The sequence below is a fragment of the Stomoxys calcitrans genome, chromosome 5 (assembly GCF_963082655.1).
Source record: "Stomoxys calcitrans chromosome 5, idStoCalc2.1, whole genome shotgun sequence".
In the NCBI taxonomy this organism is placed as follows: domain Eukaryota; kingdom Metazoa; phylum Arthropoda; class Insecta; order Diptera; family Muscidae; genus Stomoxys; species Stomoxys calcitrans.
Genome location: NC_081556.1, coordinates 81,894,417 through 82,038,595, shown reverse-complemented (window position 1 = coordinate 82,038,595; position 144,179 = coordinate 81,894,417). Strand labels below are relative to the sequence as shown.

The 144,179-nt window shown below is 39.6% G+C and overlaps 4 protein-coding genes and 1 long non-coding RNA gene across 6 annotated transcripts; 3 read left to right on the top strand and 2 right to left on the bottom strand.

Moving 5' to 3' along the window:
• The first annotated feature begins 16,829 nt into the window (after window positions 1-16,829).
• Window positions 16,830-24,686, top strand: LOC106088446 (uncharacterized). Its single transcript, XM_013253970.2, has 3 exons — window positions 16,830-18,167; window positions 23,763-23,964; window positions 24,021-24,686. Exons 1-3 carry the CDS (start codon window positions 16,932-16,934, stop codon window positions 24,374-24,376), a joined length of 1,794 nt encoding a protein of 597 aa, XP_013109424.2. The 5' UTR covers window positions 16,830-16,931; the 3' UTR covers window positions 24,377-24,686.
• Window positions 24,687-33,602: 8,916 nt separating this feature from the next.
• Window positions 33,603-42,660, top strand: LOC106088444 (girdin homolog). The gene is made up of 3 exons (XM_013253968.2): window positions 33,603-35,200; window positions 35,267-35,363; window positions 42,047-42,660. The coding sequence occupies exons 1-3, from the start codon at window positions 33,698-33,700 to the stop codon at window positions 42,418-42,420; spliced, it is 1,974 nt and encodes a 657-aa protein (XP_013109422.1). The 5' UTR covers window positions 33,603-33,697; the 3' UTR covers window positions 42,421-42,660.
• Window positions 42,661-48,697: 6,037 nt separating this feature from the next.
• Window positions 48,698-87,676, top strand: LOC106088450 (prolyl endopeptidase). Of its 2 annotated transcripts, none has more exons than XM_059369623.1 (2): window positions 48,698-48,891; window positions 85,141-87,676. In XM_059369623.1, the coding sequence occupies exon 2, from the start codon at window positions 85,207-85,209 to the stop codon at window positions 87,472-87,474; it is 2,268 nt and encodes a 755-aa protein (XP_059225606.1). In that variant the 5' UTR covers window positions 48,698-48,891; window positions 85,141-85,206; the 3' UTR covers window positions 87,475-87,676. The 2 variants fall into 2 exon arrangements, with proteins under 2 accessions (XP_059225606.1, XP_013109427.2); XM_013253973.2 differs by having other exon boundaries at window positions 48,698-48,895.
• Window positions 57,698-58,436, bottom strand: LOC106088452 (uncharacterized). The gene is made up of 2 exons (XR_001221450.2): window positions 58,061-58,436; window positions 57,698-57,821 (listed from the first exon to the last, which is right to left on the bottom strand). It is a non-coding gene; the product is annotated as an uncharacterized LOC106088452 (long non-coding RNA).
• Window positions 72,631-73,873, bottom strand: LOC106088451 (muscle-specific protein 20). The gene is made up of 3 exons (XM_013253975.2): window positions 73,742-73,873; window positions 73,260-73,592; window positions 72,631-73,165 (listed from the first exon to the last, which is right to left on the bottom strand). The coding sequence occupies exons 1-3, from the start codon at window positions 73,769-73,771 to the stop codon at window positions 72,974-72,976; spliced, it is 555 nt and encodes a 184-aa protein (XP_013109429.1). The 5' UTR covers window positions 73,772-73,873; the 3' UTR covers window positions 72,631-72,973.
• Window positions 87,677-144,179: the final 56,503 nt, after the last annotated feature.

The following is a 144,179-nucleotide window of genomic DNA, read 5'->3' as shown; positions in this document are numbered from 1 at the left end:
CAAAACAGCACGAGCAAAATTTCAGTCAAATCGAACGAGAATTGAGCCCTCTAGAGGCTCAAGAAGTCAAGACCCAAGATCGGCTTATATGGCAGCTATATCAAAACATTGACCGAATTGGCCCATTTACAATCCCAACCGATCTATACTAATAGAAAGTATTTGTGCAAAATTTTAAGCGGCTAGCTTTACCCTTTCGAAAGTTAGCGTGTCCGTTGGACGGACACGGCTGGATCGACTTAAATTGACTTGACGATGAAGAAAATATATACTTTATGGGGTCTCAGACGCATATTTCGAGGTGTTACAAACAGAATGACGAAATTAGTATACCCCATCCTATGGTGGAGGGTATAATAAAAGAAAACATGGTTGTTGTTTACGCACATTTAAATACGTACTCTGTGATGGATATTTCTTTATTACGTAAATGTTACGAAACAATAGTCAATTTCCTCAAATATACCGGTACGAAACTGGAGAATTAGTTTCCTATCACAGGAGATATCCTACAAGGAATGAAAAGTTTCAATTGTCATAACTTATGATTCTTAATTATTTTTAAAAAAAAGTCGCTTAATTATTGTTTAAAATTGTTTACCCGTTAAATATATTAGTTTACTAATGTTATCTCCTATAAAAATACTTGCAAAGTATACTCATTCTTTTCGAACTTTTCCCAGGACCTATCCTGCGGTGTTAGAATGGTGGCAACAGGTTTGGGACAGGTTTGGGAACTGTCCCATTTCCCGCAGGGAATGTACTTCTTGTTCTGTTTTCTTGTACCTGCCAGCAATTTTTGTGTTGCTCTTATGATTTTTGTCATTGGATATACTAGCAATTTTGTACCGAAACATTAAAAATTGTCACTTTCCGAGTTAACCATATACACTGACTGCTCTTTGCTCAGTCAAAAGAAAAAAATGTTGTGTGTGAGAATGTATCTATGACAGTGACGAGAAAAATTTGCAAATTTTGACCATAAACATTCCACTAAGGAACAAGGGCAAACGTACGAAGTAATACACAACCAGTAAGGAAGGGCAAAAGTCGGGCGGTGCCGACTTATAATACCCTACACCTACTCTATAAGTGCAGTGTGGGAGCTATACCCAATTCTGAATAAATTTTGATGGCCTTCGGCGGATGTTTTCAGATGGGTTATTAAGCAAACCGTATCAATTTTCGAGCAAATATGTTCAAACTGTAATAACTACGGTTGACAAATTACAACATTATTGAAAATTACCCAAAATCTGACGAAAATATATATGGGAGCTATATCTAATTCTGAACCGAATTCGAATAAACTTCTCAGATAATGTGGTAGGTGACGAGCTAAGCGTTGTGCAAAATTTTGGCAATATTGGTCAATAAATGCACTTGCAGTGATTCTAGAAGTTAAAATCGGACGATATACAAATATGACAGCTTTATCTAAATCTGGGCCGAATTCTATAAAATTCACCAGTTATGTCTAAAGTCATAAGAAAATCCTTCCTGCCAAACTGCGAGAGAATCGGTTAAAAAATTAACACTGTAGTGCAATATTTCTCAAAATCGGACGATATGTGTTCGTGGACGAACGATATGTGTATGGAAGCTATGCCTAAATCTGAACCGATTTCGAGAAAACTTCTCAGATACTGTGGCATTCGTCGAGAAAAGCGTATTGCAAAATTGCGTATTGAAATATATATATATATATATATATATATATATATATATATATATATATATATATATATATATATATATATATATATATATATATATATATATATATATATATATATATATGAGCTATATCTAAATTTGAACCGATTTCCATGATATTGGAAATCGGTCGGGAGTCAAGAGAAAATCCTACCTGCCTAATTTCGAGAGAATCGGTTAACAAATGACGAACATATTTATGGGAGCTACATCCAAATCTAAACCGATTTTTTCCAATTTCAATAGGCTTCGTCTCTAGTCCGAAAAACATTCCGTTACCAAATTTGAAGACGATCGGATAAAAACTGCGATCTGTAGTTTGTACACAAATTAACATGGACAGACGGCCAAGACTTTAAATCGAGAAATTGCCAAGTTGCGAAACAATGTCGAAGAGCCTAACACAACTCACTGTCGCAAAATTCGGCAACATCGGACAAAAAATGCGCCTTTTAAGGGCGCAAGACCTTAAATCGAGAGATCGGTCTGTATAGCAGCTATATGTAAATCTTGATCGATCGAGGCTGAATTGCATATATATGTCGGGGGGCTTAACTTAACTCACTGTACCAAATTTCGGCGCCATCGGACAATAAATGCACCTTTTATGGGCCCAAAACCTTAATTCGAGAGAGAGTATGACAGCTATATCTAAATCTGAACCGATCTGAGCCAAATAGAAGAGGAATGGCGAAGAGCCTAACACAACTCACTGTCCCAAATTTCGGCAACATCGGAAAATAAAAGCGCCTTTTATGGGCGCAGGACCTTAAATCGAGAGATCGGTCTTTATGACAGCTATATCCAAATCTGAACCGATCTGCGCCAAATTGAAAAAGGATGTCGAGTGGCCTAACACAACTCACTGTACCAAATTTCAGCAAAATCGGATAATGTGTATATGACAGCTATATCCAAATCTGGACCGATCTGGGCCAAATTGAAGAAGGATATTGAAGGGCCTAGCACAACTCACTGTCCCGAATTTCAACAATATCGGATAATAAATGTGATTTTTATGGGCCCAAGACCCTAAATCGGCGGATCGGTCTATATGAGGGCTTTATCAAGATATAGTCCGATATAGTCCATCACCTGCTTGTGGAAAAAAAAGAATCTGTGCAAAATTTCAGCTCAATATCTCCATTTTTAAAGGCTGTAGCTTGATTTCAACAGACAGAAATGGCTAGATCGGACATGGCTAGATCGTCTTAGCTGATCAAGAATATTTATACTTTATAGGGTCGGAAATTGATATTTCAATTGTTGCAACGGAATGAAAAAAGGAATATACCCCCCTCCTTCGGTTGTGGGTATAAAAATATCTTCTAGTTCCTTCAAGGTACCAATTACACCACAATTAGTACGTTTCTTCCACAGTCGTATATTTGTCAATAAGGGGAAAATGTTTGTCAAATTGCTTAGTTTTCTCAGACATCGTTCGCTGTAGGCGAAGATAAGCTATTTGAACGGATCATTTAGTTACCCATTATATGTCACCTTCTTGTATCCACATGCCAAATTTCAGACCTCAAACTTCAATCTGAACTAAGAGCACGAAATGGTACCATCATATATTTCTTAGTTGAACCTACTTGCCAAATTTCAGACCTCAAACTTCATCTGAACTGAGAGTACAAAATGGTACCAATTTTGGTACCAAAATGTACAAATTTTTAAATAGACAGATCATTTAGTGATCCATTATGTATTTCTTAGATGTACCTGCATGACAAATTTCGGACCTCTAGCTCCATCCATAAAGAAAGTACCAATTTCCGTACCAAAATGTTCGACCTGTGTGTGTTCGAATACTTATTACAACCCTCTTTTAATTACAGCTTGTGATTTTTGTGCATAATTTTCTTTTAAATATCCCTTGTGATATTTGCCTTTCGGTGGACATGCATACTACTTAAACGCAGTAATGAAGACATCATTTGCAGTCGTTTATGTACTTTAAAGAGTGCAGTATCGATATAAATGTGACCGCAAACTTTGGACATACCATCCTGTCAAATTCAAACAAAAAAAAAATAACTTATGCCCATACAAAGAAGTAGTTGACAAAAATCCCTCGTCCCTTATCACCTAAAACATGCCCATCATCATACAACAAGTGTCTGTCTGTATCGAATTCCTTTTCAAGGTGCGCTGAAGCTTTCACAAAACGTCATTTACAGTTCCTAAATTTTCGATTAATAAAAGTGTGCAAAAGAGAAAGGGAGATGGTATGGCCTGTGTGTGCAATTTTTGTGCCTGCTGAGGACATCCTTGAACATTTTTGTATATGTGTGAATGCGATTGTATTCTGCCCTTGATCCTTGGGGTGTGTTTGATGGGTCCGATAAGTAAAAGTTAAAGTGTCAATAATATTGTTGTGTACATGAGTCTCTATTTGTGAATATGTACGATAGATGGGTGTGTGTGTGTTAGCTAAAGATAATGTGAGGTTTCTCTCTGTGTGTATTGGTAATTTGGTTTATGGTGTGGCTTTATGTATCTCCCCTCCTTAAATTTTGCGTTATGCGGCATTGTTTACATTCCCTTGATTTGTTGTGTGTTTGTTTCGTTATTATCTGCAATTCATTGTTTCTGCCAACTTTCTTGTTTCTGTTGTCAGCTGCACGGAAACGGAAGTTGATGGCAGTTTGTATAAAACCCATCAATATGTTTTAAAGTTGCTAGAAATATTTTGATGATGCCATTCAAAAGTTTACACAATTGACAAAATAGTTTCCTAATTGTGCGTTTCACAGTGATGTCAAATACAAAATTTGGAATATAAATGTGGTTTCAATATACCACAAATAAGCAAGTTATGAACTGTATGCCGGACAAACGAAGAGATGGAGAAAAACAACCTGGAACTGAAGAGAGGCTCTAGTCTGGGCTTTGAATGTTGCTGATGGTGTGTTGTCTGTGATTAATGTATTTCTTGTCTGTCAATTTATTTTCGGATATGAAAGGGAAAATATCTTCATTCTAGTGATATTAACTTGATGGTCAATTTAACTCGACTCTCTCAAATTAACTTGAAACCACACAAATCGAAGCTCAAAGTTCCAGCCTGTGTGGCACTCACAAATGTCCCGTGCCGGCCGTAACAGGCAAATATAAAAATGAAAACATGTTTACGTTTATTTCCCCTTCGAGACGAGCTTAATAATCGTAGTGTTTTTGCAAAATAAAAGGTAACCAGAGTCTATCACACACCACATATCCGTGAGACACATTTCGCCCTTCGTTTTGGCTTGTAGGTTATCTTAGGTCTGAAAGATCTTTCGATAATGGAAGCGTTCACATTTTTGAGCCAAGTTGAAAAATCAAAGAAAAGACAACGGAGTACATGTTGATACTTTGATGAAAACGATTTTTGTACAGGTTATGCCGGGACATGTTAGGTTAGGTTAGGACGGAGACACCGGAATCTTGAAACAATGTGGTTGGTCGAAGGCTTTTCTTTACAGACTCTATGATATAGGAAGCCTTGTGGAACTTACAAACATCTAAATCCCCAGGACCTTATAAAATATTTTCAGCGATATTACAGAAGGAGCCGGACTACTTGACTCCACATCTGACTGCATTATTCATAGATATTCCTATGCCTATGGGTTGCACGTATTCCAGTAAACTTTCTATCAGCGCAATAACAACCAGGACGGTAAGGTCATGCACAGTCTTGGAGGATGGCATGATCCTTATCGTTTGGGTGCCGGACAATAGCGGATTAAAGGGGAATGAAAAAGCAGATGATTTGGCAGTGAAGGCCAGAGGACTGCCGTCAATAAATTTGGTTAACCAGAAACCTTTTGGGTCCACCCAGTTCGAGTTAAGGGCGACGTACGCGCATGAAATACTGTGGAACAACGAAACGGTCAGTAATACGACGAAAATCCTATGGCGAGATCCGTATCGTGAAAAGTCGAGGCTATTACTGAAAGGAAGTAAAAACGAAGTCAGTATACCTTTCGGTATCATAATGGGACACATAGGACTACGAGCTCACTTATGTAAAATCGGTGCGGAAAGTGATAGCATGTGTAGGGCATGCGGGTGTGATGAGATGATGAGTCATTGGACTATTTTCTATGACATTACCTCGTTTTCACGGCTTACAGATACCGGCACTTAGGTGGGTATACAATACCAGAGAATAACCAACTAAGGAGCTTGGTATGGCAAACAATTAGAGATTTTGTAAGTCGCACTGAATTTCTAGCTTAGATTTTCTTTTTCACGGTTATGCCGACTACTAACTTAGGTGTCTATCCATAATGATATAGGGTGGATTAACATACGCACCCTCTTTTCAACCATAGTTTACCCAACCTACATTTTAGTATTTAGAACAAGCTGAACAATGGCTTAGGTGTAAGATTGTAGTTGTTGGGGCGCATTAATGACCGCACCTTCTTTTCAACCAAACATAATTTTGCACGACAATGCTTATGAGTGTAGGTCGCTTAGGATTCTAAATTGGCCAAATGGGTCCATGTTGAGATAAAGCCTTCATATGAACCGATTGAACTTCTTCAGCTACTTGCAGGCACAATTCTTATAGGATTTGGCCATGATTTTACCTGATAACTTCTGTTAAGACTTTCAATACCCATTTCTAAAATGGTCCAAATGTATCATTAACTTGATATACCTTCCATATAAGCCATTCACCCGATTTGAGTTCTTGAACCTATAGAGAGCGCAATGTATCCGAAAATAATCCAATAATCCAATTCTGTTCTAAATGAAATATTGTAAAACCTAAGGAGCTTTTCATTATTATACCCACCACAGAAGGATGGGGGTATATTCATTCTGTCATTTCGTTTGCAACACATCGAAATATCCATTTCCGACCCTATAATGTATATATATATTCTTGATCAGCGTAAAAATCTTGGACGATCTAAACATGTCCATCCGTCTGTCTGTTGAAATCACGCTATAGTCTTTAAAAATAGAGCTATTGAGCTGAAATTTTGCACAGATTCTTCTTTTGTCCATAGGCAGGTTAAGTTCGAAGATGGGATATATCGGACTACATCTTGATATAACCACATATAGACCGATCCGCCGATTTAGGGTCTTAGGACCATAAAAGCCACATTTATTATTTACGGTTTTGGGCCCATAAGCGCGCACTTATTGTCCGATTTGGCCGAAAATTGGGACAGTAAGTTATGTTAAGCCCCTCGATTTTCTTCTGCAATATGGCCCAGATCGGTACAGATTTGGATATAGCTGCCATAAAGACCGATCTCTCGATTTAAGGTTTTGGGCCCATAAAAGGCGCATTTATTGTCCGCTGACGCCGAAATTTGGGACGGTGAGTTGTGATAGGGCTTTTGACATCCTTCTTCAATTTGGCTCAGATCAGTCCATATTTGAATATAGCTGCTATATAGACCGATCTCTCGATTTAGGGTTTTGGGGCCATAAAAGGCGCATTTATTGTCCGATTTCGTCGAAGACTGGGACAGCTAGTTAAGTTAAGCTCCTAGACAAACTTCTGCATTATGGCCCAGACCGGTAAAGATTTGGATATAGCTGCCATATAGACCGATCTCTCGATTTTAGGTTTTGGGCCCATATAAGGCGCATTTATTGGCCGATGACGCCGAAATTGGGAACGGTGAGTTGAGTTAGGCCTTTCGACATCCTTCAATTTGGCCCAAATCGGTTCAGATGTGGATATAGCTGCCATATAGACCGATCTCTCGATTTAAGGTCTTGGGCCCATAAAAGGCGCATTTATTGTCCGATGTGGCCGAAAATTGGGACAGTGTGTTATGTTAAGCCCCTCGACATCCTTCTTCGTTTTGGCCCAGATCTGTTCTGATTTGGATATAGCTGTCTCTCGATTTAGGGTTTTGTTCTCATAAAAGGCGCATTTATTGTCCGATGACGCTGAAATTTAGGACAGTGAGTTGTGTTAGGCTCTTCGACACCCTTCTTTAATTAGGCCCATATCGGTCCAGATTTGGATATAGCTGCCATATAAACCGATCTCTTGATTTAAGGTCTTGCGACCATAAAAGGCGCATTTACTGTCCGCTGACGCCGAAATTTGGGACAGTGGGTTGTGTTAGGCCCTTCGACATCCTTCCTTAATTTGGCTCAGATGGGTTCTGGTTTGGATATAGCTGCCATATAGACCGATCTCTCGATTTAGGGTTTTGGGCCCATAAAAGGCGCATTTATTGTCCGATTTCGCCGAAGTTTGGGACAGTTAGTTAAGTTAAACTCCTAGACATACTTCTACAATATGGCTCAGACCGGTACAGATTTGGATATATCTGCCATATAGACCGATCTCTCGATTTTAGATTTTGGGCCCATAAAAGGCGCATTTATTCGCCGATGACACCGAAATTGGGAACGGTGAGTTGAGTTAGGCCTTTCGACATCTTTCTTCAATTTGGCCCAAATCGGTCCAGATGTGGATATAGCTGCCATATAGACCGATCTCTCGATTTAAGGTTTTGGGCCCATAAAAGGCGCATTTATTGTCCGATGTGGCCGAAAATTGGGACAGTGTGTTATGTTAAGCCCCTCAACATCCTTCTTCGATTTGGGCCAGATTGGTTGTGATTTGGATATAGCTGCCATATAGACCGATGTCTCGATTTGAGGTGTTGTTCTCATAAAAGGCGCATTTATTGTCTGATGACGCCGAAATTTCGGACGGTGAGTTGTGTTAGGCTTTTCCCCATCCTTCTTCAATTTGGCCCAGATCGGTCCAGATTTGAATATAGCTGCCATTTAGGCCGATATCTCGATTTAAAGTTTTGGGCCCATAAAAAGCGAATTTATTGTCCGATGTCGCCGAAATTTGGGACAGTGGGTTGTGGTAGGCCCTTCGGCATTCTTCTTCAATTTGGCTCAGATCGGTCCAGATGTAGATATAGCTGCCATATAGACCGATCTCTCGATTTAAGGTTTTGGGGCCATATAAGGCGCATTTATTGGCCGATGACGCCGAAATTTGGGACAGTGGGTTGTGGTAGGCCCTTCGGCATTCTTCTTCAATTTGGCTCAGATCGGTCCAGATGTAGATATAGCTGCCATATAGACCGATATCTCGATTTAAAGTCTTGGCCCCATAAAAGGCGCATTTATAATCCGATTTCACTGAAATTTGTCACATTGACTCTTGTTTTCGACTTTTCGAAATCCGTGTCGACATCCGTGTCGTTTATGGTTCAAATCGGTTTATTTTAAGATATAGCTACTTAAAAGACCAATATTTTGTTATACAAAATTGAACAATGACTAGTACTTATAAGTATTTGGTCCAAATCGGAACATATTTCGATATAGCTGCTATATGTATGCATTTTTCACCAGATTTTGACGAAAGGTGGTTTACATATATACCCGATGAGGTGGGTATCCAAAGTTCGGCCCGGCCGAACTTAACACCTTTTTTCTTGTTTTTAGTTGTCTCTGACATTGGGAAGAAATTACAGCGACTAGAGAACTGTGTAACAGGGAACGGTGTGATAGCATAACTCTAGGAATTGGGTATTGGAGGATGATTTCAGGGCTACTACAATATTCAAATCCCATAGTTCTATAGAAGAGTTAATATATTTCTTCTATTCTATTTATTTCGAAGTTCAAGAGCAACTACTTTCAGTTATTGAATTAACATACACATACTTTAAAATCAATCAATCTTTCGAAATATAATGACCCCACAGTATAACCAATAGTATACCCATAGTATTGTCAATTCATCCACATGAATAAATCATATAGCATAATCAATTTAAGAAATGCCACCTACTCTATGATTCGTGGTTTAATAGATAATTTGCAACTTGAATAATGAACTGAACGTTTACTTAGCACACACATATGTATATAAAAGTATCGTAAAACCTGATTATTTGCCTTAATAATTTATTCATAAGAGAACACATAATCTCATACCCAAAGGAGAAGTATTCCTTACATTCTTTTCATTATAAATGTCAGCTAGTAAGCATCAAGCAATCACCCACATATTGATGTCTTTGTTCAAGATTTTCCCTGGAATGGTTCCAGCCTTGCCAAGTATGTAGTTAAAGTTATATGGCTAGACAATATCCTACATGAATACCAAGTAGCACAGAGCAGTGTTGTAAGAGGAGAACAAAGGATAAGAAGATTTCGAAAAGTAAGAAATGTCATAAAAGACTGAATGGTATTTGCAATCCGTGAGTATTTAAATACTGTTTCAAAATTGTGAAAGTGAGATGACAATGAAGACTTCATAACGCGATGTTTAAATCGAAATTATGAAATTAGTATACACCCATCCTATGATGGCCTGATCCAATGTTAAATTATATACAACACATAATTTATGAAAAAAGTTCCCTTCAAAAGAATAGAAAATCAAATTTCTTATTTCTATTTCCTTTCAAAAGGTTTTCACAAAAATTATATTAAAATTAATGAATTTATTTATTTTATATTACTTTAATTGATAGCGTCATCATTACACTTTTACCAAATACTCTTCTTTACAACAGTTAAAGCTGCAATGCGACAAAATTACAAAATCATCATTTAATGTTGAAGTGAACTGCAACACTTTTAGGACAGATTAAATTGACGACAATTCATTTTATATTCAAATCCAGAAACTTGGCAATCAAAATAAATCTAAGTTTAACAGAGACAAAAAGTCATTCATCATCATTATACACCAAATAATCCTAAAACAAATGAGTCCAAATGCTAATGTTAATGGTCCTCTAAAAGAACTCACAATGATGAATAATAAATTTTGACCATGAATGACAGCTGGCAAATGATTATGCAACAGTAACATGAGACACATTGATGGTGTAACAATGCTGAACAGAAAGAGCAGAGTTTCACAAAAAAATGGACAGTTCTATATAAATTCCTTCATAGATGAAAATTATAGTATTCCTTATCTTGATATTTTTATAATCCTCATCGTCTGTTGAAATCACGGTGGATCGATGGCGATTACAAATAACAATAACGGTTCGCATATTGGGATGACTTACTTAACACAAAGTTCCAATTCAAACGACCATATTTTATTGCGCGAACAATTTTTTAGTGATCTTAATGGAAAAAATGTGTGGAAGCTCCCATATAAATCGATCCCTCTATTTTACTTGTTGAGCCTCTAAAGGGCGCAATTCTTACTCAAAAAGGATGAAATTTTACACAATTTTTTGTAGGCAGTTTTGAGTACTGTCCAGCAAAAAAAGAAATTTGAAAACCGTACCACAAATGAAGATTTGACAAAAGCAAATGCTATCAATAAAACAAATATCAAGCAGTTGTTCCGGGGTGACTATGAGTGCCATACGGATTGGAACTCGGAGCTCCGATTTGTGTGGGGTTTATAGGCATCACGAGAAGCTCAGCTGAGAGCTACCGGTTGCGGATAGTGGAATGATTCGTAGCAGAGTAGCTGCAATTGCTGTCGCGGACAATCAGCGATATCGAGTGGAGAGTCTAAGTGCCTGTGATGCTGATTTGGCAGGTACCCCAATGTAAGCTCAATAAAACTTCATGTCAGCCACCCTGTGTATGACGCTTAAAAATCACCCTTTACAGTTTCTCTCTCTCTCTCTCTTTATAGGTCGTGCGATGCTATTAACGTTGCATTCTGTCCTCGGATATTCCGCAAAAACGTGTGTCAGGTTCTTACTCTCTCACAAATACCTTTAATTTGAGTCGCCTATGGTCCCGATAGGTATAATTGTCGGGGCAGAGGATTTAGGGTGCACTCCGACCCTCTAGAATCTCTTTGCCAAATTTAAATATTAGTTTCGAATTCTACTTCTTAATACCTTTCATGTATCGACAATATAGAGACATTGTTCAAACTTTGCCAGCAGTTACTGTAATTATGGCTGTCGTTTGCATTACGGGACACATTGGACTACGAGCGCACCTATTCAAATTAGGTGCGAAAAACAATGGCCGGCTTTCGCGGCTAACAGACTCCGGCACAAGTAAAAGCGTGTAAAGTTCGACTGGGCCGAATCCTATATACCCGTGGATCGCATTTGTCAAGTTCTTTGCCCGAAATTTTTTTTGGGACAAACAAAGGATAATGGATAAGAATTTCTATGCCATTAAAGCTATATCAGGTTAGGGACCGATTCGGACCATACTTGGTTTGGATGTTAGCGACTATTGTAGAAGTCATTGTGCAATTTCAGCCAAATCGGATAAGATTTGCGCCCTATAATGGCATAAGAAGTAAAATCGGGAGATCGGGCGCCCTCTATAGAGGCTCGTAAGTCAAGGTCCAGGATCGGTTTATATGACAGCTATAAAAAAGCATAGATCGATATGACTCAAAGTATGTAATCGTGCAAAATTTCAAAGGCCTTGCTTTATTGCTTCAAAAGTTAGCGTGCTTTCGACAGACGGGCGAACAAGGCTAAATCGTCTTAGAAAGTCAAGACGATCAAGAATACGTATACTTTGTTGGATCTTAGGTCAATATTTCGATGTTTTACAAATGGAATGAAATTAGTATGCCCCCATCTAATTGTGGACGATATAAAATAATAGTTGGGGATAGTAGGCTACTTCAATCAATAAATAGAACCAAAATCGAAGTCATACGAATACCTAGAAGAATAGACCAGCCAACGATTTTTTTAAAATACTAATTCTATTATGCGATAAGGCTACGTTTTCTACATCTATTTGTCTTCTAAGTACATATATGTTGTGTAAACATTTAATACATACATGTTCTTCAATTCATTGGCACTGGGCTGGATATATGCCAAAAATTCGTAATGGTCACAAATAAAAATTTCGGTTTAAGGGAAACATATCCACATACGATTATGTGTATTAAACTGCATGTTTCATCCATAAACATACAGATTTCACACAAAGAGTAATTCGTCATGGCCTTCCCTTAAATGGCAATCCATCAATCATCAATTGATGGGATGGACATGTCAATAAAAGAATGTCATCCCATTTACTTATTTGTACACAATCCAATCAAGCAATTACACGATGTAAACGTTTTAACTACGAAATATGAGTGTGTGTGTGTTAAAATAAACACTCTTCGTGTATTTGACCAACTACATATGAAATTGTATTGCAAGCATTATGTTGTTGTTTTTACAATTATCCCTGAAGCATGCAATAATATGAGTGTGTACACAAGTACGGACTACAAATACTTCAACATTACCGATAAATTGTATATGCTCTCATTGAATGGATAAGGAAATGCGTCTTTAGTAAATTTTTGACATAGTTCTGCTGCATTCGTCCTTCAGGAAATGAAGAAAATGAGGTAAGTGCTTGTGTTAAAAGAACATTTTTCAATGGTTGTTTTACATATATTGATTGAAGAGTATAGGAACACTAGCTGAACCGGGCCCGCTCCGCTGCGCCCTCTTTAACTTTATATGGAACAAAATTATCCTTTGAATATTTATTTTCGACATTTAAAGAGCTTTTAGTGAAATACCATGCTACGAAAATTGCGGTGTATATCGCTTGACTAACAGTATAACAATACAAATGCCTTTATCTGAATACCATATGATCTTTATTGGTCAATGAATACGCTCGGAGGGTTTAGGGTCATTAATGTTTGGGTGTTAGATATACTCTTCTTAAAAGTCTGTATTTCAGCCCGATATTGTCATGATACCCGATTTAGGGGTGTTTTCGGGTGTGAGGTGCTCCCATAGACACTTGGCCCTGAAAAATATCAGCATCGTGTTCTTCTCTCAAATACCATTTATTTAAACCCCATATTACCATTGTTTAAGGGGAGTTTATAAGATGAGGCGTCCTCAAACACTTGACCCCAAAATTTTTACTCTTTGGGGGTTGTTTTGGGAAAGGTGCGGTGCCCCAAATTCATGGACCCAAATTTGGCTAACAGATTCGTATTCTATTTCCAAATACTTTAATTTGATATTGATATTTAATTTTCATATTGCGATGGTCAGCAAATAATTGCTGTTTGTGGGATGTTTTGGGGCAGGGGTAGACCCCAGAAAATTGATCCCGAAAGTGGGTATCAATATCGTACTCTTCGTCCCATATTGACGTGGTCGATAAGTATGTCCAATTTGGGGGTGTTTTGGGGAGTGGGATGGTCCCCAAACACTTAGCCCTGAAAATATATCTGCATTGTGCTCTACTCTCAAACATCATTTATTTGAACCTTATATCGCCATTGGCCTCAAAATTGGATTTCAAATTATTTTCCTAATCTCAAATACCTTTCATTTAAACTCCTTATTGCAAAAGTCAACAAATATCTCCAGTTTGGGGCCTAAAAACTATCAATATCGATATACACTCCCTTTAAGACCCAAATTGTCATGGTGAGCAAATGCGTCCTATTTGGGGAGTTGTTAAGGGTGGAAAGTCCCCTAGGCAGTTGGTCCCGAATGTTGATATCAGATTCGTGGTCTACTCCCAAATGTCTTTCCTTGGAGCCCCATACAGACATAGTCGGCAAACATGACCGGTTTGGGGGATGGGGCGGCCGTTCAGCGACTTGTCCTTGAAAATATATATCAAATTCATGTTTTGCTCTAAAATACCTCTTATTACAGCTCCATATTGGAATAGTCAGTTCCAACGTCCTATATGGGTGGTGTTATGGGGGTGGGGTGGCCCCATAGACACTTTTCCCGAATATTGATATCAGATTCGTGCTTTACTCCCAAAGAGCTTTCATTTGAGCCCCACATTGCTAAGGTTGTAAATTTGTCCTCATTGGGGGATGTTTTTGGAGAGAGGCGGCCCCCAAACACTTGGTCCCATATTTGGATATCAGATTCGTAATTTGCATTCAAATACCTTTTCTTATAGAGGCCCAATATTCCCATGGTCAATAAATAAGTCCTGTTTGGGGGGTGTTTTGGGGAAGGGGTGGACCCCCAGAAACTTGGGTCCACATTTGGATATCAAGTTCGTATTCTACTCGTAAATACCTTTCATTTGAGTCCCATATTGCCATGGTCGGTAAATATGTCCGATTTAGGGGTGTTTTGGAGGTTGGGGTGGTCCTCCTAACACTTGGTCCGACAATTGGATATCAGATACGTTTTCTTATCCTAAATACCTTTCATTTGATCCCAAATATCGCTGTAATTGGTCTAAATACATATTTGGTAGGCCGTCTGGGGGTGGGACGGCCCCCTAAGTACCCCATCCGAAATTTGGATACCAAAGTTTCATTTTTAGGTTACTATAAGAGAGCACACAAAATTTCACAAAAAATCGCACCACCCATCACCGAGATCTGACATTTCTGAAAATTAGGATAAGGGGAAGGTCGTTTCGAACCACGTGGAAGGCAATCAAAGAATGGCGAGGAACAAGGTGACCGATAAGCCGACCAGTAATGGACCTCAGATGATCACCGATCGTGCTACCGATTTAGTGAACCCTCCTGTATGCCAGCGTCTTGATAAGCTAGGAAGAAAACCAAAACAAAAATAACTTGTGGACGAGCGTTTCGGGGACAAGGACGATAAGTCAAGACCTGGGGCTGAAGAATCATAACCCCGAATCTCAACCTTGATTAAAGTCATTGCAACGTCAGGTCGTTGACGTCTCGTTGTGTGACCTAGAAGGCAGGCGCCAAGAGCTAGTCTATGATCTGACTGGTTGTTATTCCCTCCACCATCGGATGGAGGGTATACTAATTTCGTCATACTGTTTGTAACTACTCGAAATATTCGTCTAAGACCCCATAAAGTATATATATTCTTGATCGTCGTGACATTTTATGTCGATCTAGCCATGTCCGTTCGTCCGTCGGTCTGTAGAAAGCACGCTAACTTCCGAAGGAGTAAAGCTAGCCACTTGAAATTTTGCACAAATACTTCTTATTAGTGTAGGTCGGTTGGTATTGTAAATGTGCCGTATCGGTCCATGGTTTGATATAGCTGCCATATAAACCGATCTTGAGTCTTGACTTCTTGAGCCTCTAGAGTGCGCAATTCTTATCCGATTGGAATGAAATTTTGCACGACGTGTTTTGTTATGATATCCAACAACTGTGTCAAGTATGGCTCAAATCGGTCCATAACCTGATATAGCTGTCATATAAACCGATCTGGGGTCTTGACTTCTTGAGCCTCTAGAGTGCGCAATTCTTATCCGATGGAATGAAATATTGCACGACGTGTTTTGTTATGATATCCAACAACTGTGTCAAGTATGGTTCAAATTGGCCCATAACCTGATATAGCTGTCATATAAACCGATTTTGGGTCAATTCCTATCCGATTTGACTGAAATTTTGCATGACGTATTTTATTCTTACTTTCAACAACTGTGTCAAATAAGGTTCAAATCGGATCATAACCTGATATAGCTGCCATATAAACAGATCTCGGATCTTGACTTCTTGAGCCTCTAGAGGTCGCAATTATTATCCGATTTGCCTGAAATTGTGTACGGATCCTCTCATGACCATCAACATACGTGTTTATTATGAATCGGTCTATAGCCCGATACAGCTCCCATATAAATCGATCTCTCTATTTTACTTCTTGAGCCCCCAAAGGGCGCAATTCTTATTCGAATTGGCTGATATTTTACACAGGTCTCCAACATATAATTTAATTGTGGTCCAAACCAATATCTTATATCGATATCACATCTTGATATCGCTCTAATAGCAGAGCATATCTTTTCTTATATCCTTTTTGCCTAAGAAAAGATGCCGGGAAAAGAACTCGACATATGCGATCCACGGTGGAGGGTATATAAGAATTGGCCCGGCCGAACTTAGCACGCTTTTACTTGTTTATCTTGTGGTTTCTTCTCTTCCTTCCTGTTTCCGATCTGCTGATTTAATCTCTACCTGTATTGTTCTTCTTCTTTTCTTGCTAGGTTGAATATAAATTACCTAAGATGTGCCAGTAAAGTTACGCGGCTTTCAACATAACCTAACCCTATCCGGATTTTGTTGCAATCAGATAAAAGTCGTTAAGTTGTAGTCAATTATTTAGGACTATTATACTGCTATTGGGCCAATACCGTCATGCTGAATTTGATTTTTTGAGTTTACTATCAAACTATATTTTTAGTTGCCTGGATAAAAATTCTAACATTTTTGACACAGCAGTTGTCTGCTTGAAATATCCAAAAAAGAGAAGAATATTTTTTACAATTGCTATAAATAAAACATAAAACACTAATACGAACTTTGAATCGAAATGCCCTCAGCAATGCGTAACCCATCGACGATATCCAAACGTTTCTCATCAAAACTATACCAACCATCCAAAATCAATACGGCGCTATTATCCCCATCATCATCAACGAAGTCCATATCGTCCCAAGATTCATCTTTTACACACCATGAGAATAACTCTATATATCAGAGATTTGATGAAAGTAAAACAGAATCTTATAACAATAAAGAATCTGAGCATAATAATGAACCTATAGTTTTGGAACCGTCGATTGATATTTTGGAAAAATTCATTTCCTTACCTGATTTGGATGATATCTCTGATGACGAATATGTTTTTTCTAGCAATGGAGAAGAAACGGAAGAAGATCATGTTGAAATTTCGGATGATATCTTATTAGGCGAAATACCTCCTCCTGGAGCTTTAGAGCCGATTATAGATATTGCCAGTAAGCCAGGCCTTAAAGGTTTCTTTGCTGATCCCTTAACGGGAACTAGATTACCCTCAATACCATCGGTGTCAATTAAAGAACCATATGATACAGCACTCACATCATCACAAGTGGACAGCGGTGAAATCAGTTTTGAGGAGATTCTATCAGCTGAAATTAATTTAGAATTGAATTTAATGCCAGATATATTTGAAAAGGAGGATAATGAGGACTTTGATAAATACCAAGAGGAAGACCAAACTCTTAATGAACTACTAGCAATGGAATTGTTTAAAGAGCTGCCTTTATATGATAGCAGCAACGCTGGAGAACTTTTAGTCAAAGAGGAAGAAGCGAAACATTTACGTCAGCCCATCATAGAATTGCTTGATCACCTCATCCACCAGGCAGTTGAGTTTACCGAAAATATAAGTCCCAGAACTTTTTTACGAAAGCGTTTAGTCAAACGCCAGCTTATGTTGGAACTTTTCCAAAAAACCAAAGAATTAGAAATCAAACAGAATGAGCAATCTTTTCTGAATCTTAAAGTTGTGGAATATTTTCGACATAAACAAGTTATTCGCCCCATCTTGCCGGATAGTAAGAAAAACGCCCAACGAGATGCTCAAAAATATTCAGAAGCTATTCAACGCTTAGAGCATATGCTAGCTAAAGAAAACAATGTAAGAGCACTGACTCAGAAGAGGAAACAAGTTTTAGAAGATGAACTGAGGGAAACTGCAGCCAAAGGCCAAAGTGCAGTTTGCGAGTTTGAAGATTTAATCAAAATGCATTTAATGAGCGATTCTCGTCCAAAATTCAATGCGGTAAGATAAGTATTGTAGAACAATTAAAAATGGCTTTTAGTTTGCTCGAGCTTTGTATAACCTCCACCATGGATATCCCGCAAATCTTATGTGGGCTTTATATGAATTGGTTTCCCCCAAGACTTTACTAGAAGGTGGTAAAGAGTTAGCTCCATCAAAATCAGATAGAAACTTTGGATGGTTGTGTGGTATGACATTGGACTCTGGACAGCTGCGTGCAGGATGATGAAGAGAGTACATGGTACCGGGACGGTGTTGATCTCTGGAGCAAGGAGAAGTGCCCCGAGAGTGGCCATACCAAAAAAAGGATATTTGATAAGAATTGCTTTGTTATTGGAGCTTAATCAGATTATGAAAATTGTTGCCCGATTCAGACCATATTTGGCATGTATTTTAGAAGTCAACGAAAAAGTTGCTGTCCAAAATGTAAGCCAAATCAGCTTCAAATAATGGTTGGTGTATCTCTAGTAGGTTTCATTTTTATACCCTCCACCATAGGATGGGGGTATACTAATTTCGTTATTCGGTTTGTAACTCCTCGAAGTATTCCTCTCAGACCCCATAAAGTATATATATTCCGTCTGTCTGTCGAAAGCACGTTAACTTTCGAAGGAGTAAAGCTAGCAGCTTAAAATTTTGGACAAAAACTTCTTGTAGGTGTAGGTCAGTTGGGATTGTAAACGGGTCATATCAGTCCATGTTTTGATATAGCTGCCATATAAACTGATATTTGATCTTGACTACTTGACCCACTAGAGGGCGCAATTTTTATCCGATTTGGATGAAATTTTGCATGCTTCGCTGTGACTCTCATGAGGTGTTTTGTTATGATTTTCAACAACTTTGCTACGTATGATTGAAATTGATCCATAACCTGATATAACTGTAATGGGAGGCCACCGTAGCGCAGAGGTTAGCACGTCCGCCTATGACGCTGAACGCCTGAGTTCGAATCCTGGCGAGACCATCAGAAAACATTTTCAGCGTTGGTTTTCCCCTCCTATATGGGCAACATTTGTGAGGTACTATGCCATGTAAAACTTCTCTCCAAAGAGGTGTTGTACTGCAGCACGCCGTTCGGACTCGGCTATAAAAAGAAGGCCCCTTATCATTGGGCTTTAACTTGAATCGGACAGCACTCATTGATGTGTGAGAAGTTTGCTCCTGTTCCTTAGTGGAATGTTCATGGGCAAAATTTGCAGATATAGCTGTCATATAAACTAAACTGGGGTCCTGACTTCTTGAGCCTCTACAGGGCGCAATTCCTATTCGGTTTAGCTAAATTTGCACGACGTGTTTCTTCATGACTTCCAATAACTGTGTCAAGTTAGGTTCAAATCGGCCAATAACCTGATATAGCTGCCATATAAACCGATCTTGAATCTTTATTTTTTGAGCCAATAGAGGACGTAATTCTTATTCGATTTGGCTGAAATTTTGCATGAGCTGTATTGTTATGATTTCCAACAACTCTGGCAAGTATGGGTGAAATCGGGGAATAACTTGATATAGCTGTCATGTGAACCGATCTGTGGGTCTTTACTTCTTGAGTCTTTAGAGGGCGCAAATCCTATCCGATTTCGCTGAAATTTTGCATTACGTGTTTCGTTATGACTTTCAACATAACCATAACCTGATATAGCTGCCATTTAAACCGATCTGGGATCATGATTTCTTGAGCCTCTAAAGGATGCTATTATTTTCTGAATGGGTGAATTTTTGTACAACGGCTTCTCCCGTGACCTTCAACATTTGTGTCAAATCGTCTGAATCGTCTATTGCGTCTATAGGTCTGATTCGTCTATAGCCTGATACAGTGCCCCCATAAAACGATCTCCCTATTTTATTTTTTGAGCCCCTAAAGGGCGCAATTCTAATTCTTATGGTCCAAAAAGGACCAGACAAATGCGATCCATGGTGCAGGGTATATAAGTTTCGGCCCGGCTGAACTTAGCACGTTTTTACTTTTTCGATTGTATAAAATTTTCGATCATTAGCTCATCTCGTCGTCGTCGATATTATATCTTAGCCATTTCACCACTTCTTTAATTGCAAGACTCCGCTTGATACTGCAGTGGTCTGGTAACCTTCTTGATATGAGCATTCCAAAGTCTTAAGAGTACAACCCCAAGCTCACTTGGTCATCTAGTTTGGAACCATCCGTATAGGGATATAGAAGTTACAATCGGTTCTATGAGGAATAGTGATACAGTAATTCTTATCAAAAGCGGCTCAAGCAATGTGTTATTCACACTGCCAGGAATATCGGGTATAGTATTAAGGATAGGTTAGGTTAGGTAAGAGTGGCAATCCTTTACAGACTCACTTAGACAATTTTAAGTCCATTGTGTTACCACAGAAGCGACAGACCAAGGCTTCTGGCGGGAATCGAACCCACGACCCCTGCACTGGTAATCCAAGCACGCTACCAACTCGGCTACCGGGGCGCCTCAACACGGCTCAACGGAATAACACAGTGTCCATAGGCGCCGGATGACTAAAGAGAAAACTCCCTTAGCCTCACAGTAGTGGTCGCAGCCATTTGAATAACCACAATGTCCAAAAGCAGTAGGTGTGGCATTTTTTTGTCCTTGCCAAAATTGTCTATAGGATCCCTATAAATGACTCTTGATCAATGGATGCCAAATTAATGAAATCGTGCAAATTAAATGAAATCGGATAAAGCACATTCCAATAAGTCAAAACTGGAAAATTGATATGAGAGCTACATATAGGGTTTTTAAATAAAAGCGCTCCAAAAGTCTACAAATTCTTTATTCCTGTGAAAATACGTTCGTTGTCATTATGTATGGAACTCGATTTCTTTTGCATGGCCACCACGGGCACGATTGCCAAAGTCCAAACGTAGAACCCAATTTACGACGGTTTTCAAGCATAATTCCGATACTGCTGCAATTTCACGTTCGCTATTCGTTGTTGGTTTCCAAAAAATTTTTTGTTACATACGCTATGTGGCTTGTGACGCCCTCGTGTTGGAACGACATATCCTTCAAGTCCATATCATCCAATTGGGGCCAAAAATATTATGTTATCTTTGAACGGTAGCGATTCACATTCACAGTAACGTGCCGGTCTTGATCATCACGGAAGAAGTAAGGCCCAATGACGCCACCGGCCCATAAACCGCACCAATAACGCATATTTTGCTAATTGACGAAGCCATTCAGCCAGAAATGGGCCCCATCGTAGCGCTCTTAAGGTTAAGGCTACTGACTCCGATTTTCGGTTATTGGCTCGTATATCTGGCAAACCTTACAAAAGAGAAACGTTCAAAGAGAGGCAAAAATGTGGCGTCGTTACCTGTTCATATCGGTCTACTTTTGTAGCGTCCCCGTTTAAAAACCCTTTATATCGAAATATATTTCAACTTTTTTATTTTCATATTCAAGCTTTTTGCCTGTAAGGGCGAAGATCATTAAATTTCATAATTCGTCTTTCGTTAGAAGACTTATCAACCATATTATGTATGATGGCTTCAATGGCCGTGCGTTGGTATGTTGTATTTGAATCGTATTTGTTGCGAAAAACGCCTTTATGATACAATTACCACATTAACCACGCTCGACAACCCTGTCCGTAAGCTGTACTTTTCAAAATGCATGTGTTTTCGTGTGATGACAGATTTTTTGTCTGCGGCAATTGCACTTCTTCCATGGTGTTGGAAGTTGTATTGATAGCTTTGAACGCTTGACAACGGCAACGGCTCTCGCTGTTGCTCCGCATGTCCAGCTTCGAATCCCGGCAGGACTCTGTCGAATTTTTTCATTTTCAAGTTTTTGCCTGTTGGGGCGAAGATCATTAAATTTCACAATTTTTGTTTGTTTCTCTTTCGAAACGAGCTCAATGACTAAAAATTTGCAATTTTTAGATTAGGTAATAAGAATATCAGTGTTTTGAGTGTGATTAGGTTAGTAGAAATATACCCCTTACACTACTTTCTATGGTTACTACTTTAAGTGACAGTTTAAATATTTTTCTATACCCACCACCGAAGGATGGGGGTATATTCATTTTGTCATTCCGTTTGCAACACATCAAAATATCCATTTCCGACCCTATAAAGTACACATATTCTTGATCAGCGTAAAAATCTAAGACGATCTAGACATGTCCGTCCGTCTGTCTGTTAAAATCACGCTACAGTCTTTAAAAATATGGATATTGAGCTGAAATTTTGCACAGGCAGGTTAAGTTCGAAGATGGGCTATATCGGACTATATCTTGAAAAAGCCCCAATATAGACCGATCGGCCGATTTAGTGTCTTAAAACCCACATTTATTATCCAATTTTGCTGAAATTTGCGACAGTGAGTTGTGTTAGGCCCTTCGACATTATTCGTCATTTTGGCCCAGATCGGTAAAGATTTGGATATAGCTGCCATGTAGACCGATCCTCCGATCTAGGGTCTTAGACCCATAAAAAGCCACATTTATTATCCGATTTTGCTGACATTTAAGACAGTGAGTTGTGTTAGGCCCTTCGACATTCTTCATCAATTTGGCTCAGATCGGTCCAGATTTGGATATAGCTGCCATATAGACCTATCCTCTGATTTAGGGTCTTAGGCCCATAAAAGCCACATTTACTATCCGATTTTGCTGAAATTTGGGACAGTGAGTTGTGTTAGGCCCTTCGACATTATTCGTCATTTTGGCTCAGATCGGTAAAGATTTGGATATAGCTGCCATGTAGACCGATCCTCCGATTTAGGGTCTTAGGCCCATAAAAAGCCACATTAATTATCCGATTTTGCTGAAATTTGGGACAGTGAGTTGTGTTAGACCCTTCGACATCCTTCTTCAATTTGGCTCAGATCGGTCTATATTTGGATATAGCTGCCATATAGAGCGATCTCTCGATTTAAGGTTTTGGGCCCATAAAAAGTGCATTTATTGTCCGATGTCACCGAAATTTGGGACAGTGAGTTAAGTTTAGCCCCTCGACATACCTCTGCAGTATGGCATAGATCAGTCCAAATTTGGATATAGCTGCTATATAGACCATACTCTCGATTTAAAGTTTTGGGCCCATAAAAAGCGCATTTATTGTCCGGTGTCGTCGAAATTTGGGACAGTGAGTTATGTTAGTCCTCTCGACATCCTTCTTCAATTTGGTCCAGTTCGTTCCAGTTTTGAATATAGATGCCATACAGACCTATATCTCAGTTTAAGGTCTTGGCCCTATGAAAGGCGCATTTATAATCTGATTTCACTGAAATTTGACAAAGTGACTTATTTTAGGCTTTTCGACATCCATGTCGTATATGGTTCACGTCGGTTTATTGTTAGATATAGCTAATTTAAAGACCAATATTTTGTTATACACAATTGAACAAAGACTACTACATATTAGCATTTGGTCCAATTCAGAACATATTTAGTTATAGCTGCTATGGGGCATAAGGTATGCATTTTTCACCGGATTTTGACGAAAGGTGGTTTACATATATATCCGAGGTGGTGGGTATCCAAAGTTCGGCCCGGCCGAACTTAATGCCTTTTTACTTGTTATGATTCATTCTTCTTGGAGTAATTCAAAGCTCATAACTCAAGCTGAATGTTTTATTTTTGCAGCTGATTGAAAGACTATTGATTCGAATGTCCAAGTGTAGGCAAGAAATTAACGAGGGACGGTATATACTGCTCATGAAATTGCATACTGAAGCCAGTCTAAACAAGAAACTATCAAAAATTGAAGACTTGGGAAATGGTGTGACTATGAATAGTTTGAATAACCTAGAAAACGAAACACAAATATTGAGCAAGAAAATTGGAGGTATGTTTAATATCACATGACTAATGGTCATATACTAACACACTTTTTTGTTGTAGAAAAAAACTGCGACTTATTTAAACTCTATACGCGTTTTAGCACTGACGTTCACATGCTGAACCACTTTAAGGAGAAGCAGAATATGTTACGCATTTCAGTCGCGGCTCAGCGTCTAGCTCTAGAAAAACTGAAGGGCCAGAAGCAATCCTTGCGCCGAAAAATGTGCCAAATGAAAGTCAAAGGCATGGGAATAAGGGAACAATTCAATGATTTAAGTTTTAAAGCTGGTCTTTTGGATAAGCCAGCTTTAATGTGGGATTACGATCAGACGTGTGTAAAGGTGGATGAACTTCGAAATATCATTACAGGACTTGGGAAACAAATTGAGAAATTAAAACAAAGAATTGAAGAATAGAGAAGGCTCGGGGCATTTATCCATAAAATGGTCCAGCAGTCCTTTTTTAATGATACTGTATGATGCACTTGTCGTTGATATATTTATGTTTATTTTATGTAATCTTACAATTATACTTGTTGCTCCAGGTGGTAATATGAAAAATACGTTATGGTATTTAAATGAATTAAATAAATAATATTTTAATGAAAAAAAGTAAAAGCGCGTTAAGTTCGGCCGGGCCGAATCTTATAAACCCTCCACCATGGATCTTATGTGACGTATTCTTTGTATGACTTATTCAAATATATAAGACCTACGTCAAGTTAAAGAGCGGTATGTGCCGTTCTTACCATAGTTGTTAGTAGAGTAATAATTACGCGCACCAGAGGCTCAGGAAGTCAAATGAGGAGATTGGTTTCTATGGCAGCTATTCGGGTTATGAACCGATTTAAAGCATACTTGGACCAGTAATTGAAAATCAAAACAAAATGTTACTTGCAAAATTTCAGCCAAATCGGATAAGAATTTCGTCCCCTAGAAGCTCAAGAAGTTAAATAATAGGTTACGGACTGATTTCGACCATACTCGATGCCGTTGTCGAAAGCTATACCAAAACACCACGTGCAAACTTTCAATCAAATCGGATGCTAATGGCGCTTTCTAGAGGCTCAGGAAGTCAAATCTGAAGGTCGGTTTATATGGCAGCTTTATCAAAACATGGACAGATTTGTTTACAATCCCAACCGACCTAACTTTACTCCTTTGAAAGTTAGCGTGCTTTTGACAGACAGAAGGGCGGACAGACTAGATCGACTTAAAATGGCGATCAAGAATATATGGGGTCTTAGACAAATATTTCGAGGTGTTACAAACGGAATGACGGAATAAGTATACCCCACCGGATGGTGGAGGGTATAAAAACAAACAAGTAAAAGCGTGCTAAGTTCGGACGGGTCGAATCTTGGGAACCCACCACCATGGATTCTGATAAAAATTTATACAAAATAAATCTAGTTGAAGAGCATTATTTTATTCTACTTACCAAACTTCTGTCAAACCAGCAAAAATTAAAGCTTCTAGGTACCAGAGACTGGTTTATATGGGAGCTAAATCAGGCTTAGAACGATTTGGAGCGTATTTGGCACATTTTTTGGAAGTCGTAACAGAACACCGCATGCAAAATTTCAGCCAAATCGGACAAAAATTGCGCTTTGTAAGGGCTCAAGAAGTCAAATCCGGAGATCGGTTTGTATGGGAACTATATCAGGTTAAAGACCGATTTGAACTGTACTTGGCACACTTGTTGGAAATCATAACAGAACACTACATGCAAAATCCGAAAAAATTGCGGCTTCCAGGGGCTCAAGAAGTCAAATCGGGAGATCGGTTTATACGGGAGTTAAATCAGGTTCTTGACCGATTTGGATTATACCCACCACCGAAGGATGGGGTATATTCATTTTGTCATTCCGTTTGCAACTCATTGAAATATCCATTTCCGACCCTATAAGGTATATATATTCTTGATCAGCGTAAAAATCTAACACGATCTAGCCATGTCCGTCGGTCTGTCTGTTGAATCACGCTACAGTCTTTTAAAATAGAGATATTAAGCAGAAACTTTGCACAGATTCCTTTTTTGTCCATAAGCTGGTAAAATTCGAAGATGGGTTATATCGGACTATATCTTGATATAGTCCCCATACAAAACGACCCGCCGATGCGCATAAAATGATGTCCGATTTTGGCAAAATTTGGAACAGTGAGTTGTATTAGGCCCCCCGACATCCTTCTTCAATTAGGCCCAGATCGGTTCAGATTTGGATTTAGCTGCCATATAGACCGATCTCTCGATTTTGGGTTTTGGACCCATAGAAGGCCACTTATTGTCCGATGTCGCCAATATTTGGGTAAGTGAGAAAAGTTAAGCCCCTCGACATACTTCTGCAATATGGCACAGATCGGTCCAAATTTGGATATAGCTGCCATATAGACCGATCTCTCCATTTAAGATTTTGGGCCCATAAAAGGCGCATTTATTGTCCGATGTCGCCGAAATTTGGGACAGTGAGTTGTGTAAGGCCCTTCGATATTACTCTTTAATTTGGTTCGGATCGGTCCAGATTTGAATTAGCTGCTATGTAGACCGATCCCTCGATTTAAGGTTTTGGCCCCTTAAAAGGCGCATTTATTGTCCGATGTCGCCGAAATTTGGGACAGTGAGTGACGTAAAGCCCCTCGACATGTTTCTGCAATTTGGCCTAGATCGATCAAGATTTGGATATAACTGCCATATAGACCGATCTCTCGATTTAAGATTTTGAGCCCATCAATGGAGCATTTATGGTCCAATGTCACCGAAATTTGAGACAGTAAGTTGTATTAGGCCCTTCGACTATGACATTATATAGCAATTATTTTTGAGGGGCAAGGATGAAGAATGCATTACGCATCATACAAATGTGTCTCTCACGGTATGCTAGGCTTCATTGCCACCAACGGTACCGGCAAAAAACATACCTGGTGTCACGCCGGTAGGTAATCGATTACATTGAGTCCATCTTTCCTATGGATCCCATCAATATAATATGCTTCAACTATGTGAAAGCACTTCAGTGGGGTGGGTCGACACTACCATCGTCTTCTTACCCCAGACATCACTGGTGCGACTGGATCAGGACCACTGGACGCAGCATGGCGCCACCTTCATCATACATAGAAAAAAATATTTTTCAGGTCGCCCTTGTATTTTCTTAGTTCAGACTTATAGACGTCCAAATCGTGTGATGACCTTGTGGCTTTTACCCAGTTAAACAGGTTTTTTGCAGTCCTTCCATAGGCCAACCCCTTGGCTTGGCTCTAGGACATGCTGACATAATCGAGTCGTTAAGGGCCGTAGTGATCCGCTTGACATTTTTGTCTATATCTTCCACAGTTACCACTTCCTCTTCAGTTCTAAAAGGGAAAGTCGTGCAGAATGTGCGCAGAAATTGTCACAATCCGCCTTTCTCCTATTTGGCCAAGGGACCACATCTCCAGTCTTTTCTCCAAGGCTGAAACTAATATAACCATGATCAGAGAAGCTGTGGTCATCCAACACTTTTCAGTCACATATCTTTCCATTGATATTCTTTGATAGAAAGGTAACACCTTGTACCTCCTGCCTGTTCCTAGTAACAAAGGTGAGCTCATTTTCTTTCATACAAATCGCCAGATTGTAACATATAATAAATTCGATAATAATGGGTGACCATTTATTGATATCCAAACTTCCCCATATCTGGTGATGTTCATTAGCGCTACTTCCCGGAATTGGGCGTTTTTTTCTGCAGAAGCGGCTTTAACCAGCAACTTAGCGCATGAAGGCGGCATATCTGAGTAGTTTGCCATATATAGGGAAGCCCGCCATTAATGAGACTTATTAATTTTCAAGGCGACGGAAGAAACATTTTGACTTATCTTCGCAAGAGGTTAGCATGTCCACCTATGACGCTAAACGTATAAGTTCAAATCCTGGCGAGAACTTCAGAAAAAAATTTCTTTCAGCGGTTAGTGGTTTAGTAGTTATTCCCTCCTAATGCTGGCAACATTTGTGAAGTACTATGCCATGTAAAATCGTCTCCTAAGAGTCCGTTCGGACTCGGCTAAAAAAAGAGGGCCCCTTATCATTGAAACTTGAATCGGACAGCACTCATTGATATGTGAGCAGTTTTCCCCTGTTCCTTAATGAAATGTTCATGGGAAAATTTGAAAATTTACTCTTTGCAAGAATACAGGCCATATATTTGTCATTCCCCATAGTAGTTTAAATTTAGGAATTCTTAGTCCACGAGCCATTCCTCCACACACCCATGGTTCCGCAATAAGAACCACATCAAATCCCCCTGCCATCCGAAAGACCTTAAGTGCCGCCGAAGCGGCTTATAATAGTGGAGATTTATCTGTAGAGACCGGATCGTAGTCAAGATTCAGAGCTTCCACCACTGTTGCGTTAGCCTCCTCTTCTGAGTCCGCCATGAGTTCATCCTCATAAGATTCGTTCGATCTGGTCACGATGAATGAGTTTCCTTTCGTATCCAGTAGCAGGATGATTCCTCCTTAGATGATTCACTAGATGCTGCTGTAAAAGTACCTTTAGAGTGCCGTCCATCCCCGCTGGCGCACACCTTCAGCACAATCCAATCGGATGACCCGATTTTGACTCCTCCTATCAAAACCGACTTTTAGTCTCCTGCAATCCGCCAGACTTTAGAAGCACAACGCTTCTTTAGACCTTCAGCTTCAACTTATCGTATCCGTTTATATACTGAATACCACATGTCTCCGATCGCCATAAGTCTCATCCAATCTACCAACCTTCCAGTCGGAAGTTGAAAGATTGGGATTACAGTCCCTTAGTCTCCCAAGTATGGATTTAGGATCAAAGGGAATCCTTGATTTCCTGCGTGTGCTATTGGTCAAAAAGGAATATTTTCCTTTTTGGCTGAATTCAGCGCCTGGCCAGATCTCACCAATCTTTTTTCTTTGGGCGCAACGATACATTTCAATTAAACGTTAATCCCCGAAACCAATTAGTTTATATCGGCCCCGATATCAGCCTGCATCGTCACAAACTGGAGGAGGTCCAGCCAATTCCGCAAGGACGTCGAAGTACACATATAATAGTCCATTGACTTTCCACTCCAATTGTTCCTAGGTATGCAGGCCTGTTCTTCCCCCTTGCCGACAACTACCATCACCAAGCTGTCCTTAGCGACATTAGCAAAGGTTCTTGGACCCATATAACTATTGTTCGCCCTAGTTCTTTAAGGAATGGGTTGCCCTCCGCAGCCTTTTAACTGGCTGTTGTTCCGTTGCCGAATCTAACTTTTGGGGTAGCCTGTGCAGCGAATCTCCGATCTCAATTAAGGGAGCCTCTCTTCTTATCGGTCAGAGTTTTAGAATCATTTGCACTCAGCCTCTCAATAAACCCGAGAGCGACAAGCCTTTTATTAATAAAAGCCCTCAAAGAGAGTATTGGTTTGCCAGAAATGCCGATGGCCTAAGCATTCGAAGATTAAAAGCCCTCAAAGAACGTATTGGTTTACCAGAGAAAGTCGATGGCCTAAGCAATCGAAGATAAAATAAGTACGGCCTTGTTGACCGGAAACAAGTGTCTTTGTCAAAAGCCCCTGCAGACTAGTCGTTTGTCGGCTAGTGGAGCCTGGCGCAGCTCCACCAATACAAAGACGATGAAGAGGATCACTGTTAGAATAATCTGATAAATAGATCTGTGATGGAGTGATCTATAGGCCTTGTTAACCATTGCCATTAATCTGCTATCTAAGAGGATGTAGAGATCTACTATTGTTTCTATCCGCATGGGGTTCTCAATGTAGACCCTTTGAACCATCCATGTAACATGATCTTCCAGATGGCAATACTAGGGTTCCGTAAATCCAAGACAGCAGTGTCTCGCACTCGACCTCAAGTGTCGTCGCAGACATCCGATCGGAAACCTCTTCCATTTTTTCTAGGTTTCTTAACGTCGCCTCGATTATACCGCGATGGTATGACCTTCTCCTATCCTCTATCCATTCTCCCATCGCCATTCCGTTCTCCCACTCTCATAGCCGCAATGGCTGCCTCACACTCAATTTTTGTGTCTATGGGTCGGGTATTTAGAACAGTCCCTAGTACCCTAGCCCTTTAGGGCGTGGTCCTCATCGCAGCGCGTATACCAAGACAACATGTTCTCTGAACCTGTTGTATTATCCTTACGTTGCACTTTTTCCACATCGCAGTCTTCCAAACTACTGAGGCATAAGTAGGTATTGGTCTAATCGCGCTCGTGTAGAGCCATTGAACTATCCTCGGCCCGTCTAGATAGTGCCCAATATTTGTGACCCTTCTCGGTAAGCTCCTGAATGTGAAACTTCCAATTCATTTACCTGTCCAATATCACATCTATGAATTTGACCTTGTCAGATGTCGAAATCGTTCTATTGAGGAAACGTGATGCGCTACATTGGCCAACCTTTGCCTTCCTCGTGAACAAGCTGACTTCGATCATTTTATACCCTCCACCATAGGATGGGGGTATATAATTTCGTCATTCTGTTTGTAACTACTCGAAATATTCGTCTGAGACCCCATAAAGTATATATAATCTTGATCGTCGTGACATTTTATGTCGATCTAGCCATGTCCGTCCGTCTGTCTGTCGAAAGCACGCTAACTTTCGAAGGAGCAAAGCTACCGCTTGAAATTTTGCACAAATACTTCAAATTAGTGTAGGTCGGTTAGGATTGTAAAGGGTGATTTTTTTGAGGTTAGGATTTTCATGCATTAGTATTTGACAGATCACGTGGGATTTCAGACATGGTGTCAAAGACAAAGATGCTCAGTATGCTTTGACATTTCATCATGAATAGACTTACTAACGAGCAACGCTTGCAAATCATTGAATTTTATTACCAAAATCAGTGTTCGGTTCGAAATGTGTTCATTCACCGTAACGTTGCGTCCAACAGCATCTTTGAAAAAATACGGTCCAATGAATCCACCAGCGTACAAACCACACCAAACAGTGCATTTTTCGGGATGCATGGGCAGTTCTTGAACGGCTTCTGGTTGCTCTTCACTCCAAATGCGGCAATTTTGCTTATTTACGTAGCCATTCAACCAGAAATGAGCCTCATCGCTGAACAAAATTTGTCAAAATTTGAACACATTTCGAACCGAACACTGATTTTGGTAATAAAATTCAATGATTTGCAAGCGTTGCTCGTTAGTAAGTCTATTCATGATGAAATGTCAAAGCATACTGAGCATCTTTCTCTTTGACACCATGTCTGAAATCCCACGTGATCTGTCAAATACTAATGCATGAAAATCCTAACCTCAAAAAAATCACCCTTTAAATGGGTCATATCGGTCCATGTTTTGATATAGCTGCCTTATAAACCGATCTTGGGTCTTGACTTCTTGAGCCTCTAGAGTTCGCAATTCTTATCCGATTGATGGTTCAAATTGGTCCATAACCTGATCTATATAGGTCGGTTGGGATTGTAAATGGGCTATATCAGTCCATGTTTTGATATAGCTGGCATATAAATTGATCTTGGGTCTTGACTTCTTGGTCCTCCAGAGGGCGGAATTCTTGTCCGATTGGAATGAAACTTTGCACGACGTGTTTCGCTATGACTTCCAACAACTGTGCTAAGTAAGGTTCAAATCGCTTAATAACCTGATATAGCTGCCATATAAACCGATCTTGAATCTTGATTTCTTGAGCCACTAGAGGGCACAATTCTTATCCGATTTGAATGAAACTTTGCACAAAGTAATTTGTAATGATATTCAACAACTGTGCACGTATGGCTCAAATCGGTTCATAACCTGATATAGCTGTCATATAAACCGATCTTGGATCCTAACTTCTTAAGCCTCCAGAGGGCGCAATTCTTATCCGATTGGAATGAAATTTTGCACGACGTGTTTCACTATGACTTCCAACAACTGTGCTAAGTAAGGTTCAAATCGGTCAATAACCTGATATAACTGCCATATAAACCGATCTTGAGAGCGCGCAATTCTCATCCGATTTGGTTGAAATTTTGCATGAAGTGTTTTGTTATGATTTCCAATAACTGTGCTATATGTATGGCGCAAATCGGTACATAACCTGATATAGCTGCCATATAAACCGATCTGGGATCTTGACTTCTTGAGCCTCTAGACGGCGCAATTGTCATCCGAATTGGCAGAAATTTCGCATGAGGTGTTTTGTTATGACTTCCAATAACTGTAGTAAGTATGGCGCAAATCGATGTATAACCTGATATAGCTACCATATAAACCGATCTGGGATCTTGACTTCTTGAGCCTCTAGAGGTCGCTATTCTCATCCGATTTGACTGAAATTTTGCACGTAGTGTTTTGGTATCACTTCAAGCAACCGTGTTAAATATGATTTAAATCGATTCTTAATCTGGTATAGCTGCCATATAAACCGATCTTGAATCTTGACTTCTTGTGCCACTAGAGGGCGCAATTCTTATCCGATTTAAATGAAATTTTGCACGAAGTATTTTGTTATGATATCCAACAACTGTGCCAAGTATGGCTCAAATCGGTCCATAACCTGATATAGCTGTCATATAAACCGATCTGGGGACTTGACTTCTTGAGCCCCTAGAGGGCGCAATTCCTATCCGATTTGCCTGAAATTTTGCATGAGGTGTTTTGTTATGACTTCCAATAACTGTACTAAGTATGGCGCAAATTGGTATATAACCTGATATAGCTGCCATATAAAACGATCTGGGATCTTGACTTCTTGAGCCTCTAGAGGGCGCTATTCTCATACGATTTGTACAACGGCTTCTCTCATGACCTTCAACAAACGTGTCTAATATGGTCTGAATCGATCAATAGCTTGATACAGCTCCCATATAAACCGATCTCCCGATTTTGCTTCTTGAGCCCCTACAAGGCGTTATTCTTATCCGAATGAACTGAAATATTATACAATAGCATATTCTTATTCAATATTCTTTGTTTGCCTAAAAAGAGATAATGCGCATAGAACTCGACAAATGCGATCTATGGTGGAGAGTATATAAGATTCAGCCCGGCCGAACTTAGCATGCTCTTACTTGTTTGGGTTAACACTGAGACCCCTAGGTCTAGCCTAGTCGTATGCCATCTCCAAGTCCCTTTCGGCCCTTCGGCATAACTGGTTCGGATCCTTACCCCCCAGAAGTGTTATAACATCGTCTGCGTAGCAGACTGGTCAGCAATCAGCATCCGTAACAGGTTATTTATGGTAGTCACCCACAGGAATGACGATTTATGTCACGGGACCCACAATTTATCCACCTGTTCCTTAGCATATGGTTTATCCAGTTTCTAAGTACCCGACCCACCTGGTAATGGTCTAAGGATTGGATTAATGTGTCGGTCTGCACATAGTTAAACGCCACCTCGATGTCAATGCATACCGCCAATGTGTACGTCTCGAAGAATTCTTCAATTTTATGCACAACCTCGTGCAGGTCAGTTATTGTTTTGAAAAACTTTTTTTGATAACTTGGACTACTTATATTCGCTGTGTATAAGTTCCAACACGGGCATATAAAACATCCAGTGCTTATAAAATATCTGGGAAGAAGGACGTTTTTGCAATGGTCAAACGAAAACATTCAAATCAAAGATGGCCTTGATGTTTCCCAATTCTATAAAATAAAGTTTGACAAAACACTTTTTTCCTTATTACACACAGAAAGAGGTATACACAAAAAGGGTCTATAGAATTGATATATTTTGAATAGAAATACATACTGCAAGATAAAAACAATGCCTCCAAAAAGAAAAGCAAAAGCAGACAAGGATACTTCCACAAAATCTCCCAAAAAGGCAATAGGGAAAATCAAAAATTCTAGTAAAAAGGATATGAAAACAAAGGTGACCAGCTCTGGTAATAATCAAAGATCAAATTTGGAAACCAAACCTACCGAGCCCATTCAATGGCCATCTCACAATGAGGAAGGCCGAAGAAAACGTTTCAGCGATGACTCAATATCTATAGCTGAAGTAACAATTCAAAGACCATCAATAGCCAAACGATTGCGTTTATCCGAAGCAAATCCTTTGAAAAAAGCCATCGAGGAACTTGTTATGGAAGATGAAGCAAGTTCAGAATCCGAGTATGCAGAGATCGAATATGAAACTTCAAAAGAATCAGTCATTACTGATGTGGAGCAAATTTTAGTTATGCCATCTTTTTCCGACGAGGAGGATAGCGAATCTATTCGAAGCGAACTAGAAAAAGTCCCTGATTTCTTTGAAAACTTTGGTGATATTCCCGATTTGGAGCAGGTTTCTATTGATTTGTCAGCGGATATTGTCAAAGATGTTACACCAAAAGCTGAAGTCTTTGGGCTACCGGATATGGGAACATTTGTTAATCCCTTGACTGGACAAGTGTCTAGCTCATCCAATGAAACATTACAGCAACCGATTGTAATGCCAGAAGTGAAAAAAGCTGCTAAACCTACGATCCCCGGTTTTGAGGATGCCGAAGAGGAGACAACCGCATCCAGCGACCTGGGTTCAGTGTTTATCGCTCTTATGTCTGACCAAGAACTACCAGAAGATTCCATCGTCCAAAAGATTGCCTCAGCCGAAGATGTGCTAACCCAATTTATTGCCTTGGATACCCAAGCTCGTGTCGAGGTTTTAGAGGAAATTGATGCAGACACCTTGGCTAGAGAAGAGGCTGCCCGCTTGCTACATCAACAGACCTCTGAGTTTATTCATGACCTCATCGATCAAGCTGTAGAAAAGGCAGAATATATTGATTCAAGAGTTATACTGAGAAAAAATCTCGATAAGCGAAAACTTCTGAAAGAATTGCATGAAAAACTTGCAAGTCTAGAAATCGAACGTCGAGGGCAACAATTTCTGAATCGTAAATGCGTAGAATATTTTCGCCGTAAACGCTCTTTGCGCCCCATTATGAGTGACAATCGAAAAACCTTTAAACAAGTCAAAAAGAAATACGAAGCTGCAATCGGCGGTTTAGATAGGTGGCTGATACGTGAACAAGAAGTAAAAACCCTAACTCAACAAAACTTGGGCACTCTAGCAGAAAAGCTCGAAGAGGTAAGAGTACATTCCACGGAGGGAATTACCAATTTAGAGGAATTGATTGCAAACTCATTGAGAAGGGAAAATTTCGATAAGCTGCCAGTGGTGGTAGAAAATTGTCTATTGAGAATGAATTCTGTACGCAAGGAAATTTCCAAAGTCCTCTTTCAGTTAATACAGAAACAACACGATATGGCCACCTTGGTAGAGGTAGGTTATAAGCTAAATTTCCAAATGAAAAATAATTAATTACTTAATTTTGTTTATTAACTTCAGAAATTGCGAAGACTGGAGGATTTGGGCAATGGTTTAAGCATGCGTAACTTGGAGACAATAGATACTGAAACACAGGCCTTGGACAAGAAAATTGCAGGTAAGAATTGAAATGACCTCTGTCGAATATATTACCTCCCTCTGTAGTAAGGTGATGACGGATGAAACTGAAGGGCTTTAATAATAACAGTATTCTTAGATTTGTCTTATGTGGCAGCAGGCTCGGGATAGTGTCGGGAATTTATGATTCCTCTAACACTGGGTATTCTTCTGTATAGATTGGAGTTGGCAATGAGTCGTTGCGGCAGCCGATGTGCTACTTGAAGGGCTATGTTTCAGCCAAATCCATTCTTGAAGACGGGCTTGACGGAGGATTAACTCCTGGCGGACTCAGAAGGCGAGACTTACGCAACAGTGGTGGAAATTCCGAATCCTGACTTTGGTCCTGTTTCTGCAGATAAATTTTCACCATTGTAAGGCCGCTTCGGCGGCACTAATAGTTCCTCTGTGGCAGGAGGACTTGAGGTTGTCCTTATACAGGAACCTTGGGTGTGTGGAGGAATGGTTCGTGGACTAAGAATTAATGGATTTAAACTACTCAAGGGTACGGGGAATGAGAGACATCGAGCCTGTATTCTTGCAAAGAGCAATCTAAATGTTTTTCTTCTTCCGTCGCTTAACACTCCTGAATCTTCAGTGTTAGACAGCTTTAAAATGAATAAGTCTCACGTCGTAGGTGTCACACGATTCAGAGATTCCACCTTCAAGCATGCAGGGACATCACCAGTCATTCCCGGCATGGTATGACTATGAGCACCACATAGGTTTGAACTCTGAGCTCCGATTTGTGTGGTGTTCCCATTATCACGAGAAGCTCAGCTGAGAGCTACCATGTGCGTCAACAGGTTGCGGATAGTGGAATGGTTCGTATACAAAGTAGCTGCAATTGCAGTCGCGGATCATCAGCGATATCGAGTGGAGGATCTCAGTCAGAGGCCGCGAGGGATATGGGGAAGTTTGGATATCAACTAAAGGTATGAGCTGCGATTGTAATAAAAGGAATAAACCGACCTTAATCACAAGGAACAGGCAGGAGTTATTGGATGATATCCTTGTATCGGAAGGTAAAAGCAAAAGGATATGTGACTGGGAAGTGTCGATTGACCACAACTTCTCTGATCATCATTATATAAGTTTTAGTCTCGGAAATAATACTGATTTCGGCTAAACACAAGAAAGGCGTATTGGGATAAACTATGGCACACATTCTGCACGACTATCTCTTCTAGAACAGAAAAGGAAGTGGAATCTGGGGAGGACATCGACATAATGGTCAAGCGGATCACGAAGGCCCGGAATGACTAACTTGTGTCAGCATGTGCTACAACAATGGGGGTCAAATACACACACACTATTGCAAAAATTTGTGTACGTGCACAAGAACATAAGCCCATGGGCTTGGAATATTGCGCACTTTAGCACATGTGGCCATCACTGTTCTAGAGCCAAGCCAAGGGGCAAATAGCTACCGCCATGGTGGACCCCAGAACTGGTTGGTTGAAAGAAGGGCTGCAGAAAATTCTTCAATAGGGCGAAAGCCACAAGGGAATAATTGGGACGTCTATAAGACTGAGCTAAGAAAATACAAGGGCGTGCTAAGAAAGGCTCAGAACAAATCCTGTGAAGAATTCTGCAGATCCGTGGAGGATTCATCTGATACCTCTACGCTAAGGAAGATTCTATCGACGAAACCTATTACGGTGAGTTAAGAGAATGTAAGGACAAAGTATTGTGATCGTTCAATCGTTCATTCACATTTTACGGGAAATTCTCCAACGGACAACGTGGTGCCGAGGTTGTCACTGGTACGCATTCGTCGGAGGTTATTGGAGAAATTATGTCTTAGTAGAATATCTTTTGGGTGATAAAAAAAATGTGATTCTTAAATTGCCACGCCCTGATGATGTATCACCGGTGAATTACCAGCCGTGTCCTATAGACTGGCTCCTTGGCTTAGGGAGATATACTCTGCTTGTATCAGCATGTCGTATATACCTGTGGAATGGAGGGACATAAAGGTCTTTTCATTCCGAAACAGGAAAACCTTACCACGCGAAGGCGAAAGATTTTCGTCCTATTAGCCTATAACTTTATGCTGAAGACCCAAGACAGGTTGAAAATCGCCTGTCTCGGCAACGGCATCGTATAGTAAAGGGTAGTCAACTGAAACAGCCCTTCCCGACACATTCAAACATGAAGAAGCTCGAGTTTCCAGGCATCAGAGAATGTTTCATTTACTGAAAGCACAAAATACCTGGGTGTTTTGCTGGACAGGAAATCAAATCCAACATTTTGGAAAGAGCAAGAAAAGCACCTCTTTCCCTAAATTCCTGCAAGAGAGACATTGGCAAAAGTTTGGAGTTTAAACTGCATGTCATGCACAGGGTAAATACTGCATCTGTCAGACCTATATTGCTATATGATGTTGTAGTCTGGTGGACGGCACTTCAAAAGTCCACCTACTGTTCAATACTGAATCGGATCGAAACAATGACTTGTTTGCGCATCACAGCCGCACTGAGGACGACACCATCTGAGGCACTGAATTTAATGCTACAGTTAATGCATCTGAATATGGTGGCTAGACAAATTGCTGCGATCCACTGCTGTGAGGCTAAGGGAGTTTTCTCTTGGGTCATGTGGCGGCTGCGGACACTGCGTTATCCTTGATACAATGTCCGATGATCCAGGCAGTGTGGATTACACTCTACCTGATAAAAACCTTGATAAAAAGTGCTGTACCACTATTCCTGATAGAACCGATTGGAACTACGATATCTCTGGTAATAGAAGTAACATAGACTTCTATACAGATGGCTTCAAACTAGACGAGCAGGTCGAATTTAGGGTGTACTCTGAAGAACTAGGACTGGTCATAACTGGTCCAGCCGAGATCTTTACAATTAAATAAGTGGTGGATTGGCTTTGATATAATGTCATAACGACGATTGGCATAACTACTTCTCAGACAACTAAACAGCCATTAAATCTCTGGGGAACCTAGTAGATCTGAATTCAAAACCCGGCCTCAACTGTAGCAGATCTCTCAACGAGGTAACTGAACAGTTCAAAAATCACCTGTTCTGGGTGCCGGGTCCCAGAGTTATTCCAGGGAATTGTAAAGCAGACGAGCTTGCGAGACCAGGTAATACCATATTTATTCCATTGAAACTGAAATTTGTGGGTATGGCTCTAGCGACATGTAAGCCATGTCGGGCCAGGATCAGACACGAAAGGTAACGAATGCCAGATGATCCCAAGAGTGGGTTGTGAACTTTTCAAAATTATGTGGTCTAATCTAGACTTGAAGAGGTTTACCGCTTTGTTTTGTGGCTGGAACAGACGTGTCCGTCATGACAATTCTCTGTCTGACCGGAAAACATGCTGACAGACTGCAGGTTGCAGTAGTGACTTTTGCAGGAGCTGCGAGGACGTCGAAAAGAAGAGGCTATAGAGCATCTGCCCTGTGTTTGTCGCGCACCGACAGTCAAAAGGAGTTCCACTTCTGGTTCTCATTTCTTTGAGAACTTGTCAGATATAGCGGATGAGAACATTCGCAAATTGTTGAGATTTTAAAGCGATCTCGATGGTTTAACTTAGGGAACATCTTTCTTCTCATATTTCTGTAATGAACGAAAACGCCTAAGTGAGTCTGATGGCAGGCTGCCACTTAAACCTAACCTAGGTTAAGATAGGTTAAAGTTACCTCTAAAAAAAAATTTAAGTTAGGAATTCCTTGCTACTTACAAAATCCTTAATTGTTTTCAATACCACTCCCCAAAGTTGGTTCATGTCTGGTATTATGTCTCCACCTAAGTGCCGGTACCATTAGACGCGAAAGCCGGGCAATGAGAAAGAAAATGCTCCAACGTCTCATCATCTTCCCCGCATGCCCTACACATGCTATCACTTGCCGCACCGATTTTACATAAGTGAGCTCGTAGTCAAATCGTATGCCCTTCCATTTCCCCTTACTCCATTATGGCACGGCACCCAAACGATGCGGATTTTGCCATCCTCAGAAAAGGCGTTAATCTCCTTCTTACACTGCAAGACTGTTCGTGACCTTACCGTCCTGGTTGTTATTGCCCTTATGGCAATTTTACTGTCGGGAAAAATGTTCACACACGACGTCCTCGCGTAAGCACTACAACACTCACGCATTCCGTGATCGCCAGGACCGTATTATGGACAAAATTTGCAAATTTTGCCAATGAACATTCCACTACGGAACAGAGGCAAACTTCTCACATATCAATGAGTGCAGTCGGATTCAAGTTTAAGCTCAATGATAAGGGGCCTCCTTTTCATAGCCGAGTCCGAACGGCGTGCCGCAGTGCGACACCTCTTGGAGAGAAATTTTACATGGCATAGTATCTCACCAATGTTGCCAGCATTAAGAGGGGAAAACTACCGCAGAAAATTTTTTCTCATGGTCACGCCAGGATTCGAACCTAGGCGTTCAACGTCATAGGCGGACATGCTATCCTCTGCGCTACGGTGGCCCGTACTATGGACAGGTAGTCTAAAACAGACCTCAGCACCTGAGTTCTCAATGTAAACCGCCAATCTGTCCTCTACCTTTGATCCATCCGTGTAACATGATCTTCCAGATGGTAATACTAGGATTCCGTCAATCCAAGACTGTGCCGATGGCAGCAGTGACTCGCACTCGACTTCAAGGTTCATCTCAGGTATCCGATCGGAAACCTCTTCCCTTCCTTCCAGGTTTCCTATCGTCGCCTCGATTATACCGCGATGGTATAAGCAGCTCCCATCCTCAATCCATTCTCCCATAACGCTTTAAGTCTCATAGCCGCAGTGGCTGCCTCACACTTAATCTGTATGTCAATGGGTCGGATATCTAGAAGTCTCTAGTTCCCTAGTGGGTCTTCATCGCTCTGCCTATGCCAAGACAACATGTTCTCTGAACCTGTTGTATGGTCCTTATGTTGCACTTTTTTCTCCATAGCAGTCCACCAAACTACTGAGGCGTAAGTAAGTACTGGTCTAATCACGCTCCTGTAGAGCCAGTAGACTATACTCGAATTCAGGCCCCATTTCGAGCCTACGGCCCGTCTACATAGTGCCCAACATCTGTGTGCCTTCTCAGTATGCTCCTGAATGTGACACTTCCAATTCAGTTTCCTGTCCAAGATCACACCTAAGTATTAGACTTTGTCAGATATCGAAATCGACTTATTGAGGAAACGTGGTGCGTTAAATTGGCCCACCTTCGTCTTCCTCGTGAACAGGCATATTTCAGCCTTCTCTGGGTTAACATTGAGACCTATAGCTCGTTGGGATCCTTACCACTTAGAAGTATTATAACATCTTCTGCGTAGCAGACGGGTTCAAATCCCTCCTTAGCCAGCATCCGTAATAGGTCATTTATGTTGGTCACCCATAGCAATGGCGATAAAATGCGCCCCTGTGGCGTGCCCTATGCCACTTTCTCCCTTATATTTATGCCATGGGTAACACAATTTATCCACCTGTTCCTTAGCATATGGCATTCTGACATAGGCATGCTGTTTGTATGTGAGCAGATCGCTGGATGTCCTACTCTTTATCATGGTGTCCACAATACGTTCCATGGTTTTGAGTAGAAAGGATGTAAGGCTTATGGGTCTGTATGCGCCTTTGGTGTCGCATAACTTACCTTGCCGGGCTTGGGTATAAACATCAACCTTGCCTCCTGTCAGTCTTTCGGAGTATATGCAAGTCCTAGGTACGCTGTGAAAATTTTGGCCAGACGAGGCGCCAGATAGTCTGCCTCTTCCTGTAGTAACGCCGGAAATATTGGTATCAACGAGACACATAGGACTACAAGCTCACTTATGTAAAGTTGTTGCGAGCTTACTTATGTAAAGTCGGTGCAGCATGTGCAAGGCATGCGGGGAAGATGATGAGACATTGTAGCATTTCTTTTGTCATTGCCCGGCTTTCGCGTCTAACAGATACCGGTACTTGGTTGGAGACACAATACCAGATATGAACCAACTTAGGGGAGTGGTATTGAAAACAATTAAGGATTTTGTAAGTAGCACGGAATTCCTAACAAGCCGATTACTGGCTTAGGTGTATGTCCATAGTGGCATGGGGCGGATTAATATCTGCACCCTCTTTTCAACCTAACCTAACCTAAGCTATTCCATGAGGTCCGGGTGACTTTAACGGTTTGAAGCTCCTCAAGGATTCCTTCACCATAAATTCTGCTATTTTAAACCTTCGATGAACGTCATTATTCCAAGATTCCGATGTCTCCGTGAGTCCGTGGGTTTTCATCCTCAACATGTCCTCCTTTGTCTCCGCTCTCAATCCCATGTCGTCTACTAAAGTTCCAGTTTGGACATGGGTTTTTGAGAGACAGACACGTTTTGTCGATCTGGCAATCTTATTGTATTCCTTGAGCTGTGTGTAATACACATCCCAATAAACTTCCGTTTTTTTACGACGTGCCCTGTTAAAAAGTTCGCTGACCTCTTTCCCAACATTGCGAATCTCCCCGGTCATCCAGGGTTTTTCTGGGGCTAATTTCCTTTCCTGAAGAGGACAAAGGACCTCACCAGTGCAGTCGTAATCCTGTTGACATTTTCGTCAATGTCTACTATGCTTGGACAATCTAAACCTATGCACAAAATTGTATCAGACTTAGTTATTTTATTTATCTCCACCTGCGTACTATACAACAATTTTTTCTTTGTTCTCTTTCTAATTTAGAACGTAATTCGGAAATCAATAAACTTAAATATCGTTTTCACAATGATATACATGGCATCGATCATTTCAAGAAGAAACAAAAAGGCCTTCTGGAAATCATCAACCGTAAGCGACAACATCTCCAAGAAATGAGAGCTGAGAAACAAAGGCTTCGAGAGGTGATATTTAGGCGTAAATTTGAGTGTTCTGAAATTCGCAAGAATTTTCAAGATATGAGTTTCCAATCGGGTCTCTTGGATAACGCGGTTCTAATGAAAGACTACGATGTCACTGAACAAAATTTAAGTGTCTTAAGCCAACGCGTAAATCTTTTGAAAACAAATGTCAATCAGTTGAATGCGAAAATTGAGATCTTGGAATCGCACTGTAAATGAAACGTTATGCTTGTATGATCCTTTAAACTAAGTATTTCAACCAAAGCAACAGAGCAAAAATCTTCCAAATCAATAGAGAAGGGCATCTAGCCAATAGGTTGCCACACATTGGGTAGTTAATAGGTATTTACACGGTAAATTTTCAATAAATACCCAATGTGTAGATTCCCGTCTCTGCATCAAGTTAAAATTTATATAAATTGTCCAATAAATAATTGCTGGTCATTTTCATATTGGAAACTAGTTCTAGCAAACATTCAAACTTTACCGCTGAACCATACAGATAGTCCCGGCACTGAATAGCTGTGAGCACCACACAGGCTGGAACATTGAGGTCCGATCAGTGTGGTGGTCATCACTGTCACGAGAAGCTAAGCTGCGAGCTATCGGGCGCGTCCATAGGTTGCGGATAGTGGAATGCTCCATACGGAGTAGCTTCAACGGCAGTCGCGGACAATCAGCAACATCAGGGGAGAGTCTCAGTGAGCAGCCGGGTGGCACCGGCTCTTGCACAAATACTGAGTACCTATAATGCTCGATATGACAAGGCGAGTTATTGGCACCTTTAAATAACCAATGGTAGACCACCCGTGGCGCAGAGGTTTGTATGTTCGCCTATGACGCCGAACGCCTGGGTTCAAATCCAGGCGTGAACATCAACAAAATTTTCAACGGTGGTTATCCCCTTACCATATCTTGTAATAACTGCCAAGGTTTCATAAATAGTGTATTTTTTACTGGAGACCCCCGCGTCGCAGAGGTTAGCATATCCGCCTATGACGCCGAACGCCTGGGTTAAAATTCCGGGTTAAACATCAAAAAATTTCAAACGGTGTTTACCCCTTACTTATGCTGGCTACATTTGTAAGGCATCTAGCCATGTTAAAACTTCTCTATCAAGTGGTGTCTCAATGCGGCACGCCGTTCGGACTCAGCATAAAAAAGGAGGCCCCTAATCATTGAACTTAAACTTTAATCGGACTGCACTCATTAATATGAGAGAAGCATCCCCTGTTCCTTAATGGAATGTTCATGGGAAATTTAGTTAATAGTAAATAAACAATGGCCTCCCTGTTCCCACGGGGATCGGTCCTTTGGACTGGAACGAGCTTGCTCACCTACAAAAGCTTGACGAGGATCGCCACCTCCACATGAAAATGTGGCTAAAACATCCACAACAGATAGTTTGCATATGTCCTCATTAAGGTAGGTCAATTTGCAAATGCCGAAAACGCCCAACAGTCGGTTGCAAAAGCCGAAAAAATCCGTGAGTAGAAAACTAAATTCAAGATTGTAGGTTGTAAGAATAAACTTTTTAAAAATTCCATATAAACTGATTTTCCGAGATAGCCCTTAAAAGTAAGAAGTTCTTTAGAACTTCACTGACGACATGGCTTTGGCAGAGTATATCGATAGCTGCTCGTTTTGAACGATGGAATTACGAGATATCATTACCGCCGATCACTTTATACCAGTAGGTCGGTTATCCCAGGCGAGACCCAATTTCCTTGCGAAGTCGGCGAAACTCGCATACGAGCGTAATGTTGTTTTGTCGCTCCGTTCCCAATGATCCTAGAATCAGGGAGTCAATATGGTAATCAACGAATATAAGCGGAATTTATGCCTACAACACTTGAAGCACTGTAACTTAAGTGCTGGTTTTGGTAAGCTGTGTTGTACTCTCCCTCGAATCGAATCGAGGTCGACCAGGTCGAACTTCGCGTATACATGTAAACCATCTTTCGTCATAATCGGGTGAAAAATGCATAATTTATATAAGAAATGCAGCTATAAGAAAATATGGTCCGACTTGGACCAAATTCGGCACGGAAATTGAGTGGTCCAATAAAAACAAGTCATTGTTCAATTTTGTAGAACAAAATATTCGCCTTTTTGGTAGTTATATCCAAATATAGACCGATCTCAACCATATACGACACGGATGTCGAAAAGCCTAACAAGGCAATGAGTCAAATTTGAGCGAAATCGTATTATAAATGCGGCTTTTATTGGCCCAAGACCTTAAATCGAGAGATCGGTCTATATGGAAGCTATTAGGTTGTCCAAAAAGTAATTGCGGATTTTTTAAAAGAAAGTAAATGCAATTTTTATAAGACTTAGAATGAATTTTAATCAAATATACTTTTTTTACACTTTTTTTCTAAAGCAAGCTAAAAGTAACAGCTGATAACTGACAGAAGAAAGAATGCAATTACAGAGTCACAAGCTGTGAAAAAATTTGTCAACGCCGACTATATGAAAAATCCGCAATTACTTTTTGGGCAACCCAATATATTCAAATCTGGACCGATCTGGGTCAAATTGAAGAATTTTGTCGAAGGGCCTAACACAACTCACTGTCCCAAATTTTGGCGAAATCGGTCTATAAATCCACCTTTTATGAGCCCAAGACATATAATCGCGAGATCGGTCTATATGGCAGCTATATCCAAATCTGAACCGATCTGAGCCAAATTGCAAAAAGATGTTGGGGGGCCTAACGCAACTCATCGTCTTAAATTTCGGGGACATCGAAAAATAAATGCGCATTTTATGGGTCTAAAACCTTAAATCGAGAGATCGGTCTATATGGCAGCTATTTTCAAATCGGGACCGATCTATGCCAAATTGAAGATGGATGTCAAGTAGTCTAACACAACTTACTATCCCAAATTTTGGTAAAATCGGACAATAAATGTGCCTTTTATTGGCCCAAGACCTTCGAGAGATTCGTCTTTATGGCAGCTATATCCAAATCTGGACCAATCGGGGCCGAATTGCAGATGGGTGTCAAGTGGCCTAGCACAACAAAATCGGATAATAAATGTGGCTTTTATGAACCTAAGACCTTAAATCGGCGGATCGGTCTATATGGGGGCTATATTAAGATATAGTCCGATATAGCCACTCTTCAAACTTAACCTGTCTAATGATAAAAAAAAAGAATTTGTGCAAAGTTTGAGCTTAATATCTCTATTTTTAAAGACTGCAGCGTGATTTCAACAGACAGACGGACGGACATGGCTAGATCGTCTTAGATTTTTACTCTGATCAGGAATATATATACTTTATAGGGTCGGAAATGGATATTTCGATGTGTTGCAAACGGAATGACAAAATTAATATACCCACATCCTTCGGGATGAACCGGGCATCTCTTACCTCACTAAGTTCTTTAACCGTCTCCGGACGCTCAGTTAGATTCTCATGTCTAGAAAATTATCAAACTGATTACGCCTTTAAAGCCAGGAAATGGAAAGAGTGACTGTCGTCAGTAGCTAAGGCCATTTAGGCACTTTTAATGTGTAAACCAGGTCAAACCGTACCGTATAGATCCTCGTAACACTCTCGAAAGTTCACAATATGGTCCCATGGTTTTTCAATACATCGCCAACACGTTTCTTGGCCAGGTTATGTGGCTCATAACCTATCGAAGGCTTACGACACGGTTAGGTTACGTTACAGGACACGCGCCTGACAACTGCAGTTTCCAACCGCTTCACTTGGAGACCTCTGGTTCATTGTGTTCTTTCTGAAAATAAATGAAATAGGACATAAGAGAGAGAGAGAGAAAACTTTCGTTGAAGCCGAAAGAAGTCTCACCAACTTGAGCGCTGCCCCGTCAGCCATCCTAGACCCTTATATTGGCATATCAGATGCTCAACCGTCCCCAACTCCTCCTCATTCCCTGCAGAAATCCTCATCGTCATGTAAGCGATCTGACATTGAAGTAGCCGGTCAGGATTCCTACGTACAGTCCAAGGTAAAGCTTTCCAAGCGCGAGAACAATCGACGTCCTCTTTCCGGAAAACCTCGGCTACAGGGCCTCGGTAACTCTGCAGCCCACAACACCAGCCCCCGCCGAGTCAGCATATTCGTCAAATAGGAATCCGCCAACACAGAGGGAGGGGTTCACCATCGGAGTCACAGAGCCCAACCGCCACCCAAACTGAGGAGACACTGCACCCATTCAGAAGTGAATGGATGCAGTGTCACGAAAGAATTCAACAAAAACCCCTGACCGGTGCCTCCCATCAAACTTGGACACATCCGTGTAAACAGAGGGAGCAAAAAAGCCAGGACCAGGTCCAGATCGCCATCGACGAAAGATCCGCCGAACAAGTTCAAAGTTGTCAGATCAGATCATACAGCGATGCTCTCTAAGCTCTCCTACTCGTCACCGATATCAGCTCCGCGGCAATATCAGTACCTTCTACATCATAGCGCGTATAAGCTATTTGAGAGCCAAACACATGGCTCTTCGATTGGATATCAAGTTTGTTTTTTTTTTCACTCAAGCACCTTTCGTTTGAGCCCTATACTGTCGTGAATGGTCTATATCCTTTTGCGGGGTTTTGGGTGGCCCCCGGGGCAACAAAATTTCCAATAAATCGAATTACCAATCTCCGAGATCTGGTGTTTTTGAAAATAGGGTTAATAAGAAGGCTTTTGAAAGGAAGGATGGCACCTCAGATGTTTCGACTCAAATATCAATATTAATTTGAGTCCCATATTGCCATGGGCGGTAAATGTGAACTGTTTGTAGGGTGTTTTGGGGATGGGGCGCCCTCCGGCTCTTTGCCTTGAAAATAGATGTCAAATTCGTTCTTTACTCCTAAATACCGTTGATTTGAGCCCCATATTACCATAGTCGGAAATAAAGTTCAGTTTAGGGGGTGCTTTAGGGTGTACCCCTAAACACTTGGCTCCAAAATTGGATATTAAATTCGTTTTCTACTCTGAAATATTTTTCATTTGAGTCCCATATAGCCGTGTTCTGCTAATATGCCCATTTGGAGGGTTTTTGGGGGGTGGAGAAACCAGCGATTACATGGACTTAATTTTTTTTGTTATATATAATCTACTTCCGAAGTCCTTACATTTGAGTCCCATATTGACATGAATATCCAATATATCTGTTTGGGACAGTTTTGAGGTTGGGGCGGCACGCTGGGTACTTAGACTTAAATTGTAATACCATATTACTATTCTTCCCAGTGTACCACACACTGCTTCCACAACAACAACAACTATTCTTCTCTCCAATACCTTTCGTCTGATACCCATATTGTTCCGATTGGTCCACCTCTTCCAATATCAAATAATTATATAGCCTATGTTTTCTTTCGGATCAATCTACACAATCCGTGAAAATTTTAAGAATATCCGTTCAGCCGTTTTGGATTCTACGGAACAAACAAACCGAGTCCCATATAGTCATAATTGGTTAATGTGCCCATTGGAGCGTTTTCGGGAATTGGTGCGACCCCCTATACTTCAATCTGATTTTGTATGCTAGATACGAAATCAACTCCCGAATACTTTTCATTTAAGCCCCATATTGATATGAACGTTAATTTGTCTGCTTGGAGGAGTTTTGGGGTTAGGACGACGTCCTGGGAACTTGGTCCAAAGGATCAATCGCCATTATTTAAAGGCGTCAATAACTCGTCTTGTCATATCTAGCATCTTAAGCATTCAGTATTTGTGCAAGAGCCGGTGCCTACCGGCCTCTCACTGAGACTCCCCGCTCGATACCGATGATTTTCTGCGACTGCCGTTGTTGCTACTCCGTATGGAGCATTCCACTAAACGCTGCCTGTGGACGTGCCCGGTAGCTCACAGCTAAGCTTCTCATGACAGCAATGAACACAAATTGGTGTGGTGCTTACAGCTATCCCGTGCCTTTACAGGTGCCCGGCACATGCTACCAAAGGCCGGTGAGTGTTAAACTATGCAGTGCCAGATTGGACTCGCCAGCTAAGCCACACCCAGTGAAATTAGACCCAAACGTTTGTAGCTAAGTGACTGATTTATGGAAATACGATAGCGGAAACAGTTAACAGTTTCTGAGTGCATGTCATTTTTGGAGACCATTCATCGCTCATAGAACCTGACGATATAAACCATCTTAAGCAAACCAAAGTAGTACTGGTTCAACTATGTATGCTCTGGCAGCTAATGCGTGTGCCGCCTGTAACTAAAGACCACATCACATATATCACCTGTTCACTTACCTAGCCAATCCAACTAACTCTTCACTCCCAGATCACTTTGGATGCACTACACTCGTGGCGAGTTGGAAAGTTCCTAAATCAGGATATTTAAGAGAACCGAGAAATTAAAACAAGGATGATACTACACTTTGTTACGAAAACACTGCACTCCTCTCCCTATTATTACAATGCTTTGAATCATTAGAAGTAAACAAATATGATAAACTGTACTTATTTATTAGCTCACAGGTGTAATATTCATCGCATTGGCAGAAATTCACCACACCACTTTTCTGACCGGCCATTGTCATACAGTATGGCAACATTGCTTGCAAAAATATTAGCTAAACAGCTGTTTGTTGTGTGTCAGGAGTTTAACTCGTTGCAAGTTGCGGTTTGTGTTTCTTTTACCTGTGAAAGTTAAATAAAAGAAAGTGCATTTCTTTAATAATAAACAATTTGCGCAGTTTGAATTGCAAGTAAATATTTTACAACATGTTATTAGTATATTGTAATGAATAATGTATTGATTAATAATAAAATTGGTTAGAAGCCGCTCGGCTTGAAATGGCAATATGTTGGAGTTTATGGAATAGAACCGTTTGTTCAACTAGCAAGTACCACCATGCAGATGTGATGGCAATAAAACAAATTCTTAATAAGAAAATGCAATGTAATTGTTTTCGATATCCAAAGCAATTTTCTTTTGTTATCTTTTAAATTTTATTCTTCGGTGATGACTTTCACTTTCAATGGTGTGGCGATATATACATTCAAAGCCAAACAAAAGTGCTGGTCCCATTGTGTGTTGCTGGGGTTAATTGCCGTATAACCTCATCTTCTTGGATCCCATACTATTTTTAAGGAATATCCTTATCTGAGCAGACGATATATGTTTGACTCTAATGCACTCTAGCGTTAACGCCAATTTACCGCATAAAGAACATAACACAGCATAGGAAAATGTTCTCCAGATAACTGTTTGTGGTTAATGCGCTAGTTTTTGGTTTGAAATTCTTTTGACGTAAGCAATGATAAACACGACTAACATCTGGAATGCATTGTGTAAGTTGCATTGTTATGTGAAATTGCCTTATGTTAGGTTAGGTTCTGTTCCAGTTTATCTGTAGAATGATAAGTTGCATAAAAATATGTGATAAACACATCGCGATATAAACTCAAAAATGGCAAAAAATACTCGATTTTGAAAGCAACATTATTTAGAAGACTATTATCTACGACTAAAGAAGGCAAGTGTCCCAAGAACAGGATTAAACTATTTGTTCTAAGGGCTCTTGAAGCACATTTATATTAGATTCCATGACTTTCCGAAAAATTATCTTTGAAGCATAAACAGTTATCTGCTTTTTAATTATTTATGTTTTTATACCCTCCACCATAGGAAGGGGGTATACTAATTTCGTCATTCTGTTTGTAACACCTCGAAATATGCGCCTGAGGCCCCATAAAGTGTATATATTCTTGATCGTCATCTCATTTTAAGTCGATCTAGCCATGTCTGTCCGTCCGTCCGTCTGTCGAAAGCACGCTAACAATTCAAGGAGTAAAGCTAGCCTCTTGAAATTTTGCAGAAATACTTCTTATTAGTGTAGGTCGGTTGGGATTGTAAATGGGCCAAATCGGTTCATGTTTTGATATAGCTGCCATATAAACCGATCTTGGGTCTTGATTTCTTGAGCCTCTAGAGGGCGCAATTCTCATCCGATTTCACTCAAATTTTGCATGAGGTGTTTTGTTATGACTTACAATGACTCTGCCAAGTATGGCGCAAATAGTTGATAGTTGTTGTCATATAAACCGATCTGGGATCTTGACTTCTTGAGCCTCTAGAGTACGCAATTCTCGTCTGATTTGACTTAAATTTTGCCCCTGGTGTTTTGGTATCACTTCCAACAACTGCATTAATTATGGTTCAAATCGGTACATAACCAGATATAGCTGCCATATAAACCGATCTTGGGTCTTTACTTCTTGAGCCTCTAGAGGGCGTAATTTTCTTCCGATTTGGCTGAAATTTTGCATGACTGTGCTAAATACGGCGCTAATCGGTACATAACCTGATATAGCTGCCATATAAACCGATCTGGAATCTTGACTTCTTGAGCCTCTAGAGGGCGCAATTCTCATCCGATTTGGCAGAAATTTTGTACAAAGCCTTCTATCATCTCCCGATTTTGCTTCTCGAGCCCCTACAAGGGCGCAATTCTTATCCGAATGAACTGAAATATTATACAATGACTTCTACAATGTGCAGCATTCATTTATGGTCCGAATCGAACTACGACTTGATATAGCTCCAAAAGCATAACAGTTCTTATTCAATATTCCTTGTTTGTCAAAAAGAGATACCGCGCATAGTGCGATCCATGGTGAAGGGTATATAAGATTCGGCCGGGCCGAACTTAGCACGCTCTTACTTGTTAATCTCTAGATTCATACACAAAAATATGTTCTTAGCTATTTAACGATATTCCTTATTGCATTTTTGGTATCAAAAATCGCTTCACTAGTCTCAGCATAAATATTTTTAAATTTTTCTGTTAAAGTAGCCGTCTCCCCTGATATAGGTATTTATAATTAAATTGAAAAATTCATACATCATTAAAACTTATCTAATAACTTTTGAAATATTTTGGGTACATCCAGAGTGCCAGGGCTGAAAATTTTAGTCACGAATTATCTGTGTGCTCGTCTATCATTTTTGTAATTTGAAGATAAGAAGTAAAACAGGGAGTTCCCCAAAGCAGGGTGATATCTCCGGCACTGTTAAATATCCACCTTTCCTCTATTGCACCACCTCCAGACGGGTGCGTGAGATCGTATCATTTGCAGGACCCCACCCATTGTTGCTGCTTATTTCGCTGCAAGATGTTTGAAGATATCTGCCACCAAATATTCTTTCACATACTAATTAGCTATAGCTGGTGAACAGAATTATTACGCCTTCGACTATCAGATCCAACTCCACTGACTATAGCTGAAGGTTTGGTGGCGATTATCTTTAAATTTCTTGAAGCGAAATAAAAGATCGGTTAGGTTGTTGTTGTTGTAGCAGTGTGTTGTAGACTGAGGCGGGAAACATTGCCGATGAAGGACTCCACGTACAACCGGCTGCCATGGGGTTCCATCAAAAAAGCGTATCAAAAGCCATCGATAGGTCAGGAGCCACAAAGAACATGCCATGGTTTGATCTGGTTGAGACCTTGAACCGGCGGCTCGGAAGGGGCGGATCTTAGCTCCTAGCCAGAGAAGGAAAATCGGATTCTACGATTATCCCTTTCATGAATCTCTTTTCGGCTTCAGTAGCGGCATCACTCTGCCCATTTCCCAAGAGGTAAATTCAAATGTGGCTAGAGGACGGTTGAGAACCTTTGTTCCTTATAAAAGGCGAGATACTTAATAAACGGTTGAACCAGCCGATAAGAATGGTGCGTGATTGCCATTGTCCTTTTAAGTTATGCTGTACAAATTGCAAAACAGACGCCGGCCACCACTTCTGACGCCGGCCACACTCACAAATACATGCACAGACGCCCTGGCTTGGCAGATCAAATGAAAAACAGAATGTCTTCAATCATTATTTGTTGTCGTGTGAGATATATGGGATGCATATTTCAAAAACTAAATAAATGGTGGAGAATATCAATCAGGCGGCTGCGCTCCTTCGATGACTATCATTGCAAATTTCTCACACATCAATGAATGCTGTCCGATTCAACTTTAAAATCAATGATAAGCAACATTCTTTTTATAGCCGATTCCGAACAGCGTGCTGCAGTGCGAAACCTCTTTGGCGAGAAGTTTTTACATGGCATATTACAATAGGGCACTGAATAGCTGTAAGCACCACACAGACTGGAACATTGAGGTCCGATCTATGTGGTGTTTATTGCTGTCACATGAAGCTTAGCTGCGAGCTGCCGGGCGCGTCCACAGGTAGCGGTTAGTGGAATGCTCAATACGGAGTAGCTACAACGACATTCGCGGACAATCAGCGGTATCAAGCGGAGAGTCTCAGTAAGCAGCCGGGTGGCACCGGCTGTTGCAGAATGTGCCTATGAGTGCCTATGATGCTCGATATGACAAGGCGAGTCATTTGGTCCTTTGGACCGGAACGAGCTTGCTCACACAGAAGCTTGACGAGGATCGCCACTTCCGCATGAAAAGTGATTACAACAACAACAACAATATGGCACAGTAATATGGGTCAAAGAACCTTTGCTAATGTCGCTAAGTATAACGTCGTGCCGACAAGGCAGAAGTAGTTGTCGATAAGGCAGAAGAACAGAGCTGCTTAGCTAGGAACTATTGGATTGGGATAGTCAATGGACTGTCATCTGTATACTGCGACGTCTTGTGGAATGCTGGTGCCCCTTCCTCATTGTGGCGATGCAGGCTGGTCGATACAAACAAATTTCTTTGGGGAATCAACGTTCAATTGAAATGTATCATTGTGCCCTTAAACAGATTGATGATATCTTGCCAGGTGCAGCACTGGATTTAGTAAAAAAGGAACATACTCCTTCTCTTCTACCAAGGATTCTCTCAAATCATGAACACATGCTTGGGAGACTGAGGAAATATAGTCCCAATATTTGAACCACCGACTAGAAGATTGGTAGATTAGATGAGGCTGATGGCGATCGTAGACATGCAAAATTCGATTTAAACTCTGCCTTTCTCGCAGACCTCTAAAAGTTTGAAGGAGTTGGATCCTACGTATTCAACAAGTTAAATAAAAAAGTCTGTAGAAGCTTGGGAAATCAGAAAACAACTCAGCAGTTGTCTGTGGAACTATCAACCACATCTTTAAAGTCTAGTGAATTGCAGTAGACTGAAAATCCCCTTGCCAGGTTCAAAAGAGGAGCAGAAGAAACTCGAAATGGGACCCGACAAGCCCTGCGTGGATAGGTCATCCGGTTGGTTTGGGCTCAAGGTATCCGCTGGCGGAGAAGGACGGAACTCAAAGGGTACTTCGACAGCAGCAGCTATTGAAACATCTAAGGAGGAATCGTCCACATCGCAAGTGTCCAGTGTCCTGATTAAGAGTGGCTCACCTTATTTCCAAACTACTAGTGAATGCGTAAGGAAACTCATCATGACACAATCGAACGAATATTGTGAGGATGAACGCTTGGCAGACTAAGAAGGCGATGCCATCGCAGCAGTGATGGATATTCCAAATCCTAATTATGGCCTTGTTTGTGCAGATAAATCTTCATCATTTAAGACAACTTCGGCGGTACTAAAGGTCTTTTTGTAGCAAGAGGATCTGACAATATTCTTACCCAGGAACCATGGGCGTGTAGAGGAATGGTTCGTGGACTAAGAATCCCTGGATTTACTACTCGAGTTGGAACATTTAGCCCCTTAACATTGGCTTTTAATTTTTGTATACTTTCTAGTCTAAAACCAAAGAGACAACTTGGAGCATTGCTATTCTCTTTAAAGGGCCTACTGGACGGGATAATTGGTTGGGTTTTGATCTTTGGACATGCGAATGGTTAATCGGTCACTCCGTGGCTGAAATGAAATATACATATTTAGAAGACCTATTTTCGAGAGGAGAGTCTCAATGAGGAGTCAGGTGGCACTGGCTCTTAATTAAATACTGAGTGTCAATGCTACACGAGATGACAAGGCGAGTTATTGGCGCCTTCAGATAACCAATGGCCAACATCAGCGTCTGTTCCCAGGTTAGGGACGTACAAGAAGTACAAGGCAGATATTACCGCCTTGCAGGAAGTGCGATGGACTGGGAATGGAGTCACTACAACACCAAAAGGTGACGAACTATACTATAGCTGCCATACCACGAGGCATGAATTTAGCTGTGGATTTGTGGTTAGTCCGAGACTGAAACACCTTGTCTCCAGCCATGAAGTTCGGAAATTCTACCAAAGAATTAAACATCAAACCGATGGCTTTGAACTTCAGCACACTATGTCCCGTACACAAGAAAAGAGACAAGGCGGAATGTGCCAACTACAGAGGAATAAGTCTCCTCCCCATCGCATACAAGATACTCTCGAGCGTACTGTGCGAAAGATTAAAACCTAAAGTCAATGAGATAATTGGGCCCTATCAATACGGTTTTAGACCTGGTTACTCCACCCTGGACCAGATATTCACACTGCGCCAAATCCTGGAAAAGACCCGAGAAGGACAAATCAACACCTACCATCTCTTTGATGACTACAAAGCCGCTTTCTATACTCCTTTACGTTCAAAGGAATTTCAAGCCATGTCTGAGTTTGGTATCCCTGCAAAATTAAAACGACTCTGCAGGATGACACTTGGTGATACGCGTTGCGTTGTACCAATCGAGGTTTCAGACAAGGAGACAGCCTATCGTCTGATCTCCTTAATATCCTGCTGGAGAAGATTACACGATATGCAGATGTGAATAGACATGGCACACTATTCACAAGAGAACACATGCTACTCGCCTATGCCGACGACATCGACATCATAGGTCGGTCACCAGAAGCAGTAACTGCAGCCTTTGAATGAATCGAAAGAAAGAAAGATGAAATCGATGGTCTCAACTTCCAAACCACTCTGTACAACCGAGCAGATAAAGAAAATGGAGAAAGTTGGGAACCACAACTTTGAGATAGTCAGTAACTTTATCTACCTCGGCACCGCCGTTACCGAAACGAATGACACCAGTTTTGAGATAAAACGAAGAATAATACTGGCAAACATATGCTACTTTGGACTAAGTAAGCAGTTTAGAAACAAGGCCACTTCTCGACAGACGAAGATTACACTATACAAGACACTGATACTGCCCGTCCTGTTATATGGTGCTGAAGCATGGGTACTTGTGAAAGCAGATGAGGCAGTGCTTGGAGTATTTGAGAGAAAGATTCTTCGTAAAATGTATGGACCAGTCATGTTGTCAGAATGGATCAAGAAGCTCCAGCAAAGAAGTTCTTTGAAGGCAAACACGGTCGAAAACGCAAACCGGGAAGACCAAAAGCACGATGGAAATATCAAGTAGTAGGAGACAACTCAAATTTTGGTGTCAGAAATTTCAGAATAAGCGTAGAAGATCGAGGCGCTTGGAACACTATTCTACGTTCCTCTAGTGGAACAAATGTTCTGTCATAGCCAATTAAAATAAGTAGGTAAGAAGGCCTATTTCGGTTTTCGAAAACGCAGAACGAAAGATTTTATTTGCTTTCATTCTTACAAACCTTACGACATCGAAGCTGAGATGCATATTCTACTCAATATTCTATGCAGCAAGAGAAACCTCAAGTGATTTCAAAACTTTAGGTATAACATTGTCTTAGAAACACTTTTTTCTTTTTATACCCTACACCACCACTGTGGTACAGGGTATTATAGATTTGTGCATTTGTTTGCAACGCTAAGAAGGAGAAGAGCTAGACCCATTGATAAGTATACCAATCGACTCAGAATCACTTTCTGATTCGATTTGGCCATTTCCGTCTGTCCGTCTGTGAGTCCATGCATTCTTGTAATCAAACTGCAGGTCGTATTTGTGGTTCGATTGTCACGAAATTTTGCACATGTCCCTTTTTTGGCCCAAGGACAAACACTATTGTTTTTGAAAAAATCGGTTCTGATTAAGATATAGCTCCCATATATACCTTTCATCCGATATGGCTTTTTAAGGCTGTAGAAGCCAAATTTTCTCCCGATCTGTAAAAAATTTGGGATTGGGTATTTTATTTGAGGTCTATATGTGTACAAAATTTAATAAAAATCGGTTCATATTTAGATATAGCTTCCATATATATCTTTCTTCCGATATGAACTTTTAAGTCTGTAGAATCGACAGTTTTAGTCCGATCTTTAAAATATTTTGCGCGAGTTGTTTTATTTGACGTCCTAATATGTGTGGAATTTCATGAAAATCGGTCCAGATTTAGATATAGCTCTGAAATATATCTTTCATCCGATATGGCCGTTTAAGGCTGTAGAAGCCACAATTTTTTACCTATCTTTACAAAATTTGGTATGGGATGATTTATTTGACGTCTCCATATGTGTGCAAAATTTCATAAAAATCGGTCCAGATTTAGATATAGCTCTCATATATATGTTTCGCCCGATTTGCACTTAAATGGCCGTAGTAGCTACAATTTTCAACCGATCTGTATAAAATTTGGCACGGACTGTTTTGTTACTGATCTTAACATATCTGAAAAATTTCATCAAAATCGGTTCAGATTTAGATATAGCTCCCATATGCACTTTCATCCGATTTGAACTATTAAGGCTGTAGAAGCCACAATTTTGGTCCGATCTTCACCAATTTTGGCGTGGTGTCGTTTTTGTGAAGTCTCAATGTATGTGCAAAATTTCATAAAAATCCGTTCAGATTTAGATATAGCTTCCATATATATCTTTCATTCGACTTGGCCACAATTTTGGTCCGATCTTTACAAAATTTTGCATGAGGTGCTTTATTTGACGTCTTCATATGTGTGCATAATTTCATAAAAATCGGTTTAGATTTAGATATAGCACCCATATACATCGTTCATCCGATATGGCCCTCTAAGGCTGTAAAATCCACAATCTTTGTCCGATTTTGCATAAGACGTTTAAATTGACATCTAAATACGTGCGCAAAATATCACTTAAATCAGTCCTAATTTAGATATAGCTCCAATGTGTAAATTTTATCCGATATGGTCTTTCAAGGCAGTAAATTTCACAATTTTGGTCACCTCCCTACAATATAGGGCGTGAAATGTTCTCTTTATGTCCCAGTATGTGTCATGAAAATTGGCACGGGTTTCGATATAACTCCCATATAATCTTTAATCCAATATGGCCTTTTAAAGATGTGGAAATCCAAATCTTTTGTCCTATGGTAGGAAAATCTTACAAGGTTCTAAATTGCTATTTCAATTGGTGTCCAAATTAAAGTCTGACTAGATTTCGACATAAGTTCTACATATAAAAAGTACTACATCCACGAGGTGGTGTAGGGTATTATATAGTCGGCACCGCCCGACTTTTGACTTTCCTTACTGGTTTAAGTTCGAGTTTGAATCATAAACATTTTTTTATCGGTACTATCATATCTTTAATTCGTTTCCAAGTATTATAACTGTCTATTGTTAAATGGAATAGACAGTCTTTATGACAATAATGTATCCGACGTAGTCGAAAAAGTCCAATACGCCATCAAATAATGTGTGGCATTTTTTTATCACCAACACTTTTTTCTATTTCAAAACGTAAAAGTTTTACCTTAAGTAGTATAGAGCTAAATGTAGCTTTAGTATAAGAATTATGCTTTATTTTATTGCACTTTGTACAGGACCCATATTTGTTATATATGGCCAGCGATTAGATGTGGCACCAAGAAATCATCTTTTTAAGCCAACAGCAAAATGCCTACAACAACAATAAACATATTGTTAACAATGGATGGTGGTTATACAATGACCTCCTTCTCCACTTTTTCCATTAACAACAAATAGAGATGGACGGCAAACCAACCAACTCACGTCTCCTTGCCATTTGGGCCAAATTTGCAAAAGCCAGTCTGATAAATGACCCAACTTTTGCAGGGCGGGCATTGCGAAAAAGGAAAAGGAAAAGAAAAAGGTCTTAAATGTTATGAAAATTAATACGATTTATTTTATGGATGGCATTATATTACTCTCGAAGTCGTAATACAGGCAAATGTTAGGCCAGGTTGAATTGTCATAACATAACCATGGTGTTGTGACTGTCACATAACGTAAGTGGCTGCAAACATTCAGAGAATTCATAATCTTTTTCATGCCTGCTTTTGGTTGCTTTTCGTATTTCTAACCATGAGGTGGGGCTGTTGTTCTTCTATTGGTGACAAATCAAAATAATGTTTTGCAATCTAAATCAAGTTTATAGTTTCTTCCGAAACTTTCTGCTCACTTTCGTCGGCATCGGCCTTCATTTACCAAGCAACTGGAATTGCAATTTAATTTTTAGCTTAAGCCATGCCAAACTAAAAATAGTCTCTACATGTTTATGCATTTTGGAATAATCTCGAGGCAATCTCTTGGAAATATATTTACTAAATGTACCCTCACATTTCTCGCTTATTTCACATTCCTCAGCCATTTTTTTCTTTTGTTTTCCTTCTGTCTGATTTGCTGTATTAACAAGTTAATTTGTTATTCATTTGTTGCTAATTAAGTCAAGTGGAAACAATGTTTTTCTTTGAAACGCACGCAAAACCATGAGCAATGAAGGGATACCTCAACTGTAATCCTTATCCTGCTGGGGCCAGTAGCAACTGGAAAACAATCGTTGCTAATTATCTCTGTGGCTCTTTGTGCAAACAAATACAGCCAGAGGCCCTTTCTGTTTAGGTCATAGTACAAATGAATTTTTCAACGAGTTTCCGCTTTTTGCCACTAATAACTCAATGATAAGTATTGCTATTATTTTTTATACCCACCACCATAGGATGGGGGTATACTAATCTAGTCATTCCGTTTGTATACTAATCTAGTCATTCTATCTAAGACCCCATAAAGTATATATATTCTAAATCGTCTCGACGTTCTGAGTCGATCTAGCCATGTCCGTCCGTCCGTCTGTCAAAATCATGACAGAGGTCGAACGCGTAAAGCTAAATAGCTTTACTTTAATTGGCTATGACAAAATATTTGTTCCACTAGCCGAACGTAGAATATCGTTCCAAGCGCCTCGATCTTCTGCGCTCATTCTAAAATCTCTGACTCCCACCACTTGATCTTTCCATCGGGCTTTTGGTCTTCCCGGTTTGCGTGTACTTCCCTGTTTGCCTTCAAAAGACTTCTTTGCTGGAGCTTCTTCATCCATTCTGACAACATGACCTAGCCAACGCAGCCGTTGTATTTTGATGCGAGTAACTATGCTATCGTCGTCATACATCTCATACAGCTCGTGGTTCATACATCGCCAATATTCTCAATTAACGCAAACTGGTCCATATATTTAACGCAGAATCTTTCTCTCAAATACTCCAAGTACTGCCTGATCTGCTTTCACAAGTACCCACGCCTCAGAACCGTATAACAGCACGGGTACTATCAGTGTCTTGTATAGTGTAATCTTCGTCTGTCGAGAGATGGCCTTGTTTCTAAACTGCTTACTTAGTCCAAAGTAGCATCTGTTTGCCAGTATTATTATTCGCTTAATCTCAAAACTGGTGTCATTCGTTTCGGTTATGGCGGTGCCGAGGTAGATATAGTTACTGACTGTCTCAAAGTTGTGGTTCCCAACTTTCTCCATTTTCTTTACATTAAATTACATTAACTTTACATTAAATTTTACACAGATACTTTATATCGATAAAGGTCGTTGGATATTGCAAATGGGCTTTATCGGTTCTGATTTAGATATAGCTCCCATATAAACCGATCTCCCGATTTGACTTCTTGAGCCCATGGAAGCCAACATTTTGCATGTAGTGTTCCGTTATGACTTTCAACAACTGTGCTAAGTACGGTCCAAATCGGTCAAGAACCTGATATAGCTTCCATATAATCCGATCTCCCGATTTGACTTCTTGAGCCCCTGGAAGCCACAATTTTTGTCCGATTTGGCTGAAATTTTGTATGCGGTATTCCGTTATGACTTCCAACAACTGTGTTCTTTAACCTGATATAGCTCCCATATAAACCGATCTCCTGATTTGACCTCTTGAGCCCCTGGAAGCCGCAATTTTTATGCGATTTGGCTCAACATTTTCAGATAGTGTTTTGTGTTGACTTCCAAAAACTGCGCCAAGTACCGCCCCAATCGGTGTATAACCTGATATAGCTCCCATATAAACCAATCGCCCGATTTGACTTCTTGAGCCCTTACAAGCCCCTGGAAGCTGCAATTTTTATGCGATTTGGCTCAAAATTTTCAGATAGTGTTTTGTGTTGACTTCCAAAAACTGCGCCAAGTACCACCCCAATCGGTGTATAACCTGATATAGCTCCCATATAAACCAATCGCCCGATTTGACTTCTTGAGCCCTTACAAGCCGAAATTTTTGTCCGATTTAGCTGAAATTTTGCACGTAGTGTTTTGTTATGAATTCCAACAACTGCGCCAAGTATGGTCTAAATCGGTCTATAATCTGATATAGTTCCCATATAAACCGATCTCTAGGTTTGATTTCTTGAGCCCTTATAAGCCGAAATTTTTGTCCAATTCAGCTGAAATTTCTCATGTAGTGTTCTGTATTGACTTCCAACAACAAAAGTACGCTCTAAACCAGTCTAAAACCTACCATATAAACTGGTCTCTCGATTATCCTTGTTCGGTTCCTAGAAGCTTGAATTTTTGCTGGTTTGAAAGAAATTTGGTATGTAGAACAAACTTATGCTCTACAACTAAATTTATTTTGTATAAATTTTTAGCAGAATCCCTAGTGGTGGGTTCCCAAGATTCGGCCCGGCCGAACTTAGCACGCTTTTACTTGTTAAGTTTCCTCAGGGTATTTATACCCTACACCACGACTGTGGAACAGGCTATTATTAGTTTGTTAATTTGTTTGCAACGCTAAACCGGAGAAGAGGTAGACCCATTGTTATACCCACCACCATAGGATGGGGATGTACTAATTTCACCATTCCGTTCGTAACACCTTGAAATATGAATCTAAGAGCCCATAAAGTATATATACTCTTGATCGTCATGTCATTTTAAGTCGATCTAGCCATGTCCGTCCGTCTGTTTGTCGAAAGCACTGCAATTTTTGATGGAGTAAAGCTAGCCGCTTGAAATTTTGCATGAATACTTCTTATTAGTGTAGGTTGGTTGGGATTGTAAATGGGCCATATCGGTGCACGTTTTGATATAGCTGCCCTATAAACCGATCTTCGAACTTGGCTTCTTGAGTCACTAGAGGGCGCAATTCTCGTCCATTTGATTGATATCAAATTTTGCACGTGGTGTTTTGGTATCACTTCCAACAACTGTGCTAAATATGGTTCAAACCGGTCCTTAACCTGATAGAGCTGCCATATAAACCGATCTTGAAGTGTTTCTAACACTTGTAACACGTACGAGCCCTTTTTTTGTCAAAATATTTTTTATACCCACCACCGAAGGATGGGGGTATATTCATTTTGTCATTCCGCAACGCATCGAAATATCTATTTCCGACCCTATAAGGTATATAAATTCTTGATCAGACTATCTAGCCATGTCCGTCCACCTGTCTATAAGGTTTAGAGCATACAAAGGCGCATTTATTGTCCGATTTCGCCGAAATTTTGGACAGTGTGTTGGGTTATGCCCTTCAACATTTTATTGTCCGATTTCGGCGCATTTATTGTCCGATTTCGGCGAAATTTGGGACAGTGAGTTGTGTTATGGCCTTCCACATTCTTCTTTAATTTGGCCCCAATCGGTTCAGATTTGAATATAGCTGGCATATAGACAGATCTCTCAATTTAAAATCTTGGCCCCATAAAAGGCACATTTGTAATCCGATTTCGCTGAAATTTGACACAGTGACTTATGTTAGGCTTTTCGACATCCGTGTCGTATATGGTTCAGATCGTTCTGTATTTGGATATGGCTATCAAAAAGACCAATATTTAGTTTTTTACAAAATTGAACAATGACTTGTACTTATTAGACCACTCAATATCCGTGTCAGATGTGGTCGAGATCGGACCATATTTCGATAAAGCTGCTATGGGGGCATAAATTATGCATTTATCACCGGATTATGATGAAAGGTACTTTACATATATACCCGAGGTGATGGGTACCCAAGAACTTAACGTCTTTTTACTTGTTATTGATTCAAATGACAAAAATGTATTGGAGTAATCCAAATTTCGGATTCCATTCACGTTTGCCCAACATATCCACCTTTTGCTTAGACTATTGCTTTAAGACGGTCAATAAACTAGATGCAAGTTTCACATATGTAATCTGCCAGTATTTCGGCCCATTCCCGTACAATTCGGATAGTAGAATGCTCCTTATGGAACATTCCACTTTCCGCAACCTGTGAACGCGCCCTGTAGCTTGCAGCTAAGCTTCTCGTGACAGCAATGAACACCACACAGATCGCACCTCAATGTTCCAGTCTATGTGGTGCTCACAGCTATCCCGTGCCGGAAGAGGGGCAATCGGCGGCCAAAGTTGCCCATACCATCACTTGAGATGGAAAATTACTTCGTGGGCCGTTCGTAGGCTCAAATTTCCGTACGTGTGCTCGGTTACGCAAGCACGATCATTTTTGCAGTTTACGAATAACTCAATTGGGAAATTTTTCTCGGCAGAAAACATGGTGTTCGGTGCAATTGTCAAGCCAAAAGGTACTCATATCGAGCAAAAATAAATGGATTCTGAAATTTAGATAACTTCCAGACATTTCAATCAATCAATAAAAAAATTTCGCTCAAAAAAATATGATCGTATGAATTGGTTATACTTTGCATCAGCCAGCCTATATATAATCGGCGTCGCCCGACTTTTCTTTACTTGTTTAAAAAAATGTTTTTCTTTTTTTATTTTAAAAAGTACCAAGAAAAAAACCAAACAACATCCTACTGGAATCCGAAAATAAATGTTTTTAAAAAGTTATAATATAAGTGGCTTTATTTCAGCTTGGCATGACAGGCATATATCAACTTTTTATACCCTCTACCATAGGATGGGCGTATACTAATTTCGTCATTCTGTTTGTAACACCTCGAAATATGCTTCTGAGACCCATAAAGTATATATATTCTTGATCGTCATGTCATTATAAGTCGATCTAGCCATGTCCGTCCGACTGTCCATCCGGCTGTCTGCCGAAAGCACTCTAACTTTCGAAGGAGTAAAGCTAACCGCTTGAAAGTTTGCGCAAATACTGTTTATTAGTGTAGGTCGGTTGGGATTGTAAATGCGCCAAATCGATCCATGTTTTGATATATCTGCCATATAAATCGATATTGGGTCTTGACTTCTTGAGCCTCTAGAGGGCGCAATTCTCGTCCGATTTGACTTCAATTTTGCACGTGGTGTTTTGGTATCACTTCCACTGGTGTCGGTAATGGGTTCGTTCGATTTATTTCGAGCTTTCTCAGAGATCGCACTATTCGAGTCGTTATAGATGGGTTCTCAACCAATAAGCACAAATTGACCGCAGGTGTACCCCAGGGCACTGTTCTTTCTCCTTCTCTTTTTCTAATTTTCATCAACGATCTGTTGGGTCAGACATCGAATCCGATCTACTCATTTGCGGATAACAGTAATCTCTGTCATTCGTACACATTCGACCATAGGCCGAATCTTCGAGAGATTGAGGACAAGAGGCGGGTTATGTACGATACACTCTTTGCTGTCCATTTCTGAGTGGGGTCCAATGAACCGAGTAGATTTAAGACTCAGTGCTGCTTGTTGTCACACAAACGATTCGCTGACCCATTACGATCATCTTTGTCTATCAACGGTGTAGATGTTGAGCAACCAGAAGCTCTTGACGTTCTGGGCATGAAAATACAAAGTGATGTCCGTTGGGCTAAAGATGTATTTGAAGTGTCGAAAGAAGCATTCAAGTGTTTAGGCTTCCTTAAACGGCGTAAGAATTACTTCACTCCGTCTGATCTTCTTAACATCTACACCATTTTCATAAGGCCGAAAATGGAGTACAACTCACATGTATGGGCTGGAGCTTCAAAATCATCCCTGGAGCTACTGGACCGTGTGCAGAGGAGAGCGATGGCGTTGATTGGGGACAGTGGGGTATCCAACTCTATTGCCTACCTTGTGTGTTCGTGTGTTCGTCAGATATTAGTCTCCTTATCCCTGATGTAAGGATGTATGTCAGGGATACTAGACATTCCAAGAACTCGCACCCGTTTGACATTGATTGACCAGCGGATCGCACAATGCATTATAGAGATAATTCTTATTTCGCCCGAAACGTTCGTATGTGGAATCGACTTCCGGCTAATGTTTTTCCCACCCACTTTGACATCCAAGGATTTAAGACAAATGTTAACAAGCACTACATCCTCGGTTCATAATCTGGTATAGCTGTCATATGAACCGATCTTGGATCTTGACTTCTTGAGTCAATAGAGCGCGCAATTCTCACCCGATTTGGCTGAAATTTTGCATGAGGTGTTTTGTTATGACTTCCAATAAATGTGCTAGGTATGGCTAGCTACATAACCTGATATAGCTGCGATATAAACTGATCTGGGATCTTGACTTCTTGAGCCTCTAGAGGGCGCAATTCTCATCTGATTTTGCAGACATTTTCTACAACGGCTTCTTCCATGACCTTCAACATACGTGTCCAATATGGTCTGAATCAATCAATAGCTTGATACGGCTCCCATATAAACCCATCTTCCGATTTTGCTTCTTGAGCCCCTACAAGGCTCCAATAGCATAAAGGTTCTTATTCAATATTATTTGTTTGCCTAAAAAGAGATATCGGGAAAAGAACTCAAAAATTGCGTTCCATGGTGGAGGGTATACAAGATTCGACCCGGCCGAACTAAGCACGCTCTTACTTGTTTTAATTTTTACTCTACTGTGTCAAGAATGTCCTCTTCTCTTCACATGTCTCCATTATTGTGTATATATTTTCGTTTTTTTTTCTGGGCGGCTCCAATTTTTCGAACAAACAAAAAAGAAAATAAACAAAAATTTCAATTAATTAGCACAATTTCTCGGTGCACAAGCATTTCTAAAATATCGCAATTATATGCATATGGTCTAAAAGAAAATTTTGTTTATACTATGTGTTTGATGATTAAGTATCTTTCATACTAAGGCCAAAATCCAAAATGAATGCCATGTGAGGAATGCAAAAGTTGATTAGCCTCGACATGGCACAAATTCGAAACAAAATAATGAGCATATGAAGCCTCAGCCAGTGCGTATGTATGGAGGATTGTTGAGAAAAATTTTACAAAAATTAACACATTTTATGTGTTTTTATTAATTAAGAAAAATTCAGACTTTATTTAGATTTTTTTTATTTCATTTTCGTAGAATTTAAATATTGCAAATGCCTGCAACATTATAAAGTAAATTTCGCCAAATTATAAATTTAATTTTCTCAACTTAGCTAAGTAAATATTTAAATACCATTTGAAACATTCAGGAAATTTGCAGTTTTAGAGAGCATATGTTTCGAATATATTGGAGATGATGTTGTTCAATACACCAAAATCTTTCTCTCCTTCTCAATATTTTATTTGATTAGTGTTAGTAAAATAATCAATAGAAGAGATTTCAATAAATGTATATGTATGCTGTTCAATTTTCGACATAACTGTGTGTGCGCTCAAGGTCAGCCTAAGGTTATAAATTAAAAGAAGGAAAAAACATATTTTTTATACATACAATTTATTGTGTTTGTGTGTTAGTAGTACCAACACACTGTCTCTTTGGTTAAACAAACATAAATTCCATATCAGGGTAGCTGCCATAAGGTGTTACCAAGTTCATACTTGTATATTTGTCAACCTATAAATGACTTTTTTACGGAGTTTATTCAGTTCAAGCGTAATCCAAGCCGTAGTGACAATCAAATGGTTAAATGAATCTGGAAATATCCTTTGAAAGGATGCAACATATTTTGAAAACAACATATATTTTTTTCATCTGTTTGGCTTTTAACGGCCTATTATGCGAGTCAATTTTTGTTCATTGTCTTTCAAGTCGAGCTTAATGTGGTCATTAGCGAATACAACATCCAAAGAAGAGATTGATAATTGAGTCTCGAAGAAAAGAAATTGTCAGTTCCTCAAAAAAGGCAGGACACATGTCATCCCACTGGTGGACGCGTTTCGACAATTGTGTTTCATTATCTCATCGGCACCATCGTGAACTATGTCCGTCCGTCTGACCGGCCTACAGTTCACAGCCTGTTGTTCGTAGTACTTATATTTGAGATTATAAGCACAAATCCTATGTGAAATCTCAACTACTACTACCAGACAGTTCGCTGTAAGCTTTTTCACTGAGCAATATCTCTTCAAACAAACTCCAACTCCCCTCTATGGCTTTTTCATGCATTTTATTCCCTTGTCAACGTGGCAAGCTCCGCCTGCCGACGTCAACATGACCACCACACATGTGGTGGATTTTGTTTTGGAGACGAGCTTTTCGTCTTCCTTTTAGAAACAACAACATTGAAAGCTGTTTTTCTAAGTTCCCCGTGCCCAGGGTGTACGCACTATCATCTTTTTCATCTGTTTGGTTTTTAACGGCCGGTCATGCGAGTCAATTTTTGTTCATTTTCCTACAAGTCGAGCTTAATGACCGAGCGAATGCAACATCCAAAGGAGAGATTGATAATTGAGAGATGTACAGGATTCAGAATGAAGTCTGGAAATTCTACCGAAACATCAAACCGATGGCTTTGGTGGAGGTCTCCTGCAGAGACAAAGAAGGAAATCTTGTAACTGACACAGATAGCATGCTGAGGATATGGAAATAATATTTTACCCAACTGCTAGTGTCCGACGTTGGCGGCGAAGAGGATACCGCAGAACCAATCCCTGATGATGGTATATAATCTTTACCTCCTAGTCAGAATGAGGTCCAAGTAGCAGTGACCCAACTAAAGAACAACAAGGCAGCAGGAGCCGACAGGTTACCTGCTGAACTATTTAAGATCAGAGGCGACAAGCTGATAAGGCGTATGCATCACCTTGTCTACGCAATCAGGCTAAAAGAACGCATACCCGATGATTGGAACCTCAGCATACTATGTCCCGTACACAAGAAAGGAGACAAGACGGAATGTGCCAACTACAGAGGAATAAGTCTCCTCCCCATCGCATACAAGATACTCTCGAGCGTACTGTGTGAAAGATTAATACATAAAGTCAATGAGATAATTGGGCGCTCTCAATGGGGCTTTTGACCTGGTAAATCCACCCTAGACCAGATATTCACACTGCGCCAAATCCTGGAAAAGACCCGAGAAGGACAAATCAACACCTACCATCCCTTTGTTGACTACAAAGCCGCCTTCGATACTCCTTTACGTTCAAAGGTATTTCAAGCTATGTCTGAGTTTGGTATCCCTGCAAAATTAATGAGACTGAAGGATGACAATTGCTGATACGCTTTCCTCAGTAAGAATAGGAAAGAATCTCTCCGAACCATTTAATACCAAACGTGTGATCTCTTTAACATTCTGCTGGAGAAGATTATACGAGATGCAGATGTGAATAGATATGGCACACTAATCACAAAACAACACATGCTACTCGCCCATGCCGACGACATCGATATCATCACCGGAAGTAGTAACTGCAGCCTTTGAAAGAATCGAAATAGAGTCAGTGAAAATGGGTCTGGCAGTAAATGGAGATAAGATGGTTTCAACTCCCAAAAAGCCTTGCACAATCGAGTAGATAAAGAAAATGGAGAGAGTTGGGAACCCCAACTTTGAGTCAGTCAGTAACTTTATCTACCTCAGCACCGCCGTAACCGAAACGAATGACACCAGTTTGAGACTAAGCGAATAATAATACTGGCGAACATGGTACTTTGGTCTAAGTAAGCAGTTTAAAAACAAGGCCATCTCTCGACAGACGAAGATTGCACTTTATACTGATACTACCCGTGCTGTTATATGGTTCTGAAGCATGGGTACTTGTGAAAGCAGATGAGGCATTGCTTGGAGTTTTTGAGAGAAAGATTCTTCGTAAAATATGAGGACCAGTTTGCGATAATGGAGAATATAGGCGACGTATAAACTACGAACTGTTTGTGCTGTATGACGACGATAGCATAGTTGCACTCATCAAAATACAACGGCTGCGTTGGCTTGGTCATGTTGTCAGAATGGATGAAGAAGCTCCAGCAAGGAAGTCTTTTGAAGGCAATCACGCTGGTACACGCAAACCGGGAAGACCAAAGGCCCGATGGAAAGATCAAGTGGTGGGAGACACCTCGAAACTTGGTGTTAGAGATTTTAGAATGAGTCCAAAAGATCGAGGCGCTTGGAACGCTATTCTACGTTCTGCTAGTGGAACAAATATTCTGTCATGGCCAATTAAAGTAAAGTAAAGTATACGACTTATTGTCGAATAAAACATTTAGGTAGCTGCTTTGGTATCATGGGCACATAAACATTACGGTCATAGATCATGGACATACCAATAAGACTCGGCCCATCATATAAAGCATGCATAAACCAAGAATGATCAAAAATGTTCCTCATTTTATTTCGTTGTTATTTTTGTACACTGAGGTGGCAGCCTTGCCGATGAAGGAGGACTCCATCGGGTCAATCCGGCGAGTACAACCGGCTGCCATGGGATTGACTTTATTTGGTCCACACAGTGGCTGTCGAATTCACCGGATGACAATCTGATGGAATTTTCTGTTTGAGTCATTTTAGAACGCAAGGTAGGACAAAAAGATGTGCCAGTATGAATGCGCTGAAGAAAGCCATTTTAGGGCAATAAAATACGAATAGATTATATTCGGACAGCTTACAACCAGTCATTTTTGAACGAATAAAAATGTCATCACGAAATTTTTGTTGTTATAGGTGACGTTTTAACCAGTTGATGTGCAAAATGTTAGTGGTCGAGAAGACTTACAAGAATCATGCTTTGATGTACGGGATATCTTTTATAGCGTCCAAGAGATTCGACTAACAATTTTTATACCCTATACCACAGGATGGGGGTATACTTATTTCGTCATTCTGTTTGTAACTCCTCGAAATATTTATCTCAAACCACATAAAGTATATATATTCTTGATCGTTATGACATTTTATGTCAATCTAGCCATGTCCGTCCGTCTCTCTGTCGAAAGCACGCTAACTTTCGAAGGAGTAAGGCTAGCCGCTTGAAATTTTGCACAAATACTTCTTATAAGTGTAGGTCGATTGGGATTGTAAATGGACCACATCGGTCCATGTTTTGTTATAACTGCCATATAAACCGATCTTGGGTCTTGACTTCTTGAGCCTCTAGAGGGCGCAATTCTCGTCCGATTTAACTGAAATTTTGCACATAATGTTTTGCTATGATATTCAACAATTGTGCCAAGTAAGGTTCAAATTGTTCCATAACCTGATATAACTGCCATATAAACCGATCTTGGGTCTTGAATTCTTGACCCTCTAGAGGGCGCAATTCTTATCTGATTGAAATGAAATTTTGCATGACGTGTTTCACTATGACTTTCAACAACTGTGCTAAGTTAGTCAAATCGGTCAATAACTTGATATAGCCCCCATATAGACCGATCCGCCGATTTAGGGTCTTAGGCCCACAAAAGCCATATTTATTATCCGATTTTGCTAAAATTTGGGCAAGTGAGTTGTGTTAGGCACTCCCACATCCTTCCTCAATTTGGCCCAGATCGGTTCAAATTTGGATATAGCTGCCGATCTCTCGATTTAAGGTCTTAGGCCCATAAAAGCCACATTTATTACCAGATTTTGCTGAAATTTGGGACAGTAAGTTAAGTTAGGCCCCGCGACATACTTCTGCAATATGGCATAGATCGGTCTAGATTTAGAAGCTGCGATATAGACCGGTATCTCGGTTTTAGGTTTTGGGTCCATAAAAGGCGCATTTATTGTCCGATGTCGCTGAAATTTGGGACAGTGAGTTAAGTTAGGCTCTTCGACGTCCTTCTTCAATTTGGCCCAGATCGGTCCAGATTTGAATGTAGCTGCCATATAGATTGATCTCTGGATTTAAGGTTTTGGGCCCATAAACGGCGCATTTATTGTCCGATTTCGCCGAAATTTGGGACAGTGCTTTGTGTTAGGCTCTTCGACATTTTTCTGCAACTTGGCCGAAATCGGTCCAGATTTGGATATAGCTGCCATGTAGACCGATATCTCGATTTAAAATCTTGGCCCCATAAAAGACACATTTATTATCCGATTTTGCTGAAATTTGGGAAAATGAGTTAAGTTAAGCCCCTCGACATAATTCTACAATATGGCACAGATCGGTCCAGATTTGGATATAGCTGCTATATAGACCGATCTCTCGATGTAAGGTTTTGAGCCCATAAAAGGCGCATTTATTGTCCGATTTCGCCGAAATTTTGGGTCAATGAGTTGTGTTGGGCCCTTCGACATTCTTCTTCAATTTGGCTCAAATCGGTCCAGATATGGATATAGCTGCCATATAGACCGATCTCTAGATTTAAGGTTTTGGGGCCATTTAAGGCACATTTAATGTCCGATTTCGCCGAAATTTGGGTCAATGAGTTGTGTAAGGCTCTTCAACATTCTTCTTCAATTTAGCACAAATTGGTCCAGATTTGGATATAGCTGCCATATAGACCGATCTCTCGCTTTAAGGTTTTGGGCCATAAAAGGCGCATTTATTGTCCGATTTCGGCGAAATTTGAGACAGGGAGTTGTGTTAGGCTTTTTGACATTTGTCTGCAACTTGACCCAAATCGGTCCAGATTTGGATATAGCTGCCATATAGACCGATATCTCTATTTAAGGTTTTGGTCCCATAAAAGGCGCATTTATAATCCGATTTCAGTGACACAGTGACTTATGTTAGGCTTTTTGACATCCGTGTCATATATGGTTCAGATCGGTTTATTTTTCGATATAGCTACTAAAAAGAATTTGGTCCAAATCGGAACATATTTCGATTGGCTGCTATGGGGCATAAGGTATGGATTTTTCACTGAATTTTGACGAAAGGTGGTTTACATATATACCCGAGGTGGTGGGTATCCAAAGTTCGGCCCGGCCGAACTTAACTCCTTTTTTTACTTGTTTATAGCTCAAAAATTCAAACAAAACTTGGGTACATTTTGTATAATTTTGCAGTGAACACAACCCCCACTCTGTCATTCGTAGCCCTTTGGGCTTGTTGAGCTTGTATGCCGCTACATCGAAAAAATGTTCAGTGGTGGTTATCCCCTCCTAATGCTGGCAACATTTAGAAGGTTTATGCCATGTAAGAGCTTCCCCCCAAAGAGATGTCGCACCGCGCTAAGCCTTTCGGACCCGGTTATTAAATGGAGTACCCTTATCATTGCGCTTTAACCTGAATCGGACAGCATTACAAAAAAGAACAAAAGAAGACGAATTATTATTACCATGAAAATTGAAGCTTTCACACACAGGCTCAAACCAGCTTCTTTTTGACCAGCTAATACTTCGAATTAATGTGTCATCCGTCGTACAGCACCGACTTCGTACCCAATGACTTCTTATTTTCCCGCACATTAAGAATGGGTGGTCAACGGTTTTAGTCGCCAGAAGATGCTCTTAAAGCGTTCAATAAACATTTCTTTTTGGAGGTGTCTCAATCGGAATGGAAATAGTGCCTAAAGATTGCGTTTGAGCGCATGCAATTGTGTATAAATCTTGGTGAAGGATGCGATTAAACCCAAAATTTAAAATTGAAGCTAAAAATTTGCATTTTTATTATTAAGCCTGAAACTTATATAGCAGTACTAGTATATGAGCAATATTCGACTTTTTGTTGAAGGAAATGCTGACGTGCAGAAGTCCATGCTTTAGTTTTGTCCATCACTGTATATTTGACTTAGTGATACATACAGAGTATATATCGTTAAGCCAGGAAGCCAATGTGTCGGGGATACATCATAAGGATCATGACCAAAACTTTTGATCTCACACGGAATCTTGACTTATTTTTTTATTGACAATCCCTGAAAAATGCATTTCAATGACACCCTGTTTTTGTGCCATGTTATACTTTGGAGAGCTTCGCACGTTACACATTATAGGGATTATAAAATTTGGTTTTATCATTAAAATTTATTAAAACATTTTTTCTAATCTCTTTTCCAATAAGCATCTTTTTTAATTCCATTTCAAACAATATTCACAATGCTGTAATACTCCTTAATTTTGTCAGCATTCGTAGTTTTTCTTAATTAATATTTTCAATAACTCAATTGTGTTTTTATTCGTTTTTATTGAATTATTTTTTCTTAATTAATTGAAATTTTCTAAATTAACTCAGACGCCTATAAGTCCTTTGCCTCACTGCCAGTTTAACCAGTTTTAAATATAAATTTAGTATAATTTTAAAATAATATTTTTGTTTTCTTTCGCATCTAAGTATTAAGGCGCCAATGTATATTTTGTGTATTGTTATTATTATTTTTATTTTTTAATTTCACTAATTTAGTAGGATGTAATGATTATCCCCTTTTAATATGTTCGCCTTTTATATCCCTACAGTTTTCCTCCACTGACTAACAAATGAAACCATATTTCACAATCTGCTTTTTGGTGTTTTTTTATGAGTTGATTTTTTGAAACGCGTTTCTTTATTTTTTTTATTTTTACTAATTTTAGTTTTTTTTTCTTCTTTGGTTTATATAAAATAGCTTAAACATAAACTTATGTTTACTTTATATAAAATACAAAAGATAATTTCCATTTTTTTTTCTACAATTTGTTTTATGTGTGTTGAGTGTGTATGTGTATGTGGGTGTTGGTGTATGTGTAAGCTTGTGTGTGTGTGTGTTTTATAACAGAGTTTGTCTCTTTTTTTTTCATGAGGAATTTAAATAAAAAAGTCTTAACTTAAATAAAACTTAAAAAAATGGCTGTAAATTGGAATTTACTTGTTCAACAAGATCTTACGGCTGGCACCCATGTTTTGACCAGATTGGGTGGCACCCTTGTTTGTGCCAGCTTGCAAACCAATAACAGTTTGGCCAGCTTTCAATTGTTCTTCGGTGAAATCACGCTTGCACTCATCAGCGGGCTTGGGTCCCAAGAAGGGTCCTTTGAATTCAGGATGCTTATAGCACTATAAGAGCAAAAAATTAAATGTTTTAGGTTAGCTGCTGCCAGCAATTTGGGAAATTGTAAGCATTGTGCTGCTCTCTTTGCTGAATACTTACAGCGCGACCCAAAGCGAAGATGGTGTTGGTGACTTGGGCAATATCCTTCTTTTCCCATAGATCAACAGTTTGGAAGACATCCAAATCGGGTACACCGTAAGCCTTAAGAGCCTTTTGGAAATTGTTGATGTTTTCCATCATTTTGAATTGGCCACCAGAGGAGTTGACCTTGGGAACGGATTCAGGAGCCAAAACATTGATCAGCTTGCACAAAACTTGACCGTCCTTGAGATGCTCATCGTATTCCACACCACCGGGGAACTTCTCGCCTAAGATGGCTTCAATCCATTCTTGGGCTTCTTTGTCCATCTGGGGATTGCGCTTGCCAGCGATCTGTAAATTTTAAGCACACACAAACACATAGTTAAGAGGTGGTTTGAAATGTCACTTTCGTCATAAATTTAAGCTTCTTGGCATAACAATTTTTTTTTCATTTAATATTTTTCTTTAAATCCTTTTTACACTCTGAATTTTTTATTCACCTTGGCTTTGATAGCACGTTCAAGAGACATGTCTGTTTTTTTTTCTTGATTTTGGTTTTGCTTAAACTTTTGGCTTTAGTTCTTCACTCGAAGAATATCCAATGTTGACTGATGCCGATCCTCTTCGATTCTTGGGTTTATAAATCCCAATACCGACGTTATGGCCGTTATTTGCATTATCATCAAAAATCCACTCAAATCTGTAATGCTCTCAGCAAAATTTCCACGCATTCTCAATTGGGGGAGGCAAACACCTTTCCCTGCCTCACCTCGGGCATTCGATTGTAGACAATTTGAAGAATTTTCCAAAAATACATCTCACCATTTTAGCAGATTCTCAAGAGAAAAGCCAGCAACAACGACGTAAACAAAACAAAATAAAAATTCTAAACACACAAATGATGTGGGCGTTTTTCATTATTGGGTGGTAAATTCAAATTCAAATTCAAAATCATCATTATCCTCATCTTGCCGTTGTTGATGCACACATACAGGCGCAAACTCACGTCATCTTTACCAAGTGCAAAGTTAAGGAAAATTTTCCAATTTTTTTCCAATTTTTTTTTTGTTATTTTTGTATTGGAAACTTTGTGTCAATGATGAGTGTTCAGTTTATAATTATCACATGTTCGATCAATAGTGGCACACGCACCCCTTAGCTAAGTGTTATAATGGAGAACAGAGGCGGTAATGATACATACAAGCGCCTTTCCAGAAGACATAGAGTTAGACAACAAGACGGCTGCAATTTGCCGCCACAGGAGGCATAAGGCTCCTGCGACCACATTTGCAGCCTCCTTGTAGCAGGGGCATATCTTGTTTGTTGTAGTTTAAACTTAAATCTACCAGAGTTTAATAACTCTAATTAAAGTTGAATTCTTAAACTTGTTCCTCAACAAAGAGGTCTGCACGTACGTATGGCTTGTAGTGTACATGCAGATAAATTAGTCTGCTGATATCAGCAAACACTGTCTGCTGGTATATAATTACAAATTGATAACTTTGAGTGAAACCATGCAAAATTGTTCAACTTTTAAGCAACAATCGAGGCATTTGCTATATACTTAAAAAAAAAATTGGCAATTTTAGGGGTTAATTTTTTGTTTAAAGAATACAAATGCAAATTTTGCCCAAGAACATTCCACTAAGGAAAATGGGACAACAACTCACATATCAATGAGTACAGTCCGATTCAAGTTTTAAGCTCAATTATAAGGAGCCTCCTTTTTATAGCCGAGTCCGAACGGCGTGCCGCAGTGCGACACCTTCTTGGAGAGAAGTTTTACATTGCCAGCATTAGGAGGGGAAGACAACTGCTGAAAATTTTTTCTGATGGTCTCGCCAGGATTCGAACCCAGGCGTTCAGCGTCATAGGTGAACATGCTAATCTCTCCGCTACGGATATTTCAATTCGTTTAAAAATGAGCAAATTGTAGAAAATTGGAGACAATTTTACCGTATATACTTACTCAATTGAAAGATGAGAGGAAGATAAAAACGTCTGTGATTGGCTGTATTAAGGAAAAACTGTGATTCTTTATATTAATTTTTGATTATATTTGCATTTACTATCAAGTCTAATTGTTGTGTTGTTTATAAAAGGAACCCCAATTAACGAATTCTAAATGTAAAATTGACGAAAAATTACTTATTAATAACAACTAATTCCCGAAGAAGTTGGAAAATACCAACGATAGGTCGGATAGAAAAATGAAATAAGTAATTGTTAATTTTCACTAGCCGAAGCGAGCCCGCTCCGCTGTGCCTTCTTTAACTCTCAAATATTTTTTAGGGTGGGGACACTTCGCCCTAAATGCGGATATCGAATTCGTGCTATTGTAGCCTATGACGCTGAGCCCCATATTGAAATGAACATCCAATGTGTCTGTTTGGGGGAATATGGGTTTGGGGCGGCCCTTCCAGACAAACGTACACAATCTATGAAAATTTTAAGGAAATCGGTTCAGCCAAGTATCCTATAGTCATAATGGGTGTAATGACGTTTTTGTGCGGCAGATTCGAAATCTACTCCCGAATAACTTTGATTTGAGCCCCATATTGAAATGAACGTCCAATATGTCTGTTTGGGGGAGTTTTGGGATTGGGGCGGCCCGACGGGTACTTGGACTCAAATTTTAATATGTTCAGCAGGTTTTGGCTTATTTACAATAATGTGGTCATTTGTCAACCGTAGTTATTAATGTTTGAACATATGCTCGAAATGTGATATGGATTGTTGAATAAAAACATCCGTCGTGGTCCATCAAAATTGGTTTAGAATTGGATATAGCCCCCACCTTGTACTTATAGGGTAGGTGTAGGGTATTATGCAGTCGGCACTTCCCTACTTTTGCCCTTCCTTACTGGTTTTCTATGGTTTCTAACAGCCATGACAAGTACGGTCTATATCGGCCAATATATTGATAAAACTCATATGTATTTCAAAAAGTCATTCAAGAACTTGACAAATGCGATCCATGGTGGAGGGAATACAATATTCGCCCCGGCCGAACTTAGCACGCTTTTACTTGTTTGATATCTAAAGGGGGCGGACGCTGCTACACATATTCTCTAAAATTCTGTATAGGAGAACCCATTTCAACGATATGGTTATTGCATCCTTATAATAATCGAAAAACACAAATTTGATATGCATTTGTAGTCGGGTATCTGGGGGCTGTCGAACACTCAATAAACCTTTAATCGTTACATAGTCCGGTCATGGCAATATGTGACTTAAATGTTTCGGCAAAGCGGTCCCGCCTTGAATAGCATCTGTAGTATCTGCGTAACTCGTTTGTGGCATAGTCTTCAAGCTTGTGGCATAGTCTGGATCATACAATCAAAATTTCATCAAATCGAATATACCCTCGAAAACAGCCTCGATTTTCCTATCGATGGTTTATGCATTTCTCACCTACATGTGTATATATTATATATAGCACAAGCTTTGGTTTATGATAATTCTTATGACACGCCGTCATGTTGGAAATTATTTAGAAAAACTAATTTTGTTTATATTTCAAAAATCTGTAAATTGGGCGCATTTAAGTGTGTCATGTATTCCCTCCAGTGATATATTACGAAATGCTCTACCACCCCTCCCATGAACAAAATTATTACTATTGATTTTTTTTTCATTACATAGAAAAAACAAAAACATGGTTTTCCCGCAATTTGGAAATAGATGCATGTCTTCCATCAGTCATCAATTTAAATTTAACACCAAAATCCCCAACGCCCAATAAATATGAGAAATTTTTAAAAATTTTCTATTTTTATTCAACGCCACTTTGGCATAGAATGGATGCTGAGTATTGGGTTGTTGGCCAGCCGGCCGGCCGGCTAGTTTGCCTATCCACCACTTCAAACAGCATTTGAAAACGCTCAAATGGAAATCGAATTTATTGAGTTTTGCTGTTGCCATGATTGCATATGGGGCAAATACAATGGAGGGTATACTTCAAGTGGCATCTTGTTCCTTAATGAATTATGAAATGTGTTAAAATTTTTCAATATTTCAAAAAATATTTAATATGAAATCAATTTGCTTAAACGAGATGGGAAAGCATGAAATATCCGATAAGCAGATCTGTGTGTTACAAGATGTGATATTAATAGTATTGAAAATATTTTAAACAGTTGGTCAATTAATAAGAGAGTAAACCAAAAGATTTTTTGAATGCTTGAATGCAATTCGTGTTTGAATTTATGGGGCTTCTTTGTAGTCTCTTTCAATAAGTGCGTAGACTTTTTTGAAAGAAAAGAAAAAAAGAAAAACAAGTAAAAAGGCGTTAAGTTCGGCCGAGCCGAACTTTGGATACCCACCACGTCGGGTATATACGTAAACCACCTTTCGTGAAAATCTGGTGAAAAATGCATACCTTATGCCCCATAGCTGCTATATCGAAATTTGTTCCGATTTGGACCAAATACTTATAAGTACAAGTCATTGTTCAACTGTGTATAACAAAATGTTTAGTAGCTATATCTAAAAATAATCCGATCTAAACCATATACGACACGGATGTCGAGAAGCCTAAGATAAGTCACTGTGTCAAATTTCAGTGAAATCGGATTATAAATGCACCTTTTATGTGGCCAAGACTTTAAATCGAGATATCGGTCTATATGGCAGCTATATCCAAATCTGGACCGGTTTGGCCCAAGTTGCAAAAAAATGTCGAAGGGTCTAACACAACTTACTGTCCCAAATTTCGGCGACTTAGGACAAAAAATGCGCCTTTTATGGCCCCAAAACCTTAGATCGAGAGATCGGTCTATATGGCAGCTATATGCAAATCTTGATCGATCTGAGCCAAATTGCAGAAGTATGTCGAGGGGCTTAACTTAATGCACTGTCCCAAATTTCGGCGACATAGGACAATAATTACACCTTTTATGGGCACAAAGCCTTAAATCGGCGGATCGGTCTATATGACAACTATATTAAAATCTGGACCGATCTGAGCCAAATTAAAGAAGGGTGTCGAACTTCCTAACACAACTCACTGTCCCAAATTTCGGCGAAATCGGACAATAAATGCGCCTTTTATGGGCCCAAAACCTTAAATCGAGAGATCGATCTATATGGCAGCTAAAGCCAAATATGAACCGTTCTGGGCAAAATTAAAGTAGAATGTTGAAGTACATAACACAACTCACTGTCCCAAATTTCGGCGAAATCGGACAATAAATGCGCCTTTTATAGGCCCAAAGCCTTAAATCGAGTGATCGGCCTATATGGCAGCTATATGCAAATCTTGATCAATATAGACCATATTGCAAAAAGATGTCGAGGGGCTTAATTTAACTCACTGTCCCAAATTTCGGCGACATCGTACAATAATTACGCTTTTTATGGGCCCAAAACCTTAAATCGAGAGATCGGTCTATATGGCAGCTAGATCCAAATCTGAACCGATCTGAGCCAAATTAAAGAAAAATGTTGAAGTACATAACACAACTCACTGTTCCGAAATCGGATAATAAATATGGCTTTTATGGTCCTAAGACCCTAAGACGGCGGATCGGTCTATATGGCAGTTATATCGAAATTTGGACCGATTTGAGCCAAATTGTAGAAGGATGTTGAAGGGCTTAACTTAACTCACTGTCTCAAATTTCAGCAAAATCGGATAATAAATGTGGCTTTTATGGGCCTAAGACCCTAAATCGGCGGATGGGTCTATATGGGGACTATATTAAGATTTAGTCCGATATAGCCAATCTTCGAACTTAACCTGCTTATAGACAAAAATAAGAATCTGTGCAAAATTTCAGCTCAATATCTTCATTTTTAAAGACTGTAGCGTGATTTCAACTGACAGACGGACGGACATGTCTAGATCGTCTTAGATTTTTACGCTCATCAAGAATACTTTATGGGGTCGGAAATGGATATTTCGATGTGTTGCAAACGGAATGAGTATAAAAATAAAAGTGTGCTAAGTTCAGACGCCCCGAATCTTATATACCATCCACTATGGATTGTTATAAAGTTCTTCGCCTGGTATCTCTTTTAAGGCAAAAAAAAAAAAAATAATGAACAAGCGTGCTAAGCACGGCCGGGCCGAATCTTATATACCCTCCACCATGGATCGGCATCTCTTCTTAGGCAAAAAAGGATATAAGAAAAGATTTGCTCTGCTATTAGAGCATTATATGTGGGAGACCTGTGTAAAATGTCAGCCAATTCGAATAAGAATTGCACTTGGGGGCTTAAGAATTAAAATAGAGAGAACGATTTAATAAACTCGTATGTTGATATTCATGAGAGGATCCGTCGTACAAAATTTCAGGCAAATCGGATAATAATTGCGACCTCTAGAGGCTCGAGAAGTCAAAATCCCAGATCGGTTTGTATGTCAGCTATATCAGGTTATAAACCGATTTGAACCATACTTGGCACAGTTGTTGGATGTCATAACAAAATACTTCGTGCAAAAATTCATTAAAATCGAATAAGAATTGCGCCCTCTAGAGGCTCAAGAAGTCAAGACCCAAGATCGGTTTATCTGACAGCTGTATCAGGTTATGGACCGATTTGAGCCATAATTGGCACAGTTGTTGGATATCATAACAAAACACGTCGTGCAAAATTTCATTCCTATCGGATAAGAGTTGCGCACTCTAGAGGCTCAAGAAGTCAAGACCCAAGATCGGTTTATATGGCAGCTATCTATGTCAGGTTATAAACCGATTTGAACCATACTTGGCACAGTTGTTGGAAATCATAACAAAACACGTCGTGCAAAATTTCATTCCAATCGGAGAAGAACTGCGCACTCTAGAGGATCAAGAAGTCAAGACCCGGTTTCTATGGCAGCTATTTTAAAACATGGACCTATTTGAACCGTACTTAGTGCAGTTGTTGGAAGTGATATCAAAACACCACGTGCAAAATTTCAATCAAATCGGACCAGAATTGCGCCCTCTAGAGACCCAAGATCCGCTTATATGGCAGCTATTGTATTTTAAATATGGCCAATTTGCAATCCCAACCGACCTACACTAATAAGAAGTATTTGTGCAAAATTTCAAGCGGCTAGCTTTACTCCTTCGAAAGTTAGCGTGCTTTCGACAGACAGACAGACGGACGGAGGGACGGACGGCGGACATGGCTAGATGGACATAAAATATCACGACGATCAAGAATATATATCTCAGACGAATATTTCGAGTAGTTACAAACAGAATGACGAAATTTGTATACCCCCATCCTATGGTAGAGGGTATAATAATAATTGTTGTGCTATTGGAGCTACTATATCAGGTTATGGGCCGATTTTCGCTTTACTTGGTTTGAACGTTGGAGATCAGAGTAGAAGTAATTTTAACCAAATCGCATAAGAATTGCGTCCTTTAGGGACTCAAAAAGCAAAATATAAGGATCGATTTATATGGGAGCTACATAAGGTTATGGACATATTTGCCAAATATGTCCCATTGTACAAAATTTCCGTCAAGTAGGATAGATCAAATCGAGAGATCACTTTATATGGGAGCCAGCAACGTAGCCAGAATTTAATTTCGGGTGGAGCGCCCATGTCGCTGTGGTTTACATTCGAAAAATTCTCAAAATCCTTTTATAAATTTTTCTATGGAAACTTTTAGTCGCTAAGGGGTACTGGAAGGACCCATCGGCAGTGACATTTATTCATAAAACAAACGCGAAACTTTGTATTGCTTGCGAAATCAATTGTTTAAGGTCGATTAGATCTTAGATTTAAAGTAAGATTGGGCTATCCAATTATTGTAGTAGTAATTGTAGCCACATTTTATTGTAGAGGTGGCAATCCTCGTCAAGCTCCTGTTGGTCAGCAATCTCGTTCCAAAAGACCGATCGCCATGGGAACAGGGTGGCTATTGGTTATTTAAAGGTGAGAAGTACTTGACATATCGAGCATCATACACACTCAGTGTTTACGCAAGAGCCGGTGCATCTCACTGAGACTCTCGGTGACACAGTGACTTATGGTTTTTCGACATCCGTGTCGTATTTCGTTCAGATCGGGTTATTTTTAGATATAGCTGCTAAAAAGACCAATATTTTGTTATACACAATTGAACAATGAGTTGTTCTTATTAGTATTTGGTCCAAATCGTAACATATTTTGATATAGCATAAGGTATGCATTTTTCACCGGATTTTGACGAAAGGTGGTTTATGTATATACCCGAGGTGATGGGTGTCCAAAGTTCGGCCCGGCCGAACTTTACGCCTTTTTACTTGTTTTGCCTGAAATCGAAGACTATTGAAAATGGATCGATTCAAATTTGGATATACCTTCCATATATGTATACAGATTTGGTCGAAGTCAGTTCAATACATATATCTCCCATATAAAAAAATGTTCGTGCGATTTTAAGTCATATTGCAATAATCATTTTATTGAGTGACTGTTGACTTATTCACTTTAACAATTTTGCACATATTTACTCGAAATGTGCTACGAATTTTGTTATCTCTTCTGAAGTTCATCAAAATCGGTTCAGAACTAGATATAAGCGAGCATATAGTAGCATTGGCCCATTTCCACTTATAGGTTAGATCTAGAATATTAAAGGGTAATTTTTTAGCGATTATCTTTTTGGAAACACTGGTTTAAACAGCTCACGCACCTTTCGTGTTTTGTTTCACTTTCAATCATCTTCAGTTTGGTCTATAATTTAACCATGAATCATCTTATAAACGAACAACGCTTGCAAAATTTTGAATTTTATTATCAAAACGCGTGCTCTGTAAAGAAAGTTCATCGCGCGCTTCTTCCATTGAGCGACGAATCTCATTTTTGGGTAATGTAAATAAACAGAATTGTCGATTTTGGATTGAAGATCAGCTAGAAGCATTGCAAGAGCTACCAATGCATCCAAAAAAAGACACATTTTGGTGCGGTTTATGGGCTAGTGGCATCACTGGACCGTGCTTCTTCAAAGATGATGCGAATCGTAACATAACTGTAAATAGTGAGCGCTACCGTGAGATGATATCCATCTTTTTTTTGCCCAAAATGCAAGAGCTTGACATGTGGTTTCAACCAGACGGTGCCACATGCCACAGTTGGACTAAGCGGATGGACCATTTGAAGCGCAGTCACGGTCAACTTTTGCATGAAATTATCTTCAAACATTAAATTATATGTATACTATAGATTCAAATAAAGGGTTCATGTATTTTTCTGAATTTTTGTTGTTTTTATACCCTCCACCGTAGGATGGGGGTATACTAATTTCGTCATTCTGTTTGTAACTACTCGAAATATTCGTCTGAGAACCCATAAAGAATATATTCTTGATCGTCGTGACATTTTATGTCGATCTAGCCATGTCCGTCCGGCTGTCCGTACGTCTGTCTGTCGAAAGCATGCTAACTTTCGAAGGAGTAGAACTAGCCGCTTGAAATTTTGCACAATTTTTTTTTTTTTATTAATGTAGGTCGGTTGGCATTGTAAATGCGCCATATCGGTCCATGTTTTGATATAGCTGCCATATAAACCGATGTTGGGTCTTGACTTCTTGAGTCTCTAGAGGGCGCAATTCTGGTCCGATTTGACTGAATGGTTTGATATAACTGCCATATAAACCGATCTTGGGTCTTGACTTCTTGAGCTTCTAGAGTGCGCAATTCTTATCCGATTGGAATGAAATTTTGCACGACGTGTTTTGTTATCATATCCAACAACTGTGCCAAGTATGGTTGCAATCGGGTCATAACCTGATATAGCTGTCATGTAAACAGATCTGGGGACTTGACTTCTTGGCCTTCTAGAGGGCGCAATTCCTATCCGATTTGGCTGAAATTTTGCATGACATATTTTGTTCTTACTTTCAACAAATGTGTCAAATAAGGTTCAAATCGGTTCATAACCTGATATAGCTGCCATATAAACCGATCTGGGATCTTGCTTTCTTGTGTCTCTAGAAGTCGCAATTATTATCCCATTTGCCTGAAATGTTGTACGGATCCTCTTTATTATTGTCTGAATCGGTCTATAGCCTGATACAGCTCCCATATAAATCGATCTCTCTATTTTACTTCTTGAGCCCCCCAAAGGGCGCAATTTTTATTCGAATTGGCTGACATTTTGCACAGGTCTCCAACATATAATTTAATTGTGGTCCAAACCGGACCATTTCTTGATATCGCTCTAACAGCAGAGCAAATCTTTTCTTATATCCTTTTTTGCTTAAGAAGAGATGCCGGGAAAAAAACTCGACAAATGTGATCCATGGTGGAGGGTATATAAGATTCGCCCGGCCGAACTTTTTTACTTTTTTTTGAAAACTTTCCTGTAGCTCTGCTCGACTTTTGCTTTCATTACTTATTTTGCCTTGCACTTTACTATGTTGGATACCCACCACCATAGGATATGAGTATACTAATCTAGTCATTCCTTTTGTAATACCTCGAAATATTGATCTAAGACCCCTTCAAATATAAATATTCTAGATCGATTTCGCCATGTCCGTCTGTCAAAATCACGATAGCGGTCGAACGCCTAAAGCTAACCGCTTGAAATTTTGCACAGATACTTCTTATTAACGCCGGTCGTTGGAGTTTACCAATGGGCCATATCAGTTGAGATTTGGATAGCGCCCCCATATAAACTGATCCCCGCATTTGACTTCTCGAGCCCTTAGAGGACACAATTTTATTTCGATTTGGCTGACATTTTGAACAAAAACTTATGTTATGACTTCCAAAATCCATGCCAAGTATGATCCGAATCGGTCAATAAACAGATATAGCCACCATATAAACCGGTTCCCGGATTTGCCTTCTTCAGCCCTTAGACATCTAAATGTACTCCTGGTTTGGCTAAAATTTGTCCCAAAATCCTATCCTATGACTAACAACATCATTGCCAGTTTTATCCGAATCGGTCAATAAGTTGATATAGGTCCCTTAAGTGCCTATATCTCGATATGACTTCTTGAGACCAAAATAATTCAACTATATTTTCAGTTGAAAAGGGTACATTTTTGGCGGAATCCATAGGTACCCAAAATTCGGCCCGGTCGAACATAGCCTCCCGACATCTGACTTGGATATGGTCCAGATGGGACCATAGACCCAACACCCGATTTAGGGTCTTAAGCATAATAAATACAGCATTTATTAGCTAACTTCGCTTAAATTTAAAACAATGGTACGTACGTAAATGACGCCTATGACGCTGAACGCCTTGGTTCGAATCCTGGCGAGACCAGAAAAAAACGTCAGCAGTGGTTTTGCCCTCCTAATGCTGGCAACATTTGTGAGGTACTATGCCATGTAAAACTTCTCTCCAAAGAGGTGTCGCATTGCGGCATGCCGTTTGGACTCGGCTATAAAATGGAGGCCCCTTGTCATTGAGCTTAAACTTGAATCGTACTGCACTCATTGATATATGGGAATTTTGCCCCAGTTCCTTAGTGGAATGTTCATGGGCAAAATTTGCGTTTGGTACGTACGTAAAGGTACGTACAACCAGTTGCCATGGGATTGTTTGGATATGGGATACTTGTTTATATTTTCTTCGAGCGAATAATTTGGCCTTAAGGTTTTCAAAGCTAGCAACCAAGTTAAACATAGCATTTTCTAATGCTTCTTTTAGATAATCTAATGACATCACAAAGGTACTACGTTCTCTTTTTAACGCCGTCTTTCTGTTCTTACAACATGTTTTTTTATTGATAGTATCTTCATCGGCTGATAACGGATTTGCATCTCCCATACCCACACAAGCTTGTCCATATGTTATGGCCTTAATTTCATCCCCTTAGTTTCATCTTTGTCTTAAAAATCCATAATTTAAAAAATTTTTATAACACCAGTGGCAGCCTGGTATCGTGACCATCGATCCATTACTTTATTCAATAATACCGAACGTTCTTCATTCTTTTTTCTTCTACAGATTGCTTACGATTCCCCACATTTTTTTCGAACTCCTCTCCATTCTTCTTCATTTGAGAAAATTTGAATGCAAATATCCAGTTTAAGGATTATTCAGAACTTATCCACGCTTCTTAGACGGCATTATTCATCTAGCCTAAAAGCCTCCAACATGACAGCTGATGTCCTTAATCTTTCATCAAGTTCTGATACAAAAATCTCCCCTCTTAAGTATCCCGTTGCACGAAAAGATGAGAACGTTGTTGACAATTTCCATGGCACTGAGGTGAAAGATGTCTATCGCTGGTTAGAGGATCCGGATGCGGAAGAGACCCAAAAGTATGTGGAAGAGCAAAACAAAATAAGTCAACCTTTTCTAGAGGGATGTGAAGCCTGGAAGAAAATCAATAAAAAATTGACAAAGCTGTGGAACTATGAGAAGTACGGTTGCCCCATGAAACATGGCCAGTATTATTATTTCTATAAGAACACTGGGTTGCAGAACCAAAGTGTTATGTATCAACAAGACACGCTGGATGGAGAGCCACGTTTGTTTTTCGATCCCAATGCCTTGTCTAGCGATGGCACCATAGCACTGGCCCAGAAGTCCTTCTCCGAAGATGGCAAATTCATGGCCTATGGCTTGAGTGCCAGTGGCTCGGATTGGATTAAGATTTACATACGCAATGTGGAGACTGGCAAGGATCTTGATGAAGTTCTGGAGAAGGTAAAGTTCTCTGATATTTCCTGGACTAAGGACAACAAAGGCTTCTTTTATGGCCGCTATCCACACCAGGAAGGTAAAACGGATGGTTCTGAGACCAAACAAAATGAAAATCAAAAGCTTTACTACCACTACGTGGGCCAACCACAGGAAAAGGACGTCTTAATCGCCGAATTTCCCGAGGAACCCACCTGGCGCATCCAATCGGTGGTCTCCGATTGTGGCAAGTACCTTATTTTGCCCATTGTCAAAGATTGTCGCGACAACATAGTGTACTATGCCGATTTGGTGGAGGGTGCCGAGATCAACTCCAAACTTAAAATCAAGAAAATCGTTGAAAAGTTTGAGTCCGATTACGACTACATAACAAACATCGGCTCCAAAATGTATTTCCGTACTAATAAGGATGCTTCCAATTATCGTGTGATCATGATAGACTTTGAGAATCCTGCTCAAGAGAATTGGCAAACTCTGATTCCTGAACACGCCTCTGACGTCCTGGATTGGGTACATTGCGTGCATGAAGATAAACTGGTGTTGGGTTACATACAAGACGTGAAGAGTGTGCTACAAGTGCATTCCCTACAGACCGGTGAACTGATTCATAAGTTTGATTTGGACATTGGTACCATTGTGGCCTTATCCGGTAAGAAGGAGCACTCGGAGTTGTTCTACAACTTCTCGTCGTTCCTAACTCCCGGAACAATTTACCACTATGACTTCAAATGGAACAACTTCACACCAAAGCTGCTGCGGGAAATCAAACTCAACTTGGAGGGCTTTTCTCCCTCCAACTACAAAGTGGAGCAGGTCTTCTACGAGAGTAAAGACTCTACCAAAATCCCCATGTTCATCGTGTATAAGAACAGCGAATCGGAGAAAAGAACGCCACGCCCTTGTTTCCTGTATGGCTATGGAGGTTTCAACATTAGCATGCAACCCTCCTTCGGCATTACGGGCCTAATGTTCATCGACACTTTTGATGGGGTCATTGCCTATCCAAATTTGCGTGGTGGTGGTGAATATGGTGAAAAATGGCACAATGCCGGCCGTTTGCTGAATAAACAAAATGTGTTCAATGACTTCCAAGCGGCAGCCGAATATTTGGTTGCCCACAACTATACCACTAAAGACCGTTTGGTTATCCAGGGAGGCTCGAACGGTGGCCTGTTGGTGGGTGCCTGTATAAATCAACGTCCCGATTTGTTTGGAGCTGCTGTTGCCCAAGTGGGCGTTATGGATATGTTGCGTTTTCATAAATTCACCATTGGCCATGCCTGGTGCTCGGACTATGGCAATCCCGATGAGAAGGAACATTTCGACAATCTCTTCAAGTATTCACCCCTCCACAATGTGCATACACCCAAATCGCCTCAAGAGGAATATCCCTCCACCTTGGTGCTCACTGCCGACCACGATGACCGTGTGAGTCCTCTGCATTCGTTGAAATTCATTGCTGCCCTCCAAGAGGCAGTACGTCAATCGGAACACCAAAAGAACCCCATACTGTTGCGTGTCTACAGCAAGGCTGGCCACGGTGCTGGCAAACCAACATCCAAACGTATTGAGGAGGCCACCGATGTTTTGACCTTTATGCTAAGAAGTCTTAACATTGACAAGGTCAATTTGTAAGCTTGCCAAATGCTGCCGTTTGAAGAGAACTACTACACCATTATTTCAATTGCTATCTCAATTTGTATATTTTTCTTCGTCCTTGTCTTCTAATACCATTTAACATTTTGTATTATTTAATTAAACCACACACCAGCTTTTTTTTATAAAAGTTTAAACAAATATACAAACATATTTCAATAAATATTAATTCGAAACTCAAGTTGAGACCTGCTGCGTTTCTCTTGTTATGCTTTAAGGGATTACTTTGTCGTGTGGCAAGTATTCTACGACGACCCACCACCTTAAGATGGTGGTGCACTAATCTAGTAATTTCATTTGTAACACCTCGAAATCTTGATCTGCGACTCCATGAAGTTTATTGATCGTCTTGGCACTCTAAGTCGATTGAGCCATATTCGCACCTCTGTCCGTCTGACGAAATTACGATAGCGGTGAAAATAGGGTAGTACATTTTCTGATATCCGATGGGGAGGGGGAGGGGTGGGCCCTCTCTCTTACCACAATTTTCAAAAACGACAGATCTCGGAGATGGGTGCACCAATTTAAGCGAAATTTTGTATGCCACCTTACGGTACTCCAAAAACACAAAATTGGCATACAATTTTGGGGTCAAATAACTTGGGGGAACCCCCATTCCAAAATCCACCCGATCGGACATGGGACAATATGGGTATCAAATGAAAAATATTTAAGAGTAGAATACGAACTTGGCATTACAATGTCAAATTTAGTGTCGGAGGGGGCAGTGTCGTCACCCAACAGGACGCTTTTATCGCTTTGGGAACTATGGGTATCAAATGAAAGGTATTACAAGTGGGCGACATTCTCTTGCTTTTCTTTTCCCTTCTAAAATAAATCTTCGATGGTTTAGCTCAACTCGAAATAGAGATGGACAAAATAACTTGCGTCGGCCGCCTATTTTTCTTTTGATGTTAGGCTATTTTGCATTTTAGCATACTACTCATGTTAGTATATTGGGCTTTTTAACATTTGAGGTTTATATTTTTAATAAAAACAAGTATAAGCGGCCAAGTCGAATCTTGAGAACCCACCACCATGGATTCTGCTAAAATATGGGAGCTATATATGTTTGGTAAGTGTTCAAGAAGTCAAATCGGGAGATCGGTTTATATGTGAGCTTAATCATGTTCTTGTCCGATTTGGACTGTACTTGACACAGTTCTTGAGAGTCATACCAGAACACTATGTGCAAAATTTCAGCCAAATTGGTGAAAATATGCGGCTTCCAGGGGCTCAAGAAGTCAAATCGGAAAATCGGTTTGTATGGGAGCTATATCAGGTTATAGACAGTACTTGGCACAGTTGTTGAAAGTCATAACAGAACACTATTTGGAAAATTTTAGCCAAATCGGACAAAAATTACGGCTTCCAGGGGCTCAAGAAGTCAAATCGGGTGATCGGTTTGTATGGGAGCTATATCAGGTTCAAGACCGATTTGGACATTCACAGTTGTTGAAAGTCATAAAGTAACATCACTTGCAAAATTTCAGCCAAATCGAACAAAAATTGTGGCTTGTAAGGACTTAGGAAATCAAATCTGGAGATCGCTTTATATGGGAGCAATATCAGGTTATGGATCGATTTGGACCGTACTTGACACAGTTGTTAAGAGTCATAACAGAACACTATGTCAGCCAAATCGGACAAAAATTGCGGCTTCGAGGGTCTCAAGAAGTCAAACCGGTAGATCGGTTTATATGGGGGCTATATTTAATCAGAACCGATATAGCCTATTTGCAATCCCTAACGACTTACATCAATAAGAAGTATCTGTGCAAAATTTCAAGCGGCTAGCTTTACGCATTCGACCGCTTTCGTGATTTTGACAGCAAGACATTGACTCAGAATATCGAGGCGATCTGAAATATATGTACTTTATGGGGTCCTAGATCAAAATTTCAAATTTCGAGGTGTTACAAACGGAATGACTTGATTAGTATACCCTCATGCTACGGTGGTGGGTATAAAAAGTTCGCCTTAGCTAATCTGCTAACATTGGTGAAACAATTCATAATTTGCTCACATGTCTCTGCTAATACGCAATGATGGGCGTATATAAATTATGTGTTTGTGGCTTTTTAATGCATGCCTTAAATAAAAATGGCAATTAATTAAATTTATAACAAACTGTATAATCTCATCGAATTCTTTTTTAATTCAAATAAAAATAAATGCAAAAAGTCTAAAATTGCTACCTAAAGTAAAAAACATCCAAACAAATGGAGAGCATGAATGAGCGCATGGATACAAATAGGGTTTTTGTTTTATACTGAAACGAATGTTTCACACGAATATGTGCTATTTTAGAAATAAGAACGAAAAATGGCTAAAATCTGCTCTAATTAAAGCTTTCTCTTCTTTTCCAAAATAATATCTCACATATGTACATACGAGTTTGATTGAGAGTTTGGGAACTTACTATGTACGCATACATCTCTTAAGAAAAATACACATTTCATAAAGCAATTAAAAACCGCCTGTTTATTTAAGCGTACTTGTATAACATAAAAATCTTAAAAGAACGCTGCATGTTAATGAAATGAAGTTAATTTTTCAAAAGGAAAATTGGTTTGGCATTTGTTTTTTTGTTTTTATTCAAATAATTTGCTGAGCACGTACACAGTCGTCTAAACAAATAAAGTCAAAACAAATACTTTTGTTTCGCAAGTAAAGAAACGCAAACCTTCCATTTAATTTTTATACCCACCACCGAAGGATGGTGTCATTCCGTTTGCAATACATCGAAATATCCATTTCCGACCCTATAAAGTATATATATTCTTGATCAGCATAAAAATTTAAGACGATCTAGCTACGTCCGTCCGTCTGTCTGTTGAAATCACGCTACAGACTTTAAAAATAGAGATATTAAGCTAAAACTTAGCACAGATTCTTTTTTTTACCCATAAGCAGGCTAAGTTCGAAGATGGTCTATATCGGACTATATCTTTATATAGCCCCCATAGCCCCGCCGATTTAGGGTCTTAGGCCCATAAAGCCACATTTACTATCCGAATTTGCTGAAATTTGGGCAGTAAGTTGTGTTAGTCCCATCGATGTTCTTCTTCAATTTGATCCAGATCGGTCCAGATTTGGATATAGCTGCCATAAAGATCGATCTCTCGATTTAAGGTCTTGCGCCCATAAAAGGCGCATTTATTGCCCGATTTTGTCAAAAATTGGGACAGTGAGTTGTGTTATGCCCTTCGACATCCTTCGTCAATTTGGTCTAGATCTGTTCAGATATGAATATAGCTGCCATAAAGACCGATCTCTCGATTTAAGGTTTTGGGCCCATAAAAGGCGCATTTATTGTCCGATATCGCTGAAATTTGGGACATTGTGTTAGACCCTTCAAAATCCTTCTTCAACTTGGCCCACATAGATTGGATATAGCTGCCATATAGACCGATCCGTCGATTTAGAGTCTTAGGCACATAAAAGTCACATTTACTATCCGAATTTGCTGAAGTTTGGGACAGTGAGTTGTATTAGACCCATCGATATTCTTCTTCAATTTGTCCCAGATCACTTCAGATTTGGATATAGCTGTCATATAGACTGATCTCTCGATTTAAGGTCTTGCGCCCATAAAAGGCGCATTTAATTGTCCGATTTTGCCAAAACATGGGACAGTGCGTTGTGTTATGCCCTTCGACATCCTTCATCAATTTGGTCTAGATCTGTCCAGATATGAATATAGCTGTCATAAAGACCGATCTCTCGATTTAAGGTTTTGGGCCCATAAAAGACGCATTTATTGTCCGATATCGCTGAAATTTGGGACAGTGAGTTGTGTTATGCCCTTCGACATCCTTCTTCAATTTGATACAGTGACTTATGTTAGGCTTTTCGACATCCGTGTCGCATATGGTTCAGATCGGCTTATTTTTAGATATAACTACTTAAAAGATCAATATTTTGTTATACACAATTGATTCGGCCCGGCCCAACTTAACGCCTTTTTATACCCTCCACCATAGAATGGGGGTATACTAATTTCGTCATTCTGTTTGTAACACCTCGAGATATGCGTCTAAGACGCCATAATGTATATATATTCTTGATCGTCATGACATAATAAGTCGATCTATCCTTGTTCGTCCTTCTGTCTGTCGAAAGCACGCTAAATTTTGCAGGAGTAAATCTATCTGCTTGAAATTTTGCACAAACACTTCTTATTAGTGTAGGTCGGTTGGATTGTAAATGGGTCAAATCGGTCCATGTTTTGATATAGTTGCCATATAAACCGATCTTGGTTGAAATTTTGCACGTAGTGTTTTGGTAGCACTTCCAATAACTACACTAAGTATGGTTCAAATCGGTCCATATTTTGATATAGCTGCCATATAAACCGATCTTGTGTCTGGACTTCTTGAGCCTCCAGTGGGCGCAATTCTCATCCAGCAATTCTCATTTGACTGAAATTTTGAACGTGGTGTTTTTTGTAGCACTTTCAACAACTGTGTTAAGTATGATTCAAATCGGTTCATAATCTGGTATAGCTGCCAAATAAACCGATCTTGGATCTTGACTTCTTGAGCCAATAGAACGAGCAATTCTCATCCAATTTGGCTGAAATTTAGCATGAGGTATTTGACTTCCAATAACTGTGTTAAGTATGGTGCAAATCGGTATATAACCTGACATAGCTGCCATATAAACCGATCTGGGATCTTGAATTCTTGAGCCTCTAGAGGACATAATTCTCATCCGATTTGGCAGAAATTTTGTACAACGGCTTCTTTCATGACCTTCAACATACGTGTCTAATATGGTCTGAATCGATCAACAGCTTGATACAGCTCCCATATAAAGCTATCTCCCGATTTTGCTTCTTGAGACTGAAATTTTACACAATGACTTCTACAATGTTCAGCATTCATTTATGGTCCGAATCGGACTATAACTCGATATAGCTCCAATAGCATAACAGTTCTTATTCAATATTCTTTGTTTGCTTACAAAGAAATACCGCGCAAAGAACTCGACAAATGCGATCCATGGTGGAAGGTATATAAAATTCGGCCCGGCCGAACTTAGCACGCTCTTACTTGTTCCTTTTTACCCTGATGACCAAAATGCGAAGTATGGGAATCGGTTAACTAACACATACTGAAATAATGTCTAAAGTTTAATATAGTATCTTCCCAGTGAACCCAACGTTCAGAATTCGGTCAGAAGTCTGTATGATAGTTGGCAAATTCATCCGAATTCGGATCCAAAGTTTGTTCGAATTCTTAACGAAAAATGTATGGAGTGGCTGACACGATTTCGGAACTAAATTTTGGAGGGAAATCTGATGTTTTTGCTGACATTCGCATCGAATTCTTTCAGAACACTGAATAATCGAAAAATCCTTTGGGCGATAAGAAGTTTCGACTCCTTTAAGTCGCCAGCCCCTGATGATGTATCACCAGTTGAATTATAAGCTGTGTTACGTTAGGGAGATATACTCCTTGGCTTAGGGAGCACGAGGGTGAAAGATTTTCGTCCTTTTAATCCGTTATCCTAAATGCTGAAGGCTCTTAAGAGGTTGATAGAAACATATTTCAAGGCAAAGACCACTGGAGATCGCCTGTCGCGGCAGCAGCATGCATATAGAAAGGAAAATCCACTGAAACAGCCCTTCACGACCTAGTCGGCTACAAAGAGGGTTTTCTGGATGCCAAGGAATATGCAATGGTAGCATTTCTTGACATTGAAGGTGCTTTCAATAATGTTAAACCGACGTCAATCATGTTTCTAGGCGTCAACTCTACCGTAAGAAAGTTTATTAATAACTTTACTTACTAAAAGATGCATTACGGCAGGCTTGGGAATATAGCCATTGATAAAATATTACTGGCTCTGAAAAAGGTGTAAAAGTGGTCGCATATGCTGATGACGTGGCTATTGCGGTTAGGGGAAAGTTTCTCAGCACTCTAAGAGATATACTTCAGAAAGTTCTACGTGCAATAGCAAAGTGGGCTGCCGAAAGTTGTCTGGGTATAAATCCGTGCACGACAGAAGTAGTTAATTACAGCAGGAGATACAAGTTGCCTACAGTGGAACGTGTCTCTCTATAGGTGGGGAGAATGTTCCATTTACAGAAAGCGTAAAATACCTTGGTGTTTTGCTAGAACTGCAAGAGAGCCATTGGCAAAAATTGGGGATTTAGACCGCGTGTCATGAATTGGGTATATACTGCAGTTTTCAGACCTATGATGCTATATGGTGTTGTGGTCTGGTGGACGGCGCTTCAAAAATCCATCTACTGCTTAATACTTAACCGGATCCAAAGGATGGCTTGTTTGTGCAGCCGCACTGAGAACGACACCATCTGATGCACTGAATTTAATGCTTCATCTTATGCTTCTGGACAATGTGGCTAGACAAATTGCAGCGACCACTACCGTGAGAGGCTAAGGGAGTTTTTTTGGCCATGTGGCGGCTAAGGACACAAACACGGTGGTACGCGCAAACCGGAAAGACCAAAAGCCCGTTGGAAAGATCAAGTGGCGGGAGACACCTTAAAAATGCCAGAGATTTTAGAATGAGTGCAAAAGATCGAAGCGCTTGAAACGCTATTACACGCATTAAAACATTTTGCAATGGTTACTATTTACAGCATTTTAGAGAACTCCCAATAGGGGATAAAACAACTTACATCTCTTAATTACTTTTTTCGGATACACTCATAGCAAAAAGTTTGCTGAAAATAGCAAACACTGTCTATAAGTCGTTAATTTTAGCTGCTAATATAGCAGTAGTTCTGCTATTACAGCAGTAGTTTTGCAAATTAAGAGCAGCAGGCTTACTGCTGAAAAGTCTGTCGTTTGCTGAAAATGACTGCGGCATAATTATGAAGCGGATGATAGAAGAAACATGTAAAAGCGCGCTTAGTTCGGCCGGGCCAATGACTTTTACAAATACATATGAGCTATATCAAGATATTGACCGAAATGAACTGACTGCAAGGAGTCATAGAAAAACACCACCTACAGGCAAATCGAGTAATAATTGCGTCCTCCAGAGGCTCAAAAAGTCAATTTGGTTTATATAGCAACTACATCAGGTTATATACCGATTTTGACCATATTTGGAACAGTTGTTGGAAGTCATACAAAAACGACATATGCAAAATATCAACTATATTGGATATGAATTGCACCCTCTAGATGCCCAAGAAGTCTAATCGGGAGATCTTTTTATATGGTTGCTATATCAGGATATGGACTGATTTACACCATACCTGACAGAGTTGTTCGAAGTTAATATAAAACAACATCATGCAAAATTTCGGCCAAATCGGATAAGAATTGCGCTCTCTTGATGCTCAAGAAGTCAAGACCCAAGATCGGTTTATATGGCAGCTATATCAGGTTATGAACCGATTTGAACCATACTTAGCACAGTTTTTGGAAGTAATATCAAAATGCTTTTTGTAAAATTACAGCCAATCCGGATGAGAATTGCGCCCTCTAGAGACCTAATAAGTCCAGATCCAAGATCGGTTTATATGGCAGCTATATTAGGTTATGAACCGATTTGAACTATACTTAGCACATTTGTTGGAAGTCATAACAAAACAATTTATGTCAAATTTCAGCCAAATCGAACAAAAATTATATGGTAACTATTGCGGCCTCTAGATGCTCAAGAAGTCAAGATCCAACATCGCTTAATATGGCAGCCAGGGACGTAGCCATGGCGGACCGTCGGGCTCGAGCCTACCCCAAAATGATTTTGTCTATAGAAAAAAAAAATTAAATTAAATTTATTCTAAACACAAAATTTGAGTAAAACTTTTTAAAACGACGAATTTTCATATTTTTAATATTCTACAGAGACAAAATTTTGTTCAGACGTGGACAACCAAAAAAAAAATTTTTTTAAATAAAAAATTTTAATGAAATTTTTGCTAAAGACAAAATTTCAGCGAAATATTTTTAAGGACAAATTTTATTACAATTTTACCTAAAGACAATATTTTAATAACTTAGCGTAACATTTTCTTCAGCCCGGGCCGGACCCCTTCGAACAGCAGTAATGTCTGCTTTCCCATTTTCAGCAGACAATAACTGCTGTTTTAGCAAACATTTTTGCTGTTTTGAATAACAAATTTGGTTGAGTGTAGCTTAAGCTTGGCTATATTGGGTCACGGTACTCAGTTGGGAATATAATTCTTCAACAGGGAAGTAATTTGATGGTTTCACAACTTGGTCCCGTTGAAAAGCCTCAGAGCCACAAATTGAACCTCAAACAGAACGGGATTTATTAATACCAGACCAAAAGGGAATCGAAAGCATTTCTTAGAACCTCACTTTGCTATATCAGGCTGAAAGTATTAGTTTGGCGAGGCTTATGAATTGTCTCTTAAGGACAATCTCTACCAAAATGTTATTGGCCTGTACATCGCTATCGAAGTCAAACTTTTTGTAACTCAAGAGTTAGCGATTTATAAAATAATTTCGATTCAAAAAAGGTCCTTCAATGTAAAAAGAGTTTAAAAGTCATCGTAAGCAAAAACGAAAAACCACCCGAATCCGAGTGAATGCTTTCCATTCACCTGGATTCCTTTTTTGGCATCGATAAACGGTCTATATATCGATACATTTACTATGTATGTTCATATGGAATACTTAGCTGAGCATTAGAGTACACTGAATATTTACACACGAGTGTGATGCAACTTTTTGCATAATATGTATTTATTTATTTTAACAAAATTACTTAAATAACCATAAACAAATTCATAAATTTAATAATAACAAAAATAACAAAAAACACACACACACACACAAAATAGGAATACAAACAAAAAAACTTTTCATGCGTTTCAAGCACATAGCATTGGGGGAATAGTCTCCGCCAAAGATGCTTTCACACCCCATACTTAACGTACAACCATTTTCCGTCCCGCACCAACGAACTAAAGCCAATTTGGTTCAAAAAATGCTCACCCAAAACGCCCACCCAAAGTCTTGTTGTCGACGTGACTACATAGAGGTGTATTAGAAAAACAAAAAAACTGCTTAAACAGGTGGAAACATTTCACTGAAGGCACAAAAAAGCACAAATGTTTTCATTTTAAAAATAGCTATGCTTCGTCATAGAATCGCTTCGTTTGTTGCCAATGTTTCCTCTGATATCGTTTTTGGTTGTTTAGAATGCAAATAAAATCGAAATGCCGGAACGACCCCATCCAAAAAGTATTTTCCAGAATATAAAAGAAACAAATTTTATTTATTTGTAATCATGCCACACCATTTGCCGATTCGATCCTTCATGTAAGATTGTCTGCACCAAACTATGGGAAAAGCTGCCCGATGACATGCGACAAGCCATTCCATCCAGCTAAGCTACTAAGAAGATGCTTTTTTCACACATATTGAACTCTTAAGCAGCCAATCCTTCATCCCTGTTTGTCAGGTAAGAGGACACTTTGAAAAAGTCTCTTTGAGGTTCAAAATTTGATTTGAGGAAAAATGTAATTCCAAAGAAACAAGTAAGAGCGCATTAAAGATGGCATTTTTCGTTACACCTTTAGGTGTTTCTTCTCTTGCTTTTTCTTTAATATTTTAAACTAGCTAACCGGACCCGCTCCGCTGCGCCTTCTTTTACTTTATATGGAACAAAAGTTTCCTTGGAATATATATTTTCGACAGTTAAAGATCTTTTAGTGAAATACCATGCAAACTTGACTAACAGTTTAACAATATAAGCGCCTTTATCTGAATCCCATATGATATTTATTGGTCTACGAATTTAAGTTTGGATGTAAGGTGTACTTCATTCTTAAAAAACTTTATTTCAGCCCGATATTCTCATGATGTCTGATTTAGTAGTGTTTTCGGGGGAGAGGTGGTCCCCCAGATACTTGGCCCTGCAAAAATATCAGCCTCGTGCTCTTCTCTCAAATACCATTTATTTAAACCCCATATTGCCATTGGTTTAAGGGGAGTTTACACGATGAGGCGTCCCCCAAACACATAGCCCCAAAATTGATTATAAAATTCGTTTTCTAATCTCAAATAACTTTAATTTGAGCCACATATTGGCATGGTCGACAATTTTTTCCCCTTTGGGGGGAGTTTTGGGAAATTTATGGTCCTATTTTTGGATATCAAATTCGTATTCTACTCCCAAATACCTTTATTTGAGCACCATATTGCTATGGTCATAAATTTGTCTCCTTTGGGGGATTTTTTCGGTGAGAGGCGGCCCCCCAAACACTTGGTCCCATATTTGGATATCAGATTCGTATTCTACTCGCAAATACCTTTCATTTGAGTTCCATATTACCATAAATATGTCCGATTTAGGTGTGTTTTGGGGTTGGGGTGGTCCCCCTAGCACTTGGTCCGACAATTGGATATCAGATACGCTTTCTTATCCTAACTACCTTTCATTTGAGTCCTAATGATTGAGTCCCAATCGTGATTGGTCTACATATAACGTTTGGTAGGTTTTAGGGTGGGACAGTCCCCCTAGGTACCCCATCCGGAATTTGGATACCAAATTTTTATTTTTAGGGTACTATATGAGAGCACAAAAAATTTCGCTTAAATCGCACCACCCATCTCCGAGATCTGGCGTTTCTGAAAATCAGGGTAAGGGGGAGGGTCCGCCCCCCCTTTAGATATCATTAATGTGGTACCCTATTTTCACCACGAGGTCATTATGCAACATCTGCGAACATTTCAAGAAAATCGGTTCAGCCGTTTCTGAGTCTATAATGATCACATAAATATACAAACAAACACAAATTGATTTTTATACCCTTCACCATAGGATGGGGGTATATTAATTTCGTCATTCTGTTTGTAACTACTCCAAATATTTGTCTGAGACCCCATAAAGTATATATATTCTTGATTGTCGTGACATTATGTCGATCTAGCCATGTCCGTCCTAACTTCCGAAAGAGTAAAGCTAGCCGCTTGAAATTTTGCACAAATACTTCTTATTAGTGTTGGTCGGTTGGGATTGTAAATGGGCCATATCGGTCCATGTTTTGATATAGCTGCCATGTAAACCGATCTTGGGTCTTGACTTCTTGAGCTTCTAGAGGGCGCAATTCTTATCCGATTTGGCTGAAATTTGTCATGACGTATTTTATTATCACTTTCAACAACTGTTTCAAATAAGGTTCAAATCGGTTAATAACCTGATATAGCTGCCATATTAATCGATCTGGGATCTTGACTTCTTGAGCCTTTAGAGGTCGCAATTATTATCCGATTTGCCTGAAATTTTGTACGACGGATCCTCTCATGACCATCATCATTATGGTCTGAATCGGTTTATAGCCCGATACAGCTCCCATATAAATCGATCTCTCTATTTTACTTCTTGAGCCCAAAGGGAGCAATTCTTATTCGAATTGGCTGACATTTTACACAGGTCTCCAACATATAATTTAATTGTGGTCCAAACCGGACCATATCTTGATATCGCTCTGATAGCAGAGCGAATCTTTTCTTACATCCTTTTTTTGCCTAAGAAAAGATGCCGGGAAAATAACTCAACAAATGCGATCCATGGTGGGTTGTATATAAGATTCGGGTCGGCCGAACTTAGCACGCTTTTACTTGTTAAATATAAGATATGAGCTATAATATATCAGATTGTGAAAGAAAGAGAATTAAGATAATAAATACTTGCCTAGGACCCCAAGAAGACAAATCGGTAGAATGGTTTGTATGTTATATACTGATTGGGAACATTCCTAGCATGGATGTTGGCAGTCATAACCAGGGCTGCGGAGTCAGAGTCGAAGATTCGGAATTTTACCGTAGTCGAAAAAATTACCCCGACTCCCACACCCCAACAGAATAGATTTTGAAACTTTTTTAAAAATTAAAAAAAAAAACCATAAGAGATTGGCAAAAGTCGGGCGGTATCGAGTGTATAATACCCTACACCTACCCTATACGTATAAAGTGGAAGCTATATCTAATTCTGAACTAATTTTGATGGACCTCGGCGGATGTTTTCAGATGGGTTATTAAACAATCTGTATCAAATTTTGTAATTTATTTATTTACACCCGCACAACAAGAATATAAAATTCTTATAATTAAAGTGCGGGTAATCAAATTTCGAGTGAATATGTTCGAACTATGGTTAACCAATGACAACATTATTCCAAATAACCCAAAATCATGACATGAACATGTATATGGGAATTTTATCTAAATTTTAACCGATTTCGAGCAAACTTCTTGGATATAGAGGTGGTCATCGAGGAAAGCGGTGGCTCTGCAAATGCAAATGCAAATTTTGTCCATGAACATTCCACTAAGGAACAGGGGAAAACTTCTCACATATCAATATCAGTGCAGTCCGATTCAAGTTTTTTAAACTCAATGATAAGGGGCCTCCTTTTTATAGTCGAGTCCGAACGGCGTGCCGCAGTGCGACACCTCTTTGGAAAGAAATTTTATATGGCATAGTACCTCATAAATGTTAGGAGGGGAAAACCACCGTTGAAATTTTTTTTTTCTGATGGTCTGGCCAGGATTCGAACCCAGGCGTTCAGCGTCATAGGCAGACATGCTAACATCTACGCTACGGTGGCCTCCGTAGAAATATGCTAGGGTTTTTAATAACAACGGCAAGTAGTGACCAGATTCGTTAGATACAGTGATGGGTACACTAACATTCTAGAAACGACCAAACCAAACTAATTGAAATAGCTTTGAAATAGAGGCAGCCACACGAAGTTGTTTGTACTGCCCTTGTGCTTCTATTTGTTTTTCCTCTGCCCGCGGCCATAGGAATATTTGTGCGAATGTGTATGCTGACCATCTATGGTTTAAAACCTTATAAATACAGCTCCCATATAAACTAATCAGTGAGACCTGTAATGCCAACTTAGTTTTCGCACAAGACTTTGTGTTTTTAAGACCACCGAAACCCCGAAAAGGTACCATCTAGTTCCAAACGAGAAACGGCACTAAGTGGACGCTCTTTGCATTTCTAATTAGGGTTTTTTTTTATACCCTCCACCATAAGATGGGGGGTATACTATTGTAATTTCGTCATTCTGTTTGTAACTACTCGAAATATTCGTCTGAGACCCCATAAAGTATATAATTCTTGATCGTCGCGACAATTTATGTCGATCTAGCCATGTCCGTCCGTCTGTCTGTCGAAAGCACGCTAACTTCCGAAGGAGTAAAGTTAGAAACTTGAAATTTTGCACAAATACTTCTTATTAGTGTAGGTCGGTTGGTATTGTAAATGGGCCACATCGGTCCATGTTTTGATATAGCTGCCATATAAACCGATCTTGGGTCTTGACTTCTTGAGCCTCTAGAGTACGCAATGGAATGAAATTTTGCACGACGTGTTTTGTTATGATATCCAACGATTGTGACAAGTATGGTTCAAATCGGTTCATAACCTGATATAGCTGTCATATAAACCGATTTTGGGTCTTGACTTCTTGAGCCTCTAGAGGGCGCAATTCTTATCCGATTTGAATGAATTTTTGCACGAAGTATTTTGTTATGATATCCAACAACTATGCTAAGTATGGTTCAAATCGGTTCATAACCTGATATAGCTGCCATAGAAACCGATCTGGGATCTTGAATTCTTGAGCCTCTAGAGGTCGTAATTATTATCCGATTTGCCTGAAATTTTGTACGACGGATCCTCTCATGACCATTAACATATGTGTTTATTATGGCCTGAATCGGTCCATAGCCCGATACAGCTCCCATATAAATCAATCTCTCGATTTTACTTCTTGAGCCCCCAAAGGGAGCAATTCTTAATCGAATTGCCTGACATTTTACACAGGTCTCCAACATATAATTTAATTGTGGTCCAATCCGGACCATATCTTGATATTGCTCTAATAGCATAGCAAATCTTTTCTTATATCCTTTTTTGTCTAAGAAGAGATGCCGGGAAAAGAACTCGACAAATGCGATCCATGGTGGAGGGTATATTAGATTCGGCCCGGCCGAACTTAGCACGCTTTTACTTGTTTATACTTATATTTGCAATAGCTACAGATAACCATACGGTCTGCCGCCGAACAATATCCGATTGTATAAATTATTAGCTGAACTGGGCCCGCTTCGCTGCGCCGTCTTTTCTATTATATGGATCAACTAGTAAAAAGGCGTTAAGTTCGGCCGGGCCGAACTTTAGATACCCACCGCCTCGGGTATATATGTAAACCACTTTTTGTTATAATCCGGTGAAAAATTCATAATTGATGCCCCCATAGCAGCTTTATCGACATATGGTCCGATTCGGAGCAAATTCGACACGGATATTGGGAGGTCTGATAAGTATAAGTCACCGTTCAATTTTGTAGACCAAATTGTTGGTCTATTTGGTAGCCATATCCAAATATAGACTGATCTGAACTATATACGCCACGGATGTCGAAAAGCCTAACGTAAGTCACTGTGTCAAATTTGAGCGAAATCTGATTATAAAGGTGCCTTTTATGGGCCCAATACCTTAAAACGAGAGATCGGTCTATATGGCAGCTATACCCAAATCTGGACCGAGCAAAATTAATGAAGGATGCCGAAAGGCCTAACATAACTCACGATCTCAAATTTGTTTGAGCCCGATTTTCTCATGATGTCCATGAGAAAATCGGGTTAGGCTTTTCGACATCCGTGGCGTATATAGTTCAGATCAGTCTATATTTGGATAGGGGTGTTTTCGTGAGTGAGATGGTCTCACAGACACTTGACCCTGAAAAAAATATCAGCATCCTGCTCTGCTCTCAAATATCATTTACCTAAACCCCATATTGCCTTTGATTTAAGGAAAGTATATGATATGGGGCATCCCCCAAACACTTGTCCCCAATTTTGGTTATCAAATTCGTTTTCTTATCTCAAATAACTTTCATTTGGGCCACATATTGCCATGGTAGGTAAATTTGTACTCTTTGGGGGGTGTTTTGGGGAAGTGGCGGTGCGCTAAATACGTGGTCCCACATTTGGATATGAGATTCGTATTCTACTCCCAAATACCTTTATTTAAGCCCCATATTGTGATGGTCAGTAAATAATTGCTGTTTGAGGGGTGTTTTGGGGAAGGGGTAGACCCCAGAAAATATAATATAATTATATAAAATATAATATAATAATATAATTTCGTGCTCAACTCCCCAATACCATTCATTTAAGCCCTACATTGGCATGGTGGGTAAATATGCCCGATTTTGGGGTGTTTTGGGGTGTGGGGTGGTCCTCCAAACACGTAGTCCTGAAAATAATATATCAGCATCGTGCTCTACTCTGTAATATCATTTATTTAAATCCCATATTGCCAATGGCCTGAAAATTGGATATCAAATTCGTTTTCTAATCTCAAATATCATTCATTTAAACCCCGTATTGTAATATCAGCAAATGTGTCTGGTTTGGGGTATAGACCCTAAAAACTATCAATATAGAGATTCACTTTCTTTAGGACCCAAATTGTCATGGTGAGCATATACGCCCTAGTCGGGGGTTGTTATTGGGGTGGAACGTCCTCTAGACAGTTGGTCCCGAATGTTGATATCACAATCGTGGTCTATTCCCAAATACCCTTCATTTGAGATCCATGTCGCTATGCTCGCAAATTTGTCCTCTATAGGGGAGTTTTTGGGGAAGGTCGGCCCCCAAACATTTGGTCGCACATTTGGATATCAAATTCGTATTCTAAACTCAAATAACTTTTATTTTCCATTGTTAGTAAATAAGTCCTGTTTGGGGGTGTTTTGGGGGGAGGGTGGACCCCCAGAAACTTGGTCCCACATTTGGATATCAGGTTCATATTCTACTCGCACATACCTTTCATTTGAGCCCTATACTGCCAAGGTCGGTAAATATGTCCGATTTAGGGATGTTTTGGGAGTTGGACTGGTCCCCCACACACTTGCTCCGACAATTGGATTTCAGATACGCTTTCTAATCTTAAATAGTTTTCATTTGAGTCCCATATTGTATTGATTGGTCTATATGTATATTTAGTAGGTGTTTGGGCGTGGGGCGACCCCTTTAGGTACCCCATCCGAAATTTGGATACCAAATTTTTGTTTTTAGATTACTATAAGAGAGCACACAAAATTTCGCTTAAATCGCACCACCCATCTCCGAAGTCTGGCGTCCCCTTCAGATATCAAAAATTTTGTACCCTATCTTTCAAATGCACCATCTTTGAAAGTTTCAAGGAAATCGGTTCAGCCGTTTTTGAGTCTATACGAAACATACATACAAACAAACAAACACAAATTCAGTTTTATACCCACCATCGTAGGATAGGGGGTATATTAATTTAGTCATTCCGTTTGCAACACATATTTCGGATTGTCGTAAAATTCTAAGACGATTTAACGATGTCCGTGTGTCTGTCCGTCCGTAATCACTCTAGAGTCTTCAAAAAATGAAATATTGAGCTGAAATTTGGCACAGATACGTCTTTTCTTGAATTGGACAAATCGGACCATATTTGGATATAGCTGCTATATAGACCGATTTTCCGATAAAAGGTATAATGCCCATAAATGCTTTATGTTTCATCCGATTTTGCTGAAATTTGAAAAAGTGAGTAGTTTTAGACCTCGCGACAGCTGACCCGGATATGGTTCGGATCGGACTATATTTAGATATAGCTACCATATAGACCGATCTCCCGATAAAGGGTCTGAAGGCCATAAAAGCTTTATTTTTTACCCGATTTTTCAAAAATTTAAAACAGTGGGTTATTTTAAGCCTCCCGACATCTGACCTAAATATGGTTCAGATCGGACTATATTTAGATATAGCTGCCATTTAGACCGATCTCCCGATAAAGGGGCTGAAGGCCATAAAAACTTTATTTATTACCCGATTTCGCTGAAATATATAACAGTGGGATATTTTAAGCCTCCCGACATCTGTCGTAAATATGGGTCAAATCGGACTATATTTATATATAGCCGCCATATAGACCGATCTCCAGATAATGGGCCTGAAGGCTATAAAAGCTGTATTTTTTACCCGATTTCGCTGATATTTAAAACAGTGGGTTATTTTAAGCCTCCCGACATCTGACCTAAATATGGTACAGATATGACTATATTTAGATGTAGCTTCCATATAGACCGATCTCCAGATAAAGGGTCTGAGGGCACTAAAAGCTTTATTTTGTATCCGATTTCACAGAAATTTGGAATAGTGCAGTTTTAAGCCTTCCAACATCCGACCCAAATATGGTTCAGATCGGACTAGATATAGCTGCCATATAGACCGATCTGCCGATAAAGGGTCTGAAGCCCAAAAAAGCTTTACTTATTACCCGATTTCGCTTAAATTTAAAACTGTGGGTTATTGTAAACCTCCCGATTTTCGACCCAAATATGGTACAGATCGGACTATATTTAGATATAGCTGTCATATAGACCGATTTGACGATAAAGGGTCTGAAGCCCATAAAAGCTTTATTTTTTATCCGATTTCGCTGAAATGTGAAACTGAGTTTTTCTGAGCCTCACGATATCCGACCTTAATATGGTTCAGATCGGTTTATAATTGGATATATCTGCTAAAAAGACCAATATTTTGTTCTACAAAATTGAATATTGACATATATATTAGACCACTCAATGTCCGTGTCGAATTTGGGTGCTTAAGTTATTCAATTTTCACCGGATTGTGACGAAATGAGATTTACATATATACCCGAGGTGGTGGGTATTCCAAATTCGGCCCGGCCCAACTAAATGTCTTTTTACCTGTTATATATAAGAAGAGGATATTGTCATGATGTAAATATTAAAAAGGTCTCTCGCCACAATGAATTCAAACTTAGTTGTCTGAAATCATTTAGGTTTGTATAGAGAAGTAAGTCAGGCCAATACAGAAGAATAATATACAATTTTTCTGAGTGTATGAAGACAAATGTGGTAAATTTATCAGAGAAATTTAACTCTTATTCGTTCCCAAAAATAAAAAAAGAAAACACTGAAATTGAATCCGTCTTTGTTTGTTTTGTTGCCATCCGTTTTACTTTGTGATAAAACGACTTGGCGAATAAAAAATTCCTATTCCTATTTGAATAGATGGAAAAGAATTCTCAGATAACAGTGACGGTATGGGTGTGAGTTTTTCTATGAAATATGTTGAGCTATTTTAGCGCACATAACATCGTTTAATTGTGTAGAGTAATGCAATAAAAAGGGCAACGTGATAACAAACTAGACGACATTATTTAATTCAGTGCATGGCTTAAAAAACTTATCATCAGGAAAAAAATGCATATGCTAGAAAACGATTTTAAAGTATAACAAGAAAAAGCGTGCTAAGTTCGGCCGGGCCGAATCTTTATACCCTCCACCATGGATCGCATTTGTCGAGTTTTTTCCCGGCATCTCTTCTTAGCCAAAAAAAAGAAAAGATTTGCTCTGCTATCAGAGCGATATCAAGATATGGTCCGGTTTGGACCACAATCAAATTATATGTTGGAGACCTGTGTAAAATGTCAGCCAATTCGAATAATAATTGCGCCCTTTGGGGGCTCAAAAAGTAAAATAGAAAGATCGATTTATATGGGAGCTGTATCGGGCTTTAGACCGATTCAGACCATAATAAACACGTATGTTGATGGTCATGAGAGGATCCGTCGTACAAAATTTCAGGCAAATTAGATAATAATTCCGACCTCTAGAGCCTCAAGAAGTCAAGATCCCAGATCGGTTCATATGGCAACTATATCAGGTTATGAACCGATTTGAAACTTATTTGACACAGTTGTTCAAAGTAAGATTAAAATATGTCATGCAAAATTTCAACTTACCAAATCGGATAAGAATTGCGCCCTCTAGAGGCTCAAGAAGTCAAGACCCATGATCGGTTTATATGAGAGCTATATCAGGCTATGGACCGATTTGAAGCATACTTATCACAGTTGTTGGATATCATAACAAAATACGTCGTGCAAAATTGCATTCCAATCGGATAAGAATTGCGCACTCTAGAGGCTCAAGAAGTCAAGACCCAAGATCGGTTTATATGGCAGTTATATCAAAACATGGACCGATATGGTCCATTTACAATCCCAACCGACCTACACTAATAAGAAGTATTTGTGCAAAATTTCAAGCGGCTAGCTTAACTCCTTCGGAAGTTAGCGTGCTTTCGACGGACAGACGGACGAACGGACAGACGGACGGGCATGGCTAGATCGACATAAAATGTCGCGACGATCAAGAATATGTATACTTTATGAGGTCTCAGACGAATATTTCGAGTAGTTACAAACAGAATGACGAAATTGGTATACCCCCCATCCTATGGTGGGGAATATAAAAAGAAAATTAGGAATTCCTTGCTACTTACAAAATCCTTAATTGTTTTCAATACCACTCCCCTAAGTTGGTTTATGTCTGGTATTGTGTCTCAACCTAAGTGCCGGTATCTGTTAGACGTAAAAGCCAGGCAATGACAAAGGAAATGCTCCAACGTTTCATCATCTTCCCCGCATGCCCCACACATGCTATCACTTGCCGCACTGATTTTACATAAGTGAGCTCGTAGATATGTCCCGTTATGATACCAATAGCTATACTGACCTCCTTCTTGCTTCCTTTCTGTAATAGCCTCGTCTTCTCTGGATCCCGCCATAGGATTTTCGCCGTCCTACCAACCGTTTCGCTGTTCGACAATGCTACATGCGCATTCGTCGCCCACTCCCTTAACTCGGACTGTGTCGACCCGAAAGGCTTCGGGTTAACCAAGTTTATTGAAGGCAGTCCTCTGGCCTTCACCGCCAAATCGTCTGCCTTTTTATTTCCCCTTACTCTGTTATGGTTCGGCACCCGTACGATGTGGATTTTGCCGTCCTCAGAGAAGGCGTTAATCTCCTTACCGTCCTTGTTGTTATTGCCCTTATGGCAAATTTTACTATCGGTAAAGATGTTTACACTCCACTTCCTCGCACCACACCACCTTACGCATTCCGTGATCGCCCGAATCTCCGCCTGCAGGACCGTATTATGGTCAGGCAGTCTAAAACCGATCTCAGTCCCTGGGTTCTCAATGTGGACTCCCAGGCCCACTTTGTCCTCTAGCTTTGATCCATCCGTGTAACATGATCTTCCAGAAGACAATACCACGGTTCCGTCAATCCAAGACTGTGCCGATGGCAGCAGTGCCCCGCACTCGACTAAAAGGTTCATCTCAGGTACCCGATCGGAAACATCTTCCCTTCGACAGCAACTTTTTCGTTTCACTTTATGTTCAGTTTCTCGCTCGTCAATAGTCTTGAATTACAAAGTCATGTGGTTTCAGCGTACACGAGTTCAGCAAAAACAGTCTCAAGAAGTATTGGGTTGCCCAAAAAGTAATTGCGGATTTTTTAAAAGAAAGTAAATGCATTTTTAATAAAACTTTGAATGAACTTTAATCAAATATACTTTTTTTACACTTTTTTTCTAAAGCAAGCTAAAAGTAACAGCTGTTAACTGACAGAAGAAAGAATGCAATTACAGAGTCACAAGCTGTGAAAAAATTTGTCAACGCCGACTAAATGAAAAATCCGCAATTGCTTTTTGGGCAACCCAATATATATTGGTTGACATGTCTGGATTATATTTAACGTGTTATGAAAAGAGCTATGCAGAAAGGAAGAAATGTTGGGAGATTGCATACGACTGGGTTAGACCTAGGGTTCTGAATGTTAACCCAGAGAAGATTGAAATCTGCGTTTGTACGAGGAGTACGAAGGTGAGCCAATTGACGCTGAACGTTTTCTCGATAGAAACTGAACTTGAAGTGTCATATTCAGGACCGTACTGAGCCTTACATTGTGCTTCGCCTGCGAAACACAATACCGACCTAGGAGCACGGCATGAATCGACTTAGGAGCACGGAATATGGAATACGAAGCCGATCACTGGCTTAGGTGTTGGCGCTTAATAACATCGGCAAATTACATCCGCACTCTATTTTCAACCTAAACTAACTTAAGAGGCATAAATGTACTCCATATACCAAATTTCAACTTAGTAAACTAAAAATTGCAAACATTCCAAAATTATTTGGCCTACTCTAGACTTGAAGAGGTCTACCATTTTGCTGGCGCTGGCTAGAACAGACATCTCAGTCATTGTGTTTTTGGGCTTTTTAGAGCAATATGAACAGTTCAACGTTAGGAACGAGAAGGCATCTTACTTCTCTTGTTCCTGTGATATCGCAATTGACGAAAAAGTCTAAGTGCGTCTGATGGTAGACTGCCGTTTAAACCTAACCTAAGACAAGGATAATCCAATATCCCAATATTTGTTGTGTCCTTTTTGCTAACTTCAAAGATAATTTTAAATTTCGAGATAAAGCCAACATGAAAAAAATGAATTAACATTTCTTGGTAGTAACAAAGCTTACAAGTAACGTAAGATGCAAATTGAGATAAAAAGAAAATTTAGCAAAAACTGTTTGCTACGAATGTATTTACAGAAAAGCTTATCCTTGAAAGTTTTAGTTATTGCGGGAAGTCATCGCAGAAGGAATAGATTTAGGTAGGACCAATTCTGTATACATTGTTGTACTTATTTTTAGAGTTTGACAAAAATATTTGCAATTTGTTTTTTTTTTTCAATTTGAGTCATAGGCTACTTTTATTAGTAAAGCGATTTTGCATAGTAGTAACACCTGGAACCAACGAAAAGCCGCACATAACAAATAAATCAAAAATGTTAATAGAATTTGCACAACTCACTCACACAACTGCAAGTGCTAACATTTGTGACATTGATATATGTGTATATGTATTTGTTAAATGGGGCGTTTGAAATATTTTCAAAAATAATTTGCTGCAAACTCAATTTGGCACAAGTACCAAACAGGTAGTAAATGAGTTAAGGAGGAATTGTTGATGGGCTGCGTCAAAAAGATCACAACAATGCGTCATTGAAACTATTTTTAAAGTGTATGTTAGGAAATCGACAAGACGTCTAATGTGTATCAATCATACGCCCGCATAACAAGTCCAAGTGTTTCAACATTGGTGGCATTACTTATACGACATAGTGGACAATATCTCGGTAAGCATTGTAGACAAACCAGCGAATGAGTGATTTTTTCAGCATGTGGGTATTTGTTTAATTTAAAAAAGAAAATAAATGAATTAGTTATTAAAAGTTGTATGATTAATGGCGTTAGATATGTTTATTGCATTTAATAATGGTCAGTGGTCCATATGATAATGGCATATGGTGGATAATCATCGGTTAATACGTCCATTGCGTTTCGAACATGCAGTCATGAAACATTTTTGATACTTTTCGTTAACATAGGTCTGTTCATCTCAGCAGCTTCTTGCATAATTAAACCAGTAAGGATGGGCAAAAGTCGGTCGGTACCAACTGTATAATACCCTAAACTAAGGGTACAAGTACAATGTGGGAGTTATATCCAATTCTGAAACAATTTTGATTGACCTCGCATCAAATTTTGAGCAAATATGTTCAAACTTTAACAACTATGGTTAACAAATGACAACATTATTGCAAATTACCCTAAATCTGACGAACATATATACGGGTGCTATATCTAAATATATATGTGAATTTGTGGTTAGGTTACACCTAATCGGCTTGTTGTGCCTTCTAAAAACTATAAAGTAACCTCTAAAAAGAAAATTTTAAGTTAGGAATTCCGTGCTACTTACAAAGTCCTTAATTGTTGTCAATGCCACTCCCCTAAGTTGGTTTATGTCTGATATTGTGTCTCCACCTAAGTACCGGTATCTGTTGGACGCGAAAGCCGGGAAATGACAAAGGAAATGCTCCAACGTCTCATCATCTTCCCCGCATGCCCTACACATGCTATCACTTACACATGCTACCGATTTTATATAAGTGAGCTCGTAGTCCTATGTGTCCCCTTATGATACCAAAGCTATACTGACCTCCTTCTTGTGTCCTTTCAGTAATAGCCTCGTCTTTTCACTATCTGGATCCCCCCATGGGATTTTCGCCGTCCTACCGACCGTTTCGCTGTTCCACAATGTTGCATGCGCATTCGTCGCCCACTCCCTTAACTCAAACTGTGTCGACCTGAAAGGCTTCGGGTTAACCAAGTTTATTGACTGCAGTCCTCTGGCCTTCACCGTCAAATCGTCTGCCCTTTCATTTCCCCGGATTTTGCCATCCTCAGAGAAGGCGTTAATCTCCTTCTTACACTGCAAGACTGTTTGTGACCTTACCGTCCTGGTTGTTATTGCCCTTATGGCAATTTTACTGTCGGTAAAGATGTTCAGACTCGACGTCCTCGCGTTGGCACCACACCACTTCACGCATTCCGTAATCGCCCGGATCTCCGCCTGCAGGACCGTATTATGGTCAGGCAGTCTAAAACAGATCTCAATCCCTGGGTTCTCAATGTAAACCCCCAGGCCCACTCTGTCCTCTAGCTTTGATCCATCCGTGTAACATGATCTTCCAGATGGCAATACTAGGGTTCCGTCAATCCAAGACTGTGCCGATGGCAGCAGTGCGTCGCACTCGACTTCAAGGTTCATCTCAGGTATCCTATCGGAAACCTACAATAGGAAACCTGGAAGGAATCCAGGTTTCCTATTGTATTATATTATACAAAAAGTTTAAAAAATAGTTCCTTCTTTCAAATCCTATCTCTCCTCTAAGGGATCTCTCACTGTGTTGTACGGTATATAAGATCGTCGAGTTTCACTCTCCGGCTCAGGCCTCCCCTTCTAGCGAGAACACTAAACAGTGCCTGGAAGGCCATCCTACCCTTAGTGATGATATGGTCTACATGCCGCGTGTATGTCATGCCCTCTTGAAATAGGATACCCAGGTATATCTATCTTCTTATATATGAAATTGAATTTGTGTTTGTTTGTTTCGTATAGACTCAAAAACGGCTGGACCGACTACCTTGAAATTTTCACAGAATGTGTAGGTTGGTCTGGAAGGTAACATAGGTTATATAATTTTTTGACATCGGGAGGGGGGCGGACCCTCCCCCTTACCCCAAAAGTGCTACCTAAAAATAAAAGTGGACCGATGGGACAATATGGGATTTAAATGAAAGGAATTCAAGAGTAGAGTACGAATTTCATAATAAAAGTTGGGTCCAAGTACCTGGGGGCCGCCCCAGCCCCAAACCCCCTAAAATAGATTTATTTGACGATCATGATAATATGGGACTCAAATGAAAGGTATTCGGGAGTAGATTTCGAATATGGTCAGGAAGTAGGAATAGGTTTTAAAATTTATTGATAACGGAAGGAGGCGGACCCACCACCGTTATCCCAAAAACACCAACCAAAATCAAAAGTGGACCGATAAGGACAATATGGGTATCAAATGAAAAGTATGGGGGAGTAGATAACGAATCTGGCATGCAAATTCATGTCAAAGTATAGGGGGTCACCCCATCCCCTCAAAAATGCCCAAAATGGGTACATTAGCCAATCACGGATATATGGGACTCGGTTTGTTTGTTCCTTATGACGGCAGAACCTAATTTCTCGGACCCTCCCCTTATGCCACAAACACAACCCAAAATCAAAAGTGGACCGATCGGAACAATATAGGTATCAAATGAAATTTATTGGAGAGTAGAATACGAATATGGTATTAAAATTTGAGTCGAAGTACCCGTCGGGCCGCCCCAATCCCAAAACTCCCCCAAACAGACATATTGGACGTTCATTTCAATATCGGGCTCAAATGAAAGTTATTCGGGAGTAGATTTCGAATCTGCCGCACAAAAACGTCATTACACCCATTATGACTATATGATACTTGGCTGAACCGATTTCCTTAAAATTTTCATAGATTGTGTACGTTTGTCTTGAAGGAAACATAGGCTATATAATTTTTAGATATCGAGTGAAGGCGGGACCTTCCCCATACCCCAAATGAAAGGTATTGGAGACCAGAAAACGAATATGGTATTAAAGGAATCGAGTAGTTGAAAATCAGAGCCAGGGCAGACCATGCCTCCCTGCTAGCCGTTTTAAGAACATAGTTTAGAATCCCGTCCCCTCTCAAGATATCAAACCAGGAGATCGGTTTTTATGGGACTGTATATGGCACAGTTGTTGACGCTTATAATAAAACATTCCCTGATCATTGTCAGCCAAATCGGATAACAATTGCGGCTTCAAAAGGCTGAAGAAGTCAAATCGGAAGATCGGTTCATATAGGAGTAATATTAGGTTATTCACCGATTTGGATTGTACTTGGCACAGTTGTTGAATGTCGTAATAAAACATTCCATGCTAACTTTTAGCAAAATCGGATAAGAATTGCGGCCTCCAGGAGTCAAATCGGGAGATCTGAAACGATATGGCCCATTTACAATTTGGAACGACCTACATCAATAAGAAGTATTTGTGAAAAATTTCAAGCGGCTCGATTTACGGGTTCGACCGCTAAAGTGGTTTCCACAAACGAAGGGCCGAACATGGCTAGATCGTCTTAGAATTTCGAGACAATCAAGAATATATATACTCTATGGTCGCAGGTCAATATTTCGAGGTTTTACAAACAAAATGACTACATTAGTATGCCCCCATCCTATGGTAGTGGGTATAATAAGGGCAAGACAATGCAAGTGTTAATGTTATATATGTTCCATATTTTGCAGATGGCCATATTTTCTACAGAAATCACCTCATAAAATCAATTAAAAAAATTTTTCCAGAGTGTCTGATTTGTTTTGAAATTCCTCATATATTCTGCTAGATAGAATAAGCATGATATGCTTCTAACCCCTAATGACTAGAGACATATTTGAAAGGCGACATCACTCGATAGATCAAACATGAAAAATAGCACAATTAATGCAGTGTCTGGTGCAATTATTTTCGGGATCTACATACTTCTAGACAGAATGTCCGAATAATACCTTTACTGTCGGCGATTCTTTAAACATTCATAGCCCCTATAAAGAAATAAACGTAATTATTCATATGAACACCTACGCAAAAACTGAAAAACAACCGCCTATGGGGGCAGACGTTCAGACAGACGAACCCACTGACTTGCTTACGTTTTGTTGGTCGAATATATATTTGCTGCTTTGGAAACGTCTAGAAAATACCGAAACATCATCATCGTCCATTCTAAAAACAGAACCGATGCCAAGCGCATCGACTAAATTTATTGATGGCACCTACGAAAATTCCAATGATACCGCTGACGCTCACGCCAGCAAAGTGGTAAACAAGGAGAAACGGAAGGAGAACGCCACAAGAGAGGCAAAAGACTTTGAGTGGGATACAAATGATGGCATGATAACGCAAAAATGTTTAGCATATCATCGCATTGTGTGCAAACATATTTTGAGTGGTTTAATCACCCAATCATCTTTCACCAATCTTCGGTCGTGTTTGACATGTGTTGACAAAATTCAATGCAATTAAAGGCGAGGACATTCGAATCAGATCAATTCAGGTTAATCGGTGTTTGTGAACCCACTTATAAATAAGCTTTGGAAATTTTCCGTCGGCAATATATAGATGTAGTGCCCGTGCCTTACCCTTAGAACATTACAGATCATGATGAATTAGACAAAGAAATAAGGTGGGTAGAGTCTCCTAAAATATGCACGATTTTGTGAATTTCTACAATAGTGCAAGTAATTTCTACCATATAACTTGAGGATTAAATCCAAATACAATAGGTTTTGTCATTCAATAAAAAGCTATCGGCGTTTTCAATAAGTGCGCGACAATTTTTCTTTAAATAAAACACAAACGGATATTAAAGAAATACTTTATTGCTGTGAACCTTGAACAAAAAACTACGTGCAAAATTTTATTCCAATCGGATAAGAATTGCGCACTCTAGAGGCTCAAGAAGTCAAGACCCAAAATCGGTTTAAATGGCAGCTATATCAGGTTATTTACCGATTTAAACAATACTTGGCACAGATGTTGGATATCATAACAAAACCCGTCTTGCAAAATTTCATTCCAATCGGATAAGAATTGCGCACTCTAGATGCTCAAGAAGTAAAGACCCAAGATCGGTTTATATGGCAGCTATATCATGGGTAAATGGGACCGATATGGCCCATTTACAATACCAACCGACTTACACTAATAAGAACTATTTGTTCAAAATTTCAAGCAGCTAGCTGTACTCCTTCGGAAGTTAGCGTGCTTTCGACAGACAGACGGAGAGACGGACGGACATGGCTAGATCGACATAAAATGTCGCGACGATCAAGAATATATATACTTTATGGGGTCTCAGACGAATATTTCGAATAGTTACAAACACCCCATCCTATGGTGGAGGGTATAATAACTGTGCCAAGTATGGTTTAAATCGGTTTATAACCTGACATAGCTGAAATATAAACCCATCTTGGGTCTTGACTTTCAACATCTGTGCCAAATAAGGTTCAGATCGTTTCATAATCTGATATAGCTGCCAAATAAACCGATGTGGGATCTTGACTTCTTGAGCCTTTAGAGGTCGCAATTATTATCCGATTTGCCTGAAATTTTGTACGACGGATCCTCTCATAACCATTAACATACGTGCTTATTATGGTCTGAATCGGTCTATAGCCAGATACAGCTCCCATATAAATCGATTTCTTTATTTTACTTCTTGAGCCCCCAAAGCGCTCAATTCTTATTCGAATTGGCTGACATTTTACACAGGTCTCCAACATATAATTTTATTGTGGTTCAGAGCAAATCTTTTCTGATATCCTTTTTTTTTGCCTAAGAGATGCCGGGAAAAGAACTCGACAAATGCGATCCATGGTGGAGGGTATATAAGATTCGGCCCGGGCGAACTTAGCACGCTTTTACTTGTTGTCGTTCAAGGAATAGCTATTAGGGTTTTCAATACGAGCGCGACTTGTCTTTTTTTAATAAAACAGAAACGCTTGTGGATATTAAAGAAATAATTTATTTCTGTGAAAGTAAGTTCGGTGCCATTTATGTATGGAGCTCGATTTCTTTTGCATGGCCACCACGTACACGCTTGCAAAAGTTTAGACGCTGAACCCAATTTTCGAAATTTTTCAAGCATAAATCGGCCGATACTGCTGGGTTGATGGCATAGACCATAGACTGGATCTAAACCCACAGGAAATAATCTAACGGGGTCGAATCAAATGATGACTCATGGAGTTCGAGTGGATTGCTGTATGACCAATAACGCATATTTCGAGGCCACTGACTCCAAATTTCGGTGGTAAACTTCGTTGTTGCCTCGTATATCTTTCCATCATGAAATGGCAAACCTTACTGAAGAGAAATGACAAAAGAGCGGCAAAAAGATGGCGTTCTTTGCTGACCCTATCGGTTTACTTTTGTAACGTCCCTGAAAAAACCCCTCTAAAATCAATTTTTCAAAGAAAACCAGTAAGGAAAGCAAAAGTCGGGCGGAGCCGTCTATATTATACCCTAAAGCACTGAGTCTACGTACCACTTTTAATACATAGAACCTTTGTCATAATCTAGTCAGACTTTAATTTTAAATACCTATTGAAATGTCGAATGGAACCTTGCAAGATTTTCTAACGATAGGATGTTAATTGTGGCTACTACACTCTTAAAATCGTATATCGGCTAAAAGATAAATATTAAAAGCCATATCGGATGAAAGATATTTATGGGAGCCATTTCTAAATCTGAACCGAATTTGATGAAATTATTCACACATGTTGGGACGTCAAACAAAACATCCCATGTTAAGTTTTGTAAGGATGAGACCAAAATGTGGAGTCTATAGCCTAAAAAGGCTATGATAGATTGATATGAGAGCTATATCTAAATTTTATCCGATTTTTATGAAATATTGGACACGTTTTAGGAAGTCATATTAAACAACCCAAGCCAAATTTTGTTGAGATAGAACCAAAATTGTGGCTTCTTGTCTATCTAGACTGATCTAGACAGATTTTGATCCATTTCAAATATTTGTCAGATTCATTTCAAATGTTTGTCAGATATATAAGGGAGCTATATCCAAATCTGAACCGATTTTGATTAAACTTAGCATATATGTTCAAATCGATAACAATGCAATCCGTGTCAAATTTGTGCAGATCGGTTGAAAATTGTAGCTTCTACGGCATCATAAATGCAAATAGGGCGTTACATACATATGGGAGCTTCATCGTGTCCGTCCCTGGGCCACAAAAATGACATGTGCAAAGTTTCGGACGATTGGGCTTCAACCTGTACCTTGATTACAAGGAAACATTGACTCACAGACGGACATACCTAAATCGAATCAGAAAGTAATTTTGAGTCGATCGGTATGCGTATCAATGGGTCTAGCTCTAGCGTTGGAAACATGCACAATGCACAAATATATAATTCCCTGTACTGCAGTGATGGCGTAGGGTATCTATTGTATAAAAATGAAATTGTTGTGCTTTATTTGTTTGTTTGTTAGTTTGTTTGCCTGTTCCGTATAGACTCAAAAACAGCTGAAGCGATTTTCACGAAGTTTTTACAGATGGTAGAGTTTGAGCTACCGGTGAAAATAGGGTACTACATTTTTTGATGTCCGAAGGGGGCGGGGACCCTCCCCCATTTAAAAACGCCAGAACCCGAAGATGGGAGCACCGACATAAGCGAAATTTTGCATTCCACCTAATGGTACCCCAAAATCACGAAATTGGTAAACAATTTTGGGGTGAAATAACCTGGGCGCATGCCCCATCCCAAAACCCACCCGAACGGAAATGTTTGCCTATTGGGACAATATGGGTATCAAATGAAAGGTATTTAGGACTAGACTATGTCTGAGACCCAAAACCCCCAAAACGGGCCTGAATGTCCGACGTCACAAAATGGGTATCAAATGAAAGGTCTTTGGGAGTTGACCATGAATCTGGTATACACCATTGGGACAGAGTCTGGAACCGGTCCATCCACTAAATACCATTCAATATGAAGTGTAGTTCTATAGGGATAATATTGGAATTAAAATAAAGGTCTATGACAGTAGAGTTCGATTCTTATGTTGCGTTTCTAATGGACGCATTTCGTCTTTGGTAAGAAGACTTTTCAACCTTATTAGGTGTGAAAGCTTTAAGGTCCGTGCGTTGGTATGTTGTATTTGAAGCGTATTAACTGCGAAAACGCCTCTATGATACAATTATCACATTAACCATGCTTGAAATACCTGTCTATTAGCTGAACTTTTTCCCAATGCATTTATTTTGTCTAATAATATAATGACAGATTTTTTTTCTGCGACAATTACGCTACTTCCGTGGTACACATGATTCTGTGCATCTGTTGGAAGTTGTATTGATAGTTTCGTTTGTTTATAATAACTCGAAATAGTAATTTAGTATCCTCATTTAGGGTGGGATATCTTAGGGGACCGCGCCACCTCCAAAGCCCGTCATATGGAAAAATAAACTAATAATAACAATATTGGATATATATACCGACCATAGCAACATAAGGCAAAAATGGATGGTATTTGGGAGTAGAGCACCAATATGATATCCACGCTGGGGCGAAACAGGATTTATTTCCTGTCCGTGCCGGTATAGGGCTCATATAAAATAAGAGAGTGCAAGAAAGCACAGCGGAACGGGCGCTGTCCAGCTAGTAATTATATAAATGTCAAAGTTTGTTTGTTTCTTATAGACTCAGATACGACTGAACTGATTTTCTTGAAATGTTCACTGATGGTGTATTATGATCCCGTGGTGAAAATAGGGAACTACATTTTTTGATATCTGAAGGGGGAGCGGACCCTTCCCCTTACCTTAATTTTCAGAAATGCCAGATCTCTGAGATGAATGGTGCGATTTAGGCGAAATTTTATGTGCTCTCTTATAGTAACATACAAAAAAAAAATTTTGTATTCAAATTTCGGATGAGATATCTAAGTGGGGGGCGCCCACTCCAAAACCTACAAAATATATATATACACCAATCACGACAATATGGGACTCAAATTAAAGGTATTTAAGATTAGAAAACGAATCTGATATCCAATTGTCGGACCATGTGTTTGGGGAACCACCCCAACCCTTAAAGCACCCTTAAATCGGACATATTTACCGACCATGGCAATATGGGACTCAAATGAAAGGTATTTGCGAGTAAAATACGAATCTGATATCCTAATTTAGTACAAAGTTTCTGGGGGTCCACCCCTTCCCCAAAACACCCCTCAAACAGGACTTATTTATATTTATATTTAAGTGTAGAATTCGAATCTGATATCCAAACATGGGACCAAGTGTTTGAGGGGCCGCCTCTCAACAAAAACATCCCCCAAGGGGACATATTAACGACCATAGCAATATGGGGCTCAAATGCAAGGTCTTTGGGAGTAATGCACGAATCGTATATCAATATTCGGGAAAAGTGTCTATGGGGCCACCCCACCCCTACAACACCACCCAAATAGGAAGTATTTGCTGACTATTGCAATAAGAGGGTTTTTAGAGTAGAACTCGAATTCGATATATATTTTTTTAAGGCCAACTTACTGAGTGGCCGCCCATCCCCCAAAAAAACCCCCAAGAAATATGGGGCTCAAATTAACCCCAAATAGGATGTATTTGCTCACCAAGACAATTTGGGTCTTAAAGAGAGTGGAACTAAATATTTATAGTTTTCAGGACCAATACCCCAAACCGGGCATATTTGCTGACTTTTGCAACAAGAAGTTTAAATGAGATTAGAAAACGGATTTGATATCCAATTTTGAGGCCAATCGCTATATGGGGTTCAAATAAATTATATATAGTTATATGAGAATATAGCACGTTGCTGATATATTTTCCGGGCTTAGTGTTTGGGGGACCACCCTAATCCCCAAAACACCCCTAAATCGGGCATATTTACCGTCCATGTCAATGTGGAGCTTAAATTAAAGGTCTTGGAAGGTAGAGAAAGAATTGATACCCACTTTCGGGATAAATTTTCTGGGGGTCTATCCCTTTCTCAAAATACCCCACAAACAGCAACTTTTTAGTGACCATCGCAATATGGGGTTCAAATATAGGTATTTGGGAGTAGAATACGAATTTGATATCCAAATGTAGGATCATGTATTTAGGGCATCACCCCATTCCCAAAACACCACCAAAGGGAAACAATTTTTCGACCATGCCAATATGTGGCTCAAATGAAAGTTATTTGAGATTAGAAAACAAATTTGATATCCAATTTTAAGAGCAATAACAATATGGGGTTCAAATAAATGATGTGTAGATATATGAGAATAGAGCACGATGCTGATATATTTACCGGGCTTACTGTTTGGGGGACCACCCCAATCCCAAAACACCCCTAAATCGGACATATTTACCGACCATGTCAATGTGGAGCTTGTATAAAAGGTATTGGGGGTAGAGCAACAATTGATATCATCTTTTGGGACCAATTTTCTGGGGGGTATTTCCCAAAATACCCCACAAACAGCAATTTTTTACTGACCATCGCAATATGGGGCTCAAATAAAGGTATTTGGGAGTAGAATACGAATTTGATATCCAAATGTAGAACCATGTATTTGGGGCATCACCCCTTTCCCAAAACAAACAAATTTTCGACCAATCCAATATGTGGCTGGCTCAAATGAAAGGTATTTGAGATTAGAAAACGAATTTGATAGCCTATTTTGGGGCCATGTGCCTCATCCTTTAAACTCCTCTTAAGCCAATGGCAATATGGGGTTTAAATAAATGGTATTTAAGAGAAAAGCACGATGCTGACATTTTTTCAGGGCCAAGTATCTGGGGGACCGCCTCTCCCCCGAAAACACTACTAAATCAGACGTTATGAGAATATCGGGCTGAAATGAAGTATTTTAAGAATGGAGTACACCTTACATCCAAACTTAAATTCGTAGACCAATAAAGATCATATGGGATTCAGATAAAGACACTTATATTGTTAAACTGTTAGTCAAGCGATATACTATATTCGTAGCATGGTATTTCACTAAAAGATCTTTAATTGTCGAAAATAAATATTCCAAGGAAACTTTTGTCCCATATAAAGTAAAAGAAGGCGCAGCGGAGCGGGCCCGTTTCAGCTAGTAATTATATAAATGTCAAAGTTTGTTTGTTTGGATGTTTCGTATAGACTCAAAATCCACTGAACAGATTTTACTAAAATTTTAACAATTTTAAAAAATTTTGCCAAACAACAAAAAATCAATGAATCACAAATACAGAGCCGAATGTCCCATACTCCCCAAAGTCATAGCGAACATTTGAAAATAGTGCGTAAACACCATGTTTTCATTTTTAGAATGACGAAATTTTCCATTTATATTTCACAAAGGTGACTGGCTAAAAATAAACAAAACTTTCACTTTGCAATATTTTACGAGATTTTTCTGCCTCTGATAGTTGCTTTTGTTGTTGGTTTCTTAGGAAAAGAATCCATAAAATTAGATAATTTTCAAAAGTGAATTCAAATCAGCTGTGAATGTTTAAACAATTTATTTTCATTTTTTGAAACTCATGGCCAAAATATTTGCTTATTTCGCTGAATTCGAATGTTGGCCACTAAGCAAAGAACACGGTTGAGGAGAAGAGGGGGAATGTATGGCATGAGGAGGGTGGCCCGGCCCACCATTTTTGTGTGCTCTGTTGTCAATCCAATGTACTCGGTGGCTCTACATAGGAATTATCACCTTGGATAAATTCTTTTGACTTATTTTTCAACTGAATGAAATAGAAGGCAATGGGCAACCATGCCGATAAGTGCTTGAGGTGCGGTGGGCTCGTTCTATGGATTTTTATTTTTTACGACAACGCTTTTCCAAACCAAACAAATATTTTGATCGAGGACCATAAAAAGGCCTGGTTCTTCTCTATCAAACTCTTGGCAAATTCGTTACAACACCAAAAGGTCAATATGATTGACCATAAAATGCAAACGAAAAATCACATAAAATCGATTTGAGTTTTCGAAGCAGCCTCAGAGTATTCGTCTTTTTTTATTTTAGTGAATTTTATCACTGGTGTTTGTTTTTCTTACAGATAAGGCCAAAGTGAACAGGAAGATAAAAGTGTGCCATTAACAAGGATAAAATTGGCAGAGGACAATTTGTGTGAAAGTGAACGCGAGACCAGAAATTGTTTATTTCCTCCGTTCATCGCAAAAAAAGGCAAAAAGTTCAAAAAAAAAGAAGCAGAATGTTTATATGGGATCATTTGCAATTTCCCTTGCGAAGTAGGCTACTACCGATGATTGTCGTAAAATATTGCCAGCAATTTAGTCAGGGAAGTCCTCCACCTTAGGCATCTTTGTGATAATTTAATGAAAAATGCTATAAAATTTGGTTGTAAAATACGTAGGAAATTTTCAAGGAACCAGAAACTCGTTGGTGTGGCGATAAGAATTTATTTTGTGTACACATCACCGCTATTACGCAGAAAATTATAAATTCAGGCATATGGTGATAACTTTCTGATTAAGATTCAAGAATTGCACATTGCATATCGTAGGATCCTTACAAAAATATGGGGGCTGAGTGTTGGTAATGCTTACCAGTTGAATAAGAATCAATGTAGTCCAAGTACAGATGCTGCAACAGAAAACCCAGATCGCTAGCTGATAACTCTTTGGAGTGTTTTTATACACTCCACCATAGGATGGGGGTATATTAATTTCGTCATTCTGGTTGTAACATGCCATGTCCTCCCGTCTGTCCGCCCGTCTGTTTGTCGAAAGCACCCTAACTTTCGAAGAAGTAAAGCTAGCGGCTTGAAATTTTGCATAAATACTTTTTATTAGTTTAGGTCGATTGGGATTGTAAATGGGCCAAATCGGTCCATGTTTTGATATACCTGCCATATAAACCGATCTTGGGTTTTGACTTCTTGAGCCTCTAGAGGGCGCAATTCTCGTCCGAATTGACTGAAATTTTGCACGTGGTGTTTTTATATCACTTCCAACAGTTGCGCTAAGTACGGTTCGAATCGGTTCATGTTTTGACATAGCTGCCATATAAACCGATCTTGGGTTTTGACTTCTTGAGCCAATATAATGAGCAATTCTTATCCTATTTGACTGAAATTTTGTACGTGGTGTTTTGGTATCACTTCCAATAACTGCGCTTAGTATGATCTAAATCGGTTCATGTTTTGATATAGCTGCCATATAAACCGATCTTGGGTCTTGACTTTTTGAGCCAATATAATGAGCAATTCTTATCCTATTTGACTGAAATTTTGTACGTGGTGTTTTGGTATCACTTCCAATAACTGCGCTTAGTATGATTCAAATCGGTTCATGTTTTGATATAGCTGCCATATAAACCGATCTTGGATCTTGATTTCTTGAGCCAATAGAATGCGCGATTCTCGCCCGATGCGACTGAAATTTTGCAAGTAGTGTTTTGGTATCACTTCCAACAACTGTGCTAAGTATGATTCAAATCCGTTTATAATCTGGTGTAGCTGTCATATAAACCGATCTGGGATCTTGACTTTTTGAGCCTCTGGAGGGCCCAATTCTCATCCGATTTGGCTGATATTTTGTACAACGGCTTCTCTCATGACCTACAAAATACGTGTCTGATATGGTCTGAATCGATCAATAGCTTGATACAGCTCCCATATAAACCTATCTACCGATTTGGCCCCTACAAGGCGCAATTCTAATCCCAATGAACTGAAATATTACACAATGAATTCTACAATGTTCTGCATTCATTTATGGTCCGAATAAGACTATGACTTGATATAGCTCCAATAGCATAATAGTTCTTATTTAATATTCTTTGTTTGCCTAAAAAGAGATATCGCGCATAGAAATCGACAAATGCGATCCATGGTGGAGGGTATATAGGATTCGGCCCGGCCGAACTTCGCACGCTCTTACTTGTTCTATTTCGACTTTGCATTTCAATTGGCTACTTATTAAATTTAACAAAATTATATATTATTAAAGAGTCACATGCCATATTATGTACGGATATATATGCACGCACAATATTTCATAAGTCAAACGCCTTTGGACAATGGTTTCTGTCGCACCAAATGGCTACGCAGAAATGTTGTGGTGCTCTTTGTACTTGAGGCATAGTGTTACATAGCGCAATAATCTCGAAGACAATGAGAACATTTTCCATTTCATCTGAAATTGGACTAAATCGTATTGGCCATGGTCTCCGTGCTCACTCCCATCTCTTTTCATGCAACAAAAGACCATGGCATAACCTATAAAGCTGTTGGCCTTTAAGCATAATTCATGTTGTTCGCACCAAATGACCAAATGAAAGTGTGGAATACTTATCGGTGAATACGGATTTCATGCGTCGCTCAAGGATACTTTTATGAATTCATAAGGATCCTTTTGCACATGATTACACACACGCTCACTAACACAGTCATAAATTTAATACATGCATATGTAGACAACATAAATGTTCGCACATACTTTGGCTTGAGCCCGTCGGTGATGCTTTTACGAAGAATTGCTATATGGCTTAACATTGACACTGCCACACTTCAGGACAATATTTGGTCCTTGGTTAATTGAAGGCAGGATTGACCTTCTTTGTGACGGTATGAAACAAAAAAAACTAAAGGAAAATATTCTAAGATAAAATACGAGGATAATATGAAAATCTGTTCTCAGAAAAAAAGATAGAATTTGTTGTTTGAGAAAAAAATAAATATGCAATGGACAAAACTGCATTGAGTGTAGGGGGTGCTGAGGACTTAAACTATAACTTTTCTTAAAGAAAATGAATGAATATTTCAACAAAAAGAAATATGCAATCAGACTCACTAAGACATTTTCATCCATTATGATATCAAAGGAAAAGGATGATGTCTTATACCTCTCGACAAGCCAAAACTCCTATAACTTGTAAATGTGCACATCCTCTAATTCCAACATGTTTTCGAATACATTCAGATAATATTTGTGACCCGAAGAGGCTCAAGAAATCAACTAGGAAATCGATTTATATGGAAGCTTTATCGAAACAAATGCGGAGGATATAGACATAGTGGTCAAGCGGATCACGAAGGCTCAGAATGACTCGCTTTTGCCAGCATGTCCTAATGCCAAGCCAAGGGGTAAACAGCGACCGCCATGGTTGACCCAAGAGCTAGTTGGTCGATGGAAGCACTGCAGAAAACTCTTCAACAGAGCAAAAGCCACAAGAGCACCACAAGATTGGGACATATATATAAAGCTAGCTAAGTAAAAAATAAGGGCGAGCTGAAAAAGGTTCAGAACAAATCCTGGGTAAAATTCTGCAGCTCCGTGTAGGATACATATGAGGCCTCTAGATTAAGGAAGATTCTGTCCTCAAGACCTATAACGGTGTGGTGTATTCAGAAGAAGAGAATGTATGGACAATGTCTAGTGAACAAATACTAGAACTACTCGTTGATACATATTTCTCGGGAAATTCTCCAAGGGACAACGTGGCGTCAGTAGAGGTTGTCAATGGTATGCAGTCGTTGGAGGCTATTAGGGAAATTGTGTCTGAGCCGAAAATCCTTTGGGCGATAAGAATTTTCGAATCCTTTAAGTCGCCAGGCCCTGATGATGTATCACCGTTTGAATAACAAGCTGTGTCTGATAGACTGGGGGAGATATACTCTGCTTGTATCAGAATAACATATATACCTGTGGGATGGAGGGACACAAAAGGTAATTTTCATTGCGCAAGCAGGAAAACCCTACCACACGAAGGCGAAACATTTTCGTCTTATTAGTCGGTCATCCTATATCCTGAAGACTCTTGGGAGGTTGATAGAAACATATATTAGGGCAAAGATCCCTGGTGATCGCCTGTCGCAGCAGCAGCATGCATATAGTAAAGGCAAATCCACTGAAACAGCCCTTAACAATCTAGTCGGTGAGTTTAGACCGCGTGTCATGCATTGTGTTTATACTGCAGTTGTCAGACCTATTATGCTATATGGTGTTGTGGTCTGGTGAAAGGCGCTTCAAAAGTCCACCTATTGCTCAATACCTAACCGGATCCCAATTTAACCGAATTTAATGCTACATCTTAAGCCTCTGACCATTGTGGCTAGACAAATTGCAGCGACCACTGCCGTGAGGTTAAGGGAGCTTTCTCATTGGTCATGTGGCGGCTATGGACACTGAGTTATCCTTGATACAATATCCGATGTTCCAGGCAGTGTGGATTACACCGAACCTGAGACGCTTTTTGATAACAAGTACTGTACCACAGTATTCCTGATAGAACCGATTGGAACTACGAAATCCCTGGTAATAGAAGTTACATAGACTTTTATACGGATGGTTTCAAACTAAACGACCAATTGGGGTGTACTCTCAAGATCAAGAACTGGTCATATCGAAAAGGTTACCGGACCTAAGACATAATGACATAAGATATGTCATTACGGCTAAGATATAATGTCATTACGACGATTGGCATTAATATCTTCTCAGACAGCCAGACAGCCATTAAATCCCTGGAGAACATATTTCTGAACACAAAAACCACCCTCGACTGTCGCAGATCTCTCAACGAGATGGCTGAACAGTTCAAAATTCACCTGTTCTGGGTGCCGGGCCATAGGGAATTGTAAAGCGGATGAGCTTGGTAGACTAGGAACTACCCTGCATATTCCATTGGCCATTGCCATTGGCTAAAACAGACGTCTCAGTCGTTGTCTCTCATTCTTACTATGTTTTACACATTCTATACCACCATTGGAGATTGGTTCTGTGGTATACTCATGGCCATCATGGGATACCAGCAGCTGGGAAGAAGTTTTCATTCCATATCCTCAGCACACTATATGTATCTGTTACCAGATTTCCTTCTTTGTCTCTGCAAGAGGATGTGCCTTTACCAATTCCATCGGTTTGACATTTAGTTCTTTGGTAGAATTGTCAGACTTCAATCTGACTTCTGAACATCTTTATTTGCTCACACCCTCGTGTATCAATTATATTCATCTTCTTGTGGAAAAGACGTTTCTACTCTAACTGTAGAGTTGGCTTATTTGCCACATACCTGACACATACCGACACTCCTGGTCGTACCTTGGGTTTCTTGGGGAGGCTTTTGGTACCGATGTAAAGATTTTGAGGCTCTTTGGAGTATGCCGTTGCCACCTGTTGTGTTTGCAGCTTTCCATGCAGTGTCATTTCGCATTTTCTGGTCATACTAAGGCGGGTGCGAAACTTCGCCCCAGCAAGGTTATGATCGGAATTGATTGATTGTAGTGTTGGCTTGTTTGCTACATACCTGACTTCAATAGCTTTTCGACACTTCTGGTCGTAGCATGGGTTCCTTGGGGAGACTTTTGGTACCCATGTACAGATTTTGCGGCTCTTTTGAGTATGCCGTTGCCACCTGTTGTGTTTGCCGCTTTCCGATGCACAGCTTTCGTGCAGTGTCATTTCGCACTTTCTGGTCATACTAAGGCGGGTGCGAAACTTCGCCCCAGCAAGGTTATGATCGGAATTGATGGTCGCCCCACTTATCGATTTTACATCTAACATGCTGGTTGAATGCCTTCTATCTATCACAGCATGATTTGGTTTCTCGTGTTTGGATAGGGTGACAGCCCTGTAATCGATTAATCCTTTGATGATGGAATCTTTCGCTGCTAACTACAATGTTCCTTGCCGCGGCGAAGTCTAAAATCCTCAATCCATTATCGGAAGTTTCTTCGTGTAGGCAAAATTTTCCGACTGTTTGGCCAAAGATATTTTTCTTCCCTTTTTAAACGCACCACCATAGGATGGGGGTATACTAATCGAGACATTCCGTTTGTAACACCTCGAAATATTGATCTAAAACCCATAAAGTAGATATATTCTTGATCGTCTCGACATTCTGAGTCGATCTAGCCATGCCCGTCCGTCACGATACCGGTCGAACGCGTAAAGCTAGCCGCATGAAATTTTGCGCAGATTCTGACTATTGATGTAGGTTGTTTGGGATTGCATATGGGCCATATCGGTTCAAATTTAGATATAGCTCCCATATAAACCGATCTCTCGATTTGATTTCTTGAACCTCTGGAAGCCGCAATTTTTGTCCGATTTGGCTAAAATTTCATATGTGGTGTTCTGTTCTGACTGTTAGCACTGTATGACGACGATAGCATAGTTACACTCATCAAAATACAACGACTGCGTTGTCTAGGTCATGTTGTCAGAATGGATGAAGAAGCTCCAGCTAAGAAGTCTTTTCATGGCAAACATTGTGGTATACGCAAACCGGGAAGACCAAAAGCCCGATGGAAAGATTAAATGGTGGGAGATTTTAGAATGAGCGCAGAAGATCGAGGCGCTTGGAACGCTATTCTACGTTCGGCTAGTGAAACAAATATTCTGTCATAGCCAATTAAAGTAAGTAAAAGTTCTGTTCTGACTTCTAACAACAATGTCAAGTACGGTCCTAATCTGTTTATAACCTGATATAGCTCCCATATAAACCGATCTCCCGATTTGACTCTTGAACCCCTGAAAGGGACAATTTGTGTCCGATTTGGCTAAAATTTCGCATGTGGTGTTCTGTAGTATCCAAATCGGTCTATAACCTGATGTAGCTCCCATATAAACCGATCTCCCGATTTGATTTCTAGAGTCCTTATAAGCCACAAGTTATGACCCATTTGGAATTTTGCAAGCGGTGTTCAGTGTTACGACTTCCAACAACTATGCCAACCACGGTCCAAATCAGTCTGTAACCTCATATAGCTCCCATATAAACCGGTCTCTCGATTATCATTGATTTTTGCTGGTTTGACAGAAGTTTGGTATGTGCAATAAAATTATACCCTTCTACTAGATTTATTTTGTATACATTTTTTGTAGGATCCATGGTGGTGGGCTACCAAGATTCGACTCGGCCAAATTTAGATTGCTTTTACGTCCTAAAAATATTTTAATTTGTAATATGATAAATACCATTTTTTTTGTTCTACACACATAACTTGTCCCCTTGTGCATTGCAAAGATAAACCACTGCGGCCCTCGCTCGCCCTGCCGCAAATTAAAGAGGCAAATTGTATGAAAAAAAAAGTGCCGAACTCTCATAATGACGTCATTCATTAGCAATACTTGTTACATATCAAATTATTTGTATTTTACCATACACACACACACACAGCCACACACATCTTTAGGCCGTATTGCCTTACATATCGAGAAATGGAAAAAGATATCGACAATAAACCAAATTACAGCCTATTTATTACATTTAGCCTTCGGTGAATGATTGTGCTGGCGATGATGATGCGATATCTTTTTATGGGGCCAAAATATAAAAATATCTTGTGCTCTCGCTAAACGCAGTACTCGTAAAATGGAATTTGTTTCGTTTGCATTTTGTTTCCTTTTTGCCTTCGCCCTCTTTTACGATGGCTGCCATGGCCCTTAAGAAGTATTTGAGTTATTTTAAAGAAATTTGTTTTGTCATATTTCGTTCAAGCACCGTATTGCACTTAAAGCCATTTAATTGCATTCAAGTGACACCGTGTGCTTGAGGCCGATGTGAAGTCATTTATCTTAAGCTGGTTATCGGATTTTGTGGTGTTATGTTTTTCCCTGGGGGTAAATGATGCCTCCTCGCATTTATGGCTGTTTCAATTAGGCTACATAGCGTTATTGCTATAAATAATATCGCTATTGTCTTTAAATGGCATACATTGACGCTTATAATGGGGAAAATATGTCTTTAGTCAATGGCAATGATCTAAGATGATTTTCTTCGAATTTAATTGACAATATAAAAAAAGGAAAAGCATTTCAAGAAGTCTGGCGTGGCCCAATGCTTAGCGAACACAATAAACATAACATACAATCCGATGAAAACTGGATAACTTATGCATCGCAAATTCGGCACTGACATTGAGTGGTCTTATAAATATAAGTCGGTATTGAATTTTATTTTCAAATTTCAACAAAATCGGGTAATCGGTCTATATGAGAGCTATATCTAAATACAGTCCTATTTTTACCATATTTGGTTCGGATGGCGGGTGGCCTAAAACTACTCACTGTTTCAAATTTTAGTGAAATTGGATAAAAAATATTGCTTTTATGGGCTCCAGACCCTTTATCGGGAGATCGGTCTATATAGCAGCTATATATAAATATAGTCCGATCTGAACCATATTTGGGGTGGATGTCGAGAGACCTAAAACTACCCACTGTTTAAAATTTCAGTAAAATCGGGTAATAAATAGGCCTTTTTTGGGCTTCAGACCCTTTATGGGGAGATCAGTCTATATGGCAGCTATATCTAAATATAGTTTGAACTGAACCATATTTGGGTCAGATGTTGGTAGGCCTAAAACTACTGGCTGTTTTTTATTTCAGCAAAATCGGATAAAAAATAAAACTTTTATGGGCTTCAGACGCTTTATCGGCAGATCGGTCTACATGGCAGCTGTATCTGAATATAGCCCAATCTGAACCATACTTCGATCAGATTCGGGAGGCTTAAAATAATCCTCTTTTTCAAATTTCAGCGAAATTGGACAAAAAATAAAGCTTTTATGGGCTTCAGACCCTTTATCGTCAAATCGGTCTATATCAGCTATATCTAAATATAGTCCGACCTGAACCATATTTGGGTCAGATGTCGGGATGCCTAAAACTACTCACTGTTTTAAACTTTAGCAAAATCGAATGAAAAATTAAGTATTTATGGGCATTAGAACCTTTATCAGTTATATCTAAATATGGTCCGATTTGGCCCGTTCAAATTGCAGCTCAATATCTCAATTTTGGAAGCCTGTAGAGTGATTAAAACAGACGGACGGACAGACGGACATCGTTAAATAGTCTTAGAATTTTACGACGATTCGAAATATATATACTTTGTAAGGTCGGAAATTGATATTTCGATGTATTGCAAACGGAATGACTAAATAAATACACCCCCTATCCTACGGTGGTGGGTATAACAAACAACTAAAAACAAACATAGTTATGGTAGTTGCTTTGATAAAGGCAATAAGCCCAAGAGAAGCTCCGGGTGCCTGGGGAGCTTCGCATCATTGGGCCCGTAGACTTGATAACAAGGGCAGAATTTTATTGGGATTTAAGGAATACACACCACCCAAAGAATATAATATGATGTCCTAGTGACAAAACGCAACTCTTAGAAGCTTCTCTTTAAACAGGTTGAAAACAAATTTTCACGGAGGCACAGAATATTAAAAGCCTTAAAAGCCATAAAATATATTTTGGATACCATAAACAATAGCGGGACCTTCAGCAAATTGCTCAGATACAAGAAGCATGGCAATGTCAAGGGGCGATACGTGGAGAACCCTTTGTATACCATGGCGGTGTGCCTTGATATCGAAGGGGCTTTCAAGAATGTGAAGACTGACACACTGGTTTGGTTTAATCAAAGCGCCACGTTTCCTCTAGAGAACAATTTTGACAACAGACAATTTAAAATACTTTGCAGTGATCTTGAATAGGGAACCGAACTGGAAGTTTATTAACAAGTAAGTCAATTGGCTAAGTCAATTCTTAAACAAGTAAGAGCGTGCTAAGTTCGGCCGGGCCGAATCTTATATACCCTCCACCATGGATCGCATTTGTCGAATTCTATGCACGGCATCTCTTTTTAGGCAAACAAAGAATATTGAATAAGAACTGTTATGCTATTGGAGCTATATCGAGTTATAGTCCGATTCGGACTATAACTGAATGCTGAACATCGTAGAAGTCATTGTGTAATATTTCAGTTCATTCGGATAAAAATTGCGCATTATAGGGGCTCAAGAAACAAAATCGGGAGATCGGTTTATATGGGAGCTGTATCAAGCTATTAATCGATTCAGACCATATAAGACACGTATGTTGAAGGTCATGAGAGAAGCCGTTGTACAAAATTTGTGCCAAATGTGATGAGAATTGCGCCCTCTAGAGGCTCAAGAAGTCAAGATCCCAGATCAGTTTATATGGCAGCTGTATCAGGTTATGTACCGATTTCCGCCATACTTTACACAGTTATTGGAAGTCATAACAAAACACCTCATGCAAAATTTCAGTCAAATCGGATGAGAATTGCGCCCTCTATTGGCTCAAGAAGTCAAGATCCAAGATCGGTTTATATGACAGCTATACCAGATTATGAACCAATTCGAATCATACTTAACACAATTGTTGGAAGTGATACCATAACACCGCGTGCAAAATTTCATTCAAATCGGACGAGAATTGCGCCCTCAAGAGGCTCAAGATGTCAAGACACAAGATTGGTTTATATGGCAGCTATATCAAAACATAGACCGATTCGGACCATTTACAATCCCAGCCGACCTACACTACTAGTAGGTCGGTTTGTGCAAAATTTCAAGCGGCTAGCTTTACTCCTTCGAAAGTTAGCGTGCTTTCGACAGACAGACGGACGGGCGGACGGATAGACGGACAGACGGACGGACAGGCAGACGGACGGACGGACAGACGGACGGACGGACAGACGGACGGACGGACAGATGGACGGACAGACGGACGGACATGGCTAGATCGACTAAAACTGAAATGACGATCAAGAATGTATATACTTTATGGGGTCTCAGACGCATATTGCGATGTGTTTCAAACAGAATGATGAAATTAGTATACCCCTATCCTATGGTGAATGGTATAAAAACAATTTTATTAAGTAAACATTTCTTCGTCTAAAGTCGTATATATGGCACAAAATAGACGTTTTGCCCCCACTCCACAGAATAATTTAATTTCATTAAAATTCACCTAAAAGATACCACAAGGTTTTAAAAGGTTTCCTTGTTAAAACATTTGTTCTTTGTTATGCTTAGCATGTTTTCAACAGACCAGAAAAAGGTGCAATTATGAAAGTGTTGCCACAAAGTATGCAAAACAAATAGCCCTTCACTACCCTTTTATGTCGCTAACTACACCTTGAATGATCCAAAGAAACGTTTTGAACCAGAAAAATCTACATTATGCAAAACAATTTGTTATTTACAGTGAATTAACAAGTGTACTTATCATTCTGTGAATTTTTTCAACCGCCACACTGTGGGATAGAATCGAAAATATCTTAGAAAAAATTACGTTTTTGAGATCCGGTAGAGAAAACTCTTTGAAATTTTGGATGGTTAGACCTGAGGTATTATCAATATGATTTCTAGGTCCTAGTTGGTCCGGGCGCCTCTTGACAGGGCCTTAACTTGGTCACCTGCACATTTCGAAAAATTGCTGGGGCTGGTCAGATATTGATCTAGCGTACCCGTAGAGATTTGCACACGTATTGGGCCATCAATTTAAGCACTTCATGCTAAGACTTGTAAAGACATGAAAGGGCTTATCGGATGAAAGATATATATGGAATCTATATGTAAATCTGATTCGATTTTCATGAAAATCAAAAGCGTTCGTCCTTGGGTCAAGCAAATTGACTTGTAGAAAGTTTAATAGTAGTTGGGCAACAAATTCGACCTGTACCTTGATCACAAGAATACATGGATCGATAGACGGACAGAGAGGAGTAGCTAAATAGAATCAGGAAGACATTCTATGCCGATCGATATACTTAACAATTGCTCCAACTCTTCTCCTTCTTAGCGTTGCAAACAAATGTACAGTTAAAATACCTTGTTCCCCGGTTATGGTGAAGGGTATTAATGGGGAAAAGTGCAATTTTCTGAAAACGAAAATTCAAATTTTACAAATAAAAGCGTGCTTAGTTCGGCCGGGGCGGGAACCCAAAACCATGAATTTTGCAAAAATGTGGGAGCTATATCTGGTCATAGACCAATTTGGGCCGTGCAGTTGTTGAGATGCATAACATAAAATTTCAGACAAATCGGATAAAAATCGCGGCTTGTAAAGGCTCAAGAAGTCAAATCGGGAGATCGGCTTATATGGGAGATATATCTGGTTCTTGACCGATTTAGATCGGACTTGACACAGTTATTGGAAGTCAAGACACAACACCATGTAAAAAATTTCAGCCAAATCGGACGAAAATTCAGGCTTCCAGGGACTCAAGAAATCAAATCGGGAGATCAGTTTATATGGGAGCTGTATCAGGTTATAGACCGATTCGGACCGTATTTGGTTCAGTTATTAAAAATTATAACAGAACACTATGTACAAAATTTCAACTCATTTCATTTCAGATTAGTCTCCCATCCTATGGTGGAGGGTATAAAAATTTGTCAGAGATAAAACCGAATTTAAGAAATCTGACCACAAATGAAGATTTGGCAGCCTGAACAATTATTCGAAAAGCCAAGGTCCTGCCAAGAGGCGCTCGGACCACTTACGGCTTTGAAATTTTGCACATTTTACTTACTTATTTACTAAAATTGGCGAAGCACGGAACCCTAGTATTACCATCTGGAAGATCATATTATACAAATGGATCAAAGCTAGAGGACAGAGTGGGCCTGGTGGTCTACATAGAAAACCCAGGGACTGAGATCTTTTAGACTGCCTAACCATAATACGGTCCTGCAGACAGAGATCCGGGCGATCACGGAATGCGTCAGATTGTGTGGTGTTAACGCGAGGATCTCGAGTGTGAACATCTTTATAGACAGCAAACAGGCCATGAGGGCAATAACAACCAGGACGTTAAGATCGCGAACAGTGTTGTAATGTAAGAAGGAGATTAACGCTTTCTCTGAGGATGACACAATCCCAATAGTTTGGGTGCCAGGCCATAGCGGAGGAACTGAAAATGAGAAAGCAGGCGATAAACTTGGTTTACTCGAAGACTTTCGGGTCGACGCAGTCCGAGTTAAGGGCATGGGCGAGTAAAGGGCTTGCGCATGCAACCCTATGCAACAGCGAAAGGGTCCAGATCTTGAGAAGACGAGGCTTTTACTAAAAGGTAGCAAGAAGGAGGTCAGTATAGCTCTCGGAATCATAACGGGACTGCGAGATCACTTATGGAAAATCGGTGCGGAAAGTGATAGCATGTGTAGGGCATGTGGGTTCCCCAATAATGAGGCGTTGGAGCATTTCCTTTCATGTCTAACAGATACCGGCACTTAGGTGGCGATACAATACCAGACATGAACCAACGTAGAAGAGTGGCATGGAAAATATTTTAGGATTTTGTAAATAGCACGGAATTCCTAATTTAGATTTTCTTTTTAAAGGTTCCTTTTTAGTATTATTTATTAGAGCAAGCCGATTACTGGCTTAGATGTATATCTATAGTGGCATGGGGCGGATTAATATCCACACCCTCTTTTCAACATAACCTACTAAAATTGGCTATGACAGAAAGTTTGTCGCATTAGCCGAACGTAGAATAGCTTTCCAAGCGCCTCGATCTTCTACGCTCCTTTTAAAATCTTTGACACCAAATTTCGAGCTGCCTCCCACCACTTGTTCTGCGCATCGGGATCATGGTCGTCCCTGTTTACGTGTACTACCGCGATCGCCTTCAAAAAACTTCTTTGCTGGGGCTTCTTTAACTTCTTTAACTCTCTAATATCTTTTTATCGAATTCGTGCCATTGTAGCCTATGACGATGAAAGCGTTCGAATCCTGGCGAGAACATCGGACAAAGCGGTATTTATCCCCTCCTAATGTTGGCGACATTTGCGAGGTACAATGCCATGCGTGCAAGGTCCCTTATCATTGAGTTTAAACTTGAATCGGAAAGCACTCATTGATGGGTGTGAATTTGCTCCTTCTCGGTTCCTGTCGGTAATGCTTTTCCTTAGGGTAATGTTCTCATTAGGTGAGGAATGGTACCTCAAGCATTTCGACTCAAATATGGATATCAAATTCGTGCTTCACTTCCAAATCCCTTTAATTTGAGCCCCTGGGTACTTGGACCCAAATTTTAATACCATATTCATATTCTACTCTCTAATAACTTTTATTTGATGCCAATATTGTCCCGATCGGTTCACTTTTGATTTTGGATTGCGTTTTTGGCATAAGGGGGAGGGTCCGTCCTCCTTCCGATACCGAAAAATTATATGGCCTTTGTTTCCTTCCAGACCAACCTACACAATATGCGAAAGTTTCAGTCTATACGGAACAAACAAACCGAGTCCCATATATCAGTGATTGGCTAATATACCCATTTTGTTCGTTTTTGTGGGGATGGAGTGACCCCCTGTATTTCGACATGAATTTGTATGCCAGATTCGTTATCTACTCCCGAATGCTTTTCATTTGATAACCATATTGTCCTTATCGGTCCACTTTCGATTTTGGGTTGTGTTTTTGGGTAACGGTGGAGGGTCCGCCCCCTTCCGTTATAAAGCCTATTCCTATTTCCTGACTGTATTCGTAATCTACTCCCGAATACCTTTCAATTGAGTCCCATATTATCATGATCGTGAAATAAACCTATTTTAATGGGTTTGGGGTCTGAGGCGGCCTCCCACGTACTTGGACCCAACTTTTATTATGAAATTCGTACTCTACTCATGAATACCTTTCATTTGAATTCCATGTTGTACCCATCGGTCCACTTTTATTTTTGGGTAGTACTTTTGTGGTAAGGGGGAGGGTCCGCCCCTCCCGATATCAAAAAATTATATAGCCTCTGTTTCCTTCCAGAGCAACCTACACAATCTGTGCAAATTCGGTTCAGCCGTTTTTGAGTCTATACGGAACAAACAAACAAACACTAATTGAACTTTATATAAAAGATTTTCACCTGGCGAGAGGTTGCTTTGCTGCCATCACCGGAAAACTTGAAGAAATTACTTTGAATAAAAGGAAGAAGATAAAAACGGAAATTTGCTCATCATCTCAGCTATAAACATTCAAAATTTCAAAGATTTATATCTACCCGAACATAAATAGCAGATTTTTTTTTAGTTTGTTTTTCGATTCTATCCCACTGTACGTCATGTATCAATGTGCTACATTCTATGCAGAGTGTTGACAGGAAATTTTTTTACATAATTTAAATTTAAATACAAAAATATATATTTAATTGACAAACAAACAATTTGAAAACAAAAAAAAAAAATTTCGCTTAACAGTGATACATTAGAGTCGTAAACAAGTAAAAGGGTAAGTTCGGTCGGATCGAATCTTATTTATCTATCAGATGGGCAGTAAATAGTTAAGAATTGCTTCACTCACTTAGAGGTTTTCGTTCATTGTCAAACCACAGAAGAAGGAAGATGCCTTCTAGCTCCTACCGTTGAACCTTTCAGATCGCTTTAAAAAGCCCAGCAACTTATGATTGTTCACATCCTCTAAATCAGAAAAGTTCTCAAAGAAATGAGAACCAAAAGTGGAACTCCTTCTGACTGCCAGTGCGGAGCACACAAACACCAGACGTTTTATAGTCTCTTCTTCTTCGACGTCGTCACAGCTTATGCAAAAGTCGTTATATGCCACCTTCAGTCTGTTAGCATATTTTCCGATGAGACAGTGAGCTGTCATGAAGGATACAATAACTGAGACGTCTGTTAACCAGTGACTGCAGAGCGATAGACCTCTTTAAGTCTAGATTAGGCCACATAATTTAAGAGTGTTCCCAACCCCCCTTATGACCATATATTATCCGTTGCCCCTCAGTCCTGATTCTGAAGACTTAGCTTACATGTCGTTAGAGGCAACTTCCTGGGATGTCTCTGTGCCCCGGCACCCAGAGCAGGTGCATTTTGAACTGTTCATCAATCTCGTTCAGAGATTTGCGACAGCTGAGTGGGGTTCGATAGCTGCATGAATGTCTGAGAAGATATTTATGCCAACCGTCGTTTTGAATTATATCTTAGCCACCACCACCACTTCTTTAACTGCAAGGATCTCCGCTTGATACTCATTACAGTGGTTGGGACCGAATCGGGTAAGTGTTGCGCAGTCTATCTGCTTAAGAAGTACATTCGGAAGATTGGTTTATACGGGAGATATACGAGATTAAAGACCAATGAGAATTGCTCAAAAAGTAAAATGGGAAGATCGATGCATATGGGAGCTACATGAGGTTTTAGACTGATTTGAACCATACTTAGCACGTTGGTTGGAAGTCATTACAAAACACCTCGTGCCTATTTTCATCAAAATCGGATAATAAATGCTCCCTCTAGAGGCTCAAAAAGTCAAATAGGGAGATCGGTTTATATAGCAGCTATTATAAATCCAAGCGACCCGCACTAACAACAAGTATTTTGTGCAAAATTTCAAGCAACTAGCTTTACTCATTCGAAAATTAGCGAGCTTTCGACAGACAAACGGAAGATATGGCTTAATAGACTTATAATCTCAAGGGGACCAAGAATATAAATAACTTGTTGGGCCTCAGATCATTATTTCGATGTGTTACAAAAGGAATGGCGGTGTTTGTATACTCCTATCCAATGGTGTAGGGTATATAAAAAAGTTTTTAGCTTTTGGTCGTATTTCTGTTAGAATCACGCTACAGCACTCAAAAATTGTGATATTGAGCTGAAATTTGGTACAGATCCGTATTTTTTGTACACGCAGGTTAGGTTCTTGAATGGGCCATATAGGATCATATAGACCGATCTGTCAATTAAGGGTCTTAAGTCCATAAAAGCCGTATTTATTACCCGATTTCACTGAAAATTGAAGCAGTGAATTGTTGTAAACTGCCTGTACTACTACTTGGACCAAATTGGACCACATTTAGTATAGCTGCTATATAAACCTATCGCTGAAATAGGGTCTAAAGACCATAGAAACGCATTTATTATCCGATTTCTTTGGAATTTAAAACAGAGAGTTGTTTTAAGCTCCCTCTCATCCGATCGGAATATGGTTCCGATCGGACGATTTGTAGATATAGTTTTCATTTAGACCCATCTTTCAATTTAGGGTCTTAAGCCTATAAAAAGCGGATTAATTGACCAAATTCGCTGAAACTGAATGAAATATGATCCACACCAGCCCATATTAAGATATAACTAAGGATATGGATGACGGAGGCCACCGTAGGATTCGAATCCTGGCGAAACCATCAGAAAAATGTTCAGCTGTGATTTCCCCCTCCTAATGCTGGCGACATTGGTGAGGTACTATGCCATGTGGAAGGGTGAGAAATTAAAGTTGTTAATTAAAGTTGCTTTAGCCGAGATAAGAACCAGGAATGGGTATAATTAAAACAAAAATTTTAAAATTTTATATATAAAATTCATTTTGTGTTTTTTTTATTTGTTTGTCGGTTTGTTTGTTTGTTCCGTATAGACTCAAAAACGGCAGAACCGCTTACCTTGAAATTTTTACAGATTGTGTAGGGTGGTCTGAAAGGAAACATGGCTATATAATTTTTTGATATCGGGAGGGACCCTCCCCCTTACTCCTACCCAAAAATAAAAGTGGACCGATTGGAACAATATGGGATTCAAATGAAAGGTATTCAAGAGTAGAGTACGTATTTCATAATAAAAGTTGGGTCCAAGTACCTGTGAGGCCGTCCCAGCCCCAAAACCCCCTAAAATAGGTTTATTTGACGATGGTGACAATATGGGACTCAAATGAAAGGTATTCAGGAGTAGATCACGAATATGGTCAGGAAGTAGGAATAGACTTTATAATTTATTGATAACGTTACCCCAAAAACACCACCCAAAGTCAAAAGTGGACCGATAAGGACAATATGGGGATCAAATGAAAAGTATGCGAGAGTAGATAACGAATCTGGCATACAAATTCAAGTCGAGGAGTAGGGGGTCACCCCATCCCCACAAAAACGCCCAAAATTGGCACATTAGCCAATCATGGATATATTGCACTCGGTTTGTTTGTTCCGTATAGACTGAAAAACGGCAGAACCGATTTTCTCGAAATTTTCGCATATTGTGTACGTTGGTCTGGTGGGAAACATAGGCTTTATAATTTCTCGGTATCGGAAGGGGGACGTTATTCAAAAATACAACCCAAAATCAAAAGTGGACCCATCGGGACAGTATAGGTACCAAATGAAAGGTATTGAAGAGTTGAATACGAATATGGTATTAAAATCAAAAGTATTCGGGAGTAGATTTTGAATCTGGCATACAAAATTAGATCGAAGTATAGGGCGTCACGCCACGCCTCAAAAACGCCATTAGGTCCTTTATGATTATATGATACTTGGCTGAACAGATTTTCTTAAAATTTTCATAGATTGTGAACGTTTGTCTGGAAGGAAACATAGGCTATATAAGTTCTAGATATGGGGTGGAGGCGGACCCTCCCCCTTACCCCAAAACGCAACCCATATCCGAAAGTGGTCCGATGGGCACAATGAGAGTATCAAATGAAAGGTATTGGAGACCAGAAAACGAATATGGTATTTAAATTTGACTCCAAGTACCCAGAGGCCCCCCCCCATCCCAAAACTCCTTTAAGACATATTCAAGGTTCATGTCAATATGGGACTCAAATGAAAAGTATTAGGCAGTAGATTACAAATATGTCATAAAACATTAGGTCCAAGTAATGGAAGGTTGCCCACCCCCAAATACCCCCAAATGGGCATATTACCCAACCATGGCTATATGGAACTCAAATGAATGTTATTAGGGAGTAGATTACGAATATGACATTAAAATTTGCCTTCAAGTCTAGGTGGCGCTTTTCCTCCTAAAGATACGTCAAATGGGTTATTTGACCCATTATGACAATATGGGACTCAAATGAAATTTACTTAAGAGTAGAAAACGTTTTTGATATCCAATTTTTCAGCCAAGTGTTTCGGGTTACGCCCTAGCACCCCTAAACGGAACTTCAAGTTTGCCGGCCATAGCAATATGGGGCTCAAATTAAAGGGATTTTGGAAGTGGTGCACGAATTTGATATCCATATTTGAGTTGAAATGTCTGAGGTGGTATCTCTTCCCTAAAAAACACTTCTCATTACCCTTATATTTAAAACCACCAGGAACCGATCAGGGGCAAAATTCTCACACATCGATAAGTGCTTCCCGAATCAAGTTTAAACTTAATGTTTAAATTTTTCATAGCCGAGTCCGAACGGCGTCCTGCAGTGTCACACCTCTTTGGGGAAAATTTTTTAAATGACTATGCATGGCATTTTACCTAGCAAATGTCGCCAAGATTAAGGGGGGATAACCGACGCTTTGTCCGATGTTCTCGCCAGGATTCGATCGCGTTCAGCGTCATAGGATACAATGGCTCGAATTCGATATCCACATTCAGGGCGACGTGTCCCCACCCTAAAAATATATGAGAGAGTTAAAGAAGGCGCAGCGAAGCGGGCCCTTTTCGGCTAGTATTATAATATATATTGGGTTGCCCAAAAAGTAATTGCGGATTTTTCATATAGTCGGCGTTGAAAAATTTTTTCACAGCTTGTGACTCTGTAGTTGCATTCTTTCTTCTGTCATATATCAGCTGTTACTTTTAGCTTGCCTTAGAAAAAAAGTGTAAAAAAAGTATATTTGATTAAAGTTCACTCTAACTTTTATTAAAAAACTTACTTTCTTTTAAAAAATCCGCTGCTGTGCAAAGAAAGCTTAAGGCGAGAAGTAGACGTTACAGTTTCTCTCACTTCTATAGTCCCATTTGTACTGACATACATTTTTGACAAAAAACTTGAAGGATGTTCTTCGGGAATTAATAGAAAAGATTAAAACCGAAAAGTGGCTTTCCAAAAACTATAAAAACCAAAAATAATGATAAATATCAAAGTAAAATAGAATGCATTAATAAAGATTACACTAAAAAAATTCCTAGTAATAGTACTAAAGGGTGATTTTTTTGAGGTTAGGATTTTCATGCATTAGTATTTGACAGATCACGTGGGATTTCAGACATGGTGTCAAAGAGAAAGATGCTCAGTATGCTTTGACATTTCATCATGAATAGACTTACTAACGAGCAACGCTTGCAAATCATTGAATTTTATTACCAAAATCAGTGTTCGGTTCGAAATGTGTTCAAATTTTGACAAATTTTTTTCAGCGATGAGGCTCATTTCTGGTTGAATGGCTACGTAAATAAGCAAAATTGCCGCATTTGGAGTGAAGAGCAACCAGAAGCCGTTCAAGAACTGCCCATGCATCCCGAAAAATGCACTGTTTGGTGTGGTTTGTACGCTGGTGGAATCATTGGACCGTATTTTTTCAAAGATGCTGTTGGACGCAACGTTACGGTGAATGAACACATTTCGAACCGAACACTGATTTTGGTAATAAAATTCAATGATTTGCAAGCGTTGCTCGTTAGTAAGTCTATTCATGATGAAATGTCAAAGCATACTGAGCATCTTTCTCTTTGACACCATGTCTGAAATCCCACGTGATCTGTCAAATACTAATGCATGAAAATCCTAACCTCAAAAAAATCACCCTTTATTATCAAATGCGTGCTCTGTTAAGAAAGTTCATCGCGCGCTTCTTCCACTTTATGGTCAGTTTAATCGACACACTGAAGCGTCTATTCGGACTATTGTGACTAAATTTCGCACCAAATGTACTGTGTTGGACAGTAAACCACCAACACGATTACGTAGAGTTCGGACTGAAGAGAACATCCCAGCTGTATCGGCTAGAGTAAATGATGATAATCAATTATCGATTCGTCGCCGTTCACAGCAATTGGGCCTCTGTTACTCAACAACGTTGAAAATTTTGCGGAAGGATTTAGGTGTAAAGCCTGGTGCCGAACGACCTACAGCAACGCAAAATTTTTGGTGAATGGGCTCTTGGAAAGTTGGCCAGAGATCCACTTTTTTATCGAAAACTTGTGTTGGGCGACGAAACTCATTTTTGACTCAATGGGTACGTAAATAAGCAGAATTGTCGATTTAGGAGTGAAGGTCAGCCAGAAACATTGCAAAAGCTACCAATGCATCCAGAAAAAGTCACAGTTTGGTGCGGTTTATGGGCTGGTGGCGTTATTGGACCGTACTTCTTCAAAAATGATTCAAATCGTAACGTAACTGTGAATGGTGAGCGCTATCGTGAGATGATATCCAACTTTTTTTTGCCCAAAATGCAAGAGCTTGACTTGCATGACATGTGGTTTCAACAAGTCGGTGCCACATGCCACACAGCACGCGTAACAATGATCCTATTGAGAGGCGAGTTCGGTGTACATTTTATTTTACGTTCGGAACCAGTCAATTGGCCGCCTAGATCGTGCGGTTTAACGCTTCAGATTATTTTTTGTGGGGCAATGTTAAAGCTCATGTCTATACAGACAAACGCTATTCAATTGACGCATTGGAAGACAACATTGAATCATTTATTCGTGAGATACCGGCCGAAATATTGAGAAGAGTATGCCAAAATTGGACTAAGCGGATGGACCATTTGAGGCGCAATCACATTCAAGATTTGTATGAAATAATCTTCAAACATTAAATTGTATGGGCAGTACTAACGCTTCAAATAAAGATTTCATGCATTTTTCTGAATTTTAAGTTTTTTTTTTAACTTTCCAATAGCTCTAAAAGATCACCCGATAGAAGTTAGACTGACTGTAACGTTTTTTGATAGCTTTATCCACCCAAAATCCTCTGAGATATATAAATTTTAAATTTTTGTCTTATGTCTCGGCTAAAACAACTTTAACTTCACATTTTTCCATGGTGGTGGGTATACGAAATTCGGCACTGCCGAACTTAACATGTTTTTACTTGTTACAATTGCTGGCTCCTAGTTATTTTGCAATATTTGCTGTCTAATTGCACGTGCCTAAAATATATATTTTGTAAAGGTGTGCATACATTTAAATATATGTTCATAAAAACGATTAGTATTATTATAATTAAAGTCATAAATTATTTCATATGCTTTTATATAAAAACAAAAAATACACAGTGGCGAAAATATCGTACCATGAATAATGAAAACAAAAGCCATGATTAACATAAGCAAAATATTGTACAAGGACAAATTTTTAAAATAGAGTGGTCGAGCCATAAAGCAGAATGGATCAAATCTTATCCTCCATCATGGATGGCATTTGTCAAGTTGTGGACAACATGAGATCATAATAAACAACCCCCAATGCTTTTTTTATATATAAAGACTAGCCGAACCGGGCCAGCTCCGCTGCGCCTTCTTTAACTCTCTCATATCTTTTTAGGGTGGGGACACTTCGCCCTGAATGCGGATATCGAATTCGTGCCATTGTAGCCTATGACGCTGAACGCGATCGAATCCTGGCGATAACATCGAACAAAGCGGTGTTTATCCCCTCTTAATGTTGACTTTATTAACGAGGTACAATGCCATGCATGGTCATTTAAAAAATTTTCCCCAAAGAGGTGTCGCTCTGCGTGACGTCGGACTCGGCTATAAAAAAAGGTCCCTTATCATTGAGTTTAAACTTGAATCGGAAAGCACTCATTGGTGAGTGAAAATATGCCCCTTCTCGGTTCCTGGTGGTAATGTTCTCATTAGCGGAGGGATGGCCCCTCAGACATTTCTACTCAAATATGGATATCAAATTCGTGCTGCACTTCCAAATCCCTTTAATTTGAGCCCCATATTGCCATGGCCGGTAAATATGAACCGTTTGGAGGGTGTTTTGGGGCTGGGGCGGCCACCGGCACTTTGCACTGAAAATAGATATCAAATTCGTTCTTTATTCTAAACGGAAATGAAGTTCAGTTTAGGGGGTGCTTTAGGGGGTACCCCAAAACACTTGGCTCCAAAATTGGATATCAAATTCGTTTTCTACTCTCAAATACCTTTCATTTGAGTCCCATATTGTCATAATGGGTCAAATAACCCATATGACGTATCTTTAGGAGGAAAAGCGCCACCTAGACTTGAACGCAAATTTTAATGTCATATTCGTAATCTTCTCCCTAATACCCTTTTTTGAGTCCCATATAATCATGGTAGGCTAATA

Coding starts and splice junctions, on each gene's coding strand:
- LOC106088444 (XM_013253968.2), top strand. CDS start 33,698: ATGCCTCCAAAAAGAAAAGCAAAAGCAGACAAGGATACTTCCACAAAA. Junction 35,201..35,266: donor ATATGGCCACCTTGGTAGAG/GTAGGTTATAAG, acceptor TATTAACTTCAG/AAATTGCGAAGACTGGAGGA. Junction 35,364..42,046: donor CTTGGACAAGAAAATTGCAG/GTAAGAATTGAA, acceptor TTTCTAATTTAG/AACGTAATTCGGAAATCAAT.
- LOC106088451 (XM_013253975.2), bottom strand. CDS start 73,771: ATGTCTCTTGAACGTGCTATCAAAGCCAAG. Junction 73,593..73,741: donor AACGTGCTATCAAAGCCAAG/GTGAATAAAAAA, acceptor TAAAATTTACAG/ATCGCTGGCAAGCGCAATCC. Junction 73,166..73,259: donor TCTTCGCTTTGGGTCGCGCT/GTAAGTATTCAG, acceptor TTGCTCTTATAG/TGCTATAAGCATCCTGAATT.
- LOC106088450 (XM_059369623.1), top strand. CDS start 85,207: ATGCAAATATCCAGTTTAAGGATTATTCAGAACTTATCCACGCTTCTT.
- LOC106088446 (XM_013253970.2), top strand. CDS start 16,932: ATGCCCTCAGCAATGCGTAACCCATCGACGATATCCAAACGTTTCTCA. Junction 18,168..23,762: donor CTCGTCCAAAATTCAATGCG/GTAAGATAAGTA, acceptor TTATTTTTGCAG/CTGATTGAAAGACTATTGAT. Junction 23,965..24,020: donor ATTGAGCAAGAAAATTGGAG/GTATGTTTAATA, acceptor TTTTTGTTGTAG/AAAAAAACTGCGACTTATTT.